This window comes from Camelus dromedarius, chromosome 8 (genome assembly GCF_036321535.1).
Source record: "Camelus dromedarius isolate mCamDro1 chromosome 8, mCamDro1.pat, whole genome shotgun sequence".
Lineage (NCBI taxonomy): Eukaryota > Metazoa > Chordata > Mammalia > Artiodactyla > Camelidae > Camelus > Camelus dromedarius.
In genome coordinates, this window is record NC_087443.1 from 9,602,673 (window position 1) to 9,746,851 (window position 144,179).

A 144,179-nucleotide genomic window follows, 5' to 3' on the forward strand; every position below is an offset into this window, starting at 1 on the left:
TGTTAAGATTTTCATAGCTGAACAGGTATTATCTGAATGTTAAGCACTACAGAGAAAGCAAGGAAAACAGGTAACTACCAGTTTTCATAACCTCCCCTTTCTTCTTCCGCGCACAACCTGTTTGCTCCAGTCTTCTCTGTCTCAGTAAATGACAACACCCATTGCTCAGCCAGAAACAGTGATGATCTCCCTTCTCCCAATCTGTAAGAATAACTTCATTGACTAACCTGTCAGCTCTCCCTCCAAGACACATCCCCCAAACTGTCCTCCTGCCATCACTCTAGTCTAAACCCTGTTACCTCTTGCCCAGATTATTGCATTAGGCTCCTTTACACTCCACTCTGGTTACCTTCCAGTTTATTCCATACCCAGCAATCAAAATAATTTTTAAAAACAATTATTTTATACATTTGAGAAGTATTTATTGAACATCTACTATGCGGTTCTGGGCACTGGGGATACAGTAGTTAAAAAAACAGTCAAAAACCCCTGCCCTCATAGTACTTATATACTAATGGGGGAGTTGGATAATAAATAAGATAGAGAAGTAAAAGGTTTAAAAAAAAAAAAAGAAACTGATCAAACTTTGGAAATTAAAAGTGGATTTTATTGGTATTTCAGGATGTTTTTTCTTTCATTTTGAAACATGCACCCTTCTGTCTGTTTCCAAATTTGTTCTCCTTTCTCCAAGAAACACAGTCATACATGCAGTCGTTTATACTTATCCCCACTCCCCATTTTTTTTTCTTTAAGAGAAAGGGACATATTTAAGTTTGGCTTTTATTTTTACAAGTTTATGAAGAGAGTTTAAGATTTCACTTTGCTAAAAAAGAAAAAAATGTTAGTGATAGAAATCAGGCTTTGTTGCCTAAGTAGCAGAAATGCTAAAAACTCTATCAAATATAAGAGTTCTAAATAAACCTATGTCTAAATTAAAATGGTATTTCTAATGGTTAAAGAGGTAAAGGGACATGAAGAGAGCTGAAGAGAAGAATCAGCTTGGAATGAGGAAGGAAGAGGGATCGGCTTGGAATGAAACTTGGAATGAAGAGGAAGTACTGAATAGATACACACACAAGCAGTTCACATGACACAGCAATCACGGGGTAAACCTTACTAGGGCATCTTGTCAACGTATTTTTTTTAATTTCTGTAAGTTCTATAACATATACAAAAATCTGAAAGGTATTGAAAAATACAAAGAAAAAATTATCACCAATAAACCTACCATCTATTTAAGTGGAGTTACTTCTGATTTCTATTCTCTCTTTCTTGCTGTGCAGCCTCCTCCCACATATTTTTAAAGATATCTATTCATAACTCTAAATAAAAATTGGTATCTCAATTGGTTTTCAGAACGAACCCTCTGGAAAGAACTTGGGTATTTGCTCCCCAGTGTAACTTCTTCTCTAACCTCCCCCCTGAGAGTTCCCAGTGTGATGGGTGGCTCTCCTCATGGGCAGCAGCCCATACACCTAATCTAAACTGAAGAAGCCAGTTGACAAGCCCTTCACATGCAGATGCAGCTTTTACTGCTTCTTTCTTAAATATGAAACAATTTATTTAACAAGTGCTTATTAAATACCCACTCAATGCTGGGCAGAGTTCTTGACATATAGTAGTGAATAAAAAAAGGCAAAATCTGTGCACTCTTGGAGTTTACATTCTAGTGATGGAAGAGGGGAAAAAAGGTAAAGTAATTATTCAGTGTTTTTGAGACTGGTATGCACTCTGGACAAAATCAAGGCAGGGAAGGAAGACAGACTGAATACTGGGGCAGGTCTGCAACTTCAGCTGGGTGGTCAGGGAAAGTGTCACTCAGATAGTGACATTTGAGACACCACAGACTCACAAATTTCGTATAAAAAAAGAGCCTATTGTTTGCCAAACAGGATTAGTGAGTCATTATACACACTTAGGTTGTACACAGAATGATATTCTTATGTGCAATTCTGGATGTGAGATCATGAAGTTTCCAGCAGTGGGAGCAGGACTGGAGCAGTAGGAGGGAGGTCACATGCAAATAGATGAGACCCAGCTTGACATCAAAATTTTCAACAATAACGGTGATGCTAAAAGGAAGTGGATCAATGTTTTTGAAGTATGAGGGAAATTATTTTCAATTTAGAACGGAATGCTCATTCAAATGCTCAACCCAATAATAAACATACTCAACTATACCAGTATATTGAAAATCTGCCTCCCATGTACTCTTCTTATAAAGTTACTTGAAGACGTTCTCCTCAACAAATGAAGGGTATAAACTAAGAAAAAAGTACTGATGAGAAGATAAGTTTAGATGAATCCAATAGAGGAAATAAAAATAGGTATTCTACTTCTAATGGAGGTTCTCCAGGGAAACAGATTATATATACAATCCCATTGGTTCTGTTTCTGAGATTATATATATATATATCTCTTCTAGAAAGAGATTTATTGTGAGGAACTGGCTCAATTATGGAGGGTGAGAGGTCCCATAATCTGCTGTCTGCATGTGGGAGACCCAGGAAAGCTGGTGGCATAGTCTGAAGTCCCGAGAACCTGGAGCATTGAGAGCAGGAGAAAATCAATGTCTCAACTCAAGCACTCAGGCAGAGGGAGGGCACATCCAGCCTTCCTCTGCCTTTTGTTCTGTTCAGGCCCTTGACAGGTTGCATGATGGCCACCCACACTGGGGAGGGCCTTCTGCTTTACTCAATCCACCAACTCAAATGCTAATGTCTCCCAGAAACACCCTCATAGACACAATCAGAAATAACGTTTCTTCAGATACCTGGATATCCCACAGCCCAATCAAGTTAACATGTAAAATTAACCATCACAAGTAGGTAGGAAAAAGGAGGGACAAGAGGAGTATTTTTAGAACCAATAACTAAACAAATGCTAATGTTGATCAATCAAGATACAATGGTATAAACCCAGAGAACATGGTAACCATTTCCATCTCTTGTCAGTGGAAACTAGAGCAATACTTAACCATCCAACTAGCTGTCAGTAGTGAGGAGACAGGTGAAGAAGGAGAACACAGGATCAGGATGAAGCAGAAACCCTGGAAATCGCATCAGGGCTAGATGGTTGAGTGTAAGTAGACCAGAGAGAATTTCCTGAACTAAAAGGGAGAGTACTTACAGGAATATTTCATAGAGTGTGGTGCCCAGGAAAAGGAAGCATGCTTTAGGGAATTTTCCCCGGCAGCCCTCCACTCTGATGCAAATGTAGAAAAGATAGAACACACACACTTTTTGCTTGTAGTTTAAATCTACACAATACTGTGAAAGCTAATTTATCAATGCTTCATTCATTCAAGATTTTTTATGTGCTTATTATATATCAAGTGCTATTGAACTGATGGAACAAAGATTTAAAAATTCTCTCTCGATAAATATAAAAGTAATTGGCTTAGGGATTCACAGGTAGACTCTGGTAAGGAGAGATAGGCATGTAGTGATTCAATTTGAGAAAATGTTAGAGGTGCTGTGACAGGAATGTGCACAGGGTCCAGAAATGACACCAAGGAGTAAGTGGCCCATTCTGTGGGTAGGAAGGTAAGTTCAGGAGCTACCTGCAAGATGGAGTGAGATTTGTGTTGCCTTGAAAAGAGGTTGAACCTTCCTGTCTTTGAAAAAAAATACAATTATTCTCTTGGGAATCTAGCCTGAGGAAGCAGTCTTAAATAAAGAGAAAGAATTAAGCAAAAAGCAAAGCAAGCAAACAAACACCTTTTTGAGTGAATCAACTCTGAAAATATTCTACATACTGCAGCGCTCCTACAGCAACCCCAAATTAATCACCAGTATTGGATCACTCTTGAACTAGTGCCAGTTCTTCATCAGCATTTTGGAGATAATAATGCCTGTTCTAAGAATTATAATGAGAATTAGGAATAGAAATAGGAATAATTCTTAGCACACTCTGTAAAAATCACTGGGGTGATGATGATGGTGATGAAAATCTGTGTTTAAATCTTTGCACCAGTGCAGAAAAAAGTGTGACTCCAATACTCCATCCACAGACAACAGTTCATACACAGGGAATTGCAGGAGCCCAGAAATCTGGAACTGGCAGATGCCCTAGAGACCAGCTTTGCTTTCACATTTTATTGTGGAAGAACCTGAGACACATGGATGTTAAATGATTTGCCAGAGAAGTTGGCCTGAAGCCTCAGAACATTACATGTGAGATGCTGAAAAATACATTTACACGCCTGGAGACCAGAGGCGCTGGTGAATTGGCGAGCCCTTCACTTTTCCTAAGTTATTTAAATAATATGTCAGCAAAGGCCTGCTTAGGAGTCAGACACAGTGTGCTCCAGGAGTCTCTTCTCTTCTCCTGAAATCAGTTATTAGCCCAATCAGTCCTAACACTCACTGTTCTAGGAGCTGAAATCAGAATAACCAAAACTCACGTCTTGGGGCACAAATACTGCCTGGATCAAAGTGAAGTTTTCCTCCCTTGAAACATTGCATCTGTGCGTTGGGCCATTTCCTACCATGTGTCTGTAAGGTACCACGCACCGCAGTTGGTGAGGGGCTAAGTCTGGCGGTGTACTAGGACTTGCAGAAAGAAGAACGATGTGAATCCTACTATCACCTTTTCTTTTCCCATATCTGACAAAGGAGGGAATTCATTTCAGTCAATATTAATTCAGGGTCTGTGTAACTCCTGGGCTTGGCCGCAGTCCCATCATCATAGTGCCGCGGTCAAACGTAGGAAGCAGTTAATGGGTGTGGGTCCATCGCACGCATCCTTTCTGCCTTTCTCTGCCTTATGTCCCCTTCGAGAGAGATTCTGCTTCCCCTATCAGTGCCTCTTTTCTCCAATAAGCTACAAATATCTGAGTCCACACTCTTTGAACTTAAACCTCTTCAACTCTAAATATGGGATATTAATATCTTTATTCGTGCTTTGCTGGGATAATTTAATCTAAATAGTAAAAGCTCTTAAACAAAAATTCTATGTGTGTGTGTGTGTGTGTGTGTGTGTGTGTGTGTGTGTGTGTAATAAATACTATTTACCTTCCTGTCCTTCTTCCCTGCCTCCTTCCTCCCTCCCTTTATTTTCTCCATTATTCCCCCTCCTTCCTCCCTCTCTCAGCCTTTCTTTCCTCCACCTTCATGCTGCCCAAAATACATTGATCCTACGCCCCAGCAGCCTACAACAACCATGGAGCATACATGCCACAGCCCCTACTCTTTGGGGCCTACCTCTTCCATGTTGTGAACTAGAAGAGAAGCATCCATTTAGAATTTTGGACCAAGATCCTTCCAACTCTAAAGCCCCACAATTCTCCTCATGGCACCAAGCCATCCAGCGTTTGTGGTAAGCGTGCCTCTAGGGACAGCTTGATTATAAATATGTTTGCTTTGGGACTTGGGCTTTATAAAGCTTCTGATAAAAATCACTCATTCCTCTTTTTAAAGAGAGAATTAGAGAGCTGCCTAGGTTGAGAAGAACACAAGTTTTCCCCTTATGACTTTTCACAGTGCTCTGAATGCAAGAAACTAAGATTGACTTACATTTCTTCATTTTCTAAAGAGAAATATGAATGTCTTACGTCCTCTTTTTACTTACAGTAAAAACATAAATGTCTTGAGGACTAACCTGGAAGTCTGGTGTATTTGTACCAGATTTTCCATTATTTCAAATTCCCAGTAAACTACACAATATTGTGCTGTGGCATTTAGCTTTTCACTCTTCTCTTCCTCCTAAGATTTGGAGACCTAGAGATACAAAATGAAATGAGCCAAAAGGGGAGAATTTCCTAGGAATATTTTTGAATTAGGAAATTACTGATCTGAGTTAATACTATGTTTCTTTGCCCCCACTTCAGGGAAGGAACGTAGACTCAGATGTATCACGACAGCAAAAGAAGTATCACAAGCGTAAGAAATGAAAGAGGGGCAGGGAGAGACAGGAAGGAGAGGGAGGAGAGAGACAGATGAGTAAAAACAGACTCTCTCCTAATCTCACAGGCGTAAAAGTCCTGAGTCATCAATCCAAGCTCCATTTCAGGAAGATTTTAAAACTCACAGTAACTGTTACGTACCTGTCCTCACACTGGGTGGCTGCCCAGTTTACTGTAGGAATGAGAGCTTGGGGTTAGGGTGCGGGTTAGGCTGTTGCTATTTAGATGGCACACCCAACACAGAGGACGGAAAGGACAGCAAGCAAACAGCACTGGATCACAGACAGGAGAAAGCGGGGAGGGGGCTGCCGAGGACAACCCACCAGCGCTAGTTTCTCTGGGGGCTCCTTGGTTACTTAACCTACTCAGCTCCCAGAATGAGCTACAGGGTTCCTTTCTGAAGGAAGTCAGTCTCAGGTTCTTGCCCAAGCATCCCTATGGTCAAAATCACCATCCAGATGGAAGTAGAAGCAGAGCATGGCATAGACATGCAATGGATTACTGCTCATCCTCAGGAAGGAAGGAAGCTCTGACCCATGCTATAGCAGTGATGAACCTTGAGGACGTCACATTGTGGGACATAAGGACAAATATTGTGGGATTCCACTTACATGAGGTGCCTAGAGTAGTCAAATTGGTAGAGGGAAAGTAGAATGGTGTTTGCCAGTGGCTGGTGGGAGGAAGCAATGGGGAGTTAATGTTTGCTGGGTACAGAGGCTCAGTCTGGGAAGATGAAGCAGTTCTAAGGTGGATGGTGGTAATGGCTGCAGAACAATGTGAACTGTACCCTTAAAAGTTGTAAAAATAGTAAATTTCGTTATATGTGTTTTACCATCACCACCACCACGACGACAACAACAAAAACAATAATAATTAATTAATAAATTACTGTGCAGGCCAGAAAGAGCAGCGATGGAGAAAGTTGCTTTGTAGAAAATGAGCTGCCACTAGATAAACTAACAAAGAGGAATGGAGAGAAAGGGAGTCATTTTTACTGCACAAGTTTCCTGCTGTCTCAGACATGATGTTAATGTTATCTTATTCAGCAAAAACACTGTAGTGCAAATATCATCAGGAAACCAAGGCTCAGAGGTTACGAGCTTGCCTCTTCTTACAGTGTGGGAGTGGCTCGGGTAAGGAATTTGATGCCAAGTCTGTCTGTGACAAAGCCCACATTCTCTCCTATGTTGAACTTTCTTTAAAGGGCTAGTTTTCAATGAGTTTGAAATACTGAAGATAACTCCATACTTAGGAACATACAAGAAAATGCAAACATTGCTCGATTGCGAGAAGAGAAAGCAGGAAGAAACGGTCTCTAACAAAACAAGAGAAATGGAGAATCTGTGGCAGGATAAGAAAGTTCCCATTAACTTCCAGAGATCATTTTGGCTTTCTTACCTCCTTTGACTTCTGAATTTGAAAGCTCAATAATAGATATGCCTACTTTAGTCTTAAACTAGAAAAGGTGCAACAGACTAAGCCAGCCTTTCCTGGATGTTTTAATTGTAATGGAGAGTTTGGCATTAGTTTTGATTTTTAAGAGAAAAGAGGACCAATCCAAATCAAAGGCAGCATAGCTCAGAACTGAATTAAAACCTTGGGGTAAGGGCATCATCTTAATACTATCAGCTTTCTTTCTGATTGTCTTCACGCAATGAGCAAAATGTTCTGTTGTAGAAAGAGCACTGGCACGGGAATCATAGGAAGCTCGATCTGTCATTAACTGATTTCCACTGTGTCACTCTGAACTCCTCTCAACCTCCATGAGCCTCAGTTTCCTAACATATATATAGGGATAATAATGCCTAACTTACACGGTTACTGAACAGGTGAATCACATTATTCCTAACACAGCTGGATATACATTAGAGTGCCTGGAACCCAGTTTGATTTAATATGAAATGGTTGCTAATTCACCATGAAAAAAAGATTTTTTTTTTAAGTAACTGATCTCCTGTGTGAGAACAAGGGTAGGTAAGTTCAGACCTATCTAGATCTCAAATAAAGTTACTGGTAAGGAAGGGAAATGTTTAATTATAATAAAAAAAATTAAACCTTTCCATGCTTTGATGGAAAAGGTAACTGGAATCATATTAAGACCAAATGGAACCATATGATCCAGCAATCCAACTCCTGCATGTATAACCAGAGGGAACTCTAATTCAAAAGGATACGTGAACCCCAGTGTTCATAGCAGCACTATATACAATAGCCAAGACATGGAAACAATCTAAATGTCTATTGACAGATAACTGGATAAAGAAGTTGTGGTATATTTATACAATGGAATACTACTCAGCCATAAAAAGAATAAAATAATTCCATTTGCAGCAACATGGATGGACCAAGAGATCATCATTCTAAATGAAGTAAACCAGAAAGAGATAGAAAAATACCATATGATATCATTCATATGTGGAATCTTAAAAAAAGAAAAAGAAAAAAAAGACATCTACGAAACAGAAACCGACTTGCAGACATAGTAAACAATCTTATGGTTACCAGGGAAAGGGGTGGGAAAGGATAAATTTGGGAGTTTGAGATTCACAAATGTTAGCCACTTTATATAAAAATAGATTTAAAAAAACTTTTTCTTCTGTATAGCACAGGGAAGTTTGTTCAATATCTTGTAATAACCTTTAGTGAATAAAATACGAAAATGAATATATGTATGTATATGCGTGACTGGGACATTGTGCTGTACACCAGAGATTGACACATTGTAACTGACTGTACTTCAATTTTTAAAAAAAGAAGACCAAGTGGAGATCCAATGAACAAAAGAACATGGTGCCCTGCTGTCATATCACACTTTAGGCTGGGTGTTAAAAAACACAACAAAATGAACAAACAAAAAAAATCCCTATCTTAAATCTTCAGGAAAATTGATGGGTCTTAACTAATCATATTCATAGAAGAAATACTTTATAGAGCCAGTTTTTCTTTGACTAGCATCTTGTAGGTACAACAAAAGAAATTCTTCATTTAACTGAAGCCAGCGGGTAGCTGGGCCGATTCGGAACGCATCTGCTGAAAGTGAGATTAATAATTAAAACGTAAAGCCACCATTTTTAAGCTACAATTACTGGCTTCAGTGGAGTGAATGTTCTCTGAGTAACTGGCCTTTACAGTCTCTCATTCATTGCTTTTTAGTAAATGAGAGTGTTTTAAAAAACTAACTTTGAACCCCTGGTCAGAGATGGTCCATTGGTGTCACTTGGCTGGAGTGAACTGGAGAATGAAAAAGTTGATGCATTTTTTTTTTCTGTTAAAATGTTCTGTATCCATATTCCTAATTTGTCCATAGCCATTAAGATCAGTGGAATTGTAGATTTCATCCAATACTGACAGGCCATCTCCCAGATCACTAATTATCCACCCTACTTCTTGGAGTGGGAATTATGGCTGGGTAGGAGAATCACACCAAGCCTGCAGAGACATGAGAGAATGGATTTCTAGTTTCATAAATGCATAGCTGTTCGCATACTTACAATCATGGAAATCCTTAGCTGTTTACTGGCAATATGTTTTGCCTTTGCTGCTACAGGGTATCGTAATTGCAAGGCAAAGCCAGCTTGCCAGCATTTTTAAGAAAGAAAAGGTTTCTTATGAAAGTTTATGACACAGTGGACCTCCTGTGTTAGATAGTGCATTAACATTCTTAAAAGACACAAGAGCAGAGTAATTTATTTTTTCTCCTTCATCAAAGAAAATGTAGCATTTATGTTTTATTTTGCTGGTTTTTTTTTTTTTTAGATTCCACATATGAGCGATCTCATATGCCAGTTATAGAGGATGAATACAGATGTGCAAATGTGCTTCACCATGTATGATGGTGAAATTGTGGCTCATTTGTTTATTGATACCATCACTTAAGATCAACTGGAAATTTGGTGACAGGACCACCTTTTTTTATGAAAATATCAGTACCTTTCAGTTTTGGCTTCTTATTTCTTAGGAGTCATGGGGAGGGAAGAAAGCAAGCAAGCGGTCAAAACACTCACTATGTTTTTTCTGACGTCAAATTTTAATATGTCAAAACGGTCCTGATAAAATCAGCTCCTCTCTTCCCCCCTCGCTCCCTGACTGCTTCATGCACAGAGGTTGATGGTAACAGTTCAGGACCTGAGTTGAGTGTGACATCTTAATTTGATCATTAAGTCATTTGGTATTACCTAACTGCCAAAATTCCAGTGATAATTTGGCATATGTTAAAAAGCCACTAGAAAAGGAAATAACTTCACCTACTTCTTACCCTCCCCTTTTGCTTAACTGGCTACTCAACTAGTGGTTTTCTCATCTGTGACATTCTAAGACCCAAGGCCACCCCTTAACCCCACCTCTCTGGGAACTCTCATTCCCTTTTCTAGTTTATTTCTGATTTAAGCAGATTTCAGTGAATCCCATTTTAGACTGTGAAAGAGTTTGTGCTTTTCACTTGATGCCAAATGATAAAACTTAATGTTACCAGCTTTTTTAAATGTCAGCTGCTCATTCCTTATTGTAGTTTGATATTGTTATTCAACTACTGTAAATAAATGCTAATTAACAAAATGTCAATTGACTTTCCAAGCAGCTGCAGACGGCTTTTACTTTTCAAAACACAGTTTCATCTTTATCAGCAACAGATGAAGAACCACCATATCTGACAACACAGTGATCCACTATAGTTCCAACATATGCATTTTAAATTAGGTTCAATACAGTGTCTACTGAATGATATATTTTAATTGATTTAATAATGTCTAATGGGTTTGTAATAAATGGGCCTCAATGGATGGAGTCTAAATACAGTTAAAAGATTATTTTTTAAAGAATCACAAAAGAGAAGAATAGCAATGTTCACATGAACAGATCTACATAGGAATGTCTCCTATTTTCCTTATTTTGAAGCATTTTGTAACAAAAGTGTAGGCTCAGAAAGCAAAAGACCAGGAAATTACTGGGGCTGAATAAATGTTTGCAAGAGAAATAAGGAAACTCCATCTCTAAACAACAGGAGAATTTCACTGAATTAGAGACATTCAGAAATTAGTAGAGATTAACCAGAAGCCTAAAAACTCAAATTAGGGAAGTATGTCTTCCCAGACATTGGACCAGAAGACCACACTTCAGGCAGCATGTGACACACACATTCTTTTACTTGAAGGTTTGGACATATTCATACATACAAACTAGGTAGGCTTAGCCCTAAAGTAATTAAACTATAAGACATCTAACTGGTATTGGAAGAAGATTCTAATGTATCCGAGAAGATATCTAGAGTCTAATTTTCTTGTGCCTGACAAGTGATGAAAGCAGAGAGACAAGTGCGTGTTTCTGTTATAGGAAGCTTATCCTACTTCCGGCGATAACGGAGTCTCTCACAGCAGACTGAGCCTCCTGCTGAAACACCTAGAGAATCCACATAAAACACAAAATACACATTTTTATAAGCTATTAAAGAGCAGCCAAGATACCCAGGACTTGAATGGTTAAGATCACAGGAGAAGAGAAACTCATGTAAGTTGAATATTCTCTGTGCCACATTCAGGGTACCTGCCAAATTTTGGCATAGGAGGAAAGGCTGAGCACTGGGCAGAAGGTAGATTCTAAGAGGCAAGAATCCATCAGAGCTTTCAGTATCTCACACATTTAGGGAGACAGAAATTGGAGTTCAGGACTGCCTGGGAAGACAGGACCTGAGGCTAAGACCTCTGAGACGAGAGGTGTGGAGGATACTCTGGGTTTCACCTAAAGGCACTTTCTAAATTCTTAAGGTGTACAGGAAAGAAGCTAAAAAGTCAAGCAGAAAGCAGGGTAAAAGCAAAAAAAAAAAGGAGTTTAGGGCAGTCTCAGAAGGGTGACGTGGTAAAAAATGGAGCTCAGGTTCTGCTCAGAAGGACTTCGGAACCAAGCTCATTTCCCTGATGTGCAGCAAGCGAAATGCTGAGATGCTGAGGTTTGCTGCAGAGAAGCAACATTGATGGACCTGAAGATTGTCATTCTAAGTGAAGTAAGCCAGAAAGAGAAGATACCATATGATATCACTTACATGTAGAATCTAAAAAAAAAAAAAAAAAAAAAAAAAAAAAGGCAAATGACTTTATTTACAAAACAAAAACAGACCCACAGACAGAAAACAAACTTATGGTTATTACTGGGGGAAGGGGGTGGGAAGGGAGGAAGGGATAAATTGGGAGTTTGAGATTTGCAGATACTAATTTTATTTATATATATGTATGATAAACAACAAGTTTATACTGCATAGCACAGGGAACTATATTCAGTATCTTGCAGTAATTTATGGTGAAAAACAACATGAACATGAATATATGTATATTCATGTATGACTGAAGCATTATGTTGTACACCAGAAACTGACACATTATAAACTGACTAAACTGCAACAAAATATATATTTTAAAAAAGGTTTATTCATGAGGCAGCCAAGTGAGAAGATGAGATGGGAGAACCAATCTCAAATCTGCCTCCCCAGAGGTGAGGGCCTTGGGATATTTACAGGATAAAGAAGCAGGATGGTGTGAGGCATGGTGGGGAAAGGTGACTGGAGGTAACAAAAAGGTGATGTCATCCTTGTTCTGTGCAGGGGCACCTAAGGTACATGCTTCTTCATGGGATGCGTGTTCAGGAAATGGTGGTGTTAGCATGTTCTGAGGGTGGAGTTTTTGACCCTCTGATGCCAACAGATCATGGATTGGACACTTGGTGCATAACCCAGTTGGTGGGTCAGTGGTCCCAATTAATCTTAACTAGCTGGGGCTCAAACTTGAAAATGGCTGACTCCAATTTCCTGAAAAACAACTTGGGCAAACATTGTTTAGGCTGCATGATGCTTGAAGGACATGTGAGTTTCTGTAAAGACAAAGTGAGCTTGATTATTGAGGTAGGTTACAGTTTACTGTTTTATTAAGCAGGTTATAGTTTAATGGACCTAACCGATGACTGTCCTCAGTTTCACTAGTAAGTACCCTAGGCTCTCAGTTGATCTGCCAGAGGTATTAAAGCCTTACAGAGATTACAAGTTGTTGGAATCAGCCCAGTCTCTTGTTTACTGTACCTGTTTGTCAGAGGATGGGATAAATTTCCTTGGAAGAAAGATAATATAATCCTGAACATCTACAATTTTTCATAAACAACATTACACATTCAGTAAAATAGTACAAGATATGCCAGGAAACAGCATTCTAAACAAAAACTGACAATAGAAACAGATCCATAGTTAAGCTAGATGCTAGGATTAAGAGACATGGATTTTTAAAAATCCTGATTAATATATTCAAGAAAAATCAATTTTAAAAAGGGATTTTCACCAGAGAAGTAAAGTCTATAAAAGCATCAAATGAAATTTCTACAACTGAAGAATGTAACAACTGAAATTAGGATCTAAATAGAAGGTTTAATCACATACTGGACATAACAAAAAGGAGGATTTGTTAACTGATTAAGTCAGTTAAAATATTCAAATTGAAGGACAGAGAGCAGAAAGTTGAAGAATGCAGAAAAGTCACATAAGAGATACATGCATATGGAGAAAAGGTCCAACACATATGTAGTTGGAATCAGAGAAGAAATGGAGGGAGATAATAGTGCAGAAACAGTATTTGAAAAAACAGTAGCTGAGATTATTCCCCCCTCAAACTGGTGAAAGATATCAAAGAAGTACTACAAACCCCAAGCTGGGTAAGTACAAAAGAAGCCACGATTAGGCTCATGGTTGTACATTTCTGCAAGCCAAAATCTTAAGAGCATCCAGAGAAAACTGACACCTTTAAAGAAGCATCAATGATAGCTATTTTCTCAAAAGAGAACTAAAAACCAGAAGACAATGCAATGATGTCTCCAAAATGCAAGAGAAAAAAAAAATATCAACCTGAAATTGATTATTAGGTGACAGTATTTTTCAAATGTGAAGGTGAAATAAACAGTTTTCTAGACAAATAAAAACAGAGAAACTCATTACCAGAAGACACATACTAAGATAAATGCTAAAAGGAATTCTCTGGACAGGAGGAAAGTTACTACAAAAATCCAAAAAGGAATAAAGAACAAGAGAAAGAGTAGGTGGTAAGTACAATGCTATCTATAGTTTTGCAGGGCTTAAAACATACAGAGAATTACAGTTTATGAAAACTGTAACACAAAATTAGGGTGGAGTGTCATTTAGATTATCATTTATTATTTGAAGACAAAAAACATCAATCACATTGAATTGGTCAAGTCTTTGTGATCCCTCTGAAGGTATCTGGGCAGAGTTCAGTCCCAGTGAAGTTAGGTACAAAAGGGGCCAGGGGACCTTGGGAGCATCAGGCTAAGGGCAGTGTCCAGGGCTGAGGGAGAACAGGATTACACGGCCCGCTCTGAGCAGCGGGACTACCCGTGCCACCAACACTCTCATGTGTAGACTTTTAAATACTTTTACATGAAGAAATACTTTTATTAATACTCTTTCATTATTTTTTCCCCCTCAAATCCCAACTCGATTTATGTTTGGTTATTAAACACAAGGGTCATTTGATGAATAGCAGGCTGTTTTTTTTTCATTTCATTATCTAGAAAAAAACTGAAACTAAAGTGTATTCCATTGAATTCCGTTGTGGCAGATCAAGTGAATTTGGTCACAAGACCAAAACTCCTAGATAGGACAGAAGGAACGTCCTGGTGGCCTGATGGGGACTTGTCATCAGGAGGCAGAATGAAGCTCCAAAACTGGATCGAAAATCATCAGTTTAAGGTGGGCAGGAAAAGACGGTAAGTTTTCCTCTCTCCCTTAGCAATATAAACACATATAATCACAAAGTTGGCCACATACTGAAAAGTTAGTGGGATGTTCAACTCCAAAGAAATAAACTTATCATTTTGGGGCCCTTGCTACTTGTGGGCTATTGGGCACCTCTTCTCCAAATATGGGGCTACCAATATCTGATTCTCTCTTATTGTAGGTCTAATCTGCTATTAAAATTTTCTATTAAGTTTTTAATTTTTAGTTGTTTGATTTTCCTTTTTTTAGATGTTCTATTATTTCTTTAAAGAAAAATTTACACTACCATTTTTATGGTTTTCTGCTATCAATCCTGCTCGCTCTTTTCCTTTAAGAATAGTAAACACACTTGTTCTCTGAGCTGTCTCTGATACTTCTAACAGCTAAGGTGTTTGCAGATCTGTTCTTGTTGACATCCTGGTGCTCCGGTTAATTGTGTAGCTTATTTTCTTGCCTATTTTCAGCTAGGTCCTCATGCTTGGGAAATCATTTATAGGAGTAATCTGAGGCCCAGAATAAAGTATATGTGCCTTCATCCAGATGTGACATATCTTTGCTTCTGAAAGATGTCTGGAGGAACTATCACCTTCAGCCAAGTTCAAGGCTAGAGGGCCTTTGATCCACGTGGGGATGTGAAATCTACCCGCTTATTTGCAGGAAGTCAGCTTCACTTCTGGCTCTCTTTTACCCCAGAGATTCAAGTATACAGTACTGGTGATTTCTTAAAGATTTTCTAGCTTGTACAGGCCCTAGGCTTTGATTTCAGCCCTGATCACCCCATGAATTACCAAAAGCAAAGTTCAGTTTTGCCAGGATCAGCAAATAGCGACAGGGCAGAAGTTGCTTCTGAGCGTCTTAATATTTTCTCTCCTTTTAGGTCTGGTAGTTTCTTCCTACCTTGCTAGCTCTCAGGTGCTTTTAGGTAGATGCTTTTTGTATTATATTCAGCTTCTTCAGTTGTTTTCAGTAGGATACTTGGTATGGATAACCCACCCACTATCCCCAGAAACTGGAAGCCTGAGATAATAAATAATCTGCACTGTGATGATGTTAGCTCACAGAATTTGCAGTTCAAGTAGATAATATGTACTTTCTAAGCTGAAAATAGCTGTTAAATTATCAGTTATTATTATTGTTAGAAAGTAGAAGAAAGAAACCCAGGTATTGTGTGCTGGCTACCACCTCATATGGGGCTGTGTCATCCCCTCAGAATGGCTGTGGTTTTACAAGCTCCCATTCACTATTTAGCCAAAGAAGAAAATTTATTAGGGCTTTGCTAGGAAGCAGAGGTCAGCAAGCCATTACCTAAGAACCAAATCTGGTCTGTGGCTTGTTTTTATAAATAAAATTTTATTGGAACAAGGACACACATTCGTTTACGTATTGGGTATGGCTACTTCTGTGTTAACAATTGAACAGAATTGAACAGTTTCAGCAGAACCAACATGGACCACAAAACATATGATATTCACTCTCTGGCTCCTTACAGAAGAAGTTTGCAGTCCCCTGATGTGAAGTATTATTCCACCCAGGCCTTGCCTGACAAGTTGATGTGCTGGGAGCAAGTCAATTATTTTCTGCACAATTTTCATGTAATTTTAAATACTGGAAGCTTAGACTTGATATGATAGGCTCTTCAGTCACACTGAAAAATAATAAAAAGGAGACAGCAATAATGAGCACAATAAAATATCTTCAAGTAGCAACACTGTAATTAAATCACTACTCTTATTTAGCTCAGAAAAATCTTTTCCTTATCCTCCACAGATATTAGCTCACTTAGTTTTTGCTTTTTTAGAGAATGTGTTTTCTACTTCATTTATAAAGTCAAGCTCTTCATTTTTTCATTAACCTCTGCTCCTCGGTGCTACATGAGGAGAGAAGGCTCAGAGAAAATGGAAATTCACAAGCACCAAAGAAAGGGGAATCCAGGCACCCATATTTGTGGGAGAGTGGCTTTGACCAGACACACAGCCCTCTTCCTCTACGCTGGACTAGCAGGGTTTGTGGGGCAGGATGAGTCAGCAGGGGTTTCTGACAAAGAGCAGGATACTTTCTGACATGATTCCTGCTTCTCAGGAGTAATGATAGAGACCTTAGCACAACAATCAAAGAAAAAGAAACCGGAAGAGGAAGTAATGTTCAAAGCCCAGTACATTTCTTTTCTGTTCAGCACCAGCTCTAATGAACAGATCCCCTGTTTCTGTGTATGATGTCCATTAAGCTCCTGCTCTGGCTCCCAGACATGCAAGGGCTTTCTATACGTAAATGGTGGTGATGCCATTCATGCCATCATTGTTAAGACTGCATCAGTGTCTCTGCAGAATTTTGGTTCAATTGTGACTACCACAGAGTCTAGAAGATGACCAGGTTGAAATGCACCTTTCTGAGATGAATCAGGAGTCATGAAAAAATGCACTGCTCCTGTGGTGAAAGTGTGCTGCTAAATTAAAAACAAGGAGCACAGTAATTTCCCCGACCCGGAGCCCTGTTGGACAGACGCCTTCCAAGATGTGGTGAGTATATAATAGGCATGGGATCCAGGAGTGAGGAATAAAGAAATAATGAAATCATTTCTTTATAGAGAATCAGCTGCCTTACATGCATGCCACTTTGCTTATTAAGCCATCTGAATTTCCCTGGGGATCTGGAGCTGGCTCTTTGCCTGCTGATGAGTCTGTAACTCTGTGATAATTAACTGTAATGACTTTGAGAAATGCCCCTCTAAATCACAACCGCATCCTGGGTTACCAAATGCCACCTGCACCTAGGTGGCTGGCTAAAAGCACCCCCATTTTGTTCCATTTTTCATGTGGAATCTATTGTCCTCTGTCTTCACTGGAGAGCCAAGATGGCTCTAAGTTCCCTTCTGTGATGTGGTGTGGTAGGGAAGGAGAAGCTGCGGCCACAGAAGGCAGCTATGTGGGAAAAGCTAAGGGGCTCTCTTCTCTAAGACCAGGACACAAAACCCCACTCTGTTCCTGACCACCTGGGCTCACCATGTTTATTCTGTGAGAATGTGGGTGTTGACCAGACAGTCTGAGGACCCAGGAGTGTCAGAGAAGGGAGTTCCTATGTGGCCAGTTCCTGGTGGCCTGGTGCAAACTACATGAGGCTGCTGGTAATTTTCTGGGCACTCAGCATGCCCTGTGGTGCCCCTTGCACAGGCACAATGGCCACGAGGCCAGGGAGCCAGGTGGACTCTGTTCTAGGCAAAGGCAGGAAAGGGATGAGAGAGTCTGGGTTTGCTTAGCCCCTTAGCCTTGCTGCTGGCCCTCTGTCTTCCAGGGCCAGATTTACCTTTCAGTGGTCCCCAAAGGGAGGGCACAGCCCAGCTGGGTCCCCTCGGAGCTGTAGATTTGCTGATTTGTACCTTTGTTGTGCATATTTTTATGTGGGCTGGGAAAACAGATGGCTCCATCCAAGTTGCTGAAAACCCAGCTGGTTACTGCTGCACCAGAATGACCTGGGTTTGGGGACCTGAGTTTTCCTTGCCAGAGCCTTGGGCAAGTCGGGAAATATGTCAGTCTTTGAGCTGGAGCACAGGTGGATGAGGTCTGAATTGCTGCATCCCTCTGTCCTGTGTGCTGTGGGGATTAAAGGAACAGCGACGCTTAGCACAGTACATCACACCCAGCGCCCCTGCTCCCTTACATCCTTTTTTTTTTTAAATTAGGCAGGATAAAAATTAATTCCAACCAACCAACCAACCAACAACAGAATCATCCTATGGTCTCTCCCACATTTTAAACCAAACACGCACCCCATACCTGCATTCTAGGTAATGATGAAATAGACCTTCATAAAAGAAATTCAGAAATCATTTCAACATTTACGGAGCACCTATGTTTCAGCTGGGTGCTGAAAATACAACAATGAATAATGCAGGCCTTTTTGATCAGAGAGCTCCTAACCCACCTGGAAGAGATATGCATAAAAAGAAGATGTTTAAAAACAAGAAGATGTAGGAGCTATAATAGAGGCTGGCATAGAGTGGCATGGAGACATAAAGAGGAAAGAATTTCTTTTCCTTAATAGCAGGACCCAGCCCTGGCGCAGTGATGTTTGTGGGAAAGTAAGACTTTGTCTGGGTCAGAGGTAGGAAGGACTTTCTCAGCCTGCAGAGGACACTGAGGGCTGCTACACAGTGTCCACTCCCCCGGCTCTCCCTTCCTAACCTCCATCTACTCAGGTGTCTACCTCTGCTCACATAATTCTGGGGATGTCAACCCCACCCCCAGCTCTAGGGGACGATCCCGGTGAGTCTAAGCTAATCACGGCAGTCTCATTTCTGCAAAAGTTAGATTTAGAAATGGGTACTTGACCAAAATATTCTGGCCAATGAGACAGCAAGTCTGCTGTGGAATACCTAGAGATCTCCCTCCTTCCTTAGAAAACAACCCTTGAAGAGAGTTTCCCCTTTCCCCCACACATGTTGCCCCGTCTTCCCTAAGCAAAGGGAGGGTTTTCAGGAGGGAAGAGATATGGTTTGCCCGGGGTTAAGTTTAACCAGAGCAGGAAGCATCACGGGGAGATGGGGAGATGGCGGGAAATAACTGCTGGAGGGCTGTGGGTGCACCTGAGGCCCTGCTTCCCAAAGCAGGCAATGGGGCTGTTGTTCCAGTCCTGGCCGCGGCACGGCAACACCACAGCGCCTTGACTCGGGGCGACTTTGCGCTGGGGCGTAGGAAACGGTGCAGGCAGCTGAGGTGGAGCAGCTCTAGAAACGGAGGCAGCTCTTTCTAGCGAAGACTGTGCCGAAACAGCAGCCTCTGTAGAAAGCCTTAAAGCCGCACGCTTGCCTTTTCAGCCACTCATTATAATTACTCACCACTGACATGCTATGTGTGAGGTGCTAAGCACAGTATCAGAAGCAGGGCAAGTGCTCAGTACACATCAGCTACCAGCAGTACTGCAGGCAGCAAAAGATCCCTCCTGGGTAATCTATAAAAGTAACCCCGGGGGATCTGTCTCCCCTTCTCCGCCAGGTGGGAAGTCGGTTTGCCCCGTTGCCTTGTTACGCTTGTAACGCTTACCTTCTTCCTCCGGTGTCTCACTGTGCTGCTGGGCCCCCGGACTGGTGGTGCTGGCAGGGTCCTGGCTGCAGGCTGCATGCAGCCTCGCTGGTCCAAATCCTCAAACTGAGGTTGCTGATCCCAGAAGCACAAACCCCTTGGCTCCATGTCTGCGTCTCTCTGCTTTCAGTCAGACAGGAAACCAAGGCTGGGCAAACCTCCAGGGTTTCAGATAGGCCTTCTGTTCAGGTAAACTTCCAAGGATATTTCTGCTTGGGAACAGTAACAGCTCAGGTTGCTTCCTGGGTTTTGACGTGTGCCTCTGTGAGATACCACCAGGTTTAGAACTGATGTTGTACTCGGAGCGAAAATGCCCACACGTGACTTGAATTAAACAGCCCTTCATGGACGAGAGATGCAAGGCTAACTAATCTCAGGGTGTTAAGCTGACGTTTTCTGAGCGGCACCAAGCCATCTTCCCTGTGGGAGGTAGGTCTTCAGCCCATGTGCTTGTTTCTAACTGAGTTCAGCTTCATGTTGGATACAAAGCAGCTTCCTGGTGTCCTAGGGAAGCAGCACAGTAAGGTGGGAAAATCAGCTTTAGCCTCCTTCTGCCCTGAGTTCAAATCCCTGCTCCAGACCCTGGTAGGTGTGATGAAAGTATTGAATTTCTCTGATCCTATGACCTTCCTCATAGGATTATTGTGAGGATCAAATTAGCATGTGCTGAATGACCAGAATGTAATAAATTCTCCACAGATGGTGGATATTATTTCTAAGGCCCCAAGGAGAGGAGATTGCTATTGCACAAATTTATTTTATAAATCAAAAATAATGTTAATAAAAATAATGGCATTATTGGAAATAGGCTAGTTTGCTCAAGAGAAATGCTTTCAGACTTTCTCATTATACCTGATTCTTTCCACATCTTTCATACTGGTTACCCACAGGCTTAAGAATGTCCTCTAGAAGCAATATATGGGGAAGAAGTTCTTTAAAATGCTACTAAAACTAACAACAGTGTTTTCCAGCTCAATTTGGAAGAATGACTATAGCCCTGGGGGAAAGGAGTTCTTATTTTACCTTTCCAATCAATTCAGTTTTATCAAAAACATGGGGAAACAAACTAGCATTCAAAAACTAGATAACTACTTTGACAAAGAAAGAAATTCAGCATTTGTCCCCTTTGAAAACAGAGCAGGGGCCCTATCCTGACATGGAGATCTCTTTATTCAGGTTCAGCTTCATGAAAACGTGTGATGTTGAAGTATCTGTGAGGATTTGTTCAGCAAATGATATTTGAGCACCAACATTGAAGGGTTCAGTAATCACAGAAAAAGAGCCTGTGTCTTAGGTCAGGTTTGAATCTGAGGGGCTCTAAAGTGAGGCATTTACAGCCAAGAATCTGAAATTCAAAATTCAAAATCGCTCAGTTCGGAGCAGCACTGCATCTCTGGGCCGGCTGTCCCCAGACCATGCCCTTGGGCCATCTCGCTCATTCTTCCACCTTTCTTTCCCTTATGAGAATTTGTCAATCTTACAATCATTTATCAATTGTCTGAGAAATGGCTCTCGTGATATAATTCATGGGACTCCAATTGGTAAGACCTGTTCCTAAAATAATATTTTTTCCCATTTTTATTTTATTTTTTTGCCTTCATTTTTGTTTATTGAGTTATAGTCAGTTTTAACGTTGTGCCAATTTCTGGTGTACAGTACAATTCTTGTCATACATGAATATACATATAATCATTTTCATATTCTTTTTAACTGTGATATTGACTATGTTTCCTGTGCTGTACAGTATAAACTTGTTTATCTATTTTATATATACCTGTCAATATCTGCAAATCTCCACCTCCCAGTTTATCCCTTCCCGCCCCACTCCCTCCAGCAACCACAAGTCTGTATTCTAGGCCTATGTGTCTGTTTCTGTTTTATATATAAGTTCATTTGTCTTCTTCTTTTTTTTTTTTTAGATTCCGTATATGAGAGATATCATACAGTATTTTTCAGTGAAAAAGGAGGAGAAATTAATATCAAAAATCTAAAATAACCAATTAGAAACCAACCACTCTGCTTGATGAATACAAATAAATGTTGGTTTTTGCAAAAGGAAAGTATTGTTTTCTATTTGGAAATAAGTGAACCCTGTCAAGACAGTAAAAAATAAGTTAATTATGAATAAGACAAAGAAATACTTTACAAAAATGTATTATAAAAAGATAATGAACAACTACATACCTATATACTGGCCATGTTAGGCTACATGAATAATTTTCTGGAAACAAAAGTTACAAAATTGAGTCTCGACGGGAGGGGATAGCTCAAGTGATAGAACGCATATTCAGGATGCACGAGGTCCTGGGTTCAATCCCCAGTACCGCTTCTAAAAATAAAATCAAGTGAATAAACCTAATTATCTCCCCCCCATAAAAAAAATTCATGGATCCAAAATTGAATCTCAAAAGGACAGAAACTTCGGACAGACCACTTTCTTAAAAGAAATGGAGAAGCTGGTCACACATCCACCTCGGGTGGCCTGAGGAGCTGATGCCTTTGAGTTGTTGGAAAGCTTGGCAACTATTTTACAAAGGTGTCTTCTCCCCACCCCGGCATCCACCAGCTTCCTCAGGATGAAACTGGGGCTTAAGTTTAAAACACACAAGTAAACATTCCTGTAGACACAGAGCTTATTTGTTTTATATGTAGTACTTTGTGTCTCTTAATCCTTTACCCCTTCTTGTTCCTTCTTCCTTCCCTCTCACCACCAGTAACAACTAGTTTGTTTCTCTATACCTGTGAGGCTGTTTTGGTTTTATTATATACGTTCACTTGTTTTATATTTCAGATTCCACATATAAGTGATAACATCCAGTATTTGTCTTCTCTGTCTGACCTATTCCTCTAAGCACAATATCCTCCAGATAATTCCATGTCATTTCAAATGGGAAAAATGTCATTCTTTTTTATGACTGAGTAGTAGTCCATCCTATATGTATAAATGCAAATAAAATAATTTATATATTACTTATTTATTTATTCATTCATTCATTCATCTATTATTGGACACTTAGATTGCTTCCATTTTTTTGGCTATTGTAAATAATTCTGTTATATATATTGAGGTGCAATTATCTTTTTGAATTGGAGTTTTTCTTTTCTTCAAACATATATCCAGGTGTGGAGTTTCTGGATCATATGAGTTTTATATTTAGGCTTTGAGGAAGCTCCATGTTTTTCCCAAAATGGCTGCAAAAATCTACATTCCCCCCAATGCTGTACAAGGTTTCCCTTTCCTCCACTTCCTCGTGAACATCTGTTACTTGTGACCTTTCTGATGATGGCCGTTCTGGCAAGTGTGAGATGATATCTTATCGAGGTTTTGATGTGCATTTCTCAGATGATTAATGATGCTGAGCATCTTTCTTGTGCCTGTGGACTATCTGTATGTCATCTTTGGAAAAATGGCTATTTAGTGTTTGTACCCATTTTTTAACGAGACGTTGTGTGCTATTGAGTTGTGTCAGTTTTTGTATATTTTGGATATTACCCCTAATCAGATCTGAACTGCAGATATTTTCTCCCATTTCATACCTCAGCTTTTCAGTGTGTGCATGGTTTCCTTGGCTGTGCAGAAGCTTTTCAACAAGATGTAGCCTCAGTTGTTAATTTTTACTTTTATTTCTTCTATTTTTTGTAGTCAGAGCCAACAATTAAAAACCAAATCTGATGTTAAGGAGCTCACTACCTATTCTTTCTTGGTGTTACATGGTTTCAGGTCTTCTATTCAAGGCTTTAATCCATTCTGACTTCTGTTTTTGGATGATGTAAGAGAGCAGTCCAGTGGGATTCTTTTGCATGTAACTGCCCAGTTGTCCACACGCTATTTATCGTAGAGACTGTCCTTTCCCCGACTCTGCATTTTAGGCTACTTTGCTGTGAATTTCTTGACCATACATGTGTGGATTTACTTCTGGGCTCTGTAGTCTATTCCATCGGTCCAAGTGCCTGTTTTTATGCCAGTACCATACTGTTTGGGTCACTACACTTGTGGCTTGCTTTCTCCTTCTCTAAATTACATGTGGAAAACCAGCAGGGGCCAGGGCTCCTGAGTAGTGCAGGGCCTTTTCTCCTGGGGTCGCCCAGGGCTGTAGAGCCCACTGGGATACCTGCTAGGCAGTTGCAGGATGCGTCATGGGAATGGGAACCTGAGGTTTTCTAGAGCCCCAGCTTCCTGCCACTTCCCAGGCAAGTCCTGGGGCCCATAAAGCCAGGCTGACATCTCCCAGGATTATGGAAAGAGCCCTGGGGGAGGAACCGAGGGCCCAGGGCAGAGCAACCTCCAGCATTTGAGGTAAACCTGAAGAAGTCACAGGTAAAGAGCTCAGTGTGCTCCCAGCCTAGGGCTTTTGAAGGTGGGGCAGGGGGTGGTCCTTGGAAGAACAGACAGAGGCCAGAGTGGCTGGACTGAAGGGAGCAAGGCCAGGTGGGCTGCTGGCAGGAGGAGGGCCTTCACGTCTGGCTGAGGATCGTGGCTTTTCCCCAAAGTGCCTCTGAGAGATTTCCTGTGTGACAGTAACAGATTTGTCTTTTAACCATCCCTCCCTTGGGTCCGAGGGAGTGAGAAAGGGAAGCAAAGAGCATGAATCCAGGACAGTGTCAGTGGTGGCCTGGACAGGGAGGGGAGGGAGATGCAGAGGGGTGATGAATGCACTTGGAGTTGGGACCCAGGAACAGGGGAGGAACTGGCTGCATGTAGGGATGAGGAATAAAGAGGGAGCAGACAGAGCCCCAGGGTCTGGTTTGAGCAGGTGGGGAGATGGAGCTACTGCATGGATGGGGGAAGGGTGGGAAGAGAGTTCCAGAAGGCACATAACCTTGGACACTTATGAGATTAGACCAATTCTGACACACTTTATTTTTACATTGACGCGTATTTGATTTACAGTGTTGTATAAGTCCGTGGTGTACAACATAATGATTCAGTTATACATGTATATATGTTCTTTCTCACATTCTTTTCCATTATAGGTTATTACAAGTTACTGGATATAGTTTCCTGTGCTGTACAGCAGGTCCTTTTTTTTTTTTTTATCAATTTTGTCTATACTGCTATGTATCTGTAATCCCACACTCCTGCTTTCTCCCTCCCCACCACCACTTTCCCCCTGGTAACCACAGATTGTTCTCTATGTCTGTGAGTCTGATTCTGTTTTGTCAATAAGGTTACTTGTATTTTTTTTTTGATTCCACGTATAAGTTATATATTTATATTTCTCTGTCTGACTTACTTCACTGAGTATGCTAATCTCTGTGTCCATTCCATTTAGCTGGAAACAACACTCTTTTACCCCCTGTAGTGACTACCTAGTATTCCGAGGTGTACGTATACCACGTCTTCGTTACCCACTCACTGTAGACAGACACTGACTGCGCTTCCACCTCTTGGCTGTCGTAAACAGAGCTGACGTGAATATTGAGCTGTATGTCTGGGAAGTCTAGAGATTATTATACTACGTGAAGTAAGTCAGACAAAGAGAAATATTATGATATAATTAATATGAGGAATCTAAACAAAGGTAAAAGTGATTCCATCTTATAATGAAGTCACTGGGAGGAACTGCTTCCCGGGGGTTTCAAGCAGGATGCGGTACTACTGGTGACAAAGAAAGACTCTGTGCCTGTTGACCTGGACTCTGGTAATACTGGGTTTGGATAAAACCTGACAGCCAACCTGACGCCTGGGGAGAGTGACTTAAGGACAGGAACATAAAGGAAGCAGCAGATGAGATTGACAAGCCTGTCTGGTGATGGCAGCCATCATCTGCCTGTCTGTCCCTGAGCCACTGTGCATCCAGCCAGCGAAGCCCAGCCTGCCATTCTGTGTGCCCCATGAAGGGGACAGTCTCCTGCCTCCAGCACTGTGGTTTTGAGTGTAGGCAGTTGAGCCAGACTGCCTATGAGTCTTTGATTCCATCTCCAGCCCCTGCTACCTGTATAACCTGAGTCATGGTGCTCTGACCTGCTATACAAGACCTCAACCCCTTTCATCAGCTTTTCTTTGGAAATTAGAAACCCTCAGGCCTCAGGATGCTCTTGCCTAACCCTCCCAAGTGCTGGCAGTTTTCTGCTGGCCACACAGAGAGTGAGCACTGGCTTATAAGCCTAAAAACACAACACACACACACAGAGACACACAGACACACAGACACATACACACGAAGATTGACATTAAATATGTGCCATGGGGTGGGATCAAGAGAAAAACAGACACAGAGGAGGAAATAAGAGGAAGAAACGGTACTGGAGTCATCATCTAAAGGTGAGACCACTCCTACACTTTTCAGGTCTTATCTGACAAGTGCCTGAGGATGTCCCTAGAAGTACCGTGTAGAATCCCCCCCACTGTGCAGGGGGGGAGACACACAGGCCTGGACAGACACCAGGACTTATCCAGGATGGAGAACAGGTAAGGAGGAGGAACTGAGTCTGGAAGCCAGTGCGTCCCCTCACAGCTGCACACAGAGCCTCCCCGGGAGCCGTGGAGAGGGTGGGGCTGCTGTAACTGTGGAAGAGGTGGGTCTGTGTGGAGAAGGGGGTGAGCAGAGGGCTGTGTGTGGAGGTGTTGTCTGAGGAGGGGGTTCCAGGAAGTGGACCCCAGGAAGTGACGTCACTTCCTTGATAACAGACCCCAACAGAATTGGAACCCAGTAACCAGGCACCCACATTCTAGTGACGGCCCCTGAGCCAGCTCACTTGGCTGGAGGACAGTTCACAGAGAAACATGTTCTCCTTCTGTGTCCTGAACTCCTGGGCTTCACCTTCAGGAAAACCTGGCATGACAGGTGTCTCAGAGGTTGTAGGTTTTGGTTCAGCCAGCAACCAGGCCACCTCTGGACTTTAACCAGGAGGTCACCTAAGGTAAAAAATGTGGCCTGGAGCAGGCCAATCTGGGCCCAGCCTCCTCTGGGAGCCCTCCCTGGGCAGGCCCACTTCCCCTCATCTGCATGTGGGGGAAGGGGGACTTGAGGGGAGGTGTCCCCTCTGGGCAGGAACAGGCTGTTGAGCACTTGGTAACCTGGTGGTCCTGTCATGGCCACACCCAAGGACAGGTCTGACTGGGGAGAAAGAGGAATCCTGAGGGACATCTTACATGTGCCAGTGGGAATCCAAGGGCTTCAGGTTGTCAGCTTTTTTGTCACTAATGTAGATCTGCGCAGAGTGGTATGTGTGAGTCTGGTGTGGAGATGTCCTGTGGATCTGAGAACCAGCCGAGACATTCAGAAAGGGCTCTGAGGTTTCTGCCTGGCTGCTGGGGACTGTGTTTGCAGGACTCCACACAGGAGATCACGCAGGACCTTGTTCATGGAGTCCCCTGCTCCATCTGCTCGTAAGAGTGGCAGCGGTCCCAAGACACCAACAGAACCCAGGACGGGCTCAGGGTGAGTGCAAGCAAGGAGACTCTACACCCTGGAAGCCCTGGGTCCAAGAACTGCCCTCCACCTCTCCTGGTCTCCCTCTTGAGACCTGCTGGCAAAGGAACCTGATTCCCCATCTCTCCCACCCGCCCTCACAGCCCAGGCCCTGCCTTAGCCAGATGCAAAGTCAACGTCCACATATTAGAATCTCTGAAAGAGCCTTTGATAGAATTTCAGTTCATGTTACGTCAAGGGTGTTTCTGTGTTTCTGTACAGATGTTCATGTTTTCCTTCCATCCCCACGTGTCCATGTTGGACTGACAATCCTGATCCCACACACTCCGGGATCAGCCTCTGGGTTCTCAGCTCTAAAATGAGATGCTTTGATAGCAGTCGAGGGGATGATGTAGTTAATAGAGGGAGGTGCTGTCAACACTGGGCTGACACAATGACCTGAGAAACTGATGCACTTGATCATCACCCACTGACACTTTTCCTGGTGATGCTGAGAACCTTTATTCTGCCGCGAGTGTTCTTGTCCGACCTCTTGGCACAAGTCCCTGAGGCCTGTGGATTCAATCTGAGCTCCAGCCCTAAACCCCATGGTGGTCCATGGTGTTGCCTCTGACTCATGTCTCTCCTCTGTTCCACCCCAGGGGGAAGATGTGTCAACAGGGAGCAGGAATGAGGACTGCATGGTGTGGAGCATCCAGAGAGACAGACTGGAGATGCTTGTGGCAAACCTGGTGCCTGCTGCCCTGGGAAGCAACCCCTCCTTCCTACACACATTCCTGGGCACCTATAGAGCTTTGGCCACTGCCTAGAAGGTGCTAAACCTTCTATTCCAAAGGTGAGCACTCTGCCCTCATGGGACATTGGTGATTCAGCCACATACTAGTGGTGAGATGTGGGAATGTCACTCCACCAACGTGAACCTCAGTTTGTCACTGTGCACCCTCGGGTGAGAGAGCATCAGGCCCTAGGATGATACTAGGAACAGAGAGGGCCCTTCACAGAAAGTGCTTTCTGGGGCCCTGGCCCCTGGAAAGGTCAGCGGAAGGGGCTGTGGTTGTGCTAACTGGTCATCTCCTCCTGCCCTTGAGGCAGCCTCTGCCTCCTGCATCACTGAATGTGGCCTTGGGTTAAAATGTTTTCCTATTTCAAGTGTAACTCATGATTCCATTAGCTGCCCCTGTCCTAGGTCAGTGAGAGCAGGGATCCCTGGGAGGGAGAAGTGGGGTCCTAGGCCCACTCAGCTCTGTGTGGTGGGATTGGTTGGGCTCACTCATTCCTCAGGTATATAGGAAGGCCCACCAGGGACAGGCACATTTATGGGAACAACAATCATTTAACGCACTGAGCTGACAACAGCCCTGCCCTCCAGGGCTTCCATACTCCCGGGAATCACACTGTCACACTAGACATCACATCCAGGTCATGTGCTCAGGACAGTCCATGTGACACAGTCCTGGCCTCCTCTAGATATGGATACATCCTCCCTTACACTGGTGAGGATGGACCCCTGTATGAGCTGAAATGGGGAGTTTCTTTGATTGAAGAGAGGGGCTCCCTTGCCTAAGTAAGTGTGGAGCTGTGGACTGTGTTGATAAGTTTGGGGGGGCAAACCCTGAATCCCACACAGCCTATGGTTTTGGCTTGAGAGTAGAAGTCTTGGGGCTTCTTCTGGCAGAGAGGAAAGGAGACACAGAGAGCTGTGGTGCTGTGAGGGGCATCTGGGAGGTCAGAGGGCAGAATCAGCCCCTAAGTGAACCCACAGCCATCCCCTCTCCATCCCAGGCCTGCCCCCACCCCCTTCCTGGGACCCAGAACACAAAGGGTGGAGAGCATCCTGCCCACCCTCTGGTGGAGCCTCAATGGTGGGGACTCAGCTGGTGCTCAGGGGACCCAGTGAGCCTCAGGGGACAGCTGAGTCCACCCTTTGGGAGGTGAGTGGCAGGGACAGGAGGGGACCCAGGCAGGGTCCCTGGAGGATTAGGCAGCAGGCAGGTGCAGGAGCTAAAGTCTGGGGTGTGAGGAGGCCCACGGGAAGCCTGGGAGGCAGACACAGCCTGTCTGTTCCCTCCTGGATCGGACACTCATAGAGCAGCTCCTGTGTTCCCAAGACGGCAGTGCCCAGAGCATACAGCCTGCCTGTCCTCACAGAGGTGCCGTCCAGTGGGGAGGGGCTGGGGGGACAGAGCAGTGTGACAGGCGTCCCTGAAAAGGGGAGAAGTGGTCAAACCACAGATAAAGGGAAGTCCCTTCAGAAGGCTTGTAGCAGCCCCTCCTCTGAGTCCAGGCCCTCCTCTGCACAGACTGCCAGGTGAGATGGGACATGGAGCAGAGCCGGCCTCTGGATGGGCAGGAGCCAAGGGCAGAGTGGCCATGTCCCTGCAGGGCTGCCATGCAAGCACAGCATGGGAGGCAAGGCCAGGCCTGTCACTCTGCTTCCCCACTATCACCCCCAGGGCCATGTCCTCCGTCCTGTGCACCTGGCTGCGCCAGTGCCCAGAGGATTTCCACCAGCCCCCAGAATTTCCCTGCCTGAAGATGGTACTGGCTTATGCAGAGCTGAGCATACCTGGCTCAGACCTGGAGCACCAGGCCCATTTTCTGGCACAGCTGGAGCTCCCAGAGGCAGAGGATGATGGTGGGGACCATGCAGGGTGGGTGATGGGGTGAGTCAGGACGGGAAAGCACTGGACCCCACAGAGCAGAGCCTCCTGAGGCTGGAACTGGCCCAGGAGCAATGCGGAGCCTCAGACCATTTGCCCTGGACTGCATCTGAGAATGCTTCTTGGGCATGGGCTCTTGGACTGAGGCTTCACTGCCTGGCAGTGAGGACTTGCCTGTTTTGGGGAGAAACATGGAAAAGCAGTCCTATTGATGACAGTTTCCCGTCTTAGAGCTACAGCAGCAGCTCAGAGCAAGCTCTGGAAGCACCTGGAGACCTAAAGCCTGCTGCACGTCTCCTGCCCAGGACAGCTCCAGAGCCAGAGCCTGCTCCTGCCCCAGCTCTCATTTAAGTTCAAAGCCAGGAAAAGCACCTGCACAGGCTCCAATTCTAGAGGAGGTTCAGGCAACAGCTATCCTCCATCTCAGAGCCCGAAACATCAGGAAAAGCTGCTCGAGCACTTCCTCTACCACCTCAGCCAGCTGCCTGCCCGGCCTCACATCCAGAGCCTCAGCCAACCTCAGCAAGAGCTCCCCCACCGGCCCTGGGGCGCCATTGTGCTTTGGCCCAGCTGTGACCCCACAGGGTTATCCAGTTCTAGATCAGAGACCACAACACACCCAGTTCTCCTGGTTACTCAGGTGCTAGAGCCAGGTCCTCCCCGGATACACCTAGAGCTGCTACCCGATCAGCAAGGAGCTCCAGCACGCGCAGTGCCTTCAGGGCCGGGGGCTGAGCTGCCCCGGGTGCCAGCAGCAGCACTGGAGACGTCCTTCCCCTTCCCTGTAATTCCTTATTTAAAAAAAATAAATTTGTTCTCTTACATACACTAAATTATTTATTCTATGATATACAGTTACTTTCAAGTTTAATTTTTTGATTATTTTATATTGTACGTGTACTTGGCATTAAGTACATTCACAATGTTACATAACCCCCTTTAATATCTATTCCAGAACATTTTGATCAAAGGAAAGTGCTGTAAGTATGAGTCAGGCTCTGCTGCCTCCCCTCCCCTTCAGTGCTGGCACACCCACTGTGCCTGATGTGGCTGTGAATTTACAAGCCCTGGTTATTCTTACTGGTGATATCATATTACAGTAGCCTGTTGTGTCTGGCTGAGTAATGTATGAGAAGACTGATTATCATGGGGTTTTTTGCTTTAAATATAAATTTTAAATATTAAAAATAAGGTGTGTCACCAAATTAAAGACAAGGCCTTGGATGTGTTCCCTCCAGCGGAATTTCCTAGCTGCAGCAGCGGCTCCCACTTGAGCTCATATGAGCAGAAACAGTTGTAACAAAACATATCAGGTGCTCAAGGAAACTACGTGAAGGCCAGAGCTTCAGGTCAGGAGCTTCAGAGCTGAGCACAGGCCCTTCCACCCCTCAGGCTCCCCCAGCAGTGACTCCCTGCCTTGTTCCTGGTCCAGAACCCCCATGGCTAACATCCTGTCATTCAGCTTCTGCAGGGGAAGGGACTCTGCCTTTTGCCCAAAAGCACAAGTGGCGAGGAAGGAGGGCCAACATGTCCATCAAAGTAAGGTCAAGGGGGTCCCATGGTCTGAGTTAGTGAGACCACGGTCAGTGACCTCCCTCCTCGCCGCCCAGAGATGGAGCCCCCGGTGCAGAGAACATAGGTCCTCACAAAGGAAATTCCAAGGTCTCCCAAGAGGGGGAAAAACAGAAGCCCTTGTTTAAATTGGGAGCAGATGAAGCAGAGATTCAAGGGCCCAGGGGAAGGCCTGCTTGGGCTGAGGCTCTACCCTGAGGCTTAGGAGCACAGGCTCTGGGTTGGTTTGTAGGATGTTACTAAGAATCATCATTCCAGAGTCTCTATGTAAAACCAAATTTGCCCCTAGAAAACACATTCAGTACAGATCCCTGAACATCCCTTTTCTACCTTAGACCCTGTAGAAGGTTGAGATGTTGTGTAGCTCATAAGTAGAGAGAGTGATAGGGGATGTGGTGTCAGAGTCAGGGCAGCTCAGGTTGTCTGACTTGGCCAGACGGGACCACTCTCATTGGATGCCGATATTTCCCTAATAGAGCAGAAACCCCAGAATACCACAGGCGTAGAGTGGTAAGGTTTTTCCTTTCTCATGGAAAAGAACTACAAGTGTAGAGAGTTCATACTGTCAACAGCACACCACAGTAGTCAGCCATTATCCATCTTTCAGACCCTTTCAGTATCTTTAGCTGGTGTCCATCCTCAAGGCTGTCTCTTGGTCCAAAATGGCTGCTGGAGCACCAACCTTGTCCAGTCCCCGTGTCTTTACCTCTGAGGCAGGAATGAGGAAAGAGGAAGGGTCAAAGGGCCAACTCAGCTGCATCTACTCTATCTAAACAGTCTCCCCAAAACCCACACAGCCCACTCGATCCTTTTGCTCACTTCTAATCTGCCTGACGTTCATCTGGCCACTTTCAGCTACAAGAGACCTTAGGAAGTTAACCATTGATTTGGAGAATTTGTCCTCATTTAGATGACTTTTCTCTTCTTAAGTAAAAAAACTAATGAAAGCCATGTGGTGATGACCTGGGCTGTTTGCTTACACTAAACACCAAGAAGAAGGGGAGGAGATGGAGTGATTTTCAGATGAGTTGGGTTTCGTTTACCCACCACAGAGGCCCTCTGCTTGGTGTCTCTTCATTCCCAGGGGAATTAGAGATGCAGTTTCTAACCAGGATTTTCTTGTGGCAAAGATGCTTTCATTTCCCAGGCAGGCGATTGGATCTACAGTGGGGTTTTCATCTGCCTGTTCCTTAGAAGCAGCTCAGAGAAGATCCTCTTCTGTTCTCTAATGAGGTGGGCAGAGGTGGAGGAATAGGAACTTGGGGAAGCAGTATGTCAAAAAAACTGGATCAAAAATTGAGATCTGCCAAAAAAAAAAAAAAAAAAACTCTGTCATCAAAAATTAGGCGTATTGGACACCCACACTTTCAGCCTAGAAGTACATAGGACATCAAGGTGATTATTAGTAAAAATAGTTCACATCCAATAAAACTCCACATGGTCAAATGCATTACTCACTGATGACGCAAGGAAAATGTACTACTGAACAATTTTGGTACCTGCTGTTTGACTCAGGTCAGTTGACGGGATCCAAATAATGTTCACTAAGGAAATCTTACAAAGGCAGACTGTAGTCATTAAATTATGTTTTGGACAAGAAATCTTACCACGTATTTCTTTTACATTTGATCCCAAGTGAAATACTTTCAGTAAATGAAAAATAAACATGGCTATCCCTGCGGCAGTCCTGAGGCTGGGAGCCGCCCCCAGCCCCCCACCCCCCCCCAGGAGCCAGTGCGCAGGCGTGAGCAGAGGCAGGTGTGAGGGCTGCGGGGAAGGGGATTCACCCCTGAACTGTGTGGGTGCCTGGGAGGCCCGGGATCGTGACAAGGAAGTTGAAGATTGAGTGGGTCACTGACTATGTGACCCTCCCGGCGGCCGGGGAGTAGCACAGAGGCTGGTAAGTGCAGCTCTGCCTGTCGCTCCTCCCCGCCCGCCTGCGCGCCAGCAAGGGGCCCGAGTCTCCAGCTGCCAGGCCTCGATCCTACCCCGGTCCTCGGCTCCGGGGCCGCCGCTACCAGTCGCAGCCGCTCCGCTGTCGGCAGCGTAAGGCCGTTGGGCTCGGGCCACGAAGGCGTGTGTTGAGTGGAGGGCGTCCCTCCTGCGCGCGCCCCGGGCCCACAGGGCAGCGGGGCCGTCCCTTCGGGAGCCTGCGTTGGGGGACGGGGCGGGGCGGGACCTGGCCTGGGGCTGCGGGGCCCGGACTCGGCCACTTGCCCCGAGGCTCGCGGGCTCTGGACCAGGCGGCCGCCCGAGAGGATCCACAAAGTCGGGGCCGCGGGGCTCAAGTCTCCCCTCGAAGTGTCCAGAGCTGTGATGTTGCCTTTGGATTCTGGTTGCGCATAGATGGTGGGTGCGGAAACCACATGATGTCCCTGGACCACCAGCCGCCTGGAGAGTGTATTCAGATAGCACTTCTTAAAAGACTTAAGGGGTAGGATCAGATCCAAAAGGCTCCAGGTTACCTTTGAGCATTTTCCCACTTTATTGACAGAAATGACAATTACTGAGTCCCAGAGCGCCTCCTGGAGGGCAAGTTGTGACATACTAACATCTATCCAAAATTAGAAAGACATGGCCATTTTGACATTTTTGCATCTCGAGGGCCTTTTGAACAGTGTGTATGTGTGTGTTTCCTGTTGGTGGTACTCTTTTTCAGCAACAGGCCATCTTTTGGAGAAGCAAGTTTACTCTAAGTTCAATGAGCATTTTGAGCAGTTATCATAGACACTCAAATATTTGAAAATTCAAATTAAAAGGCTTGGTGGCTTTTTGTTTTGGGGGGTCCTGTGATAAATTTTGCACGATGAAGGGAAGCCTATGGAAGCAGGAGAAATGCTTATTTCATGACACTCTGCTATGCACTGTTGCAATTTTGAGTATCTAATTGCAGTTGAATCTCAGGTTGGCTCCAGCAAATGAGTATGCTTTTAGAATACTTTGTTGTTTGTCCTCTGGATTTTTATGTGCTATTTTTTTGGTACAAACATGCCTCGTTAGCAGGCTTCAAATCATAATAGAAGGTTGTTAAAACAAGGGATCACTGTAATTTACAATGGTTTGTAAGATAGTCTTTATTAAAATTTTTTCTTGATGCACCAAATTTTCTACACAAAACACTCAGAAATGACTTAAAAAAAAAAACCTACTACCCTTTGTCTCTGTTAGTGAGGCAGCCAGCACATCATCTCACTGTTGAAGACAATGACCTGCGACTGAAAGATGGAGATGGAGTACAGAAGAGTCTCCTGACCTAGAAGTGGCCATGGCCTGTATCCACCAAGAGGTCGCTCCCAGTCAATGAGTCTTTCCCAGGCAGCATGGGATTTTAATTACTGTCGTCTCGGTGTAGTGAATTTTTGACAGAGGCATTTGCCAGTGATTGTGTTTTATGAAAGAGCCCTGCCTGTGAGGACCTAAGAGAGGCAGAGACATGTTCATCAGGCATCAACCACAGCAAAGATGAGGCAAGAAGAGTAAAAGAGAGCAAATTAAAGGGGAGAGAGAGAAGAACAGAGACACTGTGACAAAGACAGAGACTGACAGGGAAAAAAAGAGACAAAGACAGGTGTAAGGAGAGACTCAGAGATCAAGACAAAAATACCAGCAAGGAAACTGCCGGGGCTGACAGTGAGAGGAAGGTGGAGAGACAGGGTTTGTTAGCCAGCTCATCCTGGCCTTGGGAAGGCCAGCACTGTCTCCCCAGTCCTGGGTACAGGGAAGATGACTGCAGGAGAAATGATTCCTTTCTTTGACTGCAGATGGTGTGTTTTCTGGAATTCTGTGTTCTTATTCAGAGAGAAAAGTATTGTTCTTCAGATAGTCTAGAAACACCACCAGGGGACAGCTGGAGCCTACCCCAGACTGCAGCGTGGTACCAGCACAGGTCTTTCTAATGCCACCTGCTTCTTGGTCTTTCTAGGTGCTTTGGTGAGTCTCCTGATATCAGGATGTCATTGCTTTAAATAATGTCCTGAATTGTACTGGAGCTGTTTTTGTTGGGACTTGGAGTCCTGAGAGGGTACTGGTACATTTCCTAGGCAGGGACCTAGGGGGAATATTGAAAGGAAGTGGGTTGGCTGTCCTTTTTCAATATTAGGCTTAAACTGGGAAGATTATGTACATTTGGTCTGAACAAACACTTTGCTGGTGACATGAGGGACTGAGTGTGCTCATCTCTGAAGAAAAGGAATCTGCTTTTTCGGGTCACAAGATGTCCTCTGGCAACTGAGAACCCAGTGGAATGTCTGTGGATCTGTCTTCTTGATGGGTAGTGTTTCTGCAGGGGATCCCACTATAGCAATTCTGTCAATTCTGCCGGACAGTGGGCACCGTAAGGCCGATCACCTAGTGCTCCAAATCCCCCCAGCCGTTCCTGCTGGAGAGGGACAGATGAGAGAGTCCAACAGACCCAAGAAGAACTCCTTAGGGAGCTAGACTCAGAAGCAGCACACTTTGGATCCATCACTAGGCCCTCAGAAGGTTGTTCAGATCATAGCTGATTTAGGATACCAAGTTAATGATGGGAAACTGTAGCTCAAAAGCTGAACAGCTCCTGGAGAGGCAGCCACTTGTTGGATCTCTGGCTGGCTTCTTCTCTTGCCAATGCTGGCAAGAACTCAACTCTGAAATGCCAGGATGGAGCTCTTTCGACATCCCAAAACTGTAGAGAAAGCTGACTTGATCAGACATCTTTTCAAAATGCTGACCCTGAGAGAAGAAAACTAATCCTAGGAGAAAAATTGAAGTTATAGCTCTTATCGTGTCCTTGAAATATATACACAGCCCCCATCACCTAAGACTACACACTTGGCTTAATTAGCAGAACCTGAAAGTGAAAACAAAAAAAGAGGCTTTTTGAATTGTTTTTTCTTTTTATTGAGTTATAGTCAGTTTACAATGCTGTGTCAATTTCTGGTGTACAGCACAATTTTTCAGTCATAAATTAATATACATATATCCATTTTCATGTTCTTTTTCACCAAGAGCTATTAGAAGATCTTAAATATATTTCCCTGTGCTACACAGTATAAGCTTGTTTATCTAGTTTATATATACCTCTCAGTATCTACACATCTCAAACTCCCAGTCTGTCCCTCCTACACCCCTCCCCCATGGCAACCACAGTTTGCATTCTATGTCTGTGAGTCTGTTTCTGTTTTGTATTTTAGTTTACTTGTCTTCTTCTTCTTTTTTTTTTTTAGATTCCACATATGAGTGATAATCATATGATATTTTTCTTTCTCTATCTGGTTTACTTCATTTAGAATGACATTCTCCAGGGAACCCATATTACAGCAAATGGCATTATGTTGTCATTTTTATGACTGAATAGCATTCCACTGTATAAATATACTACATCTTCTTTGTCCAGTCATCTGTAAGTGGACATTTAGGTTGTTTCCATGTCTCAGCTATTGTAAATAGTGCTGCTATTAACATTGGGGTGCAGGTGTCTTTTTGAATTAGGGTTCCACCTGGATATATGCCCAGAAGTGGGATTGCTGGGTCATATGGTAAGTCTATTCCTAGTCTTTTGAGGAATCCCCATACCGTTTTCCACAGTGGCTGCACCAAACTGCATTTCCACCAGCAGTGTAGGAGGGTTCCCTTTTCTTGACACCTTCTCTAGCATCCATTATCTGTGGACTTTTGAATGACGGCCATCCTGACTGGTGTGAAGTGATACCTCACTGTAGTTTTGATTTGCATTTCTCTGATAATTAGTGATATTGATCATCTTTTCATGCGCCTCTTGATCATTCATGTCTTCCTTGGAGAATTGCTTGTTTAGGTCTTCTGCCCATTTTTGGATTGGGTTGGTTTTTTTTTTTCTTACTAAGTCATATGAACTTTTTATATCTGGAGATCAAGCCCTTGTCAGTTTCACCCATTGCAAATATTTTCTCCCATTCCAAAAGATATCATTTTGTTTTGCTTATTATTTCCTTTGCTGTGCAAAATCTTGTAAGTTTAATTAGGTCCCATGTGCTTATTTTTGCTTTTATTTCTATTGCTTGGGTAGACTGCCCTAGGAGAACATTGCTGAGATAAATGTGACATAACGTTTTGCCTGTGTTTTCTTCTAGGAGGTTTATTGTGTCTTGTCTTATTTTTAAGTCTTTAACCCATTTTGAGTTTATTTTTGTGTAGTGTGACAGAGTGTTCTAACTTCATTGATTTACATTCTGCTGTCCAGTTTTCCGAACACCATTTGCTGAAGAGACTGTCTTTATTCCATTGCCTCCTTTGTCAAAGATTAATTGACCAAAAGTCTGTGGGTTCATTTCTGGGCTCTCTGTTCTGTTCCATTGATCCATATGTTTGTTTCTCAGGAGTGCCAAAGGGACTCTTCTCCCTTGAACAGGAATTAGACTTGTGAGAAGAGGGACAAATCATGAGATTTCACACCACCTCACTAGGATGAGGGGTGATCACCTATGGGAGCCTGGGCGACTGCTGGCCTGAGAAGGGAAGCCACACAGACAGTAAAGAACAGCTTTTATTCTCAGGGATGCCACAGGAATTTTTCTCCCCTGAACCAAGGACTTAAGTCTTGTGAGAAAAGGTGCAAATCTTGCAAGATTTGACTCCAACTAAAGAGGATTCAGGGTGATCACCTGAGAGAAACTGGGCTACAGCTGGCCTGAGAAGTGAAGGCATACAGACAGGAAAGGAAAGCTTTAACACTCAGGAGAGCCAAAGGGATTCCTCTTGCTTGAGTAGGGGACTCAGGCTCTCGAGAAAAGGGGCAGCTCTCCTGAGACAGCTGGGGCTTCTGAGAGGATGTGTGCTCACTGAGATGAGTCAGACTGGATTCACGATCATGTGAGAAGAAAATGCATCCTTACAAAGATAGGTGCTGTCTCCGGAGCTATGAGTAACACCATCTGGTGATGGAGCCCTTTCATCCCTTCAGAAGAAGAACCAACCTGATTTCCAATAAGGGGAATGATTTTGTGCCAAAGGAGAGGCCTGAATTCAGCAAGAAGAGGAGCAAATCTCACGAGACATGGCTTAACCTTAAGAGGTTTCAGGATGACCACCTGAGAGAGGCTGCGATACAGCGCGCACGAGAAGGGAAGATACACAGACAGTAAAGAAAAGCTTTTATTCTCCGGAGGGCCAAGGGATTACTCCCCCCTGAACAGGGGACTGGGTCTAGTGAGAAAAGGGGAAAATCTCGTGAAATTGCTGAGGCTTCTGTGAGACGATATGTGTTTACTGAGCCAAGGGAAGCTGGATTCATGCTCCTCTAAGTGCAAAACTCATCCTTATAGAGGATAGGATTAGGTCTTGGGAGTGAAAAAGGGCACCATCTGAAGATGGAGTCCGTTCTTCCCTCCAAATAAAGGACAGGCCTCATTTCCAATAAGGGACGTGACTTTCCCATATAGGAGCAGCAAGAATCCGTGTAAAAAGTGGCAACTCTCATGAGACTTGGCCCCACCTGAAGAGGATTCTTGGTGATCACCTGAGAGAGGCTGGGCTACTCCTCGCCTGGGTAGGTAAGGAATACAGACAGTAAAGAAAAGCTTTCATTCTAAGAGTGCCAAAGGGAGTTATCTCCCATGATCTGGAGACTTACTCTCTTGAGAAAACTGGGGCCTCTCTCAAGATCTGGCTCCACATGATTAGGATTATTGGGGATCACCTGTCACAGACTGGGCTACTGCTCGCCTGAGAGGGCCAGCCATACAGAATGTAAAGAAATGCTATTATTCTCAAAAGGGCAGAAGGGATTCTCTCCCCAGATCAGGGGACACAGTCTCAGGAGAACAAGGGGCAAATCTCACGAGGTTTGTTCCACCTAAAGATTATTCTTGGTGATCATCTGAGAGGCTAATTCTGGCCTGAGAAAGGAAGTCATACAGAGAGTGAAGTAAAGCTTTTATTCTCAGTGGCTCAAAAAGGTTTCTCTCTTCTGAACAGAAGACTCAGTCTTGAGAGAAAAGTGGAAAAACTCATGCAATTTTGCTCCACCTGATTAAGATTAGGGGCGATCACCTGTGAGATGCTGGGCTGCTTTTTGCTTGAGGAGGGACGCCATACAGACAGTAAAGAAAATATTTTATTCTCAGGCAGGCCAAAGGGAATTTTCTCCCCTGTACAGAGGACTTAGTCTCATGAGGAAAGGGGCAAATCTCAGGAGATTTAGCTCCACTTGAAGATGATTCAGTGTCATAACCTAAGAGAGGCTGGGCTACTGCTCAGCTGACACTTTCCACCGCCGCCACTGAAACCTATGCACTCCTCTCCACAAAAGAGGCACATCAGTGTCACCCATGGCTCTGTGACTTTTTTTCTGTCTGCCAGATTCTGTCAACCTGCCAGGCCTTAAGAGAATGCAATACACCACCCCTCCCCTATCTCTTAAAATGTAGAAAGCTCTTGATTTCCTCTACATGAAACCTCTTTTTAATGCCTTGATTGATTTAGAAAATGCCACAAAACGTGGAGAAGACAATGACGATCGCTTCTGACACCATCTCCATGTTCTCCCCCGCCCTCCTGCAGCTAAAAGCTGCCACGTGGCCCTCTCTGAAAAACTATCTTGGCTGAAGCTCTGATCCTGGATGATAAAAAGATAAAGACCCCAGGAGAAAGACTTTTCCCTTCCCACTTCCCCATTCTTCCTTCAGACCTGGAATGTGGACAGCAGATCCAGAAGAGGCTGTGATGTGACCTTGAGGAGCCAAGCAGAGACTGACAGCCTCACCCCAGGTGGCAGTGCTGCCAGATGACAGTGGTCGGCTTTCTCAGCCCCGGACACAGGACACACGAGACAGTTCAACCGTTGACTAGTTCAGCTCCTGCAGTAAAGTTTTCAGTTATTAGTAACACAAATGCTAACTGTTAACCACCAACATGAATCGACTGTTTATCTTATGATGTTTCTCTTCCTATCATTTTCTCTATTCATTTTTAAATACAAGCTGACAAAAGGATCATACATGAAATTATTTTATTTTTCATTTGTTTATTATCTGTCTCCCCATAGAGGGATAAGACTCACGAAAAGAAAGATAGGGTGTATCTCATTTATGATTTTATGTCCTTTACCCAGGACAACGCCTGACACATCTCAATGTTCAATAAATGTTAGTTAAAGTTAAACCAATGAATTAATTAGTAAGTAAATGAACATTTTAATGTGAGCCCTTTCCTGGCTGTGAATTTATTTTCTGTTATCTTTATTTTTTTCCCCTGATGACAGTTCTCTCCCATGCACATGTCATTAGTTATTTAACCAGTCATTTGCTGATGGACTTTTTTTATGCCACTATAAAAGTACTCATATGTGCATTTTGGGTCTTATGCAATTATTTTTATGATAAATGACTAGAAAGGAATACATGATTTAAATATTTTAATACATATTTCCAAAATGGTCTTTGAAAGCAGTTTTTTAGAACCAATTAATATTTCCAAGAGAAAATCATGACTGTTTCTCTGCATCTCCACCAACATTAAGTGTTATTAATTTCTAAAGTTTTTCATTTTGGTAATTTGGTAAGAACAATTATGTCTCAAAGTTGTTTAAATGTGCATTTCTGGATCGCTGGAGTCACAGAGTGTTCTTTTGCCAGTCCACGGCTCTTTTGCAGGGCTTTTCAGGTCCTAAGCTTCTAAGGAGGTGGGGGGAACCTGCATCTGCCATGGTCTATTGGAGGTGTGTGACCACGGATGGTTAAAATGGGGTTGGCCGGTGTTCAAGGCCCTCAAGGAATTGTAGGGGAGGAAGCCAAGGGCTAGACCCCTGAAGCCCCTGAGATTCCAGGACTAGAACCACTGAGCTGGGACTCTTCTTTACTGGAAGCTGGACCACTTCCCTTGTTCCTTGCAAAGGGCCATGTTGGGACAGACACTTGTTCTGGTGTGAGGTTCAGGCCCTAGTGGCAGGAACTTGGGTAGCCCCAGATGGAGCTAAGACTGCTGCTGGGGGCTGGCGTGGGCCAGGGGAAGTTGATGTCAGGCCCTGAGCTACCTAGAAGGCTGTTAAGAACTTCTGTGAAGCCCAAGCAGGGTTAGAAGATAATGAAGGAGAAAGGGAGGGCCATTCCAGGAAACAGAGGAAAAGGCACTGAGGCTCTTCAAGAATGAGGTGCGCTCATGCCCAGATCAGCCCTGTCTTCAGGACCACACAGCCAGCCACAGCCTGGAGCAGAGACCCCTGTGCACATACTCATGGTCACACTCTACATCAGCAAGTTACATGTCCAGAAACACAACCCCCCACACCCCATTTCCCCACTCCCCTAACACCCCCCCAAACCCCATCAGATGACATCACCTCCCAGCCCAGCCCACTCCCTAAAGAAGGCCATGGTGGAAGTTGTTAAAACATCTCCTGCCTCCACCCTACACCCTAAGCCAAGCCCTGCAACACAGTTGTTCCCATTTTACAGATGAGGAGATTGTGCACCAAGTCAAGGCCATTTTCTAGTGCCTCCAGGCTGCACAAAGGGCAGAGAAAGAGCTACAGGAGCTCCACAGGGTTGGGAGCCTCCTGAAGGAGGATGCCAGGAGCTGTGCTGGCAGATACAACCATCTCCAGCCACCCATGCCCAGCATGCCAGGCCAGAGGGGATCCTGCCAGGGACACAGATGCAGACTTCCCAGGCTGGACCTACTGCTCTGTGCAGGGACAGCATGGTGCAATGCTGCCCTATGCTGGCAGCCTGGGATCAGGCCCTGTTATGATGGGCATGAGAACCCCAGGAGACAGGACCTGGTTGGGTAATACAGGCACCTTGACCTGCGTGGGGATTGCTGCAGGAAGCTGGGCAGTAGTTAAATCAGAAGCTGGGGAGGCCCTGATCTCAGTGAAAATGACAATACTGGTCATAATTTTCTATGAACTAGGCATGGCTCTAATGCTTTACATATATTATTAACTCATTTACTCTTAATTCTTAATAGGGGAAGCATGCTAATTAATCTCATTAGACAGAGGAGGAAACTGAGGTACTAGAAGTCTATGTAAGTTGCCCACCCAGGAAGTGACCAAGTAGGATTTGACCCCAGGCAGTCTGACTCTACAACCCTTTGAACTATCTGCTTGTCAAAAACAGGAATAGGAGAGTCTGCTTTTATGTGTTCCAACATGGCATCACTCTCTGTGATTTCTAGAGCTTGCCCCACCCCCCAGCCACTGCTGCAGAAGAGCAGACATCCTATAGCCCTGATTATAAGCCATTCTCTGCCTGGGTCACTTGGAAGGACCAAAACCCTGGATTTCACATGGGCCTGGGACTACTTTGAGCCTTTCATGGAAGTTAACAAGGCAAGGATCTTGGCAGATCCCAGACTTTAAGGGAATGACCTAAGTCTTCCTTGTCCAAGGCCACCCAAGGTCCAGAGAAGGACAGCCAGGTGGGCCATTGTGTAGAACACCTATATGTGCAGTGTGCATCCTCTCAGCTGCAGACAGCTCTGGTCCTCCTCTACTCTTGCCCTGGTTACTGCAAAAGTTTCAAGCTCAGTCCTCTCCAAACCATAGGTCAAAATGAGAACATCCTGCTTAAGTCTTTACTACAACTCAACAACAACAAAATAAGTAAATTAAAAATGGATGAAGAATACGACCCAGCAATCCCACTCCTGGGCATACATCCAGAGAAAACTCTAACTCCAAAAGACACATGCACCCCAATGTTCACAGTAGCACTATTTACAATAACAAGGACATGAAAGCAACTCAAATTTCCATCAAAAGATGAATGGATAAAAAGGTGTGGTACGTATATACAATGGAATACTACTCAGCCATAGAACGAGAATAAAATGCTGACATTTGCAGCAACATGGATGGGTCTAGAGGTAATCAAAATAAGTGTAGTAAGTCAAGCAGAGAAAGATAAATACATGATTTCACTTATATGTAGGATCTTTAAAATTAAAACAAGAGACAAAGAGACTCATAGACATGAAAAACCAATGTAGAGTTACCAAAGGGGAAGAGGAAGAGGGATAATTTAGGAGTTTGGGATTCATAGATACAAACAACTATATATAAAATAAACAACAAGTTTCTACTGTAGAGCACAGGGAACTGCATTCAATATCTTGAAACAACAAGAAATAATGAAAAAGAATATATATTTATATGTATGTATAATTGAATCACTATGCTGTACACCAGAACACAACATTGTAAATCAACTAACCTTCAATTAAAACAAATGGGTGAAGGACTTTAAAAGATATTTCTCCAAAAAAGATACGAAAATAGCCAAAAAAGATATAAACAGAAGCTCAGCATCTTTAGTTATTAGGAAAATGCAAATTAAAACCATGATGTGAGATAACACCTCACACCTATTAGGATCAAAAAAAAACCTTTTTAACACAAGTGTTGGCAAATATGTGAAAAAATTGGAACTTTTGTGTACTGTTCGTAGGAATATACAACGGTGCAGACGCTATGGAAAACAGCGTATCAATTCCTCAAGAAACTAAAAATAGTATTACCAAAAGAATAATTTGTGTAACTACCTATGGTGGTGAATGTTAACTAGACTTATTATTGTGATCATCTCACAATGTATACAGATACTGAATCATGATGATTTACACCTGAAACTAATATAATGCTATTTTCAGTTCTATCATAATTTTAAAAAACTAGAAATATACAGACTAAAAATTACATATGATCTAGCAATTCCACCTCTGGGTATATACCCAATATAACTGAAAGCAGGATCTCAAAGAAATATTAGTACCCCCATGTTCACAACATTCACAATAGCTAAAAGGCAGAAGCTACCCAAACGTCCATTAATAAGATCAACAGGCAAACAAAATGTGGTATATCTGTACAATCTGACCTCATAATGGAAGGAAATTCTGACCTGCTACAACACGGATGAATCTTGAGGACATAAAGCTTCCAGGATAAATCAGTCACAAAATGATAAACTCTCTGAGTCCATGCGTATGCGGTCCCTAGAGTAGTCAAGAGTCATAGGGACAGAAGGTAGAATGGAGGCTGTAAAGAGCTAGGGTTGGGAGGGGAGGGAAAATGGGGTGTGGTGGTTTAGTGGGTACAGAGCTTCAGTTAAGGGAGATTATAAAAGCTCTGGGTCAATGTATAATTCTGTAATGTCTTTTATTCAAAATTTGTTCAAAAATTAATTTCACTTAACCTTTTTACATTTAATTATATAAAATGCTGTTTAATGTGTGTAAATATGAAACATCTAACAGAATCATCTAAATAGTATTTCAGTATCTAGTATGTTTAGGTAACACAGATGTTTTGAATTAAAACTCATGCTGATGGCCTCCTGGGATACCAGTTAGAATACAGATAAAAGGACTGCACTTACCTTGCTTTATCTCTTCATGGGAACACACTATGTATTATTAGATAGAGTAATTGTACAACTAAGGTTGAAAGTGACAGCAACATTATTCACCGAACCAGTGTGTATTTTATTACTAATTAATCAAGCTACGAAAATTATACATGCCAGATAAATATCAATTTTACCAGTTTTGTACATTTCAGGGCATAGGTGGCCTCCCAAAAATTTTCCATGAGTAGTTAGCTCCCTCTGTATTCATAAGCAACACAGCAAGTTCTTAGTCTAGGACATCATTATATATTCCCTGGGAATCCCCTCAGAGATGGACAAAAATGATAAATTAGCTGTTGATTCAAGATCTGTTCTTTTTCTTTTATGTAATTTCATAAGAAGCTTGAAAGACAAAATTCTACCATATAACTTGTAATAGAAAATATCCAAATGCACTCACAAACTGGTGCAGAGGGTGTGTAACTAAATAAAGCGGAAGAACTGATAAACAATACAAAAATCATGCTGAGTAACTTTTATCATTTACCACAAATGAGTCAAATAGCAACTAGCTTTTACAGCTCTGGAGATGGATGGTTGAACATCTGTGTGACTATACTTAAGGTCCGTTGAGTTGTTCACTTAAAAAATGGTTAAAATGACAAATTTTATGTTATGTGTATTTCATCACAATTAAAAATTTAATTAAAATTAATTAACTTAAATGAATCCTTTACTGGCTCCTCTGCCAAACAAAGGTCAGACTGCTCAAGCTGCAATGAACACCTCCAGGACTGGCACCCAGTAACATCTCCTCCCCTGGGAACTACACCAGCACTCAGGCTGCAGCAGTAACGGAGGTCTTGCAACAGCCTGCCCCAGGCTACACACGATTGGTCTCAGGATGGCCATTCATCCAAACTAAGCCAATCAGCACCCTTCCCAAAGGCTTCCCCTCTCCCTTCCGAACAATTCAGTACCACTAAAGAGCCATGCTCTTTCCCACCTTTCAGCCCTGGCTCATGCTCTTCTCTCTCCTACAAATACCTTCTCTCCTGAGTTGTCCAGTGAAAATTTACTCAACCTCTAAGATAAATTCAAGCCCCACCAACCAGGAAGTCTTTGTGACCCACACCCCGGATGGCACATAGAACCCACCATCCGGTACTGCCTTTGGCTGTAACGCTCCCCTCTGCACATGTCTGTTAAAAGCCTACTGGAACCCAACTTGCTGGAAGAGTCTCAGAAGCAGAGGCTCATCTTTGTGTTCACACTCACCAGGTTAGGATCTGGCACCTAGTGGGTGCCCTGAGTTTACAGAATAAATACATAAATTCCAAGTAAATATCACCAAACCTCTTTCATAGAACCAACAACTGAGGCTCAAAGATGTGGAAATCCCAGTTTAAATTTCTACAAATTCTATGCATCTCTGTGTCTCATCCTATCCCCCAGGCCTCTCAACTGCAAAAACATTTCACTATGCACTTGGAACTCCTGGTTAATCACATAGTCAATAAAAACCCCACATGTTGATATAATGTAAAGCAACACTAGAAAACTAAGACAGAAAATTCTTTAAAGCAGGTTGAGAAAATAACAGACTCCTTAGACTGACAGTGGACTTCTCAAAAGTGTGCACACACACACACAGGGCAGAAAATAGTGGTATGAAACTCTGATGTACTAAAGAACATTTCTCACCTAGAATTCTAGACTAGGGGAAAAATAGCTTTCGAGAAAGAGGGTGAAATATTGATTTTCAGGCAAACAAAACTGAAAGAGTTCACTGAGAAGCAGGTTTGCACTAAAGGAAATGCTAAAGGAGGTATTTCATGCAAAAGGAAAGTGATCCCAGGAGGAAGGACTGAGACACAAGAAGGAATGGAAAGGAAAGGGCATTTAATAGGTTGGTAGATATAAATGAGCACTGTCCACAACAGTGATGTGTGTGGAGTAAAGCAAAAGTAAAAGAATGAAAATACAAGGCAGCAGATGTGTTGTCCAGGAAAATAGTAAAAATATTGGTTAACTGTAGAATTGGTAAATTAAGAATGCAGATTTTAATTTAGGAGAAAATAACAGACAAACACAAAGAGGGGCAGAGAGGAAAATCAGGGGGGAAAGTGGAGTGACAAATATAAACAAACCCAAGAAGTGAGAAAGGAAAGGAAAGAAAAAGAAAGATAAAAGAGGATGATGAATAGAAAGAACAAAATAAGATGTTAGTTTTAACATGAATACATTGATAACTCTATCAAATGTAAGATAATTAAATGCTTTAGTTAAATGGCAAATAGTTGTAAATCGGACTTTTAAAAAATTCAACTGTATCTTTACAAAGGTCACATCTAAAACATAAAGATACAGAAAGACTGTAAGAAAAAGGAATAAAAGAAATACGCTGTGTGAACACTAACCCAAAAAGAGCTAGTGTGGCTATGTTAGTATCAGACAAAATAGATTTTAAAGTAAAAAAGTATTCCTAGAGATTAAGAGGGTTATTACATGGTAATACAAAGTTCAGCTTACCAAGGAGATGTAACAATTTAAGGTTGATATGTACTTAAGAAAGGAAGCTCAAAATATGTAAAACTCAAAACTACAGATATAGAAAAACCAAAATATCAATGGAAGGATTTAACACAGTCTCTGAGGAATAGATAGAAAAAGCAGTCAAAAGCAGTTAAATTCAGTGAAAAAATAGACAATTTGATCAATATAGCTATTAACACATTTAACCTAATGACACACCTACAACTCACACCCAATGAGAACAGATTACACATTCTATTTGAAACATTTACAAAAAGACCATGCTTAATTGAAAGAGTGGTAAACATGATTTACAACAATGCAATCAATAATGGCAAGCCATGATGAAAAGATAATGAGAAAATCCCCATATATTTGAAAATGGAGAAATACATTCTTAAACAACACAGTGGACAAAAAGGAAATACCAAATGGAACTTAGTAACTCTTTAGAACATAATAATAACAAAAATTCCACAAATAAAACTGGTGCAGCCACTATGGAGAACAGTACGGAGCTTCTTTTAAAAACTAAAAATAGCATTACCATATGATTGAGGAATCCCACTCCTGGGCACATATCTAGAGAAAACTCTCACTCAGAAAGACACATACAGCAGCACTGTTTGCAACAGCCAAGACATGGTAGCAACCTAAATGTCCATCAACATATAAATGTATAAAGAAGATGTGGTATTTAGGTGGAATACTGTATGAATTAATGCCATTTGAAGCTACATGGATGGACCTAGAGATGATTATCCTACGTGAAGTAAGCCAGAGAAAAAGTAGTATCATGTGATAGCACTTACATGTGGGATCTAAAACAGTGACACAAGTGAATGTATTTATAAAACAGAACTAGACCCACAGACATAGAAAACAAAATTAAAGTCACCAAAGAGGAAAGGGGAGTGAGGAAGGATGAATCTGGAATTTGGGATTAACAGATACACACTACTATACATAGGATAGATAAATAACAGGAACCTACTGTATAGCACGAGGAACTACATTCAATGACTTGTAATAACCTACAATGAAAAATTATCTAAAATATATGTTTATATATGTATAACTGAGTCATTTTGCTACATATCTGAAACATTATAAATCAACTATCTGTCAATAAAGAAAATTTCAATGTTACATGTCAAAGTTTGTGCTTCTAAGTAGATTTTTAGTCTTGAAGTAAGAAATGCAGCAAACTAACGAGAAAGCATCCATTTTAGACATTAGAAAAAGAAAATAACCCAAAAACATAGAATAAATAAGAGTGGAAATTAATAACATATAAAATAATGCAATATATACAATGGAGAGATCAAAAGAAAAGAATAAACACGGTTCTTTGAAATGACTAATAAAGTTGAAAATCCCTGGCTGGCAAGAGTGATCAGAAACTGAGAAAGAGAGAAAGAAAACAAAAAACAACCAAGATTTTAAAAAGAAATTAATTAAGGATCCTATATATATGGAAAATAATGAGAAAATACCATGAACAATATTTAAAAATTCAGATGACATGGATATATTTCTTTCAAAAATACAATTACCAAAATTTATACCAAAAGAAATGTAAAATCTAAATAGTCCTATAATTATTAAAGGAATATACATCTTCCAGGTCCAGTGGCTTCACTGATGAAGTCTACCAAACATTTAAGGAAGAAATAATGTCACTAGTACAGGAACTCCTAGGAGAGCAGAAAAAGAAGAAGCAAACCACAGCTTGGTCACAAAGCCAGCACAGCCTTAATACTAAAACTTCACAAAGACAGAGAAATAAAAATTACAGGCCAATGGCCTTCAAGGAAGTAAACGCCAAAACTGTAATCATAACAGCGGCGAACCAAATCCAGTAATATATAAAGAGAATAATACATTATGAGCAGACCAGTCTATTCTAGGGACAAAAGTAGATTAACACTGGAAAATCAATCAGTGACATTCATCGCATTGTAATGGACTGAAAGAGAAAAAGAAATAGCATTTACACTGGCGTCAAGTACTATGAACAACGTATGGACTATATGGATTGAAAGTGTGCAGGAAGAAACCTTACATTAGCCTTTATTGGCAAGTATCAAAGAACCCCTAAGTAGACGGAAAGGTATGTGACAAATAAACACTGCACAAGCAAGTATAGTATAGGTATCAATGCCAGTCACAATCCCAACAGAGATTTTGGTAGAAGATGTCAAAAGATTCTAAAACTTGTAGGGAGTGTAGTGCCAAGATTGCCAAGACACTCTTAAAGAATGAGATGGGAAAACCTAGTCTACTAGACAGTAACACCTATTATAATGCAATAGACATTCAGACAGCATGCTGTTGATCTAAGGATAGAAAGACAGAATGGAACAGCACAGAGAGATAGGAAAGGACACTTACATACACCAACATTTGATATCTGACAGAAATACCTCAGCAGGACAGTAGGGAAACAGCATTCTTTATAAATGGTACTTAAATATTCACATGGGAAAGAGACTACTCTTCACACCACACACCAAAGTAAATTCCAGGCAGATTAAAGACCTAAATAGGAAAGAAGCTAGAAAGCTTTCAGAATTAAAAAAACAAAACAAAACTAGAGAGTTTTTTATATGGATAATTTTTACTCCAGCCATCACTAGAAAGAGCAGGAAGCTCAATTCAGTTTAAATTTTAATATTGGAATCTACATTTTTCTACGCAATTATCTTGGTAAAGGAAGTAGTCAAATGACACTTCAAAAGAAAGAAAACCTTGCTTACTGACACCTGAACACTGCTAAATGTTGGGTGTTTTTGTTTGGTTCGTTTTTGCCACCTTATTTTTAAAAATTGGTTTTTCCTGAAGGCTATTTTAAGTGACTCTTCTAGCCTCTAGGAGAATCTCAGGCCCAGAGCCCCACAAGGACTCCAGTTACAGGCTACACTACACTTCCTAGTGCAGTTTTTTATTTCCTCTTCAAGGACTTCAGGCTTGAATAGTCTCAGCATTCCTTTAATCCTATAGAATTGTCTTTCCCAAGTTTTTCAAGTTACTTCTGCAATAACTTTAGTGCCTTGTATGTGGCCTTCAGAACAAAGACGAGGTCAAAGTAATGAATATTGGGTGCAAAGTAATCAAATTTTGTGAAAGGAGATTCTCAAACCTTAAAGGCACTTTTTTTTTTTAATCCAGAGATTTTTGTGGGTTCAAATGTAAAAGTAAAATAAATGCAGCAGCTGCCTTAGTTCAGACCAGGAAGAAAAGCCTCCAAAGTAGAAGTCTGAGGAAGTTTGACTCATGAAATCGGCAGATAACCAAGCAGCAGCATTATGTAAATAACACTTCAAGCTGCGACTAATATTTCTTAGGACGAAGACAAGTTAACATCAGTGATACTGGAAGGTACTGAATGTACACCAAATGGCAATAATGAAATGGCTTCCCAGGTTCCAGACAAAATACTTTATAACTCAGCGATCTAAAAAACATCAGCCCAGGCTTCATCAAAGGACAGCCATCTCTTCAAGTTGCTGTCTGGTCTGAGCCACCGCTATTCATGGCACAAAGCTCTCATTTCACTAAAACCACTCCTGGATTTCCTTTTGCAGACCTCTGCATACCACTAGGCCAGCCTCTCCTCATTCACTGCTCACAAACAGGGGGGCGGGGTGGGGGAGGCCACAGATGTCTGGAAGATACAAAGTAGGAGACAATGCTTCCTCCCAGAGGGAACAGAAAACAAAGTAAACAACTACCCCACAGCCAAAGCTTTCAAGCTTAGGGGATTCACAAGGGGGCTGTGGGAACTTAACTTCCAGAGTCTGTTCCCAGTCTCCCCAGACAAAACACGCCCAGAAGTTGCAACACCGGAATCTCATTTGGGCAATTTCATAGCGAGTGATAAAAATCACTCCGCTGAAAAATGCTCTAAAAATCAAGTTTAGCCGCCACAAAATTATCTGAATAAATAATCCCTATGAACAGCATTCTCCAAGTAGTCAGAGCCCGCGGGTCACTTGATAAGGGCCAGTAAGCCAGTCGTCCTCGCCCTTATTTTCACTAGGGTCTAATACTCACAACCAGGAATCCGAAACTCTCAGGACCTTGTAAGCCGCTTTCACTCACCTGAACTGTGCAAGAAAATATACATACAAGACACGGATTTTATACGTGCAAACCTTCCTGGCAACATCGCACCATCTGTACTAGAAGTTTGGATCCTCTAAGATTTAAATTTAAAGTTGCTGGTAGTTAGACAAGTGCCAGTGCCAAACTCACATAGGCAGAACATTAAAACAGACAATAACAATTCTCCTAACAATTTGTCCTTAAGAATGAAGGAGGGAACCTGGAGGGAAAGTCCACTGGCCCCATCCCCAGGGCAGACAGGACCTAGGGTGGCGTCCCAGGCCCAGCGCCCTAACCCCAACCGCCTGCGGAGGCTGGGAAGGCAGAGTCCCGTCCCCCACCCAGGCCCGGGCGTGTCCCGAGGCGCAGTGTTCCTCCCTCAGACTCAGCCGCAGCAGCCCCGGACAGAAACCACAGGCCCCCCCATCCCCAATACCCTGCCCACCAGCCCAGCTCCCTGACGCGCCATCGCAGCGCCCCCTCCCTACAAGCCGAGCCCCCAGGGACCCCGAAGAGCGGCGCGACCCCAACCCGGGCCCGGTCGCCGCCCTCCGTCCCCCGGGCTAGACCCCGGCGCCCCCGCCCGCACCAACCGATCCTCACCCCAGGCCTCCGGGCTGCGCCAGGCCGGCTACCCGCCGCCAGGACCGCGCGCCCACGATGAAGTATGGCTCCGAAGAGGGAGCGGGAGCAGCTCCGAAAGGGTAAGGAAAGGAGCGCCCCGCCACCTCGGAGGATCAGGCTCCTCCTGCCGCGGGAGTCCAACTGCCCTGGCCCGCGGTGTCGGCTCGGCCGGGATGCAGTTGCTCCTCGGACCCTCCTCCGTCTCCACCTCCCCTCGCTCTCTGCTCCTGGAAAGTCAAGCTCTCCACCCGAGGACATCACTCCAGTGACTCCCTCCTCTCCTGCATCAGTGTGTTCACCTCTCTATCGGATCTGGACCCTCGTATCTCCAACAGCTGCTGCCCCATCTCTCCTTCCCTTTAAAGCAGACACTGTCAGAGGCTTGTCCAGACTCCCCTCCAAATGTTCTGCCTCTTCTTTCTAGAACCCACTCCAAGCCTCACCCCCACCATTCACCCAATCACCCTGTAAAGGTCACTTGTGGCCTCCATGTTGCTAAATCCAGTGGTCACCCCTCAGTTCTCATTTTTCCCCATCAGCATTTGGTACAGCTGACATCCCCTTCTCCATGAAACAGTCACTTCACCTGGCCCTGCTCTCCCTGCTCCACAGCCTCCTGATTCTTACCTCTGTGGCTTCTCCTGCTCAGTCTACTCCACTCCCCACCACCGCAACACACACACGTTTTGCCCTTTCCTTTTCACATTTGGTCTTTAAATGATCTCACCTAGTTCCAAGGCTTTAAGTGCTGTCTCTCCCTGACCCACAAACCTTGGTTTCCAGCCAAGACTTCCTTTGAATTCCTCTCCTTTATCATCAGCATCTAACCAGCATCAGCACTAGAGGTCCTGTGTTCAGCTCTAACTGGACTTGTCCACAGGTGAGCTCCTTTCTCCATCCCTAAGCCTGCTTCTCCAATAGCCTGCCCCCACCCAGACAGTTCCAGCTTTTCTGATGTGGTGAAACTTGTGAGTTTCCCTGAAACCCCACACCCAATCCAACAGCAAACCCTAACCTCTCTAGCTTCAGCTGAGACCTGGAATCCAGCCTCTTCTCACCCATCCACCAGCACCACCCTGGTCTCCTGACAGCACAATCACCCCTGCCTGGACCCAGGGCCCCTCTCTTGTCCCCTGCAGTCTGTTCTCAGCCACAGCAGCCACAGGGACTCAGTTATTGGGTGTCTACCCTGTCACTGCTGGGCAAAGAGCCCTCCTGCCTCCCCCTCATGCAGAGCAGCACACCTCTCTCTAGGGTTCCCTCCCAGGCCTCATCCCTGCTGCCCTGCCACCCACCCCAGCACCCTGGACTATCTGAATCCCTTGAACACCCCTGTGGCTTGCTGTTTCCTCCACTCAGAATGCTCTTCTCAAAGACAGATAATTCCATCAGAGCAGATTCTAGACAAGCCTCTGACAGTGTCTGCTTTAAAGGGAAGGAGAGATGGGGTAGCAGCTGGAGGGAGGGGGCAGGGGTCAGATCCAACAGAGATGTAAACATATTAATGATCACTCTGCCCTCGCTGGACTGTAAGCTCCAAGCAGACAGGCTCTGTAGGTTTCATTCACTGCAGTATTGCCAGTGCCTGGAAGAGTGCCAGGCAAGTTGTACCTGCCACATCGTAAAACAAAAGAAGAGAGGATTGCACCCAGGTGAGACTAGGAGCCCTGAGCCCTGGAAGACCAGCTTAGGAAACTAAAGAGCTGGGCTTGTGATGAGAAGGTCAGGATCTGAAAGCCCCACCCACTGCTCTGGCTTGCTCCTCCCTTTAATTCCCCTTGGAAAACCCACAGGGAGGGGCTCTGGAGGGCTCCAGGGCCTTTTCTCCAAGGTTGACATGGGGTGACAGCCCTCTGGGTCACCTGCAAGCTAGTGGCATGAGGAGTCACAGGGCTAGGGACTGGGAGTTTGCCCAGGATCTTAGGTTCCTGAAATTTCCCCAAACCAACCATGGGGCCCAGCAGACTACAATAACGACTCCCTGGTTGATGGAAAGAGCCCTGGGGGAGGAGCTGAGGGCCCAGGGCAGACCAACACCCAGCATTTGAGGTAAACCTGAAGGAGGAGTCATCCAGGTAAAGTGCTCAATGTGCTCCCAGCTTAGGGCTTTTGAAGGTGGGGCAGGGGGTGGTTCTTGGAAGAACAGACAGAGGCCAGAGTGGCTGGACTGAGGGGAGCAAGGCCAGGTGGGCTGCTGGCAGGAGGAGGGCCTTCAGGTCTGGCTGAGGATTGGGGCTTTTCCCCATAGTGCCTCTGAGAGGTTCCCTGTGTGTTAGAGTGACAGGAACAGATTTGTCTTTTAAACATCCCTCTCTTGGGTCAGAGGGAGTGAGAAAGGGAAGCAGAGAGCATGAATCCAGGACAGTGTCAGTGGTGGCCTGGACAGGGAGGGGATGGGCATGCAGAGAGGTGATGAACTCACTTGGAGTTGGGACCCAGGGACAGGGGAGGAGCTGGCTGCATGTAGGGTGAGGAAGAAAGAGGGAGCAGACAGGGCCCCAGGTTCTGGTTTGAGCAGGTGGGGAGATGAAGCTGCAGCATGGACAGGGGAATGGGTGGGAGGAGATTTCCAGAAGGCAGTTTGGGGCTAACTGAACCTTAGACACTTCTGAGATTAGATCAAATCTGATACACTTTCCTCATGAAATCACTGGGAGAAGCTGATTAGCAGGGAATTTCCACTGAGACTGAGGGTCTTCTTACTCCAGCGGATAAAAATCCTGTTGTTCCTGGGGAAGGTGACGGTTTATACTGGGGTCGGAACTTGGGGAGAGGCATGTGAGGACAGGAACATAAGAGGCAGCACCAAATGAGACTGTCAGATCTCTCTGGTGACAGCAACCACTCAACTGCCCATCTGTCCCTGGAACACTGTGTGTCCGGCCAGAGAAGATGACCCTGCCAGGCTGTGTGCCCATGAAGGGGACAGTCCCCCTGCCCCCAGCACTGTGGTTCTGAGTGTGGACAGTGGAACCAGACTGTGTGAGTCTGTGACCCCAGCTCCAGCCGCTGCTGCCTGCATGGCCTGGGGTCACGGGGCTCTGACCTGCTGGCCAAGGCTTGGACCCCTTTCCTCAGGTTTGCTTTGGAAATTAGAAACCCTCAGACCTCAGGAAGCTCTTGCCCAACCCTCCCACGTGGGGGGAGTTTTCTGCTGGCCACACAGAGAGTGAGCACTGGCTTGTACATGTGCACAAGCACACACACAGAAACACACACACACAGACACACGTGCACAGTGACATTAAATAAGGACTGTGGGGCGGGATCAGGAGAGGAACAGATGTGCAGGTGGTAATAAGACAAAACATGTGGTTGGAGGCATCGCCTACAGGTGACACCACCCCCACACTTCTCAGGTCTTATCCCGCATGCGCCTGAGGACGTCCCTAGAAGTACGACTAGAATCAGCCCCACTGTGCAGATGGGGAGACCATCCTGGAGAAACACCAGGATAAATCCAAGATGAGGAATAGGTAGGAATGAGTTTCTGAGTCTCGAAGCCAGGTCCTCTCCTCACAGCTGCACACAGAGCCTCCCTGGGAGCCGTGAAGAGGGCAGGGCTGCTGTAACTGTGGAAGAGGTGGGTTTGTGAGGAGAAGGGGGTGAGCAGGCAGCAGCCCAGAGGGCTGTGTGTGGAGGTGTTGTCTGAGGAGGGGGGTCAAGGAAGTGGACCCCAGAAAGTGATGTCACTTCCTTGACCAAAGACCCCAACAGAAATGGAACCTGGTTACCAGGCACCCACATTCTAATGACGGCCCCAGAGCCAGCTCACTTGGCTAGAGACAGTTCACAGAGAAACATGTTCTCCATGTGTTTCACTACCTCACGGGGCTTCTCATTCAGGAAATCCTGGAGTGAGAGGTTTCTGAGAGGCTGTAGGCATTTATTGAACCCTCAGCCCCAACACCTCTGGTATATTATAAGGAGGTCGCCTACGGTAACAGGGTGGCTTGGAGCAGGCCAGTCTGGGACCAGTCAGCTCTGGGAGCCCTCCCTGGGCAGGCCCACTTCCCCTCATCTCCATGTGGGGAAAAGGTTACTTGAGGGGAGGTGTCCCCTCTGGGCAAGAACAGGTTGTTGAACACTTCGGTAACCCGGTGGTCCTGTCATGGCACACCCAAGAACAGGGCTGGCAGGGGGGAGAGAGGACTCCTGAGGGGCTTCTAATCTGTACCAATGGGAATCCAAGGCTCTCAGGTTGTCAGCTTTTTAGTCTCTGATCGAGATCTGTGCATAGGGTTGTGTGTGTGTGTGTCTGGACTGGAGATGTCTTGTAGATCCAGAACCAGCCAAGACAGCCTAACAGGGCTCTGAGGTTTCTGCCTGGCTGCTGGGCACTGTGTTTGCAGGACCCCACACAGGAGATGGGACAGGACCTGGTCCATGGAGTCCCTGCTCCATCTCCCTGCAGGAACGGCACGTGCCCCACGACAACAACAGAGACCGGGATGGGCTCAGGGGGAGTGCGAGAGAGGAGACTCCACATCCAGTAAGACCCAGTTCACAGAGCTGCCCTGCTCCTCCCCTAGGGTCCCTCATAGATATCTTTTGGCAAAGAAATCTGATTCTCCATCTCTCGCACCTGCCCTCACAGCCCAGGCCCTGCCTTGGCCAGATGCAATATCGATGCCCAAACATTAGTAGGAATCTCAGAAAGACACTTACAGCTCACTTACTGTGACAGTCTGAGGTTTTACTCCTGGTGGCCCAGGTAGTTCTCAGTCTGGATGGGTCCAATGTCTGGCACTATATACAGATTTCGTAGGAGACTAGAGAAAAGAGAAAAAGATCAACTGTTGCCACCTTATTTTGCTTCCTTATAAAATTACATTTTAAAAACTAAAAAGTATACAGAATATAGAAATATACATCCTAGACAGAGGACAAACAGTACTTGGCCCTGTAGCAGACATGGTGTCACTGGGTTTTCTGCCATAAAATCAACACAAGCCCTTGGGTAAAGGGTCCCAGGTCCCAGCCTATCTGTTAATGGCTTTATGTTCTGAGAATGTAGAAATGGTACAAACAAGATGGGGGGAAGCGGGAGGAGAGACCTGACATGTGATGCAACAAAAGTTTGAACTTTTCGGCAGTCACAGCTAGTTCTATATTATATTTGTGCTAGGATACCATAGCTTTCTGTTTGTTTGTTTTTTGAGGTACACTTGGCACACAACTTAAGTTAGTTTCAAATGAGCAACATAATGATTCCATACTTGTATACATTGTGAAGTAATCACAATAAGTCAGTTAATGAGTCCAAGCTGGTACTGTTTGCCACTTAAGAGGCCAATACATTGAAAGAGGAGTCGCTGGGACAAGGAATAGCAACTTTATACAGAAAGCCAGCCGACGGAGATAATAGCAGACTAGTGTCTCACAAAACCTTCTTACTCAAGTTTGAATTCAGGTTTCTTTTATACTAAAAGGGAAGGGGTTGTTGTTGGTTGGTACAAACCTCCAAGTACCTGATCCTTTCATTGCTGCTTTAGATCTGCTCACAATGTTCCTATAAATCTCCACAAAACCAATGTTTTTCTCTGTTTTGCAACTTTTTTATTTCTACATGAATAGAAAGGTGTTCTTTAAGAGAGAGAGCCTTGAGAATAGGCTCTCCTGTACATTTCATGCTAGAGGCAACATTCTTTTAGTGATTACCTTGTAGCAAAAGCAATAGAATACAAAGGTTGAAATCAAAGAAACAGATCAATATGGAGTCAGGTTTGTTTTTCCCTATTTGAAGTCTAGATTAACATCACAATACATGTGTAAACAATTTTTTTTCTCAGAATTTTGAAGGTCAACTCTCTTAGCCAGTTTCAAATATGCAGTATAATATTACTAAGTATGGTCACCATGCTGCTTCTTACATCTCCATGCGTCATTTGTATTAAAACTGGAAGATAGTTCCTCTTCAACTTCACCCATTTCACCACACCCACCTCCTGCCTCTGGAACCACCAGTCTGTTCTCTGTTATTTATGAGCTTGGATCTCTTTCTTAATTCCACATATAAGTGAAATCCTCCAGTATTTGCCTTTCTCTGTCTGAGTTATTTCATTGAGCATAATGCTCTTGGAGTCCTTCCATATTATCACATTGCAAGATTTCATTCTTTTATTTGGCTGAATAATATTCCATTGTACACCTGTATCACCATTTCTTTATCCACTCATCTGTCATCATACACTTGTGTAGTTTCTATATCTTGGTTATTATAAATAATTCTACAGTGAGCATAGGGGTACATATATATTTTCAAGTTAGTGTTTTCCTTACATGCATGACTGTGACATTGAATGGTACACCAGCAATTGACACATTATAACTGACTCTACTTCAATTTTTAAGAAAAAAGTTAGTGTTTTCCTTTTCTTTGGATAAATATCAGAAGTGGATAGCAGGTTTGTTGGTCGTACTATTTTTAATTTTTTAAGAAAACTCCATTCTGTATTCCATAGTGACTGCACCAACTTACACTCCCATCAATAGTGCCCAAGGGTTCCCTATTCTCAACATCCTCTCCAATATTTGTTAGGTCTTGGGCTTTTTAAAAATATATATAATAGCCATTGTATTCACTGTGAGGTGATGTCTCATTGTGGTTTTCATTAGCATTTCCTTGATGATTAGTGACATTGAGCTTTTGTTCTTGTACCTACTGGCCACCTGTATATCTTCCTTAAAAAGTATTTATTTAGATCTTCTATGCATTTTATAATCATAGAGCTTGTTTATTTTTTGTTTCCTATTTATTTATATGATTTCTCACATGTTTTGGATATTATCCACACGTCAATTATGATTTTCAAACACTTTCTCCCATTCACAGGGAGCTTTTTATTTGTTGGTTTCCTTTGTTGTGCAGAAGCTTTTGAGTTTCATGTAGTCCCACTTGTTTATTTTTGCTTTTGTTTCCTTTGGTTTGGAGGCAGATTATCACTGAGGCTGACATGAAGAAGCTGACTGCCATTTTTTTTTTTCCTAGAAGGTTTACAGTTTCAGATCTTACATTCAAGGCTTGAATCTATTTTAAGTTAATTTTTGTGGATGGTTTGAGATGGTGGCTCGGTTTCTTTCTTTTGCTTGTGGCTGTCCAGCATTCTCATAAGCATTTACTGAAGAGTATCTGTTCCCTATTGTATATTCTTAACCATCTGTTGTAAATTGACTGAAGTAACTGATGATATATGCATAGGTTTATTCCTGAGCTCTGTATTCAGTTCCATTCATCTGTTGGTTTGTGTTTATAGCAATGCCATACTGTTTTGATCACTATAGCTTTGTAATATCATTTGAAATGAGGGAATGTGATGCCTTCAGCTTTGTTCTTTTTCTCAGGATTGCTTTGGCTATCGAGTGTATTTTGTGTTTCCATACAATTTTTAGGATGGTTTGTTCTATTTCTGTGAAGAATGTCATTGGATTATATTAAAGATTGCCTTAAGTCTGTAGGTCGTTTTGGGTATTTTTTAACAATATTAACTCTTCAAATCCATTGGATGGAATGTCATCCCATTTATTCCTGTTGTCTTCAGTTTCTCTCAGTGAGGTCTTACATGGTATTACGGATATTTTTCATCTGAACTTGGGTGTGCATCAATTGAGGTGAAACAAATGACTAGCTGGATATTCTAATTCAATTATTACCTGTGCCTTTGAGAATCAGATTTGCCAGTGAGGAAGAAAGCAGAAACAGATGTCACAGAAGAGGTTAAGTAAAAATCTTAACAGTTCTCAATTTGAATTGGATGTATCTGTATAAACAACCAGAGAATTTTTCCATATATGTACTATCTAGCACTTCGCACTGAAAAGACCTAGAAACAATCATCAAGCCAGAAGCAGGGGGGATACCAATATCAAATATTTAGTATTCAATATTATTTCCCACTAAAAGAAACTAAGGTTTCTTGTAGAAATGACTGATTCTAGTCCTGGGCAGGAAACATACAAGAAGAGCTTGAAACATCTTGGCAAACCAGATATCAAGGAAACTTTCAGACTTCTAGGGTCACATCAAAAGGACTTAAGAGTTAACCTGAAGTGGTTCCAACTGGTGACAAGATGAGACAGTTTGAACATCAGCAAATACAATAACTGTAGTGCATTATAATCCATCAAATAGGTTTTAATCCTTGACTTCATCTTGGTTTTTAAAATTAATTTGTCATCTTTGCTGGATGTCAGGGTAGTAATTCATTGTCTTAATAATGGGATTAATAAATGAAAAGAAAGAAGCATCTAACCTGCCTTTCCTCTATGAACTGCTTCAATGGGTGGCTGTAGATGAAGGGAAGTGTCCCTTTACAAAATTAAACCAGCTGATAAATAAAAAAGAAATGATGTAATTAGAATATCATCATTCCTCACCCCCAAATGGATTAACCAATGTAATAAGCACTGAACATCATTGCTGCTAACACCTCAAAAATAGACAGACAGCTTGACTTTGTGTCATTTCATGAAACAGCACACCAATACCTATGGTCTCATCAAACATCTTGATCTTTAGTGTGATCAAGCCTCTGAATACCCACCTCAAGACCCAGCTCAGGAGTCACTTCTTCCAGGATGCCTCCCATGGTTGCTCCCAAACAAGATTAGGCACCCAATCTGTGCTCCCAGGGCCCCTGGGCTGGCTACATTCTCCTGTGGCACAGATCATACTCTTAGCCCACTTGTCTGTCCCTGCCACACCCGGCAGGCAGGATGGGCAGCCTGCCAGAGCTCTCCCAGAGAGTGGTCTTGGCCCAGCTGGAAACCATCCCATCAGCCCTGACCAGCCTCACGGCCCTAAGGAGGGCCCCATTGCTTCCTCCACCTCCACTGCCTGCTTTCTCCAGCTGAAATTAATAATTTTAAAGTAATTAAGCCCAGCAAACCATAACTGATTGAGTAAGAACTGCTGGTGGCTGGCAGAGCTGTGAAGCACCACTTCTGCCTAAGCCTGAGTTTGGAGGGCAGTGGGGTAGGGGCCTGATCCCAGGTCCACACACTTGGGGCCTAACCACCCTGTGGCAGAGATAAACCTCTCTGAGCATCCAGCCACCTACTGAGACTGTCAGGAGACTTCTTAATGAGATTAGGCAGAGCCCGAGAGAGCTCTGTCTCATGTGTGGAGGATTTCTATTCAATTATTCAGAGCAGGACAGAACCTGCCCAGGAGGATGTGGGAGCCCTTGTCAATAAGGCAGCTCCCTCCTGCCCTCCTAATTCTGCCATGGTCAGTCCAGCCCCCCAGGGTCCACAGTAGCCTGGGGCAGAGTCCCCACCAGACAGAAGGAGGAGCAGAGCTGGCCTGGGGTATGGGGCAAAGCCAGGTCTCTCTCTGCCAACCTGGGATTTCTCACCCTCCTTTGGAACCTGGGTGAGCTCTCAGGGGTGACCACAAATGAGCCATCCCTAAGGCAGCAGACAGCCCTGCCCACAACAGGGTGTGGGGATAGGAAAGATCTTCCCAGGTGGGAAAGGCTGAGTCTGGAGCCAAGGTTATGGGTTGTGGCTACATATAAAGTGGGGGCACAGTGTGTAAGGCCAAGACCCACCACCCACCCCCCTCCTGGGAATAAGATGGTGACATCACACACATTGAGGGGAAGGACACAGACACCCCAGGACCTGGAGGAGGCCACAGAGCAGTGTGCTCCAACTCCTGGCCATCAGGTCGTCCTCCCTTCAGGACTTAAGGGTGTGAAGAGAGGTCCCGGTCACATCACATCCACAGGGACCCTCAGGACACCTGGGGGGAGGGGCTCAGACCCAGCATCCTCTCCCTTCTTTACCCCTCCCAGCCCCTGCCCCACCAGGCTGGTCCCCACCCTTCCCTCACAGCCCAGCTCAGCTCAATCTTTCCTATGAGCCTGAAACACTCATATCTTATACTCAAAGCCTCATGACCTTTGGGCCAGTGCAAGTGTCTCTCCCCCCAAAAGCCTTCCCGCACTGCCCAGCCCCCATCTGGTCTCCTACCTGCCCCCATGAGCACAGAACAGAGCTCAAAGCCTGCCTCTTTCCTTCCTAATGCTGCCCGCCCCCAGAAAGCTTTCAAGTCCTCGAAGTCTGAGGTCTGGAATCCACTGTGCAGCAAGGTTTCATCACCAGTGTGGCCGCACAGCCTCCAGTCCAATCCCGACCCCCAGAGCACCCGGTGGGCAGAGAAGCCCCATGCAGCGCGGCTGCTCTCACCTCCAGGGGGCAGCAAAGAGGAGGCGGAGGGCAAGCTTATGTTGGGTGGACCCAGCCTCCTTTCTCTTCTTCAGATGACACCGCCCACATCCATTCTGCCCCTTGCACTCTCAGCTCAGGGACTGGCATCCCACTCTCCTGGCACCAGGACTGGTCTGGGAGTAGGCTGTCTCCATGCCAGGCCCATGAGCAGCAATCCTGGGACACTTGGGAGGCTCTTGTTAAACAGTCTCCCTCTTCCCGTGGGGCAGGGCCAGGGGGCTGGGCTGATTAGACATGAGCCTGCAACAGCCTGGGGGCTCTGAATGGGTAAGGCTGGCTGGGAGGGAGGCCCACCCCCAGGTAGGCAGGGGCAGGGTGAGGAAAAGGAGGCAATGTCCCAAGGATACCATTTGGGCCCCTGGATCCAGCCACGCCTGAAGTTACACAGCCTGAGGCCTTTTCCACTATATGGCCTGATAAATATCCCTATTTGCTTAGGCCAGTACAGGTGTTCCTGACACCCACATGACTAACATAACTAACACGGAGAGTGACTTCAGACCCTCGGCAGGATTCCCTGACGTGAGGCTGGGGGGCGGTATTCTCAGGTGGTCCAACTTAGCAGTCCCGCAAGCACACATGGGGGCAACAGCTTCCTCTCAGACATGTGAGGCAGAAACTCCACATCACCCAGGGCATGTAGCTCAGCCTCCTTGTCACAGAAGTGGGGTCCTGACAGGAAGGGGCTCTCTAAGCAGACGATCCTTGGACCCTCCCACCACCAGGGTCTCAGCCCATCTGCAGGTGTTATGCCTGGGAGCTCACTAGGGCACACAGGCGACACTCCTGTGTGTTTGCAGGCCCACACGTGTACATGCCACAGGTACAGTCACACAGCCACTTAACAAAAACTTGCTGTGCTCCTGCATTGCTGGGAGTTGTGAGAGGCAGAACAAATGGTGCCTGCGTTCCCAGACCCCACAGGTGACCCCTAAGACATGTGGGGAGATGGGCAGGATGGCATGGCCACAGAGTGAAGGCCCCAGCTCCCTCAGGGAACAGAGCAGCCAGGGAGGGCTTCCTAAAGAATGCCCCAGAGGCAAGGCTGGAGCAAAGCTGGCATGCAGTCCCTGTCCAGCTAGCTGCACCCCGCCATCTAGAAGCTCCCCTGGAGCACTCACCAGCACTGCTCAGTGGGAGCTGATACTCGTAACAGACCCACAGTCCTCCCTTTAATGAAGTTCCAGGAGCTAAGCAGCCTGACACAGCTGGACCCCCAAGCTGTGCTCCCCAGGATGCTCCAAATGAGGACTCCATCAATAATAACACAGAGCTTCAAAGCCCCTTCGGCCCTGGCTCACCAGGAGGGTTCTAATTCCTGCTTCCTCAGAGGCCAACACGGGAGGGTTGGTAGCTACTTCCTTGCAAATGGGCACCACTCACCACCTCCTGCAGGGGTGCGGGGGTAATGCTGTCGGCAGCTCGAGCAGCCAGGCTCGCAGGCCCCACACCTCCAGTTGCTCCTCTCTCCTCCCCCCGCTTCCCTTCCCCAAGTCATCATCCCCATTTCACACATGTGGAAACTGAGGCCAGGGAGGGGGTCTCCCAAGCCCGCCAGAGGATTCCCAGGTGGGAGACAAGAACAGAAACCCAGATGCAAGTAAACTTCTTTACAAAACAGAAAGAGACTCACAGACGCAGAAAACAAACTTATGGTTACCAGGGGGAAAGCAGAGGGAAGGGATAAATTGGGAGTGTGGGATGAGCAGACACAAACTACTACATACAGACCAGAAACCCAGTTCCTTGCTCACACCCAACACCCAGACAGCAATCAGCCCACACAGCCCCCAAGGCCAGCACCCGGAGCCCAGGGTGAGCATCTGCTTCCCCTGGGTAACCTTCCTTCCATCACCACCCACTCCCAGCCCCACAGGCACATCTCAGAGGGGACGGACAGACCAGTGGCCCTGAGCGCCTGACAGAACAGCTCAGGAGGGGAAACACCTTCCAGAAGTGGGTCCCCCAAAACTATTCCCCACTCCAGACGGTGAGCACGGGAAACCCCCTCGGTGTGACCGTAGCCTTAGTGCTGGGCCTCAGCATCCCCCGTGGAAGTGGCCCCTGCCCGGGAGAGGCTGTGCCATCAGCTCCTATCATTTCTTGCCAGGAGAGGACTTCAAATCCAGAAGCTGACCAGGAGGGAAAGGCCAGCATGAGGTGGCAGGACGGGGCAGCTATAAATGCAACAAGCCCCACATGCCGTGGGGCCCTGAGCTTGAGGGGGTCTCAGAGAACAGAGGTCCCACGTGTCCATCTGCCCTGTTATCCATCCAGGGGCTTTTACTGATTAGTGCCAGGCACCAGCTAAGTTCTCCACTGTCCTTACCTCATTTGGTCCTGGAAACAACCTGTTAAGGGAGGGACCACTGTCCCCATCTTAGAGGCAGGAAAGCTGAGGTCAGCAAATTAAGTCCCCTACCAAGAGATATCAGGGATGCTGTGTGTTCAGAGGGGCAAGGACAAAATGAACAATTCCAAAAGAGAACCGAATGAGAAATATTCAGGCTGCAGGATGTGAAGCCTGAAAAAGTCTGAGGGCACAGTAGCTGTCTTTAAACATCTAAAGGGCTGTGGGGTGGAGAGAGCCTCAGGCCACTGTACCCCAGTGTAAGGGCCCTTGGAGCTGCAGGGATCTCATCCCACATGTGTGGGCCCTGAGGCAGTGGGAGGCCAACCCCCTCAGTAAGAGCCTGGGAGGGAGGGAGGAAGAGACCAGTGAGGGCAGGTGCCCTGGAACCACCCAGGACTGAGGGGGAGCAGCACCTGATGTCTGCAGCCATGACAGGGAAGGCAGCCAGGACCCTGGGGCGGAACCAAGTCAGGGCCCCTCAGCTCCTGGCACTGGCCTCCCAAGATGGGCACCACTGTGACACGCCCCGGGAGCCCAGCCCAGTGCGAAGTTCAGGTCTCAGATCTTCGGGCCCAGAACCCAGACGAGGGACCACAGTGTGGCCCCGCCCTTCCTCCTAGGCCTCTGGGTACTCAGACTAAAGGATGGAAAAAAGCCCCCAACCCCAGGCCAGGAGCAGAGCTAAGGCAAGGCCTAATGCCTCTGCCTTTGCACCAAGCAGGAGGGCTGCGTACGGAAAAGAAAGCACGGAGACCGCCTGCCAGGCCAGGCCCGGGTCGAGCCTGCAGGGGCTCAGGCCACATCAGGGCCGGCACACGGACAGACTGAGCCAAGAGCTCTAGCCAAGGGCCCGGGGAGGATGGTGTCTAGCCAGCAGGGTCCATGTCTCTGCCCTGACCTGGGGGTTGGTAGAACCAGGCAGGGCCCAGAGACCAAGGGGTGTCATGTATTGTCCAGGGAACAGGAGAACAGAGCAAATGGTACCCAGGACTTAAAGAGAAACAAGGCCCACTTAGGGTACAATGTGCCACCGCCCAAACCCTTAACTACAGCACGGGGCTCAGCACACCGCTGTTGGGCTCCCCAGGGATGGCTGCTTGCCAACAGCCTCCTTCCTGCTGTGTGTGCATTACCTCTCTAGACCCACCACCACAACGCTGAGGTAGCCCCATTTCACAGACACTGAAACTAAGGCTTGGACAGGGTGAGTGACCTTTTAAGATCACACAGCAAATCAGTCAGAGCTGGGATTTGAAACTGGCTCTGCCAGACCCCTGCCCACCAAATAGAGCAAGTTATTGGCTCTACAGCCAGCTGTTCAGGGACCCGGCCAGGCTGGCTGGGTTTTGTCCGCGACGCACACTCAGAAGCGTAAGGCTGCAGCAAGACTGCAGTTCAGTGCAGCGGCGGCCACGGGTTCCCAGAGCCCCGCCCACACAGGTGGCTGCAGGCAGCCTCCCTGTGAGTCACGTGATCAACATCAACCTGCTTCCCTGCTCTTCTTCCCACCCCCCACCCCCAAGCCTGGCCTGGCCCAACTCCATTCCTTCCCTGGTCCAACAGCGCCCACCTCTGGCCCAGGCAGGGAAGGCAAGAGAGCTTGGTTCCTCCAAAACCAGAGAAGAGCAGCCAAGATAGGCAGGCCAAAGCACAGAGGGGCCGTGAAATGCTGTGCCTCCAGGCTTGTGCTCCTGAGAGGGGAGACCACGGGCTTGGGTGCCAGAGGCTCCTCCATAGGCAGCGAAGAAGACACCAGCCCACCCAGGTCAGGGGAGGGGCACCACCCCAGACACCCGGTGCACAGACACACCCACCCACAAACACAACAAAAAGAGGGCCCTGAGCCACACACACCTGTGCCACCAGTGCTGGGCACACACACTGGCCCACGGAGCTGGAAACGAGCCTCGCATGCCTGTGACATGGTCCAAAAGGAGCTGAGCTCACCTGCTCACAAGCTCTCCACTCCAGTCCCGCAGGGCAGAGCACTCCCTGTGCCATGGCTTTGGTGGGCCAGGGAGGGAGTGCGCACCTTGTGTAGCACAGCGACTGCCCAGGGGCACTGGGGGCCCTGCGCAGCCCATCTGGTAACAACCCCGCTGGTCTCCAGTGCTGTGCCACCTGGCAGGCCCCACCCCTGTTAGCCCTGGGCACAGGGGCCGGCCACTCACCTTCCTGCAGGGCCTGAAAAGGGTTGTTGACCTCGATGACCTTGACGGAGCAGGTGATCTTCTAGCTCTGCAGGATGTCATCGCTGAGGCTCAGGTCTGCTGCGGCCAGCTGGAAATGCCCTGTCGTCCTTGGCCACATTCTCCTGGAAGATGGCACCTGGAGGAGAGGAGGGGTCACGACCAGGCCTAGAGAGGGGCTCTCCTTCCCCACCCCACCTCCACCCTTGGCCTTTAGGTGCTCGCAGGACTGCAGGTTGCCAGGTGGTGGGAGTTCTGGGCTGGAGTTCCAGCCGGGTAGGAGAGATTAAGGCTCTCCTTGGTCCACCAGCACAGAAATACACCCGCCCCCATAGGCCAACACACTTGACGTGAGTTACACATGCACATGGCACATGCTGCCACCAGGTCACACAAGTCTCTGACAACCAAGCCACCTCATGTATGAACCATGCCCCACAGAATGGACTGAGCCAAGCCGGCATGACCTCAGGCAGCACCTAAAGGCCCTGACATGGTCACAGGAATGTCATCCCAGGAGCCAGAAAATTTCCCCGCAGGCCAATGGCCCTGGCCCCTATCCCAAAAACGGATCAATGACTTCCTTCTGCCCTGCTGGCCTAGAGCAGAGCAAGCAGGTCTGCGGTGGCTTTCCTGTGCCAGGGGCTTCTTTATGCAGGGGCTTATGGTGACTGATCACAGACAGCTCAGTCCCAGCCTGGCTGCCTGGGCTCTGCCTCCTGTTCTCCATCCCTCCCCGCTTTTTCTTCCTCCAAGTACACTGGGGGTCTCTGGAAGAGGGGATTGGAGAAATTTCCTAGACTCCTAGCCTCCTGACACAGGAAGGCTGAGCCCAGAAGGGTCCATTCTTAAACCATGAACAGCTCCTCCAGGGTGGCCTCCAGCTGGACCTTTGCATCCTTGCCTTGCCCAACTCTGTGCACTTACACCTGAGATCAGTCAGACTCACCAGAGCTGGGCTCTGCAGCCTGGACAGCTCTGGAGTCCTCCCTCCTCTCCAGGATCTGGGGGTCATCACAGTCCCAGGGTTGGCCCCAATGATTCCCCCCGAGCTGGGGGCTGGGCAGGAGGAGGGAGGTCCCCTTCCATGCTATACCCAGAGCTGCAACGCTGACCTCAAGACCCAAGCCCCACGGACACCACCACCCACCACTGGGAAGCAGGCTTGGCCTGGGTCTCTGCCTGGGAATTGCAGCTCACCAAGCCCAGGCCTAGTCCCTCACCACCCCTCACACCCCTGTCTGGCCTGGCCCATCATTCCTGCCTTCTCACACCTCCCAACCCCCAGTTTCTCCCAGCTCTCTGGTCTTTCCCAACTTCTATAAAGGCTACTGCTGAGAAGCTCCCCAAAAGCAACCCATCAGTCCCCCAAACTTGCCCAACTTTCTGGGATTTCCCTATGCTGATACCAGCTCCCACACACTCCCCATCCACAGGCCCCCTCCTCCTCTCCTCTGTCTCATCTTTCCTCTCCTGGTTCTCCCTAAATTGGTCACATCCTGCTCATCTTACACACACACATTCCCCCAACACACCACTGCCCAGGCTTCTCCCCTGGCTCTCGTTCCCCAGACCACCTGCCAGCCCCCAACACCTGGGCCTTGAGAAACTCTGGGACTGTCCAGGATTGGGCTGCCATTGCCACAATCAAATACATACACATTCCCACACATACACTGAGAGACACACAGACACACACCAGGGAAACAGGCAGACACTGTGTCCACTCTAACATGCTGAGAGACAGTCATGCACACACCAACACAAGCTAGGATGGCCCCACACACCCCAATGCTCTCTTACAGTGACATCAACATGGTGCCAGGCCCATACACAGCCACACACGCTGACAACACCCACCCACCCACGTTCACCCACAGTTCAGGTTGGGCCTCTTTGATCCTGCCCTGCCAACCTGGTGAGACCAGGGCCCTGTCTGACCCCGGACCCCCACTGCTCTGAGCTGAGAGTAAAGGCTAGCGCTACCCTGCCTGAGGCCCAGCCAGGGTCTAGATGTGCCTCTAGGCTGGAGCTTAGGCCTTAAGTGTCCTCAGAGGCCAAAAGGTCCCACAGGGGTATTGGAAAGTTGGGGAACAGTGAGAGCCCTCAGGAGCAAGGAGCTGCCCATGCACATCTCCCCCGCAGGCAGTGCAGCCTGGATCTTCTAGGGAGCACCACCCCCAAGCCCCTCAGATCAGGGAACAGCCAAGTTTGCACGCTATGTGCCCCCAACACTGCTGAGGCCCCCCTGCTCAGCCTCGGTCCCGCTGCCCACCGCACCTACTGAGGTGGAAGATGGAGTCGACCTGCACCTACACGCATTGGCATATCCAGCGGAGAAGTCACAGTGTCAATGTTTCCATGTCCCCTGGGCATGCGGCTCATCTGCCCAGGGCAGGGCAAGGCCTAGGGCAGCGCAGAGTGGGGAGGTGCCAGTCCAGGTGCAGTCCCATTGAGCTGAGCCCAGTGCATCTTCCCCGGCCTGCCTGCTCCAGCCCAGCCCAGTGCCATCAGGCCCCTGCTCTGAATCTGGTGGTGGCTGTGGCAGCCGGGCCCACACAGCGGCTCGTGGCTCACAGTGTGTCTGGGACCCTGCGAGGAGCAAACTGCAGAGGACGCCCCCTCCCCCTCCCCTCCCACCCTCAACTCCGCACCCTCTCCCCTCCCTGCCTGCCTCCCTCCCCTCCCCCCTCCTCTTGACCAGGTGACTGGGATCTCAGCCTTGCCCCGTGCTGCTCTTCCACTCGAAGCTTGGAGAGGGTGCCAGGTGCTCCTCACTCCCAGCCTGGGGGATGTTCAGAGGCCAGGATGGAGGGGGGAACCACCAGGGCTGCGGTGGGCAGAGACTTGGCGGCCTGGGGCCTCGTTCCCCCTGTTCACCAGACGTGAAGATGAAGAAGTGCAGGACTTGCACTGACCTCAGGGGTTCCCGGAACCCCCGGTGCCCACCGACCTCAGCCACTGAGTGCCTCATGCCATGACCCCTGCCCTGGGCAGAGAGACCCTCAAGGAGCCAGGCCAAAGATAGCCAGTGGAAAGATGGGGAGGGATGCTGAGCCAGGCACCGGGATGCAAGGGGACCCGCCGTGGCCAAACTTCTGGAGCAGAGCTATGGCCATGGGCTGGACCCTAGATGGCCCCAGGGACCTTGGCAGGTGCCCATCCCCTGCTCCACAACTCGGGGTTCAGCAGCGAGACAGGCAGGATGCTCGGACTCTGAAGCCCAATTCATGGCCAGAAACCAGCGCATCCCTCACCTCAGCGCCTGGAGGTGAGGAGATTTCCAAGGGGCTGGCCTGTTCAGACTCCAACCCTGCACAGAGCCTTTGACACGAGAGCTGGGGTTGAGAGTTCCTTTCTCTGAGCCAGTGGAGAGTGGGGCTGTCTACACCACTAGGTGAATGTTTCTGGCCAGGCACCACCACCAGATGTAGAGGTAAGCTATTTGGGCTCCAGCCTGGGAGGAGGTGGCAAGCCTGAAGGGTAGCCACCATTCCCCACTGCCCCACCCCCCACCAAGTTTCAGACAGACTGGGCTCCACATGGCACACCCAAGATTTGGGGGAGACAGCTGAGAGTTCCCAGACCAAGATTCCATGGAAGTTTGATCTGGGAGCACCTGGCAGAGCCTCCTACCAGCGTCCACTCCTGGGCACCCAGGAGCACCCCTTAGCCCTGTCGTTGGCCTGGCCCCAAGGCCTCTACCTTGATCAGGATCAGGTGCTGGGCATGAGAGATTCAGAGATGCTTTCCTGGAACCCCTCACTCAGAGGAGAGGCAGACAGTTAAACAGATTATTAAAAGATGTGGCAAGGACCCCAAGTGCCATGTATGCACAGGCACGTCCTGGGCTGTGATCTAGCCTGGGAGGAAGAGCCAGAGGATGGCTGACAGGAAGAGGTGACAGCTCTAAAGGCTGAGTGAGGGTTACCAAGGGAGAAGGAAGGGAGGCTCTCAGGCACTGAATGCTAGTTAGCCAGCCAAAGCAAGAAGAAAAAGTATTGTGCGTGTGTGTGTCCGTGTCCATCCGTGTGTATGTGTCTGTGTGTCCGTGTGTGTGTGTGTCCCCGTGCTGCCTGGCATAGAAGTCACTGGCAAATTTTACCTTGGAAAGATGGGGGAGGAGGCCGTGGAGAGGGGCCAGTGCAGGCTTGGAGAGCAGTGAGGCAGCCCTTGCAGTGGCTGATGGGACTGACTCGGCTGGGCAGGGGCAGCCTAGGGGAGAGGAAAAGCTGGTTTGGAGAAACAGTAGGGAGCCACATGGACTGGCAAGGTGACTTCCGGGATGAGGGGCCAATGGGCAGAAACAGAAAATTGACCAGGTATGCAGGAGGCCAAGCTGTCCAGCTGTGTGGTGCTCACACAAAGGCACTTCCTCAAGAAATCCATCTTGGCCTCGAATTGTACAACATGCCCCACTCAGGTTCTACAAACTCTCCATGTCTCCCTTCTCATTCCCTGGAAATTCTACCATGTACTGGCTGAACACCTGCAGACACAGGATAAATAAAGAATGGATTTTATTATATAACAGTTTGGTTCCTATGGGGACTGTCTCCACCTCAGAAGCATGGTAGTATATTCACCCTCTAGGGGCTCAAACTTGAGAACAAGAGCCACAGGGTCGGGGATTCTGCAAACACTTGTTTGGACCCCTGCATTATGGTAGTAAAGTAGGCATGTGATAATTCTAACCCAGTTAGAAGGCTTTCTTGATATTATGCTAGGCAGAGGTAGCATGATTGCATTGAGACCAATCTCAAGGCCCCCTTCCAAATACTAAGAAGTTTTGAGGAGACAGACAGTTTTGAGACTTATGTCAGTTTCTAGTTTGGATGATGAGGTCCCTCTAATTTGTGACCTGAGGGCTATGACTCAGGCTGGCTTTCCCCTGGAAGCTCTTAGCCAGAGTATCCCCTTCCTCTCCATCTCCCACAGTGTGGGGTTCTTCCCCATCCCAAGATGCTCAGCTCCTAATGCTCATCCTCCTGCACTCCCAAGCCAAGCCAGTTTTCCCTGCTAGACTGGAATGGCCTGGGGAGCCCTTCACTAGCCAGGAGGGGCACTCTTAACAGGTCCCATTTCTCCTAGAGCTGGGAGGCTGGCCCAGAGATGACTGAGGCACTATGCCCCCTACCTCTAGGCAAGACTCTTTGAATCCTGTCTTCCACCTCAAGTTGGGATTACCAGTTTCCAAGGACATTGGCTATTATTGGGGCTTTAGCAGGCTCATAAAATCTTTAAGACTTATTGATCCTGGCCAGCCCAGTCCCTTTAAGAGCTGATAACCTCAAGGACTGCAAAAGCTGGCTCCCCTAAACCAGACTCCTGGGGGAGCAACTCAACCTGAACCTTAGACACTTAGGAGATTAGATCAAATCTAATACACTTTCCTCATGAAATCACTGGGAGAAGCTGATTAGCAGGGAATTTCCACTGAGACTGAGGGTCTTCTTACTCCAGTGGATAAAACTCCTGTTGTTCCTGGGGAAGGTGACTGTTTATACTGGGGTTGGAACTTGGGGAGAGGCATGTGAGGACAGGAACATAGAGGCAGCACCCAATGAGACTGTCAGATCTCTCTGGTGACAGCAACCCTTCAACTGCCCGTCAGTCACTGGACCAGTGTGTGTCCAGCCAGAGATGACCCTGCCAGGCTGTGTGCCCATGAAGGGGACAGTCTCCCTGCCCCCAGCACTGTGGTTCTGAGTGTGGACAGTGGAACCAGACTGTGTGAGTCTGTGACCCCAGCTCCAGCCCCTGCTGCCTGCATGGCCTGGGGTCACGGGGCTCTGACCTGCTGGCCAAGGCTTGAGCCCCTTTCATCAGGTTTGCTTTGGAAATTAGAAACCCTCAGACCTCAGGAAGCTCTTGCCCTACCCTCCCACGTGGGGGGAGTTTTCTGCTGGCCACACAGAGAGTGAGCACTGGCTTGCACGTGTACACAAGCACACACACAGAAACACACACACACAGACACACGTGCAGAGTGACATTAAATAAGGATGATGAGGCAGGATCAGGAGAGGAATAGATGTGAGCTTGGTTATAAGACAAAAAATCATGAGGTTGGATGCATCACCTACAAGTGACACCACTCCTACACTTCTCTTGTCTTATCCCACACACGCCTGAGGACATCTCTAGAAGTACGACCAGAGTCAGCCCGACTGTGCAGATGGGGAGACCGTCCTGGAGAAACACCAGGATAAATACAAGATGTAGAACAGGTAACAATGAGAAGTTGAGTCTGGAAGCCAGGTCGTCTCCTCACAGCTACACACAGAGCCTCCCCGGGAGCCGTGGAGAGGGCAGGGCTGCTGTAACTGTGGAAGAGGTGGGTTTGTGAGGAGGAGGGGGTGAGCAGGCAGCAGCCCAGAGGGCTGTCCGGAGGTGTTGTCTGAGGAATGAGTCCCAAGAAGTGGACCCCAGGAAGTGATGTCACGTCCTTGATAACAGACCCCAACAGAATTGGAACCCAGTAACCAGGCACCCACATTCTAATGACGGCCCCTGAGCCAGCTCACTTGGCTGGAGACAGTTCACAGAGAAACATGTTCTTTCAGTTTTGTGAACTCTCGGGGCTTCTCGTCCAGGAAACCCTGGAGTGAGAGGTTTTTGAGAGGCTGTAGGCGTTGGTGGAACCCTCAACCCCAACACCTCTGCTCTATTATGAGGCGATCACTTAAGGTAACACCGGGCAGCCTGGAGCAGGCCAATCTGGGACCAGCCTCCTCTGGGAGCCCTCCCTGGGCAGGCCCACTTCCCCTCATCTCCATGTGGGGGAAGGGGGACTTGAGGGGAGGTGTCCCCTCTGGGCGGGAACCAGCCATTGAACACGTGGTAATCTGGTGGTCCTGTCATGGCCACACCCGAGGACAGGGCTGGCAGGGGGGAAAGAGGACTCCTGAGGGGCCTTTTCTCCATGCCAGTGGGAATCCAAGCCCTTCAGGTTGTCAGCTTTCTGTCCCTGATGGAGGTCTGTGCAGAGAGTGGTGTGTGCGTGTTGAGACTGGAGCTGTCTTATGGGTCTGAGAACCAGTCAGGACAACCAGACACGGCTCTGAGGTTTCTGCCTGGCTGCTGGGCACTGTGTTTGCAGGACTCCTCACAGGACCTGGTCCATAGACTACCCCATGCCATCTCCCTGCAGGAAGGGCAGGTGACCCACGACACCAACAGAGTCCAGGACAGGCTCAGGGTGAGTGTGAACGAGAAGACTCCACACCCAGGAAGTCCCAGGTCCTAGAGCTGCCCTGCTGCTCCCCTGGGCTCCCTCTTAGAGGCCTGCTGGCAAAGGAATCTGATTCCCCATCTCTCCCACCCGCCCTCACAGCCCAGGCCCTGCCTTGGCCAGATGCAAAGTCAGTGCCCACATGAGTCGGAATCTAAGAGACTTTGACAGAATCTCAGTTCATGTTAAGTCAAGGAAGTTTCTGCATTTTTCTACAGACCGTCCTGTTTCTCCTCCATCCCCACGTGTCCACGTTGGCCTGAGGACCCTGATCCCTCCCACCCTGGGATCAGCCTGTCTTCTATCTCTGGAATGTGATGTTGTGGCAGCAGTCACAGGGATGAGGTAGTTCATCAGGGAGCTGCTGTCATTGCTGTGCTGACACAATGATCTGAGACACTGATGCATTTAATCATCGCCTTCCGCCCCTTGTACTGGTGATGCTGAGAACCTTGAATCCACTCAGGGATTCCCTCTTACACCTCTAGCACAAGAACTTTAGGCTTAACCATTTGATCTGAGCTCCAGCCTCAAACCCCTGGGGGTCCCCGGTGCTGCCTCTGCCTCAGGTCTCTCATCTTTCCACCCCAGAGGGGAGCTAGACCATCAGGGAGCAGGGATGAGACCTACAGGGTGTGGAGCCTTCAGTGACACAGGCTGGAGAAGCTGGTGGTGACTCTGGTAACTGCCGTCCTGGGCAGCAAGCTCTCCTACATGCACACATTCCTGGGCAACTATAAACTTTCGTCACTGCCCAGCAGGTCCTGGACCTTCTGTTCCAAAGGTGAGCACTCTGTTCTCATGGGACATTGGTGACTCAGCCACTTACTAGCAGTCACATGTGGAATTGTCACCCTACCTCTGTGAGCCTCAGTTTTCCCCTCTGCACACTGGGGTCAAGAGAGGATCAGGCCCTAGGAGGGCAGGAACAGAGGGGGCCCTTCATGGAAAGTGCTTCCTGGGGCCCTGGCCCCTAGAAAGTTCAGCTGGAAGGGATGAGTTTGGGCTAATTGGTCACTGTCCTCCTGCCCATGAGGAAGCCTCTGCCTCCTGGGTCACTGGAACTTTGGCTTTGGGTGGAACTTTTTTCCCATTTCAAAGGGGACATGTGGTCCAATAGCTGTCCCTGTCCTAGGAGAGTGAGGGCAGGGACCCCTGGGAGGGAGAAGTGGGGTCCCAGGCACATTCAGATCTGTGTGATGGGGCTGGTTGGGCTCATTCATTCTGCAAATAGGAAGGTCCACTAGGGACAGGTGCTTTCCTAGGAACAACCATCATTTAATGCATCCAGCAGACAACAGCCCTGCCCTCCAGGGCTTCCGTTCTCCCAGGAGTCACACCGTCACACAAGACGTCACATCCAGGTAGTGCTCTCAGTACAGTCCACGTGACTCCTTCCTGATCTCCCCTCTATGCCTTCCACACAGGCCCATTTCAATTCAGCGACCTGGGTGTATGCTACTGAACACCATCTGGTGCTGGGGAGGCAGGGGTGTCCCCAGATCTGATATTTGCTCCAGGAGCAGTTCCCCGCTGGGGACAGTACCTCACAGACATTGACTGCCCCCAGCACAATCTCTTCTGATGCCTCCATCTCTGCTCCCTTGGTGGGCTGCAGAGCCCAGGCCTTTTTCTCAGCATGGCCTGTGCTTCCCTTACCCTTCAGGTTCATGGAGTTTGAGGCAAAGGAGGAGATGCAGACTCAGCAGGTGCAGTGGATGAAGGGGGTGCAGGGACTGCCTACTCCAGTCCCACCAAAGCCGGAAGTTTGGGGGCCCCCAGCCCCAAAAGTGGGCCCTCAACCAGGTACCCACATGCCCACTGGACCTGAACACAAAGGTAACAGGGGCTTAGGGGTGGCCACTGTCCCCACATCAGTCCTTTTCCCTCAAGGGGGTCATTGGTATTTCAACCTCAACTGCCATCGAGGAGTCTCAGCTGCCTTCACCCTGGGGTACTGATTTGGTCAGTTACAAAACTCCCATCTTCCTGTCTAAGGCCACCACATACAGCCTGCCTGAGAAGTGGGCTGGATGGGGAGACTCTTGGAAAATTAGAGGTTCCACAATTCCTCACATGTGACTCTCTTAGAAGCTCCCCCTTACCTCTCCATCTTCATTTCCCATCAATGTGGGTGAAGATACAGTTGGCCTTGACTCGAACCACACCCACGTCCATGTTGTTCAAACACTGTCCGAACCAACATGTGCACTGCGTGGTCAGGAGCTGGACGCAGGAGCCCCTCACCTTTATTTCCTCCTCCCGCTCTGCCCCAGTGTGTGTGCCCAGGAAGCTACACACATCCCAGGGTCCCTGGGAGACCAGGGCACCTAAGGAGATTCCCCCTGAGGCTGTTAAACAGTATGTGGACACCATGGAGGAGCTGGCAGGGCCTGTCCCCTCAGCCACTGGTGGGCTAGATGCAGAATTCCAAGAGGACAGAAATGAACTGAAGCAGGAAGAGAACGGAACCTACACGGACCCGGATGTCCTGAGCTACGCTGACAAGCTGTGCTCCCAGGAAGCCTGCGTCACCAAGGTGGGCTGGGCCTGGAGCCTGGGGGCTGCAAGATTCCAGGGATTGGCACTCTCAGCACCCAGGACTAGGGTTCTGCCGGGTCTTTGGGACTTAAGTTCTGATCCTTGTCCCTGAGTGCTCTCGCTCGCTTGCTCATGCTCTCTCTCTCTCTCTCTGTGTCTAGCTGACTGCCTCGGTGGTTTAAAACAGGCTACCTTGTGGAGGACAATGGGGTGGGTCTCTTTTTCACTTTCCCTCCAGGTATTCATGACTCACAAGTTACTCCAGGCCAAGGATACTCACAGACTCTTCCTTCATTCTTAGGTAGAGGCAGTCATTCACCCTCAATTTCTGGCAGAATTGCTTTCCACAGAACCACATCTGGACTTCTTGGCCCTAGCTGAGGAGTTGGAACAGGAGGCAGGACTCACCCTTGAAGAGGTGAGCCAGAGGAGGGAGGGACACCCAGGGAGACGAGGGAGGGATGGACCCCAGGTAGAAGAGGGAAGGCAAGGGACACCCAGGTAACCAAGGGAGGCAAGGACCCAGGTCAGCCGGGGGAGGGATGAGACCACAGAACAGGAGGCCCACATGGCTATGTTCATCCCTCCCCTGCCTGGAAGGCCTGGCCTTGTGGAGGGCCTGCTAGGGACTGGGTGCGATGCAGGACCATAGGAAGGAGAGGATGGGGGCCCAGAGGGAAAGGAAGGACACACAGCTCAGAATAAGGCCCAGGAGGATAGCAGTAATGCTCTAGTGTCTGTACTTTGACTGGAGTCCTGGAGACATCCCCCCTCTTGCTCCCCAATGCCATCATCCCCTGCCCAGCCCTGCTTCTCCCCTCACCCATGTATGCAAGGCCAGTCACTGTCCACCTCCCTCCTACCAGCTGGTGCAGAAACGATTCCTGGACCTGAAGGAGGAGTTGGGTGTGCGGGCACCCACCAGTCACAGTGCACCCCATTTGGACTCAAGCACTCGTGAGTCTAATGTTGGCCAAGATACCAGACACGTGACCAAGACCCCCAGGTAGGGGTCAGTGATAAAGACAGCCCACCAGACATTGATTTTGAGGAACTTCTAAGGCACTACTGAGCAGACAGTGGACCAAAGGCTTTATTCTCTCTCCAGGACATCATGATTTCCCTCCATTCCAGGCTGGACAGCCCCTCTCACCTCCTCAGGGTCAAAAGTGCACTGCACGGAGCCTGGGACCCAGTGATGCTTCAGTTCTCAGAGAGACGTCTCCTCTTAGGGAGGCCCCAGGGCCAAGGGATGGGTCCAGTGAGCACAAGGAGGAGCTCCGCAGCCTGGCCTTCCTCTTGGCTTCTCAGTACAGCCTGTGGCCCTGGGGGATGTCCCAGAGCTCTGCCCCAGGGTCCTTGAGATTTCTCTGCCCTGAAGGTCAGGGGGCTCCCCAGGCCCCTTCCCCTCAAAGAACTGGCCTCAGCCCAGCACCTCCACCAGCTGTCAAATTGAGGAAGCGGCCTCTAGTGGAGGCCCAGTGTCTGCTGGGAAGCTGTCCCTGCCCAGGCCTGACCTCGGGATCTGGGGGGCCTGCCTTGACTCTGGGGCTGGTTCGACCCTCACAGGCAAAACAGACAAGGTGTGACCTGTTTGTCACAGGGAGGAGGAGGAGAAAGAGACACTGCACCCAGTAGGGAACAGCAGGCCAGTCCTCCACTGCCAGCCCCCAGGGGGTCCCCAGGGGACCTTAGGGGCTCCTCCTCATTCAGTGCTGACCCCAGCTGAAGTGGGGGGCAGGGAGGAAGAGCAGGGAAGGAGGGGGGACCATCAGGGCCAAGGTGGGGTGGGGTGGTGGGGAGTTAGAGGCTGGGGGAGGAGGGTCTGGGTGGCTGTGGGTGGGAGCAGCACCTTGGGGTGATGTATTTAAAGTATGAATAATGATAATTTTGTTTGGAAATGATCTCAGACCACTGTAGTCTTATTTGTGTCTGCACTGCTCTACAGAGAGGGGTCCTGAGAAGGAGGCTGAGGAGGTCCCAGGAGCTACAGATCCACAGGGGGCTGACTAGAACTTCCTTCGCATTGACACGGGGTCCTCAGGCTGCTCCTGGGAGCCTGAGGCTCTCACTTTCCCCAGGGACCCCTGCATTGTCCTATTCCCTCGAGCCTGATTGGCCACGGGCCTGTGGGGCATCCCAACATCATCTGAACCCCTGAGCAAACTAGGGATGGAGAGATGTTTTCATGCCTTTCAGCCCTCTGGACACTAACCAGTTCTCTAGAATGGAGCCTGGAGACAGCCCTTGGCCTTGGGGAGCTTCAGTCTTCTTCCCTGAGGTGGCCAGATGACAGGCCAGGGTGTCCTGTCTGGGTGTCCTGACCAGACGGGGAAGACCTGGCCTGAGAGACAGGGCTTTTTGCCTCTCTGCACCATTGTAGAGGGAGCCTCTTCTATTCTCCTGGGATTACTGCAATGTGGGGAGTGGTGGAGACAGCTCCCTCTTAATCCCAAGGACACAAGGGGAATGGGCTGAGAGGAAGTTCATGGGGTGCCTGTTAAAGGTGTGTAAAAGGAGAATGGGGAATGACAGTCAGCATCGCTGTGGGATTTGTGGGATTTCTGTGCGGGAGCATCTTGTCCAGGTGAGGGAGGATGACCCATCTTGCTGTGGCCTTAGGGGCTAACGAGTCTGCAAATGCGCCCCACAATTACTATTTGTTCCCTTCCCACACACAGCTGGAACTGTGTGTGGACTGGTGTCAACACAGATTTGTATTTGCGTATGAAACAGTTTCTCCTATGAGGGACCTCCCTACACTGTTGGTGGGAACGAAGTTTGGTGTAGCCATTATGGAAAACAGTACGGAGATTCCTCAAACAACTAAAAAGACTTACCCGATGATCCAGCAATCCCTTCTTGTGCATATATCCAGAGAAAACGCTAATTGAAAAGATACACGCACCCCAATGTTCACAGCAGCACTACTTACAATAGCCAAGACATAGCAACAACCTAAATGTCCAACGACAGATGACGGAATAAATAAGTTGTGGTACATTTACACAATGGAATACGACTCAAGCCATAAACAAGAATAAAATAATGCCATTTGCAACACATAGGTAGATTTGGAGATGGACACTCTAAGTGAAATTAGCCAGACAGTGAAATATAAATACCATGTGATATCACTTAAATGTGGAATCTAAAGGAGAAGATGCAAATGGACTTATCTGCAAAACAGAAACAGACTCACAGACATAGTGAACAAACTATCGTTATCAGAGGGGAAGGAAGTGGGAACGGGTAAATTGAGAGTTTGAGATTTGCAGATACTAACTACAATATATAAAATAGATAAACAACAGGTATATACTGTAAAGCACAGGGAACTATATTCAACATCTTGCAGTAACCTTTAATGAAATAGAATATGAAAGCAAATATATGTATGTTCATTTATGACTAAAGCATTACACTGCACACCAGAAATTGACAAAACATTGTAAATCAACTACACTTCAAAAAAATTATACAAATACACACACACACACACAAACGCAGGGAGAAGAAACATGAAGTGGGTAAATTCCTTGAAAACCACAAACATTTATAAAGAATAATATGAATGCCACAAAATCTGTTCCAGCAAGTAGAAGCAAAGTGATTATGTACCAACTTATTTTATGAGGCCAGCATAATGTAACACCAAAACCTGACAATGACAGCTGAAAAAAGAAAATTTCTGACAAATATCCCCAGGACACACACCCAAATTCTCAACCAAATTTAAGTGTGTTCATTTTCTCTGGCTGTTATGACAAATTATTGTAAAGTATTACAAATTACAAACTGTATCATTAAATTACAAATTACTATTTACTAGCTTAAAATATCTCAAATTTATTATAGTAATGTTTTGCAGGTCAGCAGTCTGATGTCAGTCAAGGTGTCAGCCGGGCTGATAGCTTTTGAGGCCTCACAGGAGAATCTGTTCCCTTTCCCTTTCTGGCTTCCAGAGGATGCATGTCATCCTTGCAGTTGTCCCCTTCTTCCATCTTCAAAGTGCATCACATTAGTCTCTGGTTCTATCATCTCATGGTCTCTCTGACTCAGTTCCTGTGTACCTCCTTTTATATTAAGTAAACCCAGAAAATTTGTGATAAACTCATCTTAAGATTTTTAACTTAGTTACTTCTGCAAACTCCCTTTTGCCATACAAGGTAACACTCACTCGTTGTCATAGAAGTGATTAGACATGGACCGCTTTGGGGAACCATAATTTAGCCTACAGCAAGAAATCCACAATAACACCTGCCATAAGCATCCACATGAATAGACGATCACCAAGGGGAATTTATTCCAGGAATGCAAGCCTGGTTCAATAGTCAAAAATCAACACTCTAACCTACCCTATGAAGAGTCTAAAGAAGAGAACCCATGCAGTCACATCAATTAATACAGAAAAAAACATTAAACAAAATTCAACACCCATTCATATTAAAAATGCTCAGAAACTAGGAGTAGAAGGGCACTACCTCAACCTAACAAAGAACATCCGCAAAACACCCACATCCCACATCATAATGGTGAAAGAATGAACACTTTTCTTGGTTTGAAAACAACGTTAGAATGTCTGCTCTTTTCTGTCAGTTTCCAACTTAGCACTACAGGTTCTAGTCAGTGCAGTGCGGCAAGAAAGGAAATGAAGGCACACCGACTAGAAAAGAAGAAATATAATCGTCATTATTTACAGATAACATCATTGTCTATGGAGAAAACTGCAAGGAATCTGTAGGAAAACTGATAATTATAATAAATAGCTTTAGAAAAATCCCAGAATATAAGATCCATACATAAACATGAATAAACAGCATTAATCATGCTTCCATATACTAGCAGTGACCTGAGCAATTGAAAACCAAAATTTAAAACATATACAATAGGTTTGAATTCAAGTTGGCGCCATGGAACCATCCTGAATTCACCTCCTCCCACAAACACACCAAATCTACAGTTACACGTGGAACAATTTCCTCTGGAAAAGCCTGAGAAATGGTGGAGCAACCCCTTCACATCAGGCAAAGCAGAGGGAAACCATATCAAAGCAGGCGGGAAAGGCTGAGACACAGTTTCACCAGAAACCCCACCCCTGGTGTGCACAGACACACTCAGGAGTAAACTCAGAACATGGAACTTCTACCTGAGGTGTGAACTACGAGGTTTGTACCCCCACACTGGGGCCTCAAACTTTGAAAGACTGACAACTGAGAGAGAAACCCCCAAAGCATCTGACTTGCAAGACCCTCAGGACACATGGCTGTGAGACCCACTGGGATGTGGTGAATTCAGGAACCCCTCTTAAAGGGCCTGTGCTTTTGGTCCAGGGCCAAGTGCAGAAGCGGCCCTTGGAAAAGCACCCACACTTTATGTGAAAGAGACTCATTTCCAAAATTTAAAGCATTGGTCTGAGGGGCAGGGGCTGCTGGGATACTCCTCAGGGACTGAGGCTGGTGGTGGGTGCCATCCTCCTGCTCTCCCTCTGCCTTAATAAAACTGGCAGGTACCATCTTTTTTTCCCTTCCCTTTGGGTGCCAGCTTTATGCTCCAGCCAGCAGGTGCCATCTTCCCTGCTCTCCCGCTGTCTTGCTGTATTTCTTACTTCATCTTTTCCCATTTCTTCTGCTCCTCTTTATTCAGAAGGTGTCATCTTTGCACCCTCCCACTGCCTCACTCCAGCCACATTTGCGCTCTCCGTCTGATAGGCTGCAGAGTGAGCGTATCTCCAAGCAGGGAATGTCTACACACTGGTGACCCAGGTTTTGTGGCTTCCACTCAGGGCATGCTCCTTGATCACCTGGCTCTGGAGGCCAGGACCGACTGCATGTCTCGGTCCCTTGGGCCTGTAACAGTTGGAGACACACTTCTTGGCAGGCTACCACTTTCAGGCGCACATTAGACTGAGACACCCCCCTAGCCTTTATGTGAAAAAAGGCCTCCTGTTCTAGCCTAAGAGCTTTGGACTTGGAGGCAGGCTTCAGGTTTGGCACACATCAGGAGGCTACTGAGGTGCTCTCAGGGAAGGTAGGCTGGGGGTGCCATCATTACACTCTCAGCCTGCCTTGCTACAGCTCACTGACATTTCCCAGAAAGGAGCTTGTATACTTATCTGAAGCCCTGTTCTTTGTGACTGTTCTCCAGGGGACACCTCCAGACTTCCTAGCTCTAGGGGCCAGCAGGGACTACATTTGCAGTCCCAAACCTCAAGATATTTGTATTCTTCAAAAGCTGTTACTGGGGGGTATGGAGTCCAATCAGTCTGAACCTTGGTGTTGAGATCCTCACCTTTGAGATACTGACTGGCCTTGGCACACCCTCAACTGCTGGGAGCTGTCAAAATAAAATTAGCTGCTTGGATAATCACAGTTTCATTGACAAGCAAGAGTAGGCAGGGCTAACTGACAAAGTTCATCTCCCACACAACTCTTCAAGACTGGGAGGGGTGGCTGTTTTACTTAATGCATAGAAGCCAACAAACAGAGTCAAGTGAAATGAAAACACAGAAAACTGTGGACAATGTACCAAAGGAGAGAACAAGATAAAACCCCAGAAAAAAAAAAAAAACAATGAAATGAAGAAAAGTAATTAGCCTGATGAAGAATTCAAAATACACTCGTATAAAGCCCACTGAACTCAGAAGACTAATGGATGAAGACAGTGAGAACTTCAACAAAGAGTTAGAAAATTTAAGAAAGTTCCTAACAGAAGTCACAGAACTAAAGAACACAATAATTGAACTTAAAAATACAATAGATGAAGCACGAGAAAGAATCAGTGAACTCGAGGACAGGTATGAGGAACTCCCTCAAAGATAGAAGCAAAAAGGGAAAGGAAGGGGAAAAAAGTGAAGGCAGCTAAGAGGATTAATGGCACAACATCAAGCACAATAACGTTCTCATTATAGGAGCTCCAGAAGAAGAGGAATTGGGGCAGAAAACATATTTAAAGAAACGAGGTCTCAAACTTTTCCTAACCTGGAAAAGGAAACAGACACCCAGTTACAGGAAGCCCAGAGAGCTCCAAAGCAGACTGATAACTAGTAAGAATCAGTAAATTTTGGAACTTCCTACAAACAAAAATCCAGGACCACCAATATCACAGAAATAAAAATATCATACGAGGATACTAGGAACAACTACATAGAAACCAAGTGAAAAACTGAGAAGAAATGGACAAGTTTCTGGAAATATACAGTCCACCAAGACTGAATCAAGCAGAAACTGACCTCTTCAACAAACCGATCACTAGACGTGAAATCTAATTAGCAATAAAAAACCTCCCTACAGATAAAAGTCCAAGACGAGATGGCTTCACTGGGGAATTCTACCAACCATAAAAAGAAGAACTCATACTAGTCTTACTCAAACCCTTCCAGAAGACTGAAAAAGAGGGAGTACTCCCAAACTCATTCTATGAAGCCACCATCACCCTGATACCAAAACCAAGCAAAGACACTACCAAAAAAGAGAATTATAGGCCAGTATCACTGATTAAAGTAGATGCAAAAATCCTCAACAAAATATTAGCAAACAGAATCCAGCAGCACATAAAAAAGTTCACAAACCATGATCAAGTTGGACTCATCCCAGGAACACAAGGATGGGTCAACATAAGCAAATCAGTCAATATAATACACCACATCAAGAGAGAAAGGACAAAAAACACATGAGCATCTCAACAGATGCAGGAAAAGCATTTGATAAAATTCAACACCCATTTATGATAAAAACTCTCACCACAGTGGGTATACAGGGAACATATATCAACATAATAAAAACTATGACAAACCTATAGCCAGCTTAGTACTCAATTGTGAAAAACTAAAAACTTTCCCACTGAAATCTGGGGCCATCAAAGTTGTCCACTCTCACCACTCCTATTCAACAGTCTTCAAGTCCTAGCCACAGTAATCAGGCAAGGAGAAAGAAATAAAAGGGATCCAAATTGGAAAACAAGAGGTAAAATTGTCACTATATGCAGATGGCATGATACTATAGATAGAAAAACCTAAAAGATCCACACAAAAACTACTAGAACTAAACAAATAACTCAGCAAGGTAGCAGGATGCAAGATTAATGTACAAAAATCTGTTGCACTTATATACACTAACAATGAATCAACAGGAAAAGAAAGTAAAGAAACAGTCCCTTTCTAAACAGCACCCAAAGTAATAAAATACCTAGGAATCAATCTAGCCAAGGAGGTGAAAGACTTATACATAGAGAACTAGAAAACATTGACTAAGGAAATTAAAGAAGACTTAACAAAATGGAAAGATATCCCATGCTCTTGTATTGGAAGAATCAATATTGTTAAAATGGTCATTCTGCCCAAGGCAACATACAGATTTAATATAACTTCTATTAAATTACCCAGGGCATATTTCACAGAACTAGAACAAATAATAATAATAACATTTATATGGAATCACAAAAGACCCAGAATTGCCACAGCGCTGCTGAAGAAAAAGAACGAGGCTGGAGAAATAACCCTCCCAGACTTCAGAAATATTACAGAGCTACAGTCATCAAAACAGCATGGCACTGGTACAAAAACAGACCTACAGACCAATGGAACACAATAGAGAGCGCAGAAATGAACCCACAAACTATTGGTCAATTAATCTTTGACAAAGGAGGCAAGAACATACAATGGAATAAAGACAGTCTCTTCAGCAAGTGGTTTTGGGAAAACTGAACAGCAGCAATGTAAATCAATAAAGCAAGAATACTCCCTCACATCATGTACAAAACTAAACTCAAAGTCGATTAAAGACTTAAACATAAGACAAGACACAATAAACCTCCTAGAAGAAAACATAGGCAAAACATTATCTCACATATATCTCGGCAATGTTCTCCTAGTGCAGTCTATTCAAGAAATAGAAATAAAAGCAAAAACAAACAAATGGGATCTAGTTAAACTTACAAGCTTTTGCACAGCAAAGGAAAACATAAGCAAAACCAATACCCTGTAAGACCTCATCATCCTTTGCATCCCATACCTACCATGATGAAAAGTCCACCACACCTCTGACAAGAGCCCATTATTGACTCTGACATCTCCATCCTCCACACCGCTACCTCACTTCACCTTTAGAAGGTCACTGGCCTAGCTGATTCCCTACCTTAGTTTTCTCCTGTCATTTCCACCAGTGTCGATCTAGATTCTCCCAAAATTTCAAAACTGATCATGTGCCTGCCTCTTTTCAAAAACTCTGATCCTTCTCCACTGCACAAACATAAAATCAAACTCCTTTCTGCCTACAGTGTCCTCCACAATTTGCCACCTAAGTCCTTTTGCAGGATTGGATTCCATAGCTTAGATTGTCACTTGCACCTATTATCTTTCTATCAAATTCACACCACTCAGAAAGGCTCAATTCAAACTACATTCTTTATATCCCCTACGTAATGTTTAGGAAAGGACTCTTCATGGAAAAGGCAAAATTCCTAATGAACAGATTCAGAAAATTAAAAAAAAATTGTTTTCCTCCTTAAAATTTTAAGTCCTTCTGGAAACACTAAGCTTTTTAAAATATCAGTTCTTCAAATATTATTAATATTTCAACCAAGAAATCCTTCAAAAACCCAGCATTGTTAACCAACATTTACTAAATACTAATAATGCACAATGGAAATTAAACTCTTATATGAAATATCATCAACCTGAAGGTAAAAAGTTATAGTCTGGTCCCAGGATTCTAACTCCAATATTATTTGTACTTGGATCTTTCTTAAGAAGGGAAAATATATATTTAGTAAGTGGACTTGACATTTCACCTAATAGAGACTTAAGTCACTTAAGTCCACAGCCGAGATATAAAGTTACCAGATCTAAATCATCTTCAGGCTAGGACAAATTCTCATCAGATTAAAAAAAAATTTTTTTTTGACTGAGATGTCATAGAACTAGACTTTTTCAGTACACATTTAAGCGTTAATTTTTTCTAAGGGCCCAAGGATGTGATGGGGAATTCCGAGCCTCTCACAACAAGACCTGGTGACTAGCACACATACCAGCAGGTGCACAGCAATCAGACTTACTCCAGATAAGTGATGTTGTGGGCAGTACCATCTTTCTGTTACCTTCTAGGACCTTATTTCTTTTAGGCCTGGCCTAATTTAATTCCTCTTCTGGCTCCTAGCCTACTGAGTTCACGTGAATCTTCACAGCTGTGTACTGTGAAGTACTCTGCTCCTGAAGAGAATGCAAATATTCAAGTATTTTTTTTTAAAGAATTTCAACTAGTCTTCGAACCTAGCTAGCATACGTGGTAAAATATTCCCTCTATGTATTTCTAAAATTATTGCCGTTCAAATTTGAATGTTTCTGAAATGAATTTGGTTGTAAGGGTAAAATATGCCAAAATTTCAAAATTATTAATAACACTAATTAAGGAAAATAGGGAGTAATGAAAAGAGCTCTGGCAACTGAAACAGGGTCTCAGTCTACAATCTCAAGTCTGATTCTTTAGCTGTGCGACCTTCAGAACTGGCTTCACCTCAAAACACTTTGTCATCTGAAATAGAGCTAGCACTGCCCTTCCCTCTCTGCAGGTGGATGTTCAGGTAACATGAGATAAGGTACATAGCACAATACCTGACATGAAGTGATCATAAATAGTCTGCTTCCTTCATACAACACAAAAGACACATATGAAGGTTCAGGGGTAAGGAAGCCTACACCTCCACAAGTCTGCATAAGCACAAAATATCACAAGTAGTTTGTTCTAACAACAAAAAACAAAAACAAGAATAAAAGCAAAACCACCATCAACCCCATCCCACTAACACTTCTGAGGGATGTGGAGCCAGAGAAGGGCGCCTGCATGTGGTTCTGCAAGAACTCCATCAGGGCGGCATACACACAGACCACTAAAGCTTTAACAGGAAAAGTCCACAGTCATTATGCTAAAACCTCTGGAAGCCTTTATGCTAGTAGGAGAGCTCACGCCAGGTAAAAGAGGGGAAAAGTCAAATTAGGCCCAACTCCAAAAGACTCCTTAAATAAATCACAACAGCGATGCTGACTTACCCTTCCTGAAACGCGAAGAGTACCATGCCCAAATCCATTTAAACACTTGAAGATGGAGACATTCTACACCCACACTGGTGCTTCTTCATGCCTTTTAGAGAGCCTGCGCAGGGGAGCACCATTGGCACCACGAAAGCCGTCCGCGGAAAAGGCAGGGGAGGGGGGAAAACAAGACGATGACTGCGGGGTTGTGCACACGCGCCGCTGAGAACCGCTGTCCAGACCGCAGCCGCCTCCTCAAGCATCTGAAGTACTTCGCGGCTTCACTATGGGGACGTCAAGGGAAGGCCTCTAGTCAAGCACCCTGGGGCTGGGGGCCGTTCCCGTCCAGGGGGTCCCGGGTCCCGGCCTCCGACCCCCGCGCCGCTCCCCCACTCCGTGCGCCAGCGAGGGCCGCCCGGGAAGCGCCGCGCGTAACGCCCCGGCCCCAGCGGTCCGGCCCCGCCCGAGACCCCCGGCGCGCGGACGACGGGGGATGCCGGCTGCGGTCCGGCTAGGGTAGGGTCACGATTCGGACACGACGCCACTGCCGCAGCAAACGAGGCGGAGCGGGAGGCCGGGAGGGGGCCGCCGGCACGCGGGGCGCGGACACTCACCACACCACGCGGTAGGAGCCCTCGCGGATGAGGCTGCTGGAGCGCGGCCCCAAGTATAAGACCTCCCGGCGGACCAGCTAGGGGCCCGCGACCGCCGCCGCCGCGCTGGGCTCAACGCTCCGCGGCCGCCGCTCGGCCTACGCCGCTCCTCCCGGAGGGACCACGCTGCCGCCGCCGCCGCCGCCACCGCAGCAGCAGCCGCCGCCGCCTCACGGGAGCCGCGGAGCATCCGAACCGACGACCGCTCAAACCAACTGCCAACTGCCAATGCGCGGGCCGGTAGGCGAGGGAGGGGCGCGGCCGAGGAGGGCTCTGGGGCGGGGCCTGTCCTGGCGGCGAGCGCGGGGATTGGCTCCTGTGGTCTGGGGGAGGGGCTGCGCCTCAGGATGGAGACAGGATACATGAACTGGTGTCCACACAGTTTGTATTTTTTTTCTATTAGGAATAATTTTGCTGTGAACATTTGTATACCAGTTTTTTTGGGATCTAGGTTTTATTTCTCACAGCTGCATACCTGAGATTGTTACGGCTGCGTTATAAGCAAACTCTATGGTTGGCCTTTTTAGAAACTCCAGACTGCTTCCAAAGTGGCTGCACCGTTTTACATAGTTCCACTAGCAGAATATGAGGGTTCCGATTTATCTCTACATTATAGCCAACACCTGTCATCGTCTGTCTTTTTGATGATAGTCATCCTCATGGTTCTGAAGTGGCATCTCCTTGTGGTTTTGGATTGCGCTTCCCTGATATTGAGCTTTTTCATACGCTTCTTCACCATTTGTATATCTTCTTTGGAGCAGTATGTATTAGCAATTATGTATTCTAGATAAAAGGCTCTTTTCAGAAATATGATTTGGAAAAAATAGTCTCTCATTCTGTGGCTTGTCCCTTACTTTCTTGAGAATGTTCTGCCCCAGGGGCTGACATTAGCTCTTCCCTCGCATTGAATCCTCCCTGGACACATACGTGGTGGTCTCCCTCCTTCCTTCAGGTCTTGGCTCAAATGCCTTCTTGTCAGTAAGATCTCCCTGGATCCCTTGTAGTGATCACCCAGTAAGAACAATGATGACAGCCCCATGCATCACCATCCATCCCACCTCCCTGCCTCATTTCCCTTCAAGCTTTTATTACCATGTCCATGTAAAGTAGTCTTTTGTGACTTGTCTAATTCTTAACTGAATTGGAAACTTCATAAAGGATTTTTTAAATCAGTTTGTTAATACTTTTTCCCAAATGTAATTCACTTTAGGTAATCCAGTATGAATGCAAATGGAAGAATGAATGAATTGCATGAGAAACAATAATATATTTCACTTCATTTTAATAAACCTATGACTTTTTCCAAATCTGCATGTGAATGTATATGCCAGCATAGTTCACTCATTCTTTAGTCGTGTGACAGAAAATTAATTTGTTCATTTTTCTTGGGAAGTAACCTTTGGCTTTGGAAGATTTAATAGAAAATAATAGAGGAAAAGCTAAAATAAATAACTACTTAATAAAGACTTAAATGTGGCTACCAGTGGTGCAACTTGAGCTGATTGAAGCTTGAGGATGGGTAGCTCCTGGGAAGGGTCATCATCTGCCACTGTGTCTCCCCTCTGAGTGTGAGGGAGTTTGCATGTCCATGGATGCATGTGTGACCAGTCTGGATTTTCACAGGTCTGGAAGGCTTTTCAGTACCAGCTTCTGCTCTTTCTTGGCCTGGCCTTGTGTAGATTGACAATCAGGTTCAGTCCTTAGGAGTTTTCTGGGAGCGTTTGTATTTCCCTGGGACACAACTAAATAATTACAGTCTAATGTGGTAAGTGCTAGGCTAGAGTTCAATGGAAAGAACAGGATAGTTGCTGAAGAGGCCACGATTTCTTGATCTTGGGGGACCTGGGGTAATCTTCATGGTGAGGCAACATTTGGGGCTGTTCTTATAAAATGTATTTGGGGTGAGGAATTCTGAGTTGGAGGAAGGTAATGTATAGGGGAATTGGAATGGGATTTGGTTAGGGGTTGAGACTGACAGAGATGGATGTGGCCATAGCATTCTGGAGTGGCAGTGAGATTGGAGAGGGAGAAATCTGCTTCTGAGATTTTTTTTCAGGGCTGACCTAGATAGGAAGTGTTGCCTAACTGGATGTGGAGGGGAGAGACTGGAAGAAGACTTCTTCCTTGGGTGTTTGGACCGAATGGACATAAACCAAGGTTGGCTATTCAGAGGATGGACACTGGGGATAGAAAGGAACAGATGATCAATTGGTCACATTGATTTCTTTTAAGTTTTTATTTTGAAATAATTATAGCATAATTAGTACACTGAGATCCTAGGTAGCCTTCACCCAGTTTTCCTGAATGATAACACTTACAAAAGTGTAGTACACTGTTAAAATCTGGAAATTGACATTGGTATGATCCATAGAGCTTTTTGTGATTTTGCCGGTTTCCCGGGCACCCGTGTATGTGTGCGTGCATGTATGCCTGTATGTATCTGTGCAGTTTTATTACATGTTGATTTGTGTAACCATCACTACAATCAAGATATAGAATTGTTCCTCCTCTGCAAAATCTCTCACACCCTTTCCCTTTTTCTTTTCCTGACCCCTTGCAGTCACGAATGTGTTTTCCATCTCTGTAATTCTTGTCATTTTTGAGAGTGTTAAATAGTATGTAACATAGTATGTAACCTTTTGATATTGGCTTTTTATCACTCACTAGAATTAATTCCCTTGAGATCCATCCAATTTTTGAGTGTATCAAAAGTTCACTTCTTTCCATTGTTGAGTAGTAGTATTCCGTGGTATGAATGCACCAAAATTTGTTCCATAAATTGAGGGACATTTGGGTTGTGTTGAAGTTTTAACTATTACAAATCAAACTGTTATGAATATTCATATGTATTAACTTTTGTGTGTGGATACATTTTCATATCTTTGTGATAAGTGACCAGCTTTGCATCTGCTGTGTTGTATATTAAATGTATATTTAGAATGTATTTCTAAGAAGCTGCCAAACTATTTTCCATAATGGCTGTACCATTTTAACATTCTCAGAAGCAATATATGAGGTATCTAATTTTGACACATCCTTGGTATTGTCACCATTTTAAAAAGTTTTCACTGTTCTAATAGATAGGTATAGAGTAATATCTCATTGTGATTTTAATTTGCAGTTTCCTAATGGCAAATGACCATCTTTTCCTGTGTTTGTCTTCTGTGTATTCTCTTTGATAAAAACATCTGTCTTTGCCCATGTCCTAGTTGTATTACAGGGCTCAGTATCACCACTCTGAGACACCTCAGTCTGCCTCGTTGCTGCTGGGGGAGGGGGTGAGGAAGCACCTGCTGGCCCCCTAGTCCCACGGGGTGGAGGTTGGGGGAGGCGGACTGCTGAGTAGCACTCCTCCCACTCACCACCTTTACCTCAGCACTGCCAGGTCAGGCTGCAGGTCCAGTTCTGCACGTGGCCACACTGATTCCACAAGGGGTCAGTTTTCTTTTGGTCTTGGCTGGAGTAGAGCCAGTATTAAGAACAAGGTTTTTCTGCCAGACATCCCTTTCTCTGTCCCTGGGCTAGAGGTGGAGAGAGGCTTTATTTACAACCCTTATCTTCTGGTGGTTCCAGGTCCAGTCTTCTCCAGCACCTCATAAGGGGTGAAGGGGTAAAGAAAACCTGGGGAGCTTCACCACTCCTCACGTTGTCAGCTTCCTGGCCAGTCAGCCTTCCCTCCATTTTTCATAGCTTTCCTGTGTTTGTTTGTGGTCTTAGTGCCAGGATTTTTAGTCACAAGAAGGACTGGCAGCAATGGAGTGACTTCATCTTGGCCCCATGTTGGTTTTTAAGGACCTGGGCCACTTCAGGAGGCGGTCTAGACTCAGTAGAGCTTTGTGAAGTGACCTCAGCGTAGGGCCATTGACACCAGGAGATGAGGGATGAGGGCTTGGGAGCCACTCCAACTGTGTCTGAACCTTGGCACCTGTGCTTCCTGGTTGGGACTTAAGGCCCAGCTTTCTCATCATACAGATGGGGGTGATGCTGTTTCTGCTAATAATACGTGTGTCTGTGACATTATATATGTAGAGTGAGTTGCAGGATACCTGACCGTTACTAAGGGCCCAGTAAAACTGAGCTCTGGTTTTATCTATAGATGAGATTCCTGGCTCTAAGATCGTTTTTGGGCTTAGTGAGAGTGATCTAAGTGAGAACAAAAGCCAGATTACAGGGATTCAAAAACCAAGCAAAAGATGAGAAAAGAAGTCAGTGTACCTTCAAGATATTTCGCTGGAGAAGTAGAGAGAGGGTTGTGAAGGGATTCATGGAAGTGACTGGGGGAGAAAGGAGTGTGAAGTTTAGATAGGAAAGAATAAAGGACTGAAGAAGGAGAAATAAGCAGGTAAATTACAGAAAGAGCCAGGTTGCTGCTGATGCTGCATTTAATACCTGGTATAAAGGAAAGAAAACTATTCCCTGAGACCAGGCACACTCTGCTCTGAACCCCCGTCCAGCACAGAGCCCAGTTCCTGGCTGTCATCACTGATGCCACCAAGTATGTTGACCTTTACCACTTCCAAATCAGACACCCACTGGAACTGTCACCCACCACTTCAGCTCCTGGTAGTCTGCAGCTCCTGTTGCAGAAAGGAGAGAAACAGAGGGAAGGTGAGACTGAATGAGGAGCTGGGGCATCAGGAATTTTTATATAATAAAATCCAGTCATTTATTATTATGCCGTCAGACATTTATTAAGCATCTGCTTTATTTCAGGCGTGTGCTCTGGTTATGATGATGACAAAACAGACATTATTCTTGTGCTTATGGAGCTTTCCTTCGAATGTGGGAGTCAAGCCTTACGTGTTCATGCACAGTTGTGACACGTGCTGTGAGGGGAAGGGAATTTGTACAGTGGGGTTATATTACCAGGGAGATTCTGCATGGATGTGGAGGGTAAGGAAGGCCTCCCCAAGGTAGAGAGATTGGAGCTGAAATGAGGTAGTGGGTACTGTGGAAGCTGAGGAGCGTGGGGAATGTTCTAGACACAGGGCACAGCATTTATGAAAGAGGAATGTGGAATGTTTGTGGAACTGAATGAAAGCCACCAAGAACAATGTGTTCAGCAAGTGGGAGCAAGACCTGAGATGGGAGGTGGAGGAAGGTGAGCCATGCAGACATCGTAGGCACCCAAGGTTTAGGGTTTTTTTCGAAGAACGCTGGTTAACTGCTACAGAGTCATAAGTAGAGTGACATAGAGTACATGCTCTGGTCCACATCTTTAAGAAATGACACTGTGTGCCCTTTAGGACTTATATTATAGAGAGCCACGGATGGCTATGAGGAGACTAAGCCCAGTATCAAAGGAGGCAAATTGAGAGAGGAGGTAGTTTGGACAAGGGTTATGGCCATGGAAATGGAGGGAAGTAAGTGAACTGGAGACTTAGTGATGCATCAGATGCAGATGCTGACGCAAAGTAGGGAGGGATATTTAGATGACTCTCAGCTTTGTGGCTGGGTGACTAGTTTCCAGTTTCCAGTAATCAGGATCACTGAATATTTGGGGGAAGAAAACATGAGTTTATTTTTAGATTTTTATTTGATCCAAGATGCTTCTTGGAAGTGTTGAGAAAGTAGTTGCCTGTGTGGATATGAAGGGAAAACAAAGGCTTATGATGGAAACAGGGGCTTCAGCCTGGGCAGTGAAGACTGAGGAGGTCGGCAGAGGGGTGGGATGAAATCCAGGAGAGAGGGTATAGTACTGTCATCAAAGGGGACAGCATTAGGAGGCAAGCCTAAGAGTGAGAGGCATGGCGGTGTCTGAGGAGAGAGGCAAAGATGTAAAGATTAGATTTAGTGTAGAAATAGTATGAAAATTGTAGAAACTGAATGAAGAAAGTGGTAAAAGTCTGGCCTGGCACAGTGGTTTCACCCGTATCCCTTAGAGCACTGGGTCTTGGGAGTGTTACTGTCGTGTTCTCTCTCTGTCTCTGTCTCTCTGTCTCTGTCTTTCACTTTTTCTCTCTCTCACGCACAATCATGTTTCACGATGGAGTAAGTATGGGGATCGCTGTTAAGACGAAACAGTTTGTCAACAACATAACTTCTAAGAGTGTTTGTCTACGATTGTGAGTCTGAAGGTGGATGGCCCATGCAGGAATACTTACCGACTCTCAGGGATCCAAATCCATGTTCTCTGGAACAGCGCTGGAGAGACACCTGCTGGGTGTCATTAACAGACTTGGCCACAGAACTGTGCATCTGTCCCTCTCAACAACCTCCCCTTCCTCCCCACCCCTGCTCCCCAACCTCCTCTCTGGGAAAGGTACTGTTTTTCTCAGGCTTTGAAATAGCAGGGTTCAGTGTCAGGGTGCTGTGGTTTTAGGGCAGTGGAGGTCAAAATATTTGGTGAAATCAAGGATGACAGCCAGGAATCTGGATCCATTCCGGTCAGTGGTTGGGTGGATAGCGTATCTGGGTGTTGGGTGGGATGAATCTTTGGTAACCAGTGAAAGCCTCTGACTTAGCAGCAGGGCTCTAGTTCATTTACAGGCAAACAGGAAACCCTCAGAAAAGGATATTCTGGAAGAAACCTTCTGCAGATAATTGGGGTGGGGGTGGGAAGGGGTGAACAGTAAAACAAAGGAAGTAACCAAAAGATAACCCCTGTCCTGGAGCCTGAAATGATTTAATCTTAGAAGGTTTGTGAGTGAGATTTGGAGATGGAAGGTTTGTTATTTAAACGTTTAGAACTTGGAAGTTCCTTTATGTTGGTAATTGATGTGTTAGTGTGTAGCTACTTTGTACATAGCTTTGGCCATAAGGAAAAATGAACCTATTTCAATAAGTAACTCTCATCACCACTGGTATGGCAGTGAGATCACCAACATCCTCTTCATAGAGGGTTATATACAGTTTTAAAAAGCAGAGGAAGAAGATCACTATAGAAGGTTTGAGCAAACAAGAGTGATATTATGAGTAACTGGGTATTTTGTGAGGTGGGATTTTGCTGGAATCTGAAGCCCAGCATTTATCTTGTTATCTCCAGTGCCTAGTGTAATGCCTGGTAAACTGTCAGCCTTTGATTGAATGGGTGGATGAATAAATAATCCCTAAAATTCATTTTTTTTAAAAGAAGAACCAGGGGAGAACACTTGAGTCTATATTAACTTTGGAGGTCAGACAAAGCCAAAAGTATCCAGATGACCTCTAAGTTCTGGCATGAATTCGTAGCACTAGTTTGACATAGTTGATAGTTGCTGATAAGAGTGAGAAACTGGGGTTTTTAACAGGTAGAAAATTACTGACTTTTGCTTGATCCCACATGTCTTGCAAGGAGAAAGCCAAGACGTCAGGCAAGAAGAAACAGCTGGTCTTGCTGTAGAAATGAATAGCGGAATATTGCAGATTTGATTAACATTAAATTTTAGTTCTATTTTTGTAACTTCCTACACATACATATTCCTGCATAAGAGATGAATGATATGTACACAAGAGCGTTGTGTTGAATGAACGTATAAATGAGTGAATTCCCATGTACCTTTGCTGGATGCAGCCTTCTTATTTCTTAATCTATCTATTTGTATCCTAGTGTTTGACATGACCAGTTCTGTCTCAAGCATGCATAGGTATCTATCTGGGATTCAAATTACCTCGTAAAGACCCTCATTTTACTCTAGGATGATGGTAAACAGTTGGCATTATCTGTATATCATTATGTCTTCAATATTTCTTATTTTGTATTGTCATTAACTTTCCTCACTTAACCTCTCTCTTCTCCCAGGACCTGGAAGCCTTCTTTTTTCCTATTCAATTACTGATTTAATTTTTGTTTTTTAAAAAATTACTGACTTCTAACTACATACAGTCATCCCTCAGTACCTGCAGGGAATTGCTACCCAAATCCCCAGATGCTCAATCCCTTAAATAAAATTGTTTGTAATTTGCATATAACCCACACACATCCTCCTGTATACTTGAAATCACCTCTTGATTACTTATAATTTCTAATACAACGTAAATGCTATGTAAATTGTTGCTGGAGCACAGCAAATTCAAGTTTGCTTTTTGGAACTTCATGAATTTTTTTGCCCTGAGTATTTTGGATCTGTGTTTGGTTGAATCCACAAATGCAGACCCCACGGATACAGAGGGCAGGACTGTACGATGAATCATACTGGTCACTAGGACCACAGAGATACACAGGACATAGCCCTTCTCTCCAATAAGCTCCAGTCAATAGAAGAAGTAGACATACATGTGTAGCACCAGTAAGACAGTGTAGTAAGCACAGAACAGAACAAATATAAGGTTCTGCGTTATTGTGGACAGAGACTTGTTATAATGAGGATCAAGGTGGGCAAGGCAGGCTTTTTAGTGGAGGTTATACTGAAGCAAAACCATCTTCTTTACTTCTCTGTATCCATTTGTTGCATCACATTCCAAAAACCAAATGGATCAAGCCCTCAGAAGATAATATTGATCTGTCATCAAATTTGCTTTCCCTGTTGAAAGAAGCTTCTTTTGAGGAGCTAGTTTTTGCTAGGTAATCCCATTGACAGAAAAGCCTGCATTTCAAATCAATCAGTGAATACAAAACACAAAATAGTTTTGTTAGAAATCTCTCAGGTTCTATCATTTACAGGAGTTTATGGCTGAGCTGTCTTTATGATTAAACAACAAAAAATGTTGAAGGGATTTTAACTTCTGAGAACTAGACTCAAACCCAAGATATGGTGGTCTTCTCAGACTTCTTAATGCACTTAGAAAATGCAGAAAATGTTTTGAAACATCTTTGTGAATTATAGAGATAAGACTGAAAATAAAAATCATCTAAATTCTGTATTAAGAATAAATTTTGTGTTGTTTGAAACCTATAAAATATTCTGCCGTACGTTAAAATGCAGAGGATCTTCTCCCATAAAGAACCGTACTTAGGACAACAAATTTTTAGCTTGGGTTTTAAAGGGTGAAATAGGACAGTTAAAAAGAAAAGAAGCCTGGAGCCATTTTTGTGTTGGAAAAATTTTTGAAAGAATCAAAATCTTTTATTTTTGTTCCATGACTTAATAATTAAATTGTACTTTTCCCAAAACAAAAAGGCAGAAAGAATTATTGCAATAGTTAAATACAAATTTTTTTTCTTTAAAAATGTTATATCACCTTTAGGATCAAATTACTTTCAAATTTAACTTGATTACTTTCTGAGAGAAATACCACTTTAAAATGAAAGTCTTGCATTCCAGAGAGCATTATAAACAGCTAAAAAACAAGGGAGGAAAACTGTACTGTTTTAAAGCACGCTGGAATAAATAAAAATATTTATTATTTATATGGGAACGTCACTAATAGCCAATAGCATTTGGAAGGTTTGGAGATGATCTGGTTTGCATTAAACATATTTAAACATTTTTAATTGTGTCATGAATTAAGTCAAATTTTACCTCAAACAGATGTTAAAAATATCAAGATATATAGAATTTTCCTGTATTTAAGATCATGATTATCTGACAACCACTTGGCATTTGTTTTTCCACAGAGCACAATGAGATGAACTGGAAATAATGGAAAAGCATGGCCAGTCCTCCAAAGACAAGGAAAATGCCAGGTTTCTGGACAAACCTGAGCAGTGAGCACACCATAGGACCCTGTAGATGGCATCCAGGCTATGGGTGGGCTCTTCCCATTCAGAAAATGCAGTATCTTCTGTGCACACATGTCATGAATAATGTGAGGATAACTGTGCTTTTCTGCATTGTATTTTACCTCTTAACTTGGCTTTCATCGGGCTTCTATGGAATGCCAGACTGGGCTTTCCCAAAATTGGGGAGAACATCATCCTTGCTTAGAACACCAACAGCATGTATTTTTTGTGATTCTTTATGGTTATATTTGTTCAAATGCTGTTTATTTATATGATACACATTTTCATAGGAACCTCCACTTTGTCAACCTGATAAATCACGTTTCTTCAAAAACAAAACAAAACAAAACAAAACACTTTCTTCTAAACATATGTTAGCTCTTGAATAGTTTTTAACAACTGATTTTTGGATTGAAACAAGTCATTTTTGTAAATGTTACTTATAAAAATGAATCTGAAACAAAGTCTGATATTAATAACTATATGAATAAGGGATTTTTTTTGTATTGGTAAATATATCTTATTCAATCCTCCAATAAGTTAAATTTCATTAATTTAAAGAATTAAGAAGAAATCTGGGTAAAAAATAATGAAGCAAGAAGCAAGAATTTTTTATAATTTCACAAGAGGTATGCAAAATCTTCCTGATTTCATTCTTTCTCTATAAAACACATATAACTATATTTATATAGTTATACATGTATATAGTTATTACTATTTGTATATCCACGTGGATCCTATCACTCGGAATTAATTTTGCTCAGCGTGCCTATCAGCAGGCATTTACTACATGTTTTGTTAATTGATTCAGGTATTGCTAGTCAGTTCACTGATGTACAAGTTAGGAAAGACAAAGGAATCAAGTTGCTTAAATCATTTTACAAGCAATTCTGTTTCTTATAAATATATCACTTTTATTACCATAGCTGTACATATACTGTACATATATATGTTAGTAGTATAGAATATATTACTATATGGGTCATATAATTATCATGTCATGTCAAACTTGATTATAAAGGGACGTTGCTCTTTTTATCAATGGGGGAAAATTCTTGGGTGATTGAATATTACAGAAAACAAAGCTTGTATTACAGAGTGTGCTTTAAAAATATGTATTTAGTTTTGACACATCCAGATTTTGAACAGTGAAAAAAAATAAAAATTAATGTCTTTAAATGTGCCAGAGAGAAGGTGAACAGCTTCTTCTTTGTTAGATATGAAACAATTTTACTTTTTTTCTTTGGAAGTACACACATTTTGCATTATTTGTAGCTGCCTGGATGTTAATTTCTACATCTCAATTGCTAATACGATTTATAATATGTATTTGCTTTTTTTAAACCTCCAGCTTACTTGAAATAATAGTTAACTTTTAAATTTTCTTAATCTACATACTAACAAGGCCCGGTCAGACCCGATGTGGGAGTGGAACCGTTGGTCCAGTTGTGCAGAAATGCTAGAGAGAGTTTGCCTTTTCAGTTTAGATGGTAGTTATACTTTTAATAAAACATAAAAATTAATGAGCTAATTTTCTGATCGAGGAGGGTGAAAACAGGAAAGCATACACAGTTGAGACCCCACCCTGAAACCGCTGTGCGTCCACCTGGAGATTAGGTTGGAACAGTGGGGAACACAAGATCTTCTGTGCTATTAAGCTAAAGTTACGTGAAACACAGAATTTCACCTTTCATTCTAAATACTCTCTTCTAAATATGTGGATTTACTGGAATTAATTTTATTTGACACTGTATATGTAATAATTTGCAAAATCTATTTCTACTTACTTTGGTCTTTCTGCCTAGGACAATAGCAGAAGCCTTTTGTTGTACATTGTTTCCTATTATCTGCACAATTGTGATGAGGTCAGACTGTTTTTACATAGAGACACGCTGTGTTGTTCTTTACTGGTGAGCGATTTGACAGTGTGTGTCATTGTTTTGTCACTGCTGCTGTTGTATTCTTCTCAATTATTTGAACATTCTGTTCTTGCTGATTAGGATGCTGGAAAGGAGCAGTGTGTGTTTCTACTGCCTGAACCCCAGGACCTCCTTGGGACCTCACAGATGAAGTTTGAAGATTTTCAAGAAGACAGCAGAAAACTAAAGACCTGAGAGGTAATGTATAGTCATAAAGAAACTCATGATTGTTATTTATGCTTTTTCAGTGAGGGGACATACTTCTGTCACGTCGTTGTTAAAAGATAAATATTCCCCCCTGCCCTGCCCTTGGTGCACCTGCCCAAGATTTTGTGGCTTGTGAACTTGCCTGGGAAGAAAATATTTTCTTTCACATATTTGGTCAAAAAACACACACATGTGTAATGCTTTATTGTTAGTTGAGAAGCTTTATATCAAATCATTTTGAAGAGAGTTTGAAATTCTTTGAATTTGTAAATTGAAAGCAATATATAAAAGCAAATTTTTGTAATTTTTTTTTGGTGAAAGAAATCCCTTTCATCGCCTACCCCCCTTTAATGAAGTACAGGCAGCTTACAATATTGTATTTGTTTCAGGTGCACAATTTAGTGATTCCGTTTTTTCATGTATTACATACCATACAAAGTTATTACATTATTATTAACTGTATTCCCTATGCTGTACCTTACATCCCTGTGACTTAATTATTTTATAACTGACAGTTTGTACCTCCTAATTCCTTTCACCTTTTTCACTCATCCCTTTTATCTTCTTTTCATAAGACTTCTTCTTGTTATGGAGTTGAGACACCTCACCTATTTATGTAAGCCTCTTTCTAACTTTAAGTACAGATGGGGAGTGAATAAGTTTATGTGAGATTTTCATTTCATGTCTCACTAGATGAGAAGAAGTGGCTTCATTCCTGCTCCCCAGAAACCAAAAAGATGATAAAAATTTTTAAGAGATTCAATCTCAGTGCTGAAGTGTTTATCCAAAGATATTGATCTGTAATCAAATTTATCGAGTTGTTATATTCTGATTACAGATGCTTTTATATGGATTTCAATGAAAATAGTAACATTATATAATTTGCTTGTAGTTTGTAAACACTTAGCTTATTATAGGCCTGATATAGGATAGGTATTTGCTAGGTGCTGTGGGTACCCAAGGATGCAGCCATCTCTGTCCAGGGAGGTGAAGACTTGTCATCAAGATGCTCCGCCTTAGAGTCTCTAATACGAGTGCTCATTGAACCCTAGAATGACTGCCTTGCTTTTTAAAAAAAATAACTTAAACTATGTTATGTTTATATAATGCTACATTACTATGCATTTAATTATGATTTCTTAAAGCAATACAAATCCCAAATCATTCATGTATAGTGTTTATCATATTTCAAAATTTTGCCAGTTATCTTGATTTGCTTATGAAATTCCTCTCTCTCCTGCTGTCTCTCTTCCCCCACCCCAACCTCTGATGTAGTGCTGGACATTTCTGGGTTATCTGGAGAATATTTAACACTTCAATCAATTCAGTCTTGCAAAGCAGGATTTCATAGTTCACAAATGATTTTATAAACAAGTGTCATGGTGAGCTCATTAACAGGGGATTTATGTTTACTTTGGTTGGTGCTGCACTTTGGAATGTTACCTCACTTACTTTTCATATCTACATGCTTCCTTGCTATAGTTACATAAGGTCATGAAAATTCTCACATTTCTAACTCTCAAGACTCAGAGCTAAAAAGGGAGAACTAACACCCACTGGGAAAAGGATTTGGAAAGGGCGGGTAGGCAGCACCGATGACAGTTATTTCCTCCTGCACGTCTGTCTTCTCAAGCAATGATCACTTATTGAAGGAGCATCTTAGAAATTTCTGAGTGACTCAGAGGGTTAAGAAGGTGATGATCTTAACACCAAGGGTTTATACTTTATATTGGGTTAAGAAGAACTTTTCTGAATGGTCCGTCCCCTCAACTAGCACCTGTTGAATCTATCCAGTACCGCATTTCTCAAGTTTGTCCATAGGCTGTTACAATTTGGTGCCCTAGAAATGGCGGATTTCATGGCTAAATGAGTATGAGAACTGCTGGGCTAAGATAAGCTGGGAGGAATTTCCAGGGCCCTCTGGACAAAGGGCGGCAGCAGTTCCCAGCTCACTTGACCACAGGGCACTTTTCCCACAGCGTGTCTGGTAGGTGCTGTAGTCGGCGGAACTCAATTCAAGAATCGGAAATCTGCTACCCTGTTAGTAACAGAAGCACGGCGTGTGCCTCAGAGGAGCTTACAGTAGAGGTGGGGAAATGAAGCTTTAGGTCATGAAATAGTCTCATTACATGTTACTGTTCTTCTAAAATGAGATCAGCTTGAATGGCCATTGACAAGGCTGTCAAACTCTGAGTGATCTTTAAAAAACTGAAAAAAATCAGAACGAATTATGCCTCTTATTTTTTGCTTTTCCAAAAATTTCTTTTTCATAAAAATGATATGTTTTGTGACACAAGGAAGGAAATCTTGTGATCTGGAATTTAAATTCCATTTCTAGGAAGGATCTAGCATGAAGGCAGCATTCCATATCAAGAAGGCGTAGAATAAAACTGCCTCATGTCCCTTTATGGAATGAGATGGGTATAAATATACATTGATTTGAGTAAATAGGAGTCAAATAGGAGGTTATTTTGGATACAATTACTTTAAATGAATATCTGCCTTGATAAATGTACCCTAATAATGATCTCTTTTAAGTGATCAAACTAGGTAATTCATTTCCGAAGATTCAAATATCCTGTCCACTTTTTTTTAAGAAGCAACATTTTTAAAGAAGACTTAGAAAATTAGATTATATATGTAGAGAATTTGTCCCAATATTTTTCAAATAATAAATATCTCAAAGACTTTGGCTACTTATAATAAGGAAAATAGAATAAACAGTGTGATTAGTTTGATAAAGACAGATAAGCTGTCAGCCCTAAGTCACCCATCTTCTGGCTCTATCACTGTTTCTTCTTCCAGACTTAATTTTTGTTTCTTGGAAAGTCTAAGAAATAGTGTGTCATGGCTCAGGCACATATAGTAAGACAACTGAATCTCATTTTAGCATTTTATAAGAGCATCCGCTGTGTTTGGTATGTATATTGTTCCCATGCTTTCTCCAGCTCCCCAGGGAGCTCCCTGGCTTCCCGAGCTCAGTGACGTGTAGTTGGTTTATCAGCCTGGTCAGCTTGTGCCTCTTCTGACTGTAAACAGTTCTTGATGCCGTCGTGCCCCACGGTGGCTTCTGTTCCCTTGCCTTTCTTGGGTAGAAATCATTCCACTCGCCACACGACTCAACATGAACAGAGCATTGAGTAGTTAAGTTCCTGGAACTGGGCACGAATGTTCTCATTCACATTCTTCCTTGTACCTCCTGCCCTCCCCCACCTTCAGTATCTGACTTGAAAATATTTAAAATTCATTACCTATCATTTCAAGTTGAAATAATGTCTTTGTCCAGACATATACAGGAAAAATCAGCCCATAAACTTATTTGTATTGATTTATATTTGTTTGGAACACTTATATTTATAATTGTATATGTCTGATTTTATTTATTTTTGTTTGAGAAATGAAAAAATGATGTTATAAACTTAATTCAAATGCAACCAGTAGCTTTTTAAAAATTACTTCTTATTATGGTTTTAGAATGAGTAACATTTTAGTATGGAACATCAGACAACATTGAAAAATGTAGAGAAGAAAATGTATTTATTTTTATCAATGGAAATAATCAATAAACAATTACAGTAGGAACAGAGAACAGTTTTATTTGAGCCAAACTGAGGATTATAGCCTGGAAGCCAGAGTCAAGAAGCACTTGGATTGTGTTCTGCTGAACCACAAAATGGGGAAGGCTTATACAGGCAAAAACTACAAAATTACATATGTTGCTTGTCAAGAATTAGAACTGGAGCTGGCAAGAAGTAAGGGTGTTTGTGAAGCAAAGATTGGTCCAAAACAGTTGCACTGTTACAAGGGGAGACCTTGAGGCCATGAGGTTACAGATAGCAACTAGTAGCAGATATTGTTCAGAGAATGACTGGTGGTGTCCTTGAGTTTGCTATAGTGCAGAAAATTCAAGTTTTTGGTAATATAGGAACGTATCTATAATGACAACACAAACAGAGGGAAAGGTATACCATGTTCTGGGATTGGAAGAATTAGTATTGTTAATATGACCATACTACACAAGGTGGTCTACAGATTCAATGCAATCCCTATCAAAATACCAAGGGCATTTTTCACAGACCTAGAATAAATTATTAAAATTTGTGTGGAAACACAGTAGAATCCAAATAGCCAAAACAATCTTAAGAAAGGGGAACAGAAGTAAGGGAATCATGCTCCCGGACTTCAGAGTATACTACAAAGCTATAGTAATTAAAACAGTATGGTACTGATCCATTTTGATTCTTGAATGCATTCTTTTCTTTCATAGTTAAAGCAGATGTACAGTGCATGTTTGAAAGCCTCACAATGGTCTGTTGTAGCTAGCATAAACTTTAAGCCAAATCATGTGTAAGCCAGAATGACTTACCCATATTTCAGTATGTGAAAATTTCTTCCATCATCTGTCATCCTGTAGTCCAGTAATATAAGGTTAATATTTGGCATGTTTTTATCTAGTGTGTGTATATGTTGCACATGCACGAATTATTCCATCAACACCATGATGCATACAATTTTTGCAATTTTTGTCCATTCTTACGTTCTCTGCTCTATAGTTGGATAATATATTTATGTTTACATTATGTCTTTTTCTGGCTTTCTATTGTCTTAAAATTTTGTTGACATTCTCTCCCTGACTCCTGCAATACATTGTGAAAGCTATAGACAGTATTACTATTGTTGGCTGATCTTAATTGTTAACGTATTTTCTTAATGTATATAGTTTTAAAATATCCCATAAATTTACTCAATATATTTACCTTCCCAAATAAGCTGAAACTTTTAGAACATTCTGACTAATAATTAACTACTCTTTTCTTTCTTCTGTTTTTCAGACTTTTACTAGTATCATTTTTCTTTTAAAAATTACTGATATTTTATAATCCTTAAATAATAATATTTACCAACATATTTAATCACTCTGCCACCACTTTTGCATCCCATTTTTCCCTTCTCATTTGGTTGTTTGCTCAGTGAGGCTTGGTGGGCGTTACGTTCTGAGTCTGGAAATGACTGCAAAAAATTGTCTTTCTTATTTTTGAATGACCAGTGTGCTGGACATAGAATTGTAGATTGACACATTTTCATCAATATTTTGAAGATACTGTTTTTCTTCTGCCATCTCTTATCAGTGATAAATCTGTTTTCAATCTGTCATTCTTTTGTAGATAATGTCTTTTATTTTTGTTGACTTTTGTATTTTCTCATCCTTATTCATCTTTGGCTTTGCTTTAATATATGTAGTATGACTTTATTTATTTGTTTATTTGTCTGTTTGTTTGTTTGTTTATTATCTTTCCCTGTACTTAGAACTTTTATTTTAAAGACTGATGTGTACCTTAATGTTTCAAGAATTCTTGACAATTACCTTTTCATATATTGATCAGTTTCTCCTCTTTTCCTGAAATTCCTCTTAGAAGGGTATCGGAGCCATTTGGTCCAACACTCTATGTCTCCTAACTTGTCTTTTATATTTTTAAAACCTACCCCACTCCTTTTGCTATAACCTTCATGTATTTCTCAACAATGTCTTCCAGTTCATTAACTCTCTCTATAACTCTGTCCAAACTGATGTTAATATTTTCAATGCAATTATGTTAAAATCATAATAACTTTTTGTTTCTTAAGATTTATAATATGTTTTTTTTTACCATATCTATGTTTACTTTTATTTGTTAATAGCTGTATGCTTTGTTTCTACTCATTAGTTTTCTTTAAGGTATTTGAATGTTGATTTAAAACAGGTGTCAGAAGATGTCAGAAGTTTACAGCCTGTGAGCTTTTTGTAAATAAAATTCAATTGGAATATAGCCTTATACATCCAATCATTTATGAATTATGTATGATTGCTTTTGTGTTACAACTGAAGAGTTGAGGAGTTCTGACAGAAAATGCCTGTCAATATGTTTGTCCCTTGCTCTCTCCCGTACCCTGACCCCACACATCTGCACTCTCTTAATTTTTTCAGTTATTTTGACTTAGTCTGCCTGGGAGTCCTGCCATATGGACATGTTTAGTTATTGCAGATTTGGTCAGCAAGCTAGTGAACGACTTGGCTCAGGTCATGCCTGGAAAGATGTATCTGTCTGCTGTTGCTGCCCTAGATACACAGCTGTGTATGGACCATAGCTCTTTTCACCCTCCTTTCATGAGTCTAGAGCCCGGTCACAGCTCTGGGTTTCCAGTGGTGAGACCAGTTCCATTCCCTGCTGTGTGACCTCTTTCCCGACCAGTTTCCATGTAAGCTAAGATCTTTACCTTCTCCTCCATGTGCACACTCCAGTGACCTCTCACCTCCACATTATTTATTAACTTAGGCTTTTCTGCTATTTCTGGTCCAAAGAGATATTAACATTTTTTGTAAAGCACATTGTGTTGGTTTGATTTTCTCTTTTATGTTCCCATTCATCGCTATGTGTTTTCAGCAGAAGAAAGGCTCAGCCTATGAATTCATCATTCCATTTGACTGGACATCTGTATTCTCTTTTATATATGTTTTCGCCTTGAAAGTTATACCATGAGCATTTCCTATGTCATTTACTATAATTCAAGAACTGTTTAAGATGGTTTGATAATAATCCATCTTATGATTGTGCTGTAATTTAGTAAGTCATTAGATTCTGGTAAGAAATTAGACTCCAAATTTCCCTGCTCTTAAGAAATATTGTGTAGAACATCTTATTGATAGCTTTTTTTTTTTTTTACTATATTTTTGATTATTTCCTTAATATAGATTATTAGAACTACAATTACTGGATCAGATTTAATGGACATTTTTTAAAGATTCCTGATACTTTTATTACCAAAATGCTTTCTAGAAAGGCAACTTTTATGAATTAAAGGGTGGTTTGGTTCCTAAAATAGAATTGAATAATAAAAAATTAGGATATTTAGATCAGTAAGGAATCTCATAGATATTATGTCTAATACCTATCATTCAACAACTGTTTTATTAAATTAATAGAAAATAAAAAATAGAAACATAGACCCTTCCTTCATAGTTCATAGACTAGTACAGAACTGATAGGTATCTGAGTAACCACTACCCACTATAAAGGTATTTTTTTAGTTATATAAATAAGATACTATAGAAACACAGAAAAGGAATGATTAAATATACTTGTAGAATTATATTTAAATTGGATTTTGAAAAGTAACAAATAAAGTGACAAGAAATGGACGGTAAAATCTGATATAGCTAGAATATACAGTGCTGAGGGACATGGAATCAGAAGATGGCAAGCCATCTTTGCAAAGGGTCTTAAGGGCCTGCTGAAGAGTTTGGACTCCATTGGGCAGTCACTGCTTAGCCACGGGAATGCATCTAGGCCAGGATGCAGTGCACTCAGATAGGCTTTTCTGAAAGCCATCATGGGGCACTTGTGAATGATGGTGTAGAGGGGAGACTTGAAGCTGGAGAACTAGCTAGTCAGGTATTATGGTGCAAGCTAAGGACCCTGGGTTAGGATGAAGAGGAGAAAGGGATTTGGGAGTCCTTGGAGATGCAATGGAGCAAGATTCTAACCAAACACATATACAGGGTAAGGAATTGTCTTGTTATTTCACACTATGAAAACACAGGCTTTTTCCCAAGCACAGTATATCAGGGACTACTGGGCACCCGAGTCAGGCACTGGGTCCCATGATTAAAAAGTCAAAGCCTGGATAGGGTGCGAAAGTACTGGTTATACCTGATCTACATCAGAGCTCTGTATGTCTGGTTAAAAGAAAATAGAGTATCGGGGAGGGTCAAGATGGCAGAGTCGTAGGACTACGAATTCACCTCTTCTCACGACTAAAAAAAAACCACAATGACTGCTAAACAACCATTGAGAAAAAAGACTGGAACCTAGCAAAAAAGATCTTCTTTAATTGGAAATATAGAGAGAGACCTGCAGGGGACAGTAGGAGGGCATGCTCACAGTAGAATCAGGCCCCATACCGCCTGGGTGTGTGACCCACAAGCTTAAGAGTAATTAAGTCACAGAGGCCCTCCCACAGGACTGAGAGCGCTGAGCCCCATGTCAGGCTCCCCAGCCTGGGGTCCAGCGTTGGTAAGAGGAGAGCCCAGGACATGTGGTTTTGAAGGCCAGGGGGCTTACCTCCAGGAGCCCCATGTGACTGGGGCAAACAGATTTCATTCTCTTGGGACACATACACAGAATTTCGCATGTGCCAGGTCCAAGGGCAGAGGCAGCTTGGGAGGTCTGAGTGGAGTGAGGGCACAGCACAGGTTTAACACGAGGGCCCACTCCTGGGAAAGGGACCAGCAGGACTTGGTGCTCGGTCCCCTGACTGGTTTGTAACAGCCCCTTGTGATGTGCTGATTCTCGTGACCTCCTCCAGGAACGTGCGCCCTTTCAGCATCTCCGCCACCTCTGCTTGAATAGACTGCAGGGATCTCTCTTTCCTCAGTTCTTCAATGCGAAAATTGATTTCCTTCCTTGAACTCAGGTTGACCGTCATCAACTGTCTGTTGATGAGGCTGTTGATAAGCGTTAGCGAGGCTGCGTACGTTTACTGGCTCCTTCTCTAGCCCAGCATACTTTAAAGTCGTCTCCATGCTGGCACACTCCTGTTTAGCCACATATAGCTGGTCGATGAGGTGGCACTTCACTTCGATCTGGGCAGCCATTGTTTCAGCCCGCTGCTTTTCATAGCTTTGATAACGGTGACTTCTATCACACTGAATAAGCCTGCAGGTAAATAAGACACCCACCAACGAGGTGAAGACAGAGAGACTCAACACTGCCTCCCACTGGAGGCTCTGGAAGATGAACTGAGAACACAGGCCATCGCGCAGCAGCACCACCAGGACCGCACTCAGCTCCCTCAGGATCAGCCCAAAGCCAAGCTCCATGGAGGACAGCAGCCCTTCCATGGCACTGACTCACCCAGAGCTCTGCCCAGTTACCATGGAGCCACCAGCCACAACAAGCACCGGGGACAACCCAACATTCCACCCGGAAACCAACCAGCAACTGACATCCTGGATTGGTCAGTTATCATGTGTGGGGGAGGGGTGCATCAGAGGGGAGGGTTGTAACCAAAGTGTCATTCTCTCCATTACTGTCCAATGATAACTTTTCTTACCTCTTTCTTTTTGTGTTTATATCTACATACAGTAAAAAATAGAGTGAAATGTATCAATGTTAAGTTATTGATTTCACAAATTTTTCAAATTTCTAACCCTCCACAGTATCCAAAAAGTCAATGTATGAGCTATATATTTGAATCATATCCATTAACACAGAATATCCACTTCTGTCACATTTCAACTGAACCACACCCTCTGACAACATGTATCCATCAGTTTGATGGTAGCTGAACTTGATAAAAATGAAAAAAATCACACTGCACACTGTGAGGTCTGTCTCTTTTGCTGTAAGTAACATTTTTAAAGATACATGTTTTTAATTGACTATGCCATTCATTCTGGTTGTAGGCCTGAATAATTCGTCCTTGTAAGATTATATCACAAATTGATCCATCCTTTTTTTTTTAATAGACTTTATTCTTTTAGAGCAGTTTCAGGTTCACAGCAGAATTAAGCAGACAATACAGAGTGTTCACACATAGCCCTCATCACCACCACACACGTACTCCCCTAGCCTCAACATCCCGCATCACTGTGGCATATGCAGTACAATCGATGAACCAACATGGGCACATTATTATCAACCATAGTCTATAGTTTATATAGGGTTCACTCTAGATGTTGTACATTCTGTGGGCTTTGACAAATGCATATGACATGTAGCCACTATAGTATCACACAGAATAATTTCATTGCCCTAAAAATCCCTTGTGCACCATCTACTCATCCCTCCCTCCCTCTCTCTCCCCAGTATCTTTTTATTGTTCCTGTATCTGTGCCTTTTCCAGAATGTCATTTGGTTGGAATCATACAGTTTGTAGCCTTTTCAGACTGGCTCTTTTCATTTAGTAATAGGTCTTTTAAGTTACTTCCCTGTCTCTCATGGTTTTATCTTTTTCACTTTTCTTTTTACTGACCTATGTTTTTAAATTTTACCTATATGTACTGTTTATTGTCTCTATGAATGTTTAGAGCTTTAGCTTTATAAACTTACATACTTATCAAAGGAATAAAGCCAACCACAAAATAAGAATTAGTTTAAAAAGATACATACGCCTTGCTATTAACACATTATTTATAATTGCTAAGATAAGGAAGCATCCTAAGTGCATATCAATAGTTGAATAGATAATGAAGATGCAGTATATGTGTATATAATGGAATTAACTCACCTATGAAAAAGAAGGATATTTTGCCATTTGTGGCCCTTCATTCACTTTTTTTCACTTCAAAAACCAGACATTTTTAACTGGCAGAGACAGTTCTACTACATCAAAAACAACAAAATGCCTAGAAATATAGTTAACCAAGGAGGTTACCTATACCCTGAAAACTGAAATGACACAAAGAAATGGAAATATTTCTTGTGCTCTTGGATTTGAATAATCAACACTATCAAAATGGCCACACTGCCCAAAGCAACCCACAGAGCCAACGCAACCCCATCAGAATACTCACAACATTCCTCACAGAACTAGAACAATTTCAAAATTTGTAAGGAACCACAAAATACCCCGAACAGCCAAAGAAATCTTTTGTCTTTTTTTTTTTCTCCACTTTCCTCTTTTTGTTCTGTTTTCTTATGGTTTGATGACTAGAGAAGGTCCTTTAACATTTATTGTAAAGCTGGTTTGGTGGTGCTGAAATCTTTTAGCTTTTGTTTACCTGTGAAGCTTTTGATGGAAAGAGTGTTCTTGGTTTTAAGTCTTCCTCTTTCATCACTTTAAATATATCGAGCCACTCCCTTCTGGCCTGTAGATTTTGTGCTGAAAAATCAGCTGATGACTTTATGGGAGTTCCCTTGTATGTTTTTTGTTGCTTTTCCACTGCTAATTTTAATATTTTCTCCTTATCCTTTACTTTGGTCAATTTGATGACCATGTGCCTTGGTATGTTCCTCTTTGGGCTGATCCTGAATATCAACAATTTTCTATGATTCAACATTATACAGTAGAGATTTATACAATAATGAGAATATGACTCTATAGCAAAAATTACAGAAAACAGCCATATCTACAGTCATACACCTGCCTATCTATCTGTATATACATATGCTTTTATTATTAAACAAAGAGAATTAAAGTCTGGGCTCAACTATAAGGTTCCTGGAGACAGGGCATCTTTATCTGCTGACCACTGCATTCCCAACACCTGGAACAAAGCCCGGTGTGCAGAAGGTGTGCAATTGAATTTTCAATAAATGAAGACACTATGAGATCAGTAAGACATACTAAAAGAAGGTAAAAGAAGGAAAAATGAAAACAACTATGAATGAATGAGGGAATTGAGAAATTAAGAAAGAAATCTAAGGGCTGGTTCCTTAAAAACAAACAAAAGAAGCAGCTGCCTGATGAAACCAAGGGGAAAAGACAAGACTTGTAGCGGATACTGAGCACATGCTAAGCACAGTCTGAAAGATGTTTACATGCATTTTTTAAATTTAAACCTCACGGCTCACACCAAATACTAAAAAGCTCGGGATGGATTAACCACAATGTGCAAACTCTATGTATCATTGCAATGAACAGAACTTATTTATTTACTTGAACAAAATTGAATACCTCAACACACAAAATGCAAAAAAGAAACAGAAAAAAATTAATTGAACATCTGGAGAAATTTAAACACTAAGCATTTGTCTTCAAGAAACGAATTAACATTTTCAGGTGTGAGAAGGGTCTGTTTCTTAGACCCTTTAAAATCTTACCTTTTAGCTGTACACATTTCTAGATGAAATAAGATTTGAAGCAAAAGTCCAACAAATGGAACTGATTAAATGAACTCTAAAATAGGTAATCACTCAATTTTTATTTTATTTATTTTTTTAATGGAGGTACTGAAGATTGAATCCAGGACTTTGTGCATGCTAAGCACGTGCTCTACCACTGAGCTATTACCCACCCACCCCCACTGAATTTTTAAATATCACATACTGGAGAATTCTTTAGCAACATGCTGTAAAACACTGAAACGTATGTGAAGGTGAAAAATAAAATTCAAAACAGTATAACCTTAATTTGCTTGGAAATACAATATGTATTAAAATATCATTTAAAATAAATGCATATAGTGAGAAAACAAGAGTGAGAATACACACATTCAAAAATTAAGAATTAAACCAAAAAAATACAGATTTGATGGTTGGCCTTACAGGTGATTTTTACTTGCTTTCCACGGTTCTGAATTTTTCAGATTCCACCTAATTAGATGTACTATGGTCAAGAAAATAAAGTGAAATTCGAATTTTTAAAGGCCCCAGGTAGCCCCTTCCTCACTCCGTCTGCCATTACCCTAACTCTGCACCCTCATTATTTTGTGCCTGAATTGTGTTAACATAGTTCAACCTGATTTCTCATTTCTCTCTATGCCCCTGAAGCCGGAGGTGCTTTCTAAAGGAAATAATCACATCCCGAGTCTCAGTGGTCTCTTAGGCACTGAAGAAATATAAAATTAAAAAAAAAAAAAGATTCCTGTCATCAAAAATATATATAACTTATAGAGGACATTGGTTAGAATTCAGCCGAGTCTGTAACGGAGAAGTGCTAACATTTCAGTATGGAACATCAGGCAACATGGAAAAATGTGGAGAAGAAAATATGTTTATTTTTATCAATGGAAATAATCAATGAGTAATTTACAGTAGGAACAGAGAACAGTTTTATTTGAGCCAATCTAAGGATTGTGGCTTGGGAGACAAAGAATCGAGAAGCACTTGGTTTATGTTCTGGTGAAGCACAAAATTGGGAAGACATACATGCAAAAACTGCAAAATTACATATGTTGTTTGTCAAGAATTAGAATTGGAGCTGGCAAGAAGTAAAGGTGTTTGTTAAGCAAAGAATGGTCCAAAGTGGTTGCATAGTTACAAGTGGAGACCCTGAGACCATGAGGTTACAGCTAGCAACTATTAGCAGATATTGTTTTGAGAATGATTGGTGGTGTCCTCATGTATGATTCAGTGCAGAAAATTCAAGTTTTCAGTAATATAGGAACACATCTATAGTGACACTGACGAAAGAAGTTGAAGACAACACAAATGGGTGGAAAGGTATACCATGTTCTGGGATTGGAAGAATTAGTATTGTTAAGTACTACCCAAGACGGTCTACAGATTCAATGTAATCCCTATCAAAATACCAAGGGCATTTTTCACAGACCTAGAACAAATTATTTAAATTTGTGTGGAAACACTAAAGAATCCAAATAGACAAAACAATCTTAAGAAAGAGGAACAGAACTAAGGGAAAAATGCTCCCTGACTTCAGAGTATAGTACAAAGCTACAATAATTAAAACAGTATGGTACTGATCCATTTTGTTCTTGAATGCATTCTTTTCTTTCATAGTTAAAGCAGATGTACAATTCATGTTTGAAACCCTCAAAACAGTCTGTTGTAGCTAGCATAAACTTTAAGCCAAATCATGTATAAGCCAGAATGACTTATCCATATTTCAGCATGTGAAAATTTCTTCCATCATCTGCCATTCTGTAGTCCAAAAATATAAGGTTAATATTTTGGTATGTTTTTCTCTAGTATGTGTATATGTTGCACATGCACGAATTATTCCATCGACACCATGATGCATACAGTTTTGGTAATTTTTGTCCATTCTTACATTCTGTGCTCTATAGTTGGATAATGTATTTATGTTTACATTATGTCTTTTTTCTGGCTTCCTATTGTCCTAAAATTTTGTCAACATTCTCTCCCTGACTCCTGCAATACATTTTGAAAGCTGTAGACAGTATTACTATTAATTTGTTGGCTGATCTTAATTATTAACATATTTTCTCCATCCCTAAGCCTGCTTCTCCAATAGCCTTCCCCTACCCAGACAGTTCCAGCTTTTCTGATGTGGTGAAACTTGTGAGTTTCCCTGAAACCCCACATCCAATCCAACAACAAACCCTAACCTCCCTAGCTTCAACTGAGACCTGGATTCCAACCTCTTCTCACCCATCCACCAGCACCACCCTGGCCTCCTGACAGCACAATCACCCCTGCCTGGACCTGGGGCTCCTCTCTTGTCCCCTGCAGTCTGTTCTCAGCCACAGCAGCCACAGTGACTCGGTTACTGGGTGTCTATCCTGTCACTCCTGGGCCAAGAGCCCTCCTGCCCCCCCCTCATGCAGAGCAGAAGCACACCTCTCTCTAGGGTTCCCTCCCAGGCCTCATCCCTGCTGACCTGCCACCCACCCCATCACCCTGGACTATCTGAATCCCTTGAACACCCCTGTGGCTTGCAGTTTGCTCCACTCAGAATGCTCTTCTCACAGACAGATAATTCCATCAGAGCAGTCAGAGCAGAGTCTAGACAAGCCTCTGACAGTGTCTCCTTTAAAGGGAAGGAGAGATGGGGTAGCAGCTGGACGAAGAGGGCAGGGGTCAGATCCAACAGAGATGTAAACATATTAATGATCACTCTCCCCACACTAGACTGTAAGCTCCAAGCAGGCAGGCTCTGTAGGTTTCATTCACTGCAGTATTGAAAGTGCCTGGAATGGTGCCAGGCAAGTTGTACCAGCCACATCATAAAACAAAAGAAGTGAGGATTGCAACCAGGTGACTAGGAACCCTGAGCCCTGGAAGACCAACCTAGGAAACTAAAGAAGAGCTGTGTTTGTAACGGGCAGGTCAGGATCTGAAAGCCCCTCACACTCCTCTGGCTTTCTCCTTCATTTAATTCACCTTGGAAAATGAGCAGGGAGGAGGGGCTCTGGAGGGCTGCAGGGCCTCTTCTGCCAGGTTGACAGGGAGTGACAAAGCACTCTGGGTCACCTGCAAGCTAGTGGCAGGAGGAGTCACAGGGCTGGGCACCGGGAGGTTGCCCAGGATCCCAGGTTCCTGAAATTTCCCCAAACCAACCCTGGGGCCCAGCAGACTACAATAACGACTCCCTGGTTGATGGAAAGAGCCCTGGGGGAGGAGCTGAGGGCCCAGGGCAGACCAACATCCAGCATTTGAGGTAAACCTGAAGAAGGAGTCATCCAGATAAAGTGCTCAATGTGCTCCCAGCTTAGGGCTTTTGAAGGGGTTGGGGGTGGTTCTTGGAAGAACAGACAGAGGCCAGAGTGGCTGCACTGAGGGGAGCAAGGCCAGGTGGGCTGCTGGCAGGAGGAGGGCCTTCAGGTCTGGCTGATTGGGGCTTTTCCCCAAAGTGCCTCTGAGAGGTTCCCTGTGTGTTAGCAAAGTGACAGGAACAGATCTGTCTTTTAACCATCCCTCCCTTGGGTCAGAGGGAGTGAGAAAGGGAAGCAAAGAGCATGAATCCAGGACAGTGTCAGTGGTGGCCTGGACAGGGAGGGGAGGGAGATACAGAGAGGTGATGAATGTACTTGGAGTTGGGACCCAGGGACAGGGGAGGAGCTGGCTGCATGTAGGGTGAGGAAGAAAGAGGGAACAGACAGGGCCCCAGGTTCTGGTTTGAGCAGGTGGGGAGAGAAGCTGCAGCATGGACAGAGGAATGGGTGGGAAGAGAGTTCCAGAAGGCAGCTTGGGGCACACTGAACCTTAGACACTTCTGAGATTAGATCAAATCTAATACACATTCCTCATGAAATCACTGGGAGAAGCTGATTAGCAGGGAATTTCCACTGAGACTGAGGGTCTTCTTACTCCTTGGATAAAAATCCTATTGTTCCTGGGGAAGGTGACTGTTTATACTGGGGCTGGAACTTGGGGAGAGGGATTTGAGGACAGGAACATAGAGGTAGAAACAAATGAGACTGTGAAATCTCTCTGGTGACAGCAACCACTCAACTGCCCATCTGTCCCTGGACCACTGTGTGTCCAGCCAGAGATGACCCTGCCAGGCTGTGTGCCCATGAAGGGGACAGTCTCCCTGCTCCCAGCACTGTGGTTCTGAGTGTGGACAGTGGAACCAGACTGTGTGAGTCTGTGACCCCAGCTCCAGCCCCTGCTGCCTGAATGGCCTGGTGTCACAGGGCTCTGACCTGCTGGCCAAGGCTTGAACCCCTTTCATTGGGTTTGCTGTGGAAATTAGAAACCCTCAGACCTCAGGAAGCTCTTGCCCAACCCTCCCATGTTGGGGGAGTTTTATGCTGGCCACACAGAGTGAGCACTGGCTTGAACTTGTGCACAAGCACACACACAGAAACACAGACACCTGCACCCCAATGTTCATAGCAGCACTATTTACAATAGCCAAAACATGGAAACAGCCTACATTTCCATCAACAGGTGACTGGATAAAGAAAATGTGGTATATTTATACAATGGAATACTACTCAGCCATAAAACCTGACAACATAATGCCATTTGCAGCAACATGTATGCTCCTGGAGAATGTCATTCTAAGTGAAGTAGGCCAGAAAGAGAAAGAAAAATACCGTATGAGATCGCTCATATGTGGAATCTAAAAAACAAAAACAAAAACAAACAAACAAACAAAAACAAAGCACAAATACAGGACAGAAATAAACTGATAGAGAACAGACTTGTGGTTACCAGGGGGGTGGAGGGTGGGAAGGGATAGACTGGGATTTCAAAACTGTAGAATAGATAAACAAGATTACACTGTATAGCACAGGGAAATATACACAAAATGTTATGATAACTCACAGAGGAAAAAATGTGACAATGAGTGTGTATATGTCCATGAATGACTGAAAAATTGTGCTGAACACTGGAATTTGACACAACATTGTAAAATGATTATAAATCAATAAAAAATGTTAAAAAAAGAAAAAAGAAAAAATAGAAATACAAACACATAGACACACATGTACAGTGACATTAAGGACTATGGGGTGGGATCAGGAGAGGAACAGATGTGAGCTTGGTTATAAGACAAAAAATCATGGGGTTGGAGGCATCACCTATAAGTGACACCACCCCCACACTTCTCAGGTCTTACCCCACATGCGCCTGAGGACATCTCTAGACGTACGACTAGAGTCAGCCCCACTGTGCAGATGGGGAGACCGTCCTGGAGAAACACCAGGATAAATCCAAGATGTAGAACAGGTAACAATGAGGAGTTGAGTCTGGAAGCCAAGTCCTCTCCTCGCAGTTGCACACAGAGCCTCCCCGGGAGCCGTGGAGAGGGCACAGCTGCTGTAACTGTGGAAGAGGTGGGTTTGTTTGGAGAAGGGGGTGAGCAGGCAGCAGCCGAGAGGGCAATGTGTGGAGGTGTTGTCTGAGGAGGGGGTTCAAGGAAGTGGACCCCAGGAAGTGACATCACTTCCTTTACCACAGACCCCAACAGAAATGGAACCGTGTTACCAGGCACCCACATTCTAGGGACAGCCCCAGAGCAACCTCACTTGGCTGGAGACAGTTAACAGAGAAACATGTTCTTTCTGTTTTGTGAACTCTCGGGGCTTCTCCTCCAGGAAACCCTGGAGTGAGAGGTTTTTGAGAGGCCGTGGGTGTTGGTTGAACCCTCAATCCCAACACCACTGCTCTATTATGAGGCAATCACTTAAGGTAACACCGGGCAGGCTGGAGCAGGCCAATCTGGGACCAGCCTCCTCTGGGAGCCCTCCCTGGGCAGGCCCACTTCCCCTCATCTCCATGTGGGGGAAGGGGGACTTGAGGGGAGGTGTCCCCTCTGGGCAGGAACCAGCCATTGAACATGTGGTAACCTGGTGTTCCTATCATGGCCACACCCGAGGACAGGGCTGGCAGGGGGGAAAGAGGACTCCTGAGGGGCCTCTTCTCCGTGCCAGTGGGAATCCAAGCCCCTCAGGTTGTCAGCTTTTTTGTCCCTGATGGAGGTCTGTGCAGAGAGTGGTGTGTGCCTGTCGAGACTGGAGCTGTCTTTTGGGTCTGAGAACCAGTCAGGACAACCAGACAGGGCTCTGAGGTTTCTGCCTGGCTGCTGGGCACTGTGTTTGCAGGACTCCTCACAGGACCTGGTCCATAGACTACCCCATGCCATGTCCCTGCAGGAAGGGCAGGTGACCCACGACACCAACAGAGTCCAGGACAGGCTCAGGGTGAGTGCGAGTGAGGAGACTCCACACCCAGGAAGCCCGGGTCCCAGAGCTGCCCTGCTGCTCCCCTGGGCTCCCTCTTAGAGACCTGCTGGCAAAGGAATCTGATTCCCCATCTCTCCTACCCACCCTCACAACCCAGGCCCTGCCTTGGCCAGATGCAAAGTCAGTGCCCTCATACGAGTCAGAATCTCAAGAGACTGTGACAGAATCTCAGTTCACGTTAAGTCAAGGATGTTTATGCATTTTTCTACAGACCGTCCTGTTTCTCCTCCATCCCCACGTGTCCACGTTGGCCTGAGGACCCTGATCCCTCCCACCCAGGGATCAGCCTCTGTCTTCTCATCTCTAGAATGGGATGTTGTGGCAGCAGTCACAGGGATGAGGTAGTTCATCAGGGAGGTGCTGTCACTGCTGTGCTGACACAATGATCTGAGACACTAATGCATTTAATCATCGCTCTCTGCCCCTTGTACTGGTGATGCTGATAACCTTGAATCTGCTCAGGGCTTCTCTCTTCCACCTCTGGCACAAGAACTTTAGGCTTAACCATTTGGTCTGAGACCCAGCCCCAATCCCCTGGGGGTCCCTAGTGCTACCTCTGACTCATGTCTCTCCTCTTTCCACCCCAGGGGGGAGCTGGACCATCAGGGAGCAGGGATGAGACCTACAGGGTGTGGAGCCTCCAGTGACACAGGCTGGAGAAGCTGGTGGTGAACATGGTGCCTGCCATCCTGTGTGGCCACTCCTCCTACCTGCACACAATCTTGGGCAACTATAAACTTTCACCACCGCCCATCAGGTGCTGGACATTCTGTTCCAAAGGTGAGCACTCTATTCTCATGGGACATTGGTGACTCAGCCACTTACTAGCAGTCACATGTGGGATTGTCACTCTACCTCTGTGAGCCTCAGTTTTCCCCTCTGCACACTGGGGTCAAGAGAGGATCAGGCCCTAGGAGGGCAGGAACAGAGGGGGCCCTTCATGGAAAGTGCTTCCTGGGGCCCTGGCCCCTGGAAAGGTCAGCTGGAAGGGATGTGATTGGGCTAATTGGTCATTGTCCTCCTGCCCATGAAAAGCCTCTGCCTCCTGGGTCACTGGAACTTTGGTCTTAGGTGGAACTGTTTTCCCATTTCAAAAGGGACTTGTGGTCCAATAGCTGTCCCTGTCCTAGGAGAGTGAGGGCAGCGACCCCTGGGAGGGAGAAGTGGGATCCCAGGTCCACTCAGATCTGTGTGATGGGGCTGATTGGGCTCATTCATTTCTCAAATAGGAAGGTCCACTAGGGACAGGTGCTTCCCTAGGAACAACCATCATTTAATGCATCCAGCAGACAACAGCCCTGCCCTCCAGGGCTTCTATTCTCCCAGGAGTCACCGTCACACAAGATGTCACATCCAGGTAGTTCTCTCAGTACAGTTCACATGAATCCTACCTGATCTCCCTTCTATGCCTTCCATGCAGGCCCATTTCAATTCAGTGACCTGGGTGTACGCTGTTGAACACCATCCGGTGCTGGGGAGGCAGGGGTGTTCCCAGGCCTGATATCTGCCCCAGTAGCAGTTCCCTGCTGGGGACTGTACCTCACAGACCTTGACTGTATCCAGCACAACCTCTTCTGATGCCTCCGTCTCTGCTTCCTTGGTGGGCTCCAGAGCCCAGGCCTTTTTCTCAGCATGGCCTGTGCCTCCCTCACCCCTCAGGTTCATGGAGTTTGAGGCAAAGGAGGAGATGCAGACTCAGCAGGTGCAGTGGATGAAGGGGGTACAGGGCCTGCCTCTTCCAGCCCCACCAAAGCCAGAACCTTGGCGGTTCCCAGCCCCAAAAGTAGGCCCTCAGCGAGGTACCTAAGTGCCCACTGGAGCTGAACACAAAGGTAACAGGGGCTTAGGGATGGCCACTGTCCCCACATCAGTCCTTTTCCCTCAAGGGGGTTACTGGTCTTTCACCCTCAACAGCCATTGTGGGGTCTCAGCAGTCCTTTGTCACCCTGGGGTACTGATTTGGTCAGCTACAAAACTCCCACCTCCCTACCTATGGCCACCACATACAATCTGCCTGAGAAGCGGGCTGGATGGGGAGACACTTGGAAAATTGGAGGTTCCACACTTCCTCACATGTGACTCTCTTAGAAGCTCCCTTACCTCTATCTCTTCATTCCCCATCAATGTGGGTGAAGATACAGTCGGCCTTGACTCAAACCACACCCACATCCATGTTGTTCAAACACTGTCCAAACCAACATGTGTGCTGCGTGGTCAGGAGCTGGACGCAGGAGCCCCTCACCTTTATTTCCTCCTCCCGCTCTGCCCCAGTGTGTGTGCCCAGGAAGCTACACACATCCCAGTGTCCCTGGGAGACCAGGGCACCTAAGGAGATTCCCCCTGAGGCTGTGAACCAGTATGTGGACACCATGGAGGAGCTGGCGGGGCCTGTCCCCTCAGCCACTGGGGAGCTAGATGCAGAGTTCCAAGAGGACAGAAATGAACTGAAGCAGGAAGAGAATGGGACCTACATGGACCCGGATCTCCTGGGCTACACTGACAAGCTGTGCTCCCAGGAAGCCTGTGTCACCAAGGTGGGCTGGGCCTGGAGCCTGGGGGCTGCAAGATTCCAGGGACTGGCACTCTCAGCACCCAGGACTGGGGTTCTGCTGGGTCTTTGGGACTTAAGTTCTGATCCTTATCCCTGAGTGCTCTTGCTTGCTCACTCTCTCTCGCTCACTCTCTCTCTCTCTCAATGTGTGTCTAGATGACTGCCTCGGTGGTTTAAAACAGGCTACCTTGTGGAGGACAATGGGGTGGGTCTGTTTTTCACTTTCCCTCCTGGTATTCATGACTCAAAAGTTACTCCAGGCCTCTTCCTTCCCTCTTAGGTAGAGGCAGTCATTCACCCTTCATTCCTGATAGACTTGCTTTCCCCAGGGCCACACCTGGACCTCCTGGCCCTAGCTGAAGAGTTGGAACAGAAGGAAGGACTCACCCTTGAAGAGGTGAGCCAGAGGAGGGAGGGACACTCAGGGAGACAACGGAGGGATGGACACCAGGTAGAAGAGGGAAGGCGAGAGACACCTAGGTAACCAAGGGAGGCAAGGACCCAGGTCAGCTGGGGGAGAGATGGGAATGCAGAACAGGAGGCCCACCTGGCTCTGTTCATCTCTCACCTGCCTGGATGGCCTGGCCTTGTGGAGGGCCTGCTAGGGACTGGGTATGATGCAAGACCATAGGAAGGAGAGGATGGGGGCCCAGAGGGAAAGGAAGGACACACAGCTCGGAATAAGGCCCAGGAGGACAGCAGGAGTGCTCTAGTGTCTGTACTTTGACTGGAGTCCTGGCAATGCCCCCTTTCTTGCTCCCCAATGCCATTATCCCCCTGCCCAGCCCTGCTTCTCCCCTCACTCATGTATGCGGGGCCAGTCACTGTCCACCTCCCTCCTACCAGGTGGTGCAGAAACGATTCCTGGACCTGAACGAAGAGTTTGGTGTGCGGGCACCCACCAGTCACAGTGCACCCCATTTGGACTCAAGCACTCATGAGTCTAATGTTGGCCAAGATGCCAGACACATGACCAAGGCCCCCAGCTAGGGGTTAGTGATAAAGACAGTCCACCAGACATTGATTCTGAGGAACTTCTAAGGCACTACTGAGCAGACAATGGCCTGTTCAGGACCAAAGGCTTTATTCTCTCTCCAGGACATCGCGGTTTCCCTCCATTCCGGGCTGGACAGCCCCTCTCGCCTCCCCAGGGTCGAAAGCGCACTGCACGGAGCCTGGGACCCAGTGATGCTTCAGTTCTCAGAGAGACGTCTCCTCTTAGGGAGGCCCCAGGGCCAAGGGATGGGTCCAGTGAGCACAAGGAGGAGCTCCACAGCCTGGCCTTCCTCTTGGCTTCTCAGTACAGCCTGTGGCCCTGGGGGATGTCCCAGAGCTCTGCCCCAGGGTCCTTGAGATTTGTCTGCCCTGAAGGTCAGGGGGCTCCCCAGGCCCCTTCCCCTCAAAGAACTGGCCTCAGTCCAGCACCTCCTCCAGCTGTGAAGTCAAGGAAGTGGCCTCTAGTGGAGGCCCAGAGTCTGCTGGGAAGCTGTCCCTGCCTAGGCCTGACCTAGGAATCTGGGGGGCCTGCCTTGACTCTGGGGTTGGTTCTCCCCTCACAGGCAAAACAGACAAAGTGTGACCTGTTTGTCGCAGGGAGGAGGAGGAGGAGAAACAGCCAGTAGGGAACAGCGGGTCAGCCCTCCACTGCCAGGGCCCAGGGGGTCCCCAGGGGACCTTAGGGGCTCCTCCTCATTCAGTGCTGACCCTAGGTAATGTGAGGGGCAGGGAGAAGGGCAGGGAAGGAGGGGGGACCATCAGGGCCAGGGTGGGGTGGGGTGGTGGGGAGTTAGAGGCTGGGGGAGGAGGGTCTGGGTGGCTGTGGGTGGGAGCAGCACCTTGGGGTGATGCATGTAAAATGTGAATGATGATAGCTTTGTTTGGAAATGATCTCAGACCACTGTAGTCTTATTCATGTCTGTGCTGCTCTACAGAGAGGGGTCCTGAGAAGGAGGCTGAGGAGGTCCCAGGAGCTACGGATCCACAGGGGGCTGACTAGATCTTCCTCCACATTGACACAGGGTCCTTAGACTGCTCCTGGGAGCCTGCAGCTCTCACTTTCCCCATGGGCCCCTGCATTGTCCTTTTCCTTCAAGCCTGATTTGCCACGGGCCTGTGGGGAATCCCATCATCATCTGAACTCCTGAGCAAACAAGTGATGGAGAGCTGTTTTCATGCCTTTCAGCCCTCTGGACACTAACCAGTTCTCTAGAATGGAGCCTGGAGACAGCCCTTGTCTTAGGGGAGCTTCAGTCTGCTTCCCTGAGGCAGCCAGATGATAGGCCAGGGTGTCCTGTCTGGGTGTCCTGAGCAGAGGGGAAGACTTGGCCTGAGAGACAGGGCTTTTTCTCTCTCTGCACCATTGTAGAGGGAGCCTCTTCTAGCCTCCTGGGATTACTGCAATGTGGGGAGTGGTGGAGGCAGCTTCCTCTTAATCCCAAGGACACAAGGGGAATGGGCTGAAGTAAGTTCACAGGGTTCCTATTAAAGTTGTGTAAAAGGGGAATGATATTCAGCGATGCTGTGGGATTTGTGGGATTTCTGTGCGGGAGCATCTTGTCCAGGTGAGGGAGGATGACCCATCTTGCTGTGGCCTTAAGAACTAACGAGTCTGCAAAGGGGCCCCACAATTACAATTTGTTCCCTTCCCACCCATGGCTGGAACTGTGTGGACTGGTGTCGACACAGATTTGTATTTGCATATGAAACAGTTTCTCCTATAAGGGACCTCCCTACACTGTTTTTGGGAATGCAGTTTGGTGCAGCCATTACGGAAAACAGTACAGAGATTCCTCAAACAACTAAAAAGACTTACCCTATGATCCAGCAATCCCATTCTTGTGCATATATCCAGAGAAAACGCTAATTGAAAAGATACACGCACACCAATGTTCACAGCAGCACTACTTACAGTAGCCAAGACATAGCAACAACCTAAATGTCCAACGACAGATAACGGGATAAATAAGTTGTGGTACATTTACACAATGGAATACGACTCAAGCCATAAACAAGAATAAAATAATGCCATTTGCAACAACATGCATAGACTTTGAGATGGGCATTCTAAGTGAAATTAGCCCGAAAGTGAAATATGAATACTATATGATATCACTTAAATGTGGAATCTAAAGGAGAAGTTGCAAATGGACTTATCCATATAACAGAAACAGACTCACAGACAGAGCGGTCAAACTATGGTTATCAGAGGAGAAGGGAGAGGGAACGGGTAATTTGAGAGTTTGAGATTTGCAGACAGTAACTACAAAATATAAAATAGATAAAGAACAGGTTTATACTGTATAGCACAGGGAACTATATTCAACATCTTGCAGTAACCTTTAATGAACTAGAATATGAAAGTAAATATATGTATGTTCATTTATGACTAAAGCATTATATTGTACACTGGAAATTGACACAACATTGTAAACCGACTACAGTTCAAAAAAAATTATACAAACACACACACACACACAAATGCAGGGAGAAGAAACATGAAGTGGGTAAATTCCTTGAAAACCACAAACATTTATAAAGAATAATATGAATGCCACAAAATCTGTTTCAGCAAGTAGAAGCAAAGTGATTATGTCCCAACTTATTTTATGAGGCCAGCATAACGTAACACCAAAACCTGACAATGACAGCTCAAAAAAGAAAATTTCTGACAAATATCCCCAGGATACATACCCAAATTCTCAACAAAATATGTGTGTTCATTTTCTCTGGCTGTTATGACAAATTATTATAAAGTATTACAAATTACAAACTGTATCATTAAATTACAAATTACTATTTACTAGCTTAAAATATCTCATTTATTATAGTAATGTTTTGCAGGTCAGCAGTCTGATGTCAGTCAAGGTGTCAGCAGGGCTGGTTCCTTTTGAGGCCTCACAGGAGAATCTGTTCCCTTTCCCTTTCTGGCTTCCAGAGGATGCCTGTCATCCTTGCAGTTGGTCCCTTCTTCCATCTTCAAAGTGCATCACATTAGTCTCTGCTTCTATCATCTAATGGTCTCTCTGACTCAGTTCCTGTGTACCTCCTTTTATATTAAGTAAACCCAGAAAATTTATGATAAGCTCATCTGAAGATTTTTAACTTAGTTACTTCTGCAAACTCCCTTTTGCCATACAAGGTAACACTCACAAGTTGTCATAGAAGTGATTAAACACGGACTCCTTTGGGGAACCATAATTTAGCCTACAGCAAGAAATCCACAAGAACACCTACCATAAGCATCCACATGAATAGACAATCACCAAGTGGAATTTATTCCAGGAATGCAAGCCTGGTTCAATAGTCAAAAATCAACACTGTAACCTACCCTATGAAGAGTCCAAAGAAGACAACCCATGCAGTCACATCAATTAACACAGAAAAAGCATTAAACAAAATTCAACACCCATTCATATAAAAAATGCTCAGAAACTAGTACAAGGGCACTGCCTCAACCTAACAAAGAACATCCGCAAAACACCCACATCTCACATTATAATGGTGAAAGAATGAACGCTTTTCTTGGCTTGAAAACAACGTTAGAATGTCTGCTCTCTTCTGTCAGTCTGGAAGTTTACTACAGGTTCTAGTCAGTGCAGTACAGCAAAAGAGGAAATAAAGTCATACCGATTAGAAAAGAAGAAATATAATTGTCATTATTTACAGATGACATCATTGTCTATGGAGAAAACTGCAAGGAATCTGTAAGAAAACTCACAATAAATTACAATAAATAGCTTTAGAAAGATCCCAGAATATGAGATCCATACATAAACATGAATACACAGCATTAATCATACTTCCATATACTAGCAGTGACCTGAGCAATTGAAAACCAAAGTTTAAAACATATACAATAGGTTTGATTTCAAGGTGGCACCATGGAAACATCCTGAATTCACCTCCTCCCACAAACACACAAAATGTACAGCTATATGTGGAACAATTTCCTCTGGAAAAGCCTGAGAAATGGTGGAGCAACCCCTTCACATCAGGCAAACCAGAGGGAAACCACAACAAAGCAGGTGGGAAAGGCTGAGACACAGTTTCACCAGAAACCCCACCCCTGGTGTGCACACACTCAGGAGGGAGCTCAAAACACAGAACTTCCACCTGAGGTGTGAACGGTTTGTACCCCTGCACAGGGGACTCAAACTTTTAAGACTGACAACTGAGAGAGAAACCTCCAAAGCATCTGACTTGCAAGACCCTCAGGACACATGGCTGTGAGACCCACTGGGATGTGGTGAATTCAGGAACCACTTTTAAAGGGCCTGTGCTCTTGGTCCAAGGGCCAAGTGCAGAAGTGGCCCTTGGAAAAGCACCCACACTTTATGTGAAAGAGACTTATTTCCAAAATTTAAAGCATTGGTCTGAGGGGCAGGGGCTGCCGGGATACTCCTCAGGGACTGAGGCTGGTGGTGGGTGCCATCCTCCTGCTCTCCCTCTGCCTTAATAAAACTGGCAGGTACCATCTTTTTTTTTCCTTCCCTTTGGGTGCCAGCTTTATGCTACAGCCAGCAGGTGCCATCTTCCCCGCTCTCCCTCTGTCTTGCTGTATTTCTTACTTCATCTTTTCCCATTTCTTCTGCTCCTCTTTATTCAGAAGGTGTCATCTTTGCACTCTCCCACTGCCTCACTCCAGCCATATTTGCACTCTCCCTCTGATAGGCTGCAGAGTGAGCATATCTCCAAGCAGGGAATGTCTACACACTGGTGACCCAGGTTTTGTGGCTTCCACTCAGGGCATGCTCCTTGATCACCTGGCTCTGGAGGCCAGGACCAACTGCATGTCTCACTCCCATGGGTCTGTAACAGTTGGAGACACACTTCTCAGCAGGCTACCACTTTCGTGCCTTGCACATTAGACTGAGACACCCCCCCAGCCTTTATGTGAAAAAAGGCCCCCTTTTCTAGTCCAAGAGCTTTGGACTTGGAGGCAGGCTTCAGGTTTGGCACACATCAGGAGGCTACTGAGGTGCTCTCAGGGAAGGTAGCCTGGGGACGCCTTCATTACACTCTTAGCCTGCCTTGCTCCAGCTCACTGACATTTCCCAGAAAGGAGCTTGTATACTTATCTGAAGCCCTGTTCTTTGTGACTGTTCTCCAGGGGACACCTCCAGACTTCCTAGCTCTAAGGGCCAGCAGGGCCTACATTTGCAGTCCCAAGCCTCGATATTTATATTCTTCAAAAGCTGTTACCTGGGGGGTATGGTTTCCAATCAGTCTGAACCTTGGTGTTGAGATCCTCACCTTTGAGATACTGACTGGTCTTGGCACACCCTCAACCGCTGGTCAAAATAAAATTAGCTGCTTGGATAATCACAGTTTCACTGACAAGCAAGAGTAGGCAGGGCTAACTGACAAAGTTCATCTCCCACAGAACTCTCAAGACTGGGAGAGGTAGCTGTTTTACTTAACGCATACAAACCAACACAGAGAGTCAAGTGAAATGAAAACACAGAAAACTGTGGACAATGTACCAAAGGAGAGAACAAGATAAAACCCCAGAAAAAAAAAAAAACAATGAAATGAAGAAAAGTAATTACCCTGATGAAGAATTCAAAGTACACTCGTATAAAGCCCACTGAACTCAGAAGAATAATGGATGAAGACAGTGAGAACTTCAACAAAGAGTTAGAAAATATAAGAAAGTTCCTAACAGAAGTCACAGAACTAAAGAACACAATAATTGAACTTAAAAATACAATAGATGAAGCACGAGAAAGAATCAGTGAACTCGAGGACAGGTATGAGGAACTCCCTCAAAGATAGAAGCAAAAAGGGAAAGGAAGGGAAAAAAAGTGAAGGCAGCTAAGAGGAAAAAAAGTGAAGGCAGCTAAGAGGATTAATGGCACAACATCAAGCACAATAACGTTCTCATTATAGGAGCTCCAGAAGGAGAAGAGAAAAGGGGGCAGAAAACATATTTAAAGAAACGAGGTCTGAAACTTTTCCTAACCTGGAAAAGGAAACAGACACCCAGTTACAGGAAGCCCAGAGAGCTCCAAAGCAGACTGATAACTAGTAAGAATCAGTAAATTTTGGAACTTCCTACAAACAAAAATCCAGGACCACCAATATCACAGAATTACAAAATATCATATGAGGATACTATGAACAACTACATAGAAACAAAGTGAAAAACCTAGAAGAAATGGACAAGTTTCTGGAAATATACAGTCCACCAAGACTGAATCAAGCAGAAACTGACCTCTTGAACAAACCAATCACTAGACATGAAATGAAATTAGCAATAAAAAAACCTCCCTACAGATAAAAGTCCACGACCAGATGGCTTCACTGGGGAATTCTACCAACCATACAAAGAAGAACTCATACTAGTCCTACTCAAACCCTTCCAGAAGACTGAAAAAGAGGGAGTACTCCCAAACTCATTCTATGAAGCCACCATCACCCTGATACCAAAACAAGGCAAAGACACTACCAAAGAAGAGAATTACAGGCCAATATCACTGATTAAGATAGATGCAAAAATCCTCAACAAAATATTAGCAAACAGAATCCAGCAGCACATAAAAAAGTTCACAAACCATGATCAAGTTGGACTCATCCCAGGAACACAAGGACGGTTCAACATAAGCAAATCAATCAATATATTATACCACATCAACCAGAGAAAGGACAAAAAACACATGATCATCTCAATCAATGCAGGATAAGCATTTGATAAAATTCAACACCCATTTGTGATAAAAAAAACTCTCACCACAGTGGGTATAGAGGGAACATATATGAACATAATAAAAACTATTTATGACAAACCTATAGCCAGCTTAGTACTCAAAGGTGAAAAACTAAAAACTTTCCCACTAAAATCTGGGACTATCAAGGTTGCCCACTCTCACCACTCCTATTCAACATAGTCTTGGAAGTCCTAGCCACAGCAATCAGGCAAGGAAAAAGAAATAAAAGGGATCCAAATTGGAAAACAAGAGGTAAAAGTGCCACTATATGCAGATGACATGGTACTATATATAGAAAAACCTAAAAGTTCCACACAAAACTACCAGAACTAATCAAAGAACTCAGCAAGGTAGCAGGATGCAAGATTAATGTACAAAAATCTGTTGCACTTATTTACACTAACAATGAATCAACAGGAAAAGAAAGTAAAGAAACAGTCCCTTTCTAAACAGCACCCGAAGTAATAAAATACCTAGGTATCAATCTAGCCAAGGAGGTGAGAGACTTATACACGGAGAACTAGAAAACATTGACTAAGGAAATTAAAGAAGACTTAACAAAATGGAAAGATATCCCATGCTCTTGTATTGGAAGAATCAATATTGTTAAAATGGTCATTCTGCCCAAGGCAACATAGAGATTTAATGTAACCTCTATTAAATTACCCAGGGCATATTTCACAGAACTAGAACAAATAATAATAATAACATTTATAAGGATTCAAAAAAGACCTAGAATTGCCACAGCACTACTGAAGAAAAAGAACGAGGCTGAAGAAATAATCCTCCCTGACTTCAGACAGTACTACGGAGCTACAGTCATCAAAACAGCATGGCATTGATACAAAAACAGACCTATGGACCAATGGAACAGAACAGAGAGTGCAGAAATGAACCCACAAGGTTTTGGTCAATTAATGTTTGACAAAGGAGGCAAGAACATACAATGGAATAAAGACAGTCTCTTCAGCAAATGGTTTTAGGAAAACTGAACAGCAGCATAAATCAGTGAAGTGAGAATACTCCCTCACGCTATATACAAAACTAAACTCAAAATCAATTAAAGACTTAAACATAAGACGAGACACAATAAACCTCCTAGAAGGAAACATAGGAGAAACATTATCTCACATATATCTCGGCAATGTTCTCCTAGGGCAGTCTACTCAAGAAACAGAAATAAAAGCAAAAACAAATGAATGGGATCCAATTAAACTTACAACCTTTTGCACAGCAAGGGAAAACATAAGCAAAACCAAACAACAACCTATGGAATGGGCTCACTCTAAGCCAGGCATATACTGTCCATGAGCCTCCCGGGGACTAGGTGTTTTATTCACTGAAGTAGCTGAACAACTAGTACATGTCCTAATGCATACCGACACCACTTGCTGAATTAACTACAAACTGGGAAACCCAGGTGGAGTTAGCGGTTCTGTCCAGAATTATCTCGTATCAGTGTTTTCACCAACTGACACAGTAATCTATTTCCTTATCAGTCTGTCTCCTACACCACCTGCAGCTCTCCTCAGGGTGGGCAGGAACATGGACCAGGGCCAGGCAGAGAAGATGCTCTAAGTGATAAATCTCACCAGGAGAGGATGTTGCCCTAGCCCACATAACACTGTGACACAAGTCTGACAGTCTCACTTCCACAGACTCTGCTTCACACTCCAGGACAATGTCCAAGAGACTGAGGGGAGGGAGGACACTGGTCTCACCAGGCCCGCTCACTTCCAGGGAGTAACAACTAGAGCACTAACCCGAGGCCAAGGGCTCAGCACTCACCGATGTGTTTCATTCAATCCTCCCAATCCTGAGGTGGGTATCGCTACCCCTCTCTACAGGAGAGAAAAACAAGCTCAGGTCACATACAGGTGTCCAGAACCCACACTATTCCCTGCTCTACTATACAGATTCCCAGCCAGAGATCAGAACGTGGGCCTCTGACAATCTGGTGTGAAGTCAGTCAGTGGGTGGTGGGTTCCTGGGTGTTTACGGTTAGGCTGCATAACTCACATGTTAGATACGTATCAAATATTAAATACATTGTAAAGAACGCCACCCAGTTTGGCTGCCACCCCCATACTGCCAGATACAGGAAAGCAGAAGCACCCTAAAAGTAGCCCAAAGCCCCTCTCCTGCCTAAATGACTTTGCCCTCCCCTCTTCTCCTCCCCCGCAGCCCCCATCAGTAGGCCTCGGCCCAGCACAAGAGCCGGGGAAGCAGCACCAATAGCTACCCTGGTAAGTGTCAGAGGCCAGCAGGAGACATCTCATGACCACCCCCACCTCACTGCACCAACTTAGAGAGGCTCAGCCTTATCAGATGACTCCACCTGGGCCTCAGGTTCCCAGACCAGTGGTGAACACTATCCCAGGCTGGATCAGACTCTCTCCCCCAGGAATCAGACTGCTCTGAAGACAAATACCTCACGGGAGCGAGGGTCAGCTCTCTTCTGCCAAGTGCATGGGATGTGGTAAAAGTGAAAAGAGAAGAAACAAACAAACAAGAACAGCTGTGCAGAGATGCAGGATACAAGAAGATTTTGTAAATGTACAAAGGGTGGGGAGCAGCTGCTTTGATCTAGTTTTTAGTTCCTACCTTCTTACCATCTATTTCCCACAAGTAGTGCCTGAAACACTTTAGCACCCTTCCCTCTCTTTCACTCAGCAAGCTCTAAGTCATTCTCCAGGTCCTAGCTTAAACAGGACTTCCTCCAGGAAACCGGCCTGGACTACTCCTCAAAGCTTTGCTCCAGTTTTCATGGGTATAAAGGGAAGCACTGTGCACCTCATCATTTTCAGTAAATGTGATTACTTTCCTGTTAGACTGTAAGCACCAAAAAATAAAAACCACTTCGATCGTACTGCTTAGCACACAGGTCAGGTACACGCTCAGTATCATTCCTAAATGAATGAAAATCAAGAAACTGGTGGAGGTACGTAGGACGAGTGAGAAGGATCAACACTGATAAACACCCTTCTGATAAAAATGTAGCTGCTTTGACCCTACCTTCCTCACCCATTCCAAGTTTCTGGTTCCTCCTTCTTCCATCTCCACAACAGGCCCAAGTTTGCCATGACAATCATCATTTTATACTTTGGTGACAATACATTCATGAAACCAGGCTGGAAGAAGCACGTTTCAGGTAACTCGCTATAACAGAGGAAAGTCTACAGTAGTTTACGGGAAAAAAAGAATAATGACAGGTTTTGAGGTCTACACAAATCCCACTTCTGCTATACATATACGGGCTGTGAACCCTGGACAAGTTACCTGAGACCTGGTTTCCTTATCTGTGTAGTGAAAAAAATAATATCTCAAAGGTGAGGATGAAAAGGACTTTGAAACCACAGCACCTAAGGCAAGCTTGCAACTAATCCTAGTCAGCTGGTCATGGTGAAGTCCTGCAGACTACACCCCTACACCCCATCCCCAGCTCCTACCAGTCACAGATGGGTTCAGAGGCCAGAGCCTGCCCTAAGACTGAGCATCTGGGGGACCCTGGAGAACATCTATCCTGTTGGCTTTCCAATGTATGGAAGCCTCAAGAAGTGAAAGAGAAAAGAGAAGGAAAAAGGAAGAAACAGCATCTCAGGGTCAGGCAGGTGGGTTGGCAGAGCAGGCTGGATGTGTGGTGGGGTCGCTTGAGATGTTTTTTGGGGAATCGCTTGATTTTTACTTAGTAGGTACATTACTGCAAGCAAGGTTAGGAATAAACTATAGTTTCTGGAAAACTCAACCAGGATGCTTTTCATTAAAGTATTTTTATTAATACTTGAGAATTGAGAACATACAAATTCAATTCACCAGAATGGCATATATATTATAGCTAACCACCAGAAGCACATTATTAGGGATGTTACTAATATCAGAATGAATTTTGTTTGCATTTTACTTTCACTCAAAACTGTTCAGAAACTCTGGATTTTCTGTTGCTCATGTAAAATGGGTCTCATCCCATCTCTGAGCTCTGAAAACCAGATAAGAGACTTCTTTATTAAAAGTCAAATTAACAGCTAAACCAGCACAACTAGGAATCTGGCCTGGAGCCTCTGTAGATGACTTATATCATTCCTGGTCCTGCTTTTGAAACAGGTGGTACCAATACCCAGCAAAGTCCCAGGGAGGGATGGACGGAGGGCTAGAGGTGAAAGTAGTAAGGACAGGTTGATGGAGGAGACGAATGTCAGAGGAAGACAGGACCTCACTAGGGCCCAGCACCTCTGTAGGATGGGCTGGAGGGAAACTCCACTGGTACCTAAACAGGACGCTCCTCTGGTGCAGGAACTGAGTGTGCTGCATGCAAACTGCATGCAGGTCATTTGGCACATCCACCTCCACCACATACACACCGGAGGCCAATAACACTTCCAATCAATGCAACAACAAAGTGAAACAAAACCCACATACATTTCAAAATTCCTGTGGAGACTGGATAAAAATCACACCCACTAAGTAGCCCTAAATAAGTAGACAGAAGAGACAAGTGCAGCAGGTAGAAAGTCACAGAGACAAAGAGGGAAACACAAAATTGGATGAGGAACCAGCAGAAAAAGGGCATCCTTCGGGGACCTTCCCCTACCAAATCAAGTCCCAACTCCTTAGAAAACAAAGCGCCTCAGAACTTGGCCCCACCCATCCCAGCTGCCTCCACTCCAGCTTTCTCCCCAAGGCACCCACCCACAGCCTCACTTCTCAGACAACTCCTGGTTTTCCTGGCCAGCTGTGCCGTGTTCAGACTGCTGTGCCTCGGCGTGTGCACTCTCCTCTAGCCGGAGTGCACGTCTCACGGCAAACTCCCAGTCAGACACCAACACACAGCATTAAGGTTTGTGAAGCCAGACACAGACAGCCGCACGCCACTCAGGCCTTTATCACCCACGGCACTCTACAGGGGCTTCTGTGTTCCTGCCCAACTGCACCCCATTGTCTGGAACAAGAGCTACTGAAGGGCAGGGGCCACGTGAGTCCTTGCAGAGAACTGGTGCTGAATGAATTCTAAGTGAATGAGCTTGCATGAAAGGTTTTAAAAGGCTAAAAAGCAAACCATGGGAAAAGCAGACAATAGATATTTTCTGCTATTGAAAGCATGCATTTTCTCAACTCTAATCTTTGGCTGAGTATCACTTAGGAAGCAGACACAGATGCTCTACCACTTCCTAGTTAGGTATCTGTGGGCAAATTAAGTAACCTCGCTGTGTCTCAGACTCCCACTTACCGAAAGGAACCACCCCTGCAGTGTGGTTAGGAGGACTAATGAATATATGCTTAAAAAAATACCAGAAAACATTGACTAAATGTTAGTTCTTACCAGCCTGCTGTGATCACAGAAACATTAACAGGACCAGATACTGCGCCATCAGGAATATGAGCACGACAAATTTTTGTTAAAACTATGTTTTTTTGAGGAGAGCTGAAAGTCAACAAATCCAACAGCTTATCTTCCAGCTGCACTGTGCTCTCTACAGTCCTCAGGACTGATCCCTAGTGACCACTATGTCCCTGGCTCCTCCGACAATGTGGACTCCCAGGTCTCTGGCCTCTGACCACACCTCCTCCTCCTCCTCTTCTGTAGCTTGCCCACTAAGGACACCTAAACTCAGGCATTCCTTCAGCTCAGCTCACACATTTTTTCTCATTTGTCCCCTCTCAAGCCTTCAATTATCAGATCTATGGAGATGACCCCACGACCTCTCAGTTACATTCAGAAAATGTTTCAAGCTGGATTTATACAACATAGATGGTTACCTTAATTAGATGATGAAGCATACAGCTTAAACTTCTCTCTTTCATGCCATTTTTTTCCCCTTTTCTCTGGTCTTATACATCTCACCAGTCCTAAGCTTCCTCTTCCTTTCCCATCTCCTAGAACTACTTGCTTGCCAAGGCTTCTTCTTTGGTCTTTCTGTTCTGTCTCACTGGTTCTTAACTTCTCTGGGATATGAACCCTTTGAAAATCTACAAATGATATGGATCGTTTACTGGAAAGATAAACACACAGCATATATGAATGCAATTTCACCTAACCAATGATCTCAAATAAGAATCTGTGTTCCTGTACACCAGACTACCACTTACACAAATTTTCATCTCCAGATTCTATGTTCCTCTTATTTCCAGGATACCTTGTGGATACAACCCAAAGGAACTACTGGCATCATAAACTTAACAAGTCCAACCAGAACTCACTAATTCTCCTTAACAAACTTCCTCTGCCTACAGTATTCCTCCTCTAATAATGGCACCACCATGTCCCTAAGTTAGAAGCCTTGCAACTAACAAACTTCCCCATACCACATCACCAGGTCCTGTCTCAGAATCTCTCCCAAATCCATATCCCACCTCTTAAGCCTCTTACCCTGTAAGACCTCATCATCCTTTGCATCCCATACCTGCCATGATGAAAAGTCCACCACACCTCTGACAAGAGCCCATTATTGACTCTAACATCTCCATCCTCCACACCGCTACCTCACTTCACCTTTAGAAGGTCACTAGCCTAGCTGATTCCCCACCTCAGTTTCCTCCTGTCATTTCCACCTGTGTCAACCTAGAGGTTCCCAGAATTTCAAAACTGATCATGTGCCTGCCTCTCTTCAAAAACTCTGATGCTTCTCCATTGCACAAACATAAAATCAAACTCCTTTCTGCCTACAGAGTCCTCCACAATTTGCCACCTAAGTCCTTTTGCAGGATTGGATCCCATAGCTTAGATTGTCACTCGCACCTATTATCTTTCTATCAAAATCACACCACTCAGAAAGGCTCAGTTCAAACTCCACTCTTTATATCCCCTACATAAAGTTTAGGAAAGGACTTTTCATGGAAAAGGCAAAATTCCTGATGAACAGATTCAGAAAATTAAAAACATTTTTTCTTCCTTAAAATTTAAGTCCTTCTGTAAACATTAAGCTTTTTAAAATATCACTTCTTCAAATATTATTAATATTTCAATCAAGAAATACTTAAAAAACCCAGCACTGTTAACCAACATTTACTAAATACTAATAATGCACAATGGAAATTAAACTGTTATATGAAGTACCATCAACGTGAAGGTAAAAAGTTATAATCTAGTCCCAGGATTCTAATTTCAATATTATTTGTACTTGGATCTTTCTTAAGAAAGGAAAATTATATATTTAGTAAGTGGACTTGACATTTCACCTAATAGAGACTTAAGTCACGTAAGTCCACAGCCGAGATTGAAAGTTACCAGATCTAAATCATCTTCAGGCTAGGAAAAATTCTCATCAGATTAAAAAAAAATTTTTGACTGAGATGTCATAAAATTAGACTTTTTCAGTACACATTTAAGCGTTAATTTTTTCTAAGGGCCCAAGGATGTGATGGGGAATTCCGAGCCTCTCACAACAAGACCTGGTGACTAGCAGACATACCAGCAGGTGCACAGCAATCAGACTTACTCCAGATAAGTGATGTTGTGGGCAGTACTGTCTTTCTGTTACCTTCTAGGACCTTATTTCTTTTAGGCCTGGCCTAATTTTAATTCTTCTTATGGCTCCTAGCCTACTGAGTTCACGTGAATCTTCACAGCTGTGTACTGTGAAGCACTCCGCTCCTGAAGAGAATGCAAATATTCAAGTATTTTAACTAGTCTTTGTACCTAGCTAACATACATGGTAAAATATTCCCTCTATGTATTTCTAAAATTATTACCGTTAAAATTTGAATGTTTCTGAAATAAATTTGCTTGTAAGAGTAAAATATGCTAAAATTTCAAAATTATTAATAACACTAAGGAAATAGGGAGTAATGAAAATAGCTCTGGCAACTGAAACAGGATCTCAGTCTACCATCTCAAGTCTGACTCTTTAGTTGTGGCACCTTCAGAACTGGCTTCACCTCAAAACACTTTCTCATCTGAAATAGAGCTAGCCCTGCCCTTCCCTCTCTGCGGGTGGCTGTTCAGGTAACATGAGATAACTTACCTAGCACAGTACCTGACATGAAGTGATCATAGTCTGCTTCCTTCATTCAAAACAAAAGACACACTCACATGAAGGTTAGGCGTAAGGAAGCCTGCACCTCCACAAGTCTGCATCAGCACAAAATACCACAGGTAGTTGGTTCTACCAAAAAAACAAAAACAAAAACAAAAAAACACCACGAACCCCATCCCACGAACACTTCTGAGGGATCTGGAGCCAGACAAAGGCAGCCTGCATGTGGTTCTGCAAGAACTCCATCAGGGCCGCATACACACTGGCCACATAAGCATTAACAGGGAAAGTCCACAGTCATTGTGCTAAAACCTCTGGAAACCTTTATGCTAGTAAGAGAGCTTATGCCAGGTAAAAGGGGGGAAAAGTCAAATTAGGCCCAACTCCAAAAGACTCCTTAAATAAATCACAACAGCGATGCTGACTTACTCTTCCTGAAACGCGAACAGTACCATGCCCAAACCCACTTAAACAGTTGAAGATGGAGACATTCCACACCCACACTGGTGCCACTAAATGCCTTTTAGAGAGCCTGTGCAGGGGAGCACCCCGGCACCACGGAAGGTGCTTAACCAAAGCCGTCTGCGCAAAAGGCAAGGGGGGGAGAAAACAAGACGGTGACTTCGGGGTTGTGCACACGCGCTGCTGAGAACCACTTTCCAGACCGCAGCCGCCTCCTCAAGCATCTGAAGTACTTCGCGGCTTCACTATGGGGAAGTCAAGGGAAATCCGCGAGGCGAGCACCCTGGGGTGGGGGCCGTTCCCGTCCCGGGGCTCCCGGGGTTCCCGGATCTCGGTCTCCGACCCCCGCGCCCCTCCCCCACTCCGTGCTCCAGCGAGGACCTCCCGGGAAGCGCCGCAAGTAACGCCCCGTCCCAAGCGGACCGGCCCCGCCCGAGACCCCCGGCGCGCGGACGACGGGGCAGCCCGGCTGCGGTCCAGCCAGGGTCTGGGTCTCGAATTGGGCCCGACGCCACTGCTGCATCCAACGAGGCCCATCGGGAGGCCGGGCGGGCGCGGCCGGCACGCGGGGCGCGGACACTCACCACACCACGCGGTAGGAGCCCTCGCGGTTGAGGCTGCTGGAGCGCGGCCCCACGTTGAATATCTGCCCGCGGACCAGCTCGGGGCCCGCGCCCGTCGCCGCCGTCGCCGCCGCGCTGGGCTCAACGCTCCGCGGCCGCCGCTCGGCCCACGCCGCGCATCCCGGAGGTACCGCGCTGTCGCCGCCGCCTCCGCAGCAGCCGCCTCGGAAGAGCTGCCGCGCGTCGGAACCGCTGGCTGCTAAGACCAACTGCCAACTGCCGCTTCCCTGCCTGACCAAGGGGCGGGCCGGTAGGCGGAGGGAGGGGCTCAGCTGAAGAAGGCTCTGGGACGGGGCCTGTCCTGGCAGCGAGCGCCCGGATTGGCTCCTGTGGTCTGGGGGCGGGGCTGCGCCTCAGGATGAAGACAGGTTACGTGAACTGGTGTCCAAATAATTTGTATTGTTTTTTCTATTAGGAATAATTTTGCTGTGAACATTTGTATACCACTTTTTTGGGGATCTATGTTTTATTTCTCACAGCTGCATACCTGAGGTTGTCATGGCTGGGTTATAAGGAAACTATGGTTGGCCTTTTTAGAAACTCCAGACTGCTTCCAAAGTGGCTGCACCGTTTTACATAGTTCCACTAGCAGACTATGAGGGTTCCAATTTACCTCTACATTATAGCCAACACCTGTCATCGTCTGTCTTTTTGATGATAGTCATCCTCATGGCACTGAAGTGGAATCTCCTTGTGGTTTTAGATTGCGCTTCCCTGATATTCAGCTTCTTTCATATGCTTGTTGGCCATTTGTATATCTTCTTTGGAGCAGTATGTATTAGAAATTATATATTATAGATAAAAGGCTCTTTTCAGAAATATGATTTGGGGAAAATAGTCTCTCATTCTGTGGATTGTCCATTACTTTCTCGAGAATGTCCTGCCCCAGGGCCTGGCATTAGCTCTTCCCTCTGCCTTGAATCCTCCCTGGACACATACGTGGTGGTCTCCCTCCTTCCTTCAGGTCTTGGCTCAAATGCCTACTTGTCAGTAAGATCTCGCAGGATCCCTTGTAGTGATCACCCAGTAAGAACAATGATGACAGCCCCATGCATCACCATCCGTTCCACCTCCCTGCCTCATTTCCCTTCAAGCTTTTATTACCATTTCCATGTAAAGTACAGTCTTTTGTGAATTGTCTAATTCTTAACTGAAATGAAAATTTCATAAAGGATTTTTTAACTAGTTTACTTTATCCCAAATGTAATTCACTTTACGTAAGCAGTATGAATGCAAATGAAAGAAGGAATGAATTGCATGAGAAACAATAATATATTTCACTTCATTTTAATAAACCTATGACTTTTTCCAAATCTGCATGTGAATGTATATGCCAGCATAGTTCAGTCATTCTTTTGTCAGCTGATATAAAACTAATTTCTTCATTTTTCTTGGAAATTAACCTTTGGCTTTGGAAGATTTAATAGAAAATAATAGAGGAAAAGCGAAAATAAATAAATAACTACTTAATAAAGACTTAAATGTGGCTACCAGTGGTGCAACTTGAGCTGATTGAAGCTTGAGGATGGTAGCTCCTGGGAAGGGTCATCATCTGCCACTGTGTCTCCCCTCTGAGTGTGAGGGAGTTTGCATGTCCATGGATGCATGTGTGACCAGTCTGGATTTTCACAGGTCTGGAAGGCTTTTCAGTACCAGCTTCTGCTCTTTCTTGGCCTGGCCTTGTGTAGATTGACAATCAGGTTCAGTCCTTGGGAGTTTTCTGGGAGCGTTTGTATTTCCCTGGGACACAACTAAGTAATTACAGCCTAATGTGGTAAGTGCTAGGCTAGAGTTCTATGGAAAGAACAGGATAGTTGCTGAAGAGGCCATGATTTCTTGCTCTTAGGGGACCTGGGGTAATCTTCATGGTGAGGCAACATTTGGGACTGTTCTTATAAAATGTATTTGGGGTGAGGAATTCTGAGTTGGAGGAGGGTAATATATAGGGGAATTGGAATGGGATTTGGGTAGGGGTTGAGACTGACAGAGATGGATGTGGCCATAGCATTCTGGAGTGGCAGTGAGATTGGAGAGGGAGAAATCTGCTTCTGAGATTTTTTTTCAGAGCCGACCTAGATAGGAAGTGTTGCCTAACTGGATGTGGAGGGGAGAGACTGGAAGACTTCTTGCTTGGGTGTTTGGACTGGATGGCCATAAACCAAGGTTGGATATTCAGAGGATGGACACTGGGGATATAAAGGAACAGAGGATCAATTGGTCACATTGATTTCTTTTAAGTTTTTATTTTGAAATAATTATAGCATAACTAGTACACTGAGATCCTTGGTAGACTTCACCCAGTTTTCCTGAATGATAACACTTACAAAAGTGTTAAAATCTGGAAATTGACATTGGTATGATCTATAGAACTTTTTGTGATTTCGCCGGTTTCCTGGGCACCCGTGTATGTGTGCGTGCATGTATGCCTCTTTGTATCTGTGCAGTTTTATTACATGTTGATTTGTGTAACCATCACTACAATCAAGATATAGAATTGTCCTTCCTCTGCAAAATCTCTCACACTCTTTCCCTTTTCCTTTTCCTGACCCCTTGCAGTCACGAATGTGTTTTCCATCTCTGTAATTCTTGTCATTTTTGAGAGTGTTAAAAAATGGAGTCATATACTATATAATATTTTGATATTGGCTTTTTTTCACTCAGTAGAATTAATTCCCTTGAGATCCATCCAATTGTTGAGTGTATCAAAAGTTCACTTCTTTCCATTGTTGAGTAGTAGTGTTCCGTGGTATGTATGCACCAAAATTTGTTCCATACATTGAGGGACATTTGGGTTGTGTTGAAGTTTTAGCTATTACAAATCAAACTGTTATGAATATTCATATGTATTAACTTTTGTGTGTGAATACATTTTCATATCTTTGTGATAAATGGCCAGCATTGCATCTGCTGTGCTGCATATTAAATGTACATTTAGAATGTATTTTTAAGAAGCTGCCAAACTATTTTCCATAATGACTGTACCATTTTAACATTCTCAGAAGCAATATATGAGATATCTAATTTTGCCACATCCTTGGTATTGTCACCATTTAAAACAGATTTAGCTGTTCTAATACGTAGGTATAGAGTAATATCTCATTGTGATTTTAATTTGCAGTTTCCTAATGGCAAATGTTTTCATGTGTTTGTCTTCTGTGTATTCTCTTTCATAAAAAGTATCTATGTCTTTGTCCATGTCCTAGTTAGATGGTAGTGCTCAGTATCACCACTCTGAGCTACCTTGTTCTGCCTCATTGCTGCTGGCAGGGAGGAAGTGCCTTCTGACCACCCAGAACCTGGGGGAAGTCTGAGGGAAGCAGGTTGCTCAGTACCATAGCCTCCACTCACCTTTACCTCAGCGCTGCCAGGTCAGGCTGCAGGTCCAGTTCTGCATGTGGCCAACTGATTCCACAAGAGGCCAGTTTTCTTTTCGTCTTGGCTGGAGTAGAGCCAGTATTAAGAACAAGGTTTTTCTGCCAGACATCCCTTTCCCTGTCCCTGGGCTAGAGGGAGGGAGAGGCTTTATTTACAACCCTTATCTTCTGGTGGTTCCAGTTCCAGGCTTCTTCAGCGCCTCATAAGGGGTGAAGGGGAAAGAAAACCCAGGGAGCTTCATGACTCCTCACGTTGTCAGCTTTCTGGCCAGTCAGCCTTCCCTCCATTTTTCATAGCTTTCCTGTGTTTGTTTGTGGTCTTAGTGCCAGGATTTTTAGTCACAAGAAGGACTGGCAGCAATGGAGTGACTTCATCTTAGCCCCATGTTGGTTTTTAAGGACCTGAGCTGCTTCAGGAGGCGGTCTAGACTCAGTAGAGCTTTGTGAAGAGACCTCAGCATAGGGCCATTGACACCAGGAGATGAGGGATGAGGGCTTGGGAGCCACTCCAACTGTGTGTGAAACTTGGCACCTGTGCTTCCTGGGTGGGACTTAGGGCTCGGGTTTCTCATCGTGCTAATGGGGGTGATGCTGTTGCTGCTAATGATGCCTGTGTCTGTGACTTTATAAATGTAAAGTGAGTTGCAGGATTCCTGACTGTTACTAAGGGCCCAGTAAAACTGAGCTCTGGTTTTATCTATAGATGAGATTCTTGGCTCTAAGAAGATCGTTTTTGGGCTTAGTGAGAGTGATCTAAGTAAGAACAAAAACCAGATTACAGGAATTCAAAAACCAAGCAAAAGATGAGAAAAGAAGTCAGTGTACCTTCAAGGTATTTTGCTGGACAAGTAGAGAGAGGGTTGTGAAGGGATTCATGGAAGTGACTGGGGGAGAAAGGAGTGTGAAGTTTAGATAGGAAAGAATAAAGGACTGAAGAGGGAGATATAAACAGGTAAATTACAGAAAGAGCCAGGTTGCTGCTGATACTGGATTTAATACCCGGGTATAAAGGAAAGAAAACTATTCCCTGAGACCAGGCGCACTCTGCCCTGAACCCCCGTCCAGCACAAAGCCCAGTTCCTGGCTGTCATCACTGATGCCACCAAGTATGTTGACCTTTACCACTTCCAAATCAGACACCCACTGGAACTGTCACCCACCACTTCAGCTCCTGGTAGTCTGCAGCTCCTGTTGCAGAAAGGAGAGAAACAGAGGAAAGGTGAGACTGAATGAGGAGCTAGGACATTAGGAATTTTTATATAATAAACTCCAGTCACTTATTATTATACCATCAGACATTTATTAAGCATCTGCTTTATTTCAGGCGTGTGCTCTGGTTATGATGATGACAAAATAGACATTATCCTTGTGCTTATGGAGCTTTCCTTCGAATGTGGGAGTCAAGCCTTATGTGTTCATGCACAGTTGTGACACGTGCTGTGAGGGGAAGGGAATTTGTACAGTGGGGTTATATTACCAGGGAGATTCTGCATGGATGTGGAGGGTAAGGAAGGCCTCCCCAAGGTAGAGAGATTGGAGCTGAAATGAGGTAGTGGGTACTGTGGAAGCTGAGAAGTGTGGGGAATGTTCTAGACACAGGACACAGCATTTATGAAAGATAAATGTGACATGTTTGTGGAACTGAATGAAAGTCACCAAGAACAATGTGTTCAGCAAGTAGAGGCAAGACCTGAGATGGGAGGTGGAGGAAGGTGAGCCATGCAGACATCGTAGGCACCCAAGGTCTAGGGTGTTATTCTAAGAATGGCGGTTAGCTGTTACAGAGTCATAAGTAGAGTGACATAGAGTACATGCTCTGGTCCACATTTTTTAAAAATAACACTGTGTGCCCTGTAGGACTTATATTAGAGAGAGCCACGGATGGCTATGAGGAGACTAAGCCCAGTATCAAAGGAGGCAAATTGAGAGAGGAGGTAGTTTGGACAAGGGTTATGGCCATGGAAATGGAGGGAAGTAAGTGAACTGGAGACTTAGTGATGCATCAGATGCAGATGCTGACGCAAAGTAGGGAGGGATGTTTAAATGACTTTCAGCTTTCTGGCTGGGTGACTAGTTTCCAGTTTCCAGTAATCAGGATCACTGAATATTTGGGGGGAAGAAAACATGAGTTTATTTTCAGACTTTTATTTGATCCAACATACTTCTTGGAAATGTTGAAAAAGTAGTTGTATGTGTGGATATGAAAGGAAAACAAAGGATTACGATGGAAACAAGGGCTTCAGACTGTGCAGTGAAGACCGAGGAGGTCAGCAGAGGGGTGAGAGGAATTCCAGGAAAGAGGTTACAGTACTGTAATCAAAGGGGATATTATTAGGAGGCAAGCCTAAGAGTGAGAGGCATGGCGGTGTCTGAGGAGAGAGGCAAAGATTTAAAGATTAGATTTAGAATAGAAATTGTATGAACATTGTAGAAACTGAATTAAGGAACTCGTAAAAGTCTGGCCTAGCACAGTGTTTTCATCCATATCCCTTAGAGCACTGGGTCCTTGGGAGTGTTACTGTCATGTTTTCTCTCTGTCTCTCTGTCTCTGTCTTTCTCTTTTTCTCTCTTTCATGCACAATCATGTTTCATGATGGAGTAAGTATGGGGATCGCTGTTAAGATGAAGCAGTTTGTCAACAACATAACTTCGAAGAGTGTTTGTCTAGCACCGTGAGTCTCAAGGTGGACGGCCCATGCAGCAGTACTTACTGACTCTCAGGAATCCAAGTCCACGTTCTCTGGAACAGCACTGGAGAGACACATGCTGGGTGTCATTAACAGACTCGGCCACATAACTGTGCATCAGTCCATCTCATCATCCTCCCCTCCCTCTCCACCCCTGCTCCCCAACCACCTCTCTGGGAAAGGTACAGTTTTTCTCAGGCATTGAAATAGCAGAGTTCAGTGTCATGGTGTTGTGGGTTTAGAGCAGTGGAGGTCAAAATATTTGGCGAAATCAGAGATGACAGCCAGGAATCTGGATCCATTCTGGCCTGTGGTTGGGTAAATAGCATGTCTGGGTGTTGGGTGGGATGAATCTTTGGTAACCAGTGAAAGCCTCCAACTTAGCAGCAGGGGACTAGTTCATGTATAGGCAAATAGGATACCGAGAAAATGATATTCTGGAAGAAACCTTCTGCAGATAATCGGGGTCAGGGTGGGAAGGGGTGAACAGTAAAACAAAGGAAGTAGCCAAAAAATAGCCCCTGTCCTGGAGACTGAAATGATTTAATCTTAGAAGGTATGTGCCTGGGATTTGCAGAGTGAAAGTTTGTTATTTAAATGTTTATAACCTGGAGGTTCTTTTATGTTAGTAATTGATGTGTTAGTGTATAGCTACTTTGCACATAGCTTTGGCCATAAGGAAAAATGGAGCTATTTCAATAAGTAACTCTCATCACCACTGGTATGGTAGTGAGATCACCAACATCCTCTTCATAGAGGGTTATATACAGTTTTAAAAAGCAGAGGAAGAAGATCACTATAGAAGGTTTGAGCAAATAAGAGTGATATTATGAGTAACTGGGTGTTTTGTGAGGT

At 44.9% G+C, this 144,179-nt stretch overlaps 2 long non-coding RNA genes across 8 annotated transcripts; one reads left to right on the plus strand and one right to left on the minus strand.

Moving 5' to 3' along the window:
- Nucleotides 1–26,810: 26,810 nt before the first annotated feature.
- On the plus strand, nt 26,811–30,595 carry LOC116152131 (uncharacterized). The gene is made up of 3 exons (XR_010381862.1): nt 26,811–27,126; nt 27,759–27,952; nt 30,009–30,595. It is a non-coding gene; the product is annotated as an uncharacterized LOC116152131 (long non-coding RNA).
- Nucleotides 30,596–30,735: 140 nt separating this feature from the next.
- On the minus strand, nt 30,736–88,358 carry LOC135321790 (uncharacterized). 7 transcript variants are annotated; one of them, XR_010381861.1, is made up of 7 exons: nt 88,110–88,358; nt 87,514–87,779; nt 66,677–66,833; nt 60,172–60,246; nt 56,588–56,691; nt 39,994–40,162; nt 30,736–32,652 (listed from the first exon to the last, which is right to left on the minus strand). It is a non-coding gene; the product is annotated as an uncharacterized LOC135321790 (long non-coding RNA). The 7 variants fall into 7 exon arrangements; XR_010381854.1 differs by lacking the exon at nt 30,736–32,652 and adding an exon at nt 36,035–37,707; XR_010381855.1 differs by lacking the exons at nt 30,736–32,652; nt 87,514–87,779 and adding an exon at nt 36,035–37,707.
- Nucleotides 88,359–144,179: the final 55,821 nt, after the last annotated feature.